Source organism: Colius striatus, chromosome 16 (genome assembly GCF_028858725.1).
Source record: "Colius striatus isolate bColStr4 chromosome 16, bColStr4.1.hap1, whole genome shotgun sequence".
In the NCBI taxonomy this organism is placed as follows: domain Eukaryota; kingdom Metazoa; phylum Chordata; class Aves; order Coliiformes; family Coliidae; genus Colius; species Colius striatus.
Window position 1 is genome coordinate 7154009 of NC_084774.1, and position 118638 is coordinate 7272646.

At 56.2% G+C, this 118638-nt stretch overlaps 8 protein-coding genes across 11 annotated transcripts in view; 4 read left to right on the forward strand and 4 right to left on the reverse strand.

Annotated features, from left to right (window-relative positions):
* The window catches only part of MANBAL (mannosidase beta like), a 7150-nt gene extending 411 nt beyond the window's left edge, over positions 1–6739 (forward strand). Inside the window, exons 1-3 of one of the 2 annotated variants that reach the window (XM_062009012.1) lie at positions 1–73; positions 3517–3715; positions 6144–6739. The exon at positions 1–73 is cut by the window's left edge and continues 147 nt beyond it. In XM_062009012.1, coding sequence (XP_061864996.1) covers positions 3566–3715; positions 6144–6251 — 258 coding nt within the window. In that variant the 5' untranslated portion in view covers positions 1–73; positions 3517–3565 and the 3' untranslated portion in view covers positions 6252–6739. The remainder of the gene's footprint in view (positions 74–3516; positions 3716–6143) is intronic. The other variant, XM_062009011.1, reaches the window with a different exon arrangement.
* An 8692-nt stretch (positions 6740–15431) lies between these two features.
* On the forward strand, positions 15432–42629 carry SRC (SRC proto-oncogene, non-receptor tyrosine kinase). The gene is made up of 12 exons (XM_062008943.1): positions 15432–15507; positions 33508–33754; positions 33892–33991; positions 37390–37488; positions 38275–38378; positions 39559–39708; positions 39957–40112; positions 40255–40434; positions 41135–41211; positions 41521–41674; positions 41848–41979; positions 42404–42629. The coding sequence occupies exons 2-12, from the start codon at positions 33517–33519 to the stop codon at positions 42610–42612; spliced, it is 1599 nt and encodes a 532-aa protein (XP_061864927.1). The 5' UTR covers positions 15432–15507; positions 33508–33516; the 3' UTR covers positions 42613–42629.
* Positions 42630–49141: 6512 nt separating this feature from the next.
* On the reverse strand, positions 49142–56882 carry BLCAP (BLCAP apoptosis inducing factor). The gene is made up of 2 exons (XM_062009040.1): positions 56795–56882; positions 49142–50759 (listed from the first exon to the last, which is right to left on the reverse strand). Exon 2 carries the CDS (start codon positions 50681–50683, stop codon positions 50420–50422), a length of 264 nt encoding a protein of 87 aa, XP_061865024.1. The 5' UTR covers positions 50684–50759; positions 56795–56882; the 3' UTR covers positions 49142–50419.
* Positions 56883–57926: 1044 nt separating this feature from the next.
* PIGT (phosphatidylinositol glycan anchor biosynthesis class T) lies at positions 57927–64138 on the reverse strand. Its single transcript, XM_062009430.1, has 13 exons — positions 63564–64138; positions 63353–63507; positions 62952–63129; positions 61605–61732; positions 61018–61118; positions 60791–60877; positions 60454–60541; positions 60275–60372; positions 59851–60016; positions 59545–59745; positions 58812–58977; positions 58595–58678; positions 57927–58462 (listed from the first exon to the last, which is right to left on the reverse strand). Exons 1-13 carry the CDS (start codon positions 64136–64138, stop codon positions 58210–58212), a joined length of 2280 nt encoding a protein of 759 aa, XP_061865414.1. The 3' UTR covers positions 57927–58209.
* Positions 64139–64909: 771 nt separating this feature from the next.
* DBNDD2 (dysbindin domain containing 2) lies at positions 64910–72904 on the reverse strand. Of its 3 annotated transcripts, none has more exons than XM_062008853.1 (4): positions 72768–72904; positions 66635–66790; positions 66088–66231; positions 64910–65493 (listed from the first exon to the last, which is right to left on the reverse strand). In XM_062008853.1, exons 1-4 carry the CDS (start codon positions 72808–72810, stop codon positions 65285–65287), a joined length of 552 nt encoding a protein of 183 aa, XP_061864837.1. In that variant the 5' UTR covers positions 72811–72904; the 3' UTR covers positions 64910–65284. The 3 variants fall into 3 exon arrangements, with proteins under 3 accessions (XP_061864837.1, XP_061864840.1, XP_061864839.1); XM_062008856.1 differs by lacking the exon at positions 72768–72904 and adding an exon at positions 72389–72717; XM_062008855.1 differs by lacking the exon at positions 72768–72904 and adding an exon at positions 66906–67243.
* Positions 72905–77516: 4612 nt separating this feature from the next.
* Positions 77517–82864, forward strand: LOC133626922 (neuritin-like). The gene is made up of 3 exons (XM_062009081.1): positions 77517–77597; positions 77904–78051; positions 81886–82864. The coding sequence occupies exons 1-3, from the start codon at positions 77555–77557 to the stop codon at positions 82109–82111; spliced, it is 417 nt and encodes a 138-aa protein (XP_061865065.1). The 5' UTR covers positions 77517–77554; the 3' UTR covers positions 82112–82864.
* Positions 82865–85495: 2631 nt separating this feature from the next.
* SYS1 (SYS1 golgi trafficking protein) lies at positions 85496–88255 on the reverse strand. The gene is made up of 3 exons (XM_062009000.1): positions 88077–88255; positions 87503–87570; positions 85496–86458 (listed from the first exon to the last, which is right to left on the reverse strand). The coding sequence occupies exons 1-3, from the start codon at positions 88236–88238 to the stop codon at positions 86218–86220; spliced, it is 471 nt and encodes a 156-aa protein (XP_061864984.1). The 5' UTR covers positions 88239–88255; the 3' UTR covers positions 85496–86217.
* A 7049-nt stretch (positions 88256–95304) lies between these two features.
* On the forward strand, positions 95305–113886 carry SDC4 (syndecan 4). The gene is made up of 5 exons (XM_062009237.1): positions 95305–95468; positions 108774–108915; positions 109810–109862; positions 110098–110281; positions 111472–113886. The coding sequence occupies exons 1-5, from the start codon at positions 95376–95378 to the stop codon at positions 111621–111623; spliced, it is 624 nt and encodes a 207-aa protein (XP_061865221.1). The 5' UTR covers positions 95305–95375; the 3' UTR covers positions 111624–113886.
* Positions 113887–118638: the final 4752 nt, after the last annotated feature.

A 118638-nucleotide genomic window follows, 5' to 3' on the forward strand; every position in this document is an offset into this window, starting at 1 on the left:
TGGCACGGGGCCCGTGAGCTTCCCCCATGGGCTGGTTTCAGCGGTGCTGGGCACACGCAGCTCCCCGAAGCCGGTACGAGTTGGCCAGTCTCCGTCCCATCACTTGTTAAGGCGTTTCAGGGATCTATACAGCTTTTTCTGCTTCATCTTTTGACGGAAGCTTTTATGTTCTGCACCAGCGGTACTGGTTCTCTCCTTCCACCCCATGGAGTGCTCCTGTGGCTTTGTCCTCCGCTAATTATATAGTGCCGAGTCCTTGAGGTACCCTCTGGGAAACACAGGACAGCAAAAAGAAAGCTTTGAGTCAGTCCTAGCTCTGTTGAGGTGGCTGGTTTATGTCCCTGGTCCTGAAAATATGTGGTGATTGATCATAAGGGCCTAGTCCTGCACTCAGGGACAGCTGCAATATTTCCCAGTGGTGTCACTGAGCAAAAGTGTGAGCCTGCAAGCCTGGTTCTGTAGTGCAGCCCTGGCTTTGCTACAGGACCAAGTCTTTTTGTGTGGGAATAGCTGTTTGCTGTAAAACCCACATAGAGGCAGGACTGAATATTTTTTAACCCCTGAAGTAATTTGCTGTAGTGCAGTGCAACTGTTTCTGTTATGTTCCAGGGAGATGGGCAGGCTTTTGGGGAGGGGCAGTAGCTGTCATTAGACCAAATGAGTAAGCTGGAGGATGGAGCTTCCTCAGGATCTGAAACAGGAGCACTGAGCTTGAAATGCAATTTAAGAACAATTGCTTGAAGTGTAGCCTGTTAATAGGTGAGGCAGTCTGAGGAAAAAGGTGCCATATAACTGTGGAGAAGAAGAAATGTTAGCCCAGGAAGAGGTGGTGACACTTAGTTTCTCAGGAACAGGGAGAGAGGCTCCATTATGGTGCAGGGAGCTACTGGATTAGCTGCAGGAGAAGCACAGGAGGAAACACACGGTCTGAGCTGGGCATCATGTTAACCATGAGGGAGGTTTTAAAAACAGGGAATAACAGAATCCCAGAGTGGTGGGGTTTGGAAGGGCCCTCCAGAGCTCATCCAACCCAACCCCCTGCTAAAGCAGGTTCCCTTCAATCAGGTCACACAGGAGCCAGGTGGGTTTGGAAACCTCCTGAGAGGAGCCTCCACACCCTCCTTGGGCAGCCTGGCCCAGGGCAGCTTTTTGTGTTCCAGTGTGTGTCCATCACCCCTTGTCCTGTCACTGGACACTGCAGAAAATAGGGGCCACATCCTCTCAACACCCATCCTTTGGGTATTTATAAGTGTTGATGAGGTTCCCCCCTCAGTCTTCTCCAGGCTGAGCAGCCCCATTTCCCACAGCCTTTCCTCATAAGGAAGATGTTCCAGTGCCCTGATCATCTTGGTACCGCTGTGCTGGCCTCTCTTCAGTAGTTCCCTGTCCCTCTTGAGCTGGGGAGCCCAGAACTGGACACAGGGCTTCAGATGAGGCCTCAGCAGGGCAGAGTAGAAGAGAGGGGCAGAACCTCCCTTGACCTGCTGCCCACACTTGGCCAATATGAATTCAGCTCCACTCATAGCAGGAAGCCTGATGGGGCAAATGTGGGTACCCTGCAGTGGCTGCTGCGCAAGCAAGGCCACCCTCCTGGGAGTAGTTGGAGACTGATGTCAGATCTTCTCTGAGCATATTTTGTGGGGTAGGGCTTAAAATGCTGGTGGCAGCTGCTACCAGCCTGCAGGAGAGCTCTTGATGCTGGTTTTGTCACTTGGGATCTGTTAAAAAATGACTAATGCCCTCAAGGGAGGTGAAACAGAAAAGGGAGAAAGGAGGAGAGACTTATGGAGGATGAAGGTTTTCTTTGTGTTCATTGTGTCAGTTTCCTTTTCTGGTTTATTTTCACATGTTGTGTTTCAGGTAGATGAGTCAGGATTATCAGTAGGAGCTTGTCCTGGGTGAGGAATGGAGCAACATCCCTTCCTGCCTTGTTTGAGGAAGGGAGTGGACAAGAGTAATGTTTTCCAATGGTATGGCAGTAAATAAAGTCTAGATAAAATGCAACTCAGGGGTGATGCTTCCCATGATTATGTTTGTTGCTTAGGAACTGGTGGATGTGGGGAGAGTGCATTTCAGAAGTGAAAAGCAGTTAGGGGTGAGGTGCTGTCATGTTTGTTTTGTTGACACACTGTGCATCCAGTGCAGCCTTTGGGTCTGTGTTGGGACTTGCTGAGCCTGAGTGGCCCAGTGTGTCCCCTGGCTTCATGTACAGGGCCCACACAGCCCTTGCTGATTGAATGGTAATGAGATTTGGAAAGATTTCCTTTCACTGAAGTACAGGCATGGAAGGGATCACGAGAGGTCATCTATTCTTATCTCCTGTTTCAAAGACAGGATTATAAATGCTCTCACTCCATCCCAGGAGAATGCTTGTCTGATGTGTTCTCCTGACCCACCAGTAACAGGGGTTGCACATCTCTGTATTCCAGTGGCTGGCATGGCTCTCCGTGCAGGGGAGACTTTGGTTCCTGTCTTTTAAAATGTAAAATGACATCCCATACTTCAGCTGAATTGAAACAGTGATTTCTTGTCATTACGTGTGACTCCTTTCAGTTAAGCCTCCAAATGGCATTTGCCTCTCATGCAACAGCATTGATTCTCAGTTTTATTGACTCTTAACTTTACTCAGATTATACTCAGGGTTCAGCATCTCTCTGAGGTGGTTCACACCTGCAGGTTGCAGAAATCCCCTCCTGGCCTGAGAAACACGGGCCCAGCTTTGGAGGGAATTTCTAGGAGGCAGTTTACTATTACTGAGCTGAAACGTGCAGGAAGCACAGTCCCACAGCCAAGCTTTAGCAATGCAGAGAATTGTAAGCATCAGTAAGCGGTTCTGATTCAATAAGTACATGCCAGGATCAGACAGGTCAGCAGAGCTGAGTGAGACAGTAATCACCACTGAGCCCTGATGGCATCTCGGGCTAATTGAATCTCCCTTTTGGGACTTGCTGCGGCGACGTACTCCAGCAATTGTGGCAGGAGAGCTCTCCTTTATTGTAGCAGGACCATTAGTCATTCATAGAATGAATTGACAGCTCCATTAGCAAAAGATAAAGGAAGGAAGACAAGATGGTCTCGTGGCTGAGAAACTGGCCTGGGACCCAGGAGATCAGTATTTAACTCTGCCACAAACTACCTGTGTGGCCGTCGCAAGGTAGATGGGGCTCAGTGTAACCAGCCACTGAAGCCATGCTGAACTTCAGACACATAACTCACTCCTCCCTCTCTCACAGATCTGCCTCTGTGAGGTTTATTTAAGCAGGAGTTGGTTTTGTTTGCCATGTGAAACAGCAAGATTGTGACCACACCGGCAACATAAGTGAAAACAAATACCAGTCATGCTGTGTGCATGAGCCACAGCAGGGAGAATGTGTTCTGCCTTATTAAGCTTTCCCCATATTGTTTCAGGAATAGTGTTCATGTTTTGTTTCCCCCTTACCCATAAATGGACTAATTTGAGGCGAATACCACAATGCACAATGCAAACAATTACTCTTTTTTCCCCCCCACTTGTAGTGAGCAGTCTTCTTGAGAGCACTGTTGGAGAAGAAGGCTCCAGTCAACGATGGCTGCTGAGTTGGATTTCTCCCCACCTGAAATCCCTGAGCCCACATTCATGGAGAATGTGCTACGCTATGGACTCTTCTTTGGAGCCATTTTCCAGCTTATCTGTGTGCTTGCCATAATCCTGCCAGTTCCCAAGTCCCACAAAACAGTAAGCAGTGTTCTTCACTATTGATATAGCTGGGCACAGTCAAATAGAATGGGAGGGATCTTTGAGTAGCTAATGGAGACACAGTGGTCTGGCCCTGGGATTGATGACAGTTTAATTGTTCATTCTCTTTCCTTCATTCTAGCTTTCCCACCTCCAGCTTTTGCTTTGTGATTTACCCCCGCATTAGAACACCAGGAACAAATAACTGAGCCAGGGTCTGTCTGAAAATCAGTGAGAAGAGTGACCTGAGGCATGGCAAGGTGCACTCAATGTATATGCTGTTCCTGACTGCTCACAAGGAGGCTTTAGTCCCAACTCTGTCCTGTCATCCTGCTGCTGATTTCCTCTATTAATTGCCAGGCCCAGCCTTTCAGGAAATGGCTTTGGGTTCTAGTTTGTGCCTGATGTTTGGAAGCTAGGTTAACATAAAACTTCTAGTATATCCCAAGTTTGAGGCAGTTTTCAGTCCTGACACCCAATCCTGTGCTGGCAAGTGGAACATCCTTTGATGCAATTAGTACAGGAGAAAGCTCAAGTGAAAGCTTGTGGTGAGCTACAGGACTCCAGCTGCAATGGCCTGCGCTATAGTGGGATGACCTGCGTCTGCCTGGCTCTTCTTGCTGAAAGAGCTCCATGTGTATGGTGTATTTTCAGAAACCACAGAAAAAACCTTCCCATCTTTTGTCAGTTTTGTTGTTAGGCTTTTTATTGCCATGTTTGCTCCCTCTTGTGAAGAGCAAGCGTGGAAATGTTGAGCCTGTCTGGGGAAGGGAATGCCTGTGGGTGAGCACAGTGTGAAGGATACAGTTCATAACCCAGCTCTTTCAGCTGTAACTGCTGGTGTGGAGTGGAGTTGGGTTGATGTGACCCTGGCAGTGTGGGTGCCTGCTCCCCACTGCTGTCCTGCAGCAGCTCCCAGCAGGGAGATGGAGCAGGTGGCTGCTGCTCACGATGCAGGGGCAATGCACTGTTCCTCTGTGGCCACCAGCACTGTCTGTCAGAGCCCCTGGTTTCCTCTGGGAAATTTTTGAGAAATACTGATCCTTGAAAGCTGAAAAGAATGAAGGCTTTAGCGTGAAGTGGGAAACTGAAGAGCAGGCCCCCAATTCCAAGGATAAAGCTCAGGGGCCTGTTGGTGTTTATGTTTGCAGACATGCTTTGGTGTTTGCATGCTCTGCTTTCTATATTCTCCATACCTGTACCGTCTTCTTGATTTGCTGTCCATGGGACTAATTTACAAGACTGTAAACACCAGCAGCTACCCCTCCAGATCTTGGGAATGATGCTTGAGTCTGGGTAGGATATTGAGAAGCTTCTCTGTCTTGGAGGCTTCAGGCTTTGAGGTCTACCTTGGTTTGAACATCAGAAGGCAGCAGTGTTCACGTTACACTGCATCCCTGAGTAATAAGCACACATTGCTTGGTTCCTGCAGAGCCTGCCAGCTCCTCCTGCACCAATTACAGCCTTTGGAAAGCCAGCCAAGTCTCCTTCCTTGGAAAGCCACACAGATGTGAACTGTAATAGCCCAGGAACTTGAGAGACCAAGCTCCTTGATTAAAAGGATACTGTCAGCTGCTCGCCTCCTCTTCCATTATCTGGAGCACTGTCTTGGAAGCTTGAAACTAGCACGTCTTGCTCAGCCATTTTTTGTGTGTCCTTTTCCAGTTGGCACGCTCTGACTGATAGAAACCAAGATGCTAAAGCAATATTTATACTCAAATGCATTTAATGAAAGGAGGCAATCTGCATGTGTGTGCTTTCTCAGATGAGACTGGCGCGCTTCCCTTGTGTTTTTACAAGATAACTAGACTTTATTTCCCATGGCTGAAATATTATCTGTCATCTCCCCTGAAGGAAACATGCAGCATATCTAAGCAATCCTTGTTAGTCCAGGTGAAGAAAGCTTTGCCTGCAATCCCCTCCCCGGATTTTGGGCTTGTTTTAGAGGCTCTGAGCATTACATTCTTACCACTGTTTGGGGGAATAGTTTTTGTCTTGCACATGATAAGGATTAGCATTTGGCAGAAATACCTGCTGAGCATTTCCATGCACACTGGTGATTATATGGGATCTTCTCCTTTTCCTCATTTGATTAATTTTCACTTATTGTTGATTTTCTTCTTGCCTTTAAAGTTGAGTTTGTTTTTCTTCTCCAAAGCCTGTTTTAGACACTGAAGCTTGTAACGGCTCCTCTGCTAACAAGCTGTTTCTGTGCATAAACCCACACTCATCAAAAAGCACATGCTGAAGAAGCAGAGATGGTGCTGCTCAAGCCTCATTACATGGGGACTCAGTTTGCTGTAGATGTGTTCCAACAGAGACACCCAACACTTGCTTCTTTTGGCTTATTCTCAAACTCCCAAAGTGATCTGTCAGCAAATTGTAAAACACAATGTAAAAGTTCCTGTTTCTTAATTGATTCTTGCAGGACTCGGACAGCTTTGAGCCCAAGAATTCAGAGACAGTGAAGAAGCCAAAGGCAACTGCTCCACAGATAAGCAAGAAACCCAAGAAGGAAACCAAAAAGAAACGATAAAGACATGAGCAATGATGCTCAGAAGATAAAACAATCCCTGATAATCATGCTTCCTCGAGATGACATCAAAGGCCACTCACTGCATTAGATGGGTTTCTGGCATTGCCACACTTCACCTTTCAGGGACAAGGGAGAAGGAACTTTAAGAGTGGAAGGGGTGGGGGTCTGCCATAGATTTCTTAACAAGCAAAGAGGATTTCACATGACTGGGACTTCATTTGACATGATTCATGTGTCAGTCGCCATTAAAGTGACTCCTGTCATTTCTGGTGGGTAGAGAGGCTGCTGTCCTGGCTCCTCCATGCTGGCTGGGCTTTGTGCCAGCGTCCCTGTGGAGCTGGAGCAGGACTTTGCTGCTTTGGATACCAGGTTGTGTTGGATTTTTTGAAGGCAGAGGGATCAAATGGATCAAGGACACCACACTCCCCAGCTTTGTATTCATCTCTGTTGTCTGAAATACACAGCTGCATTTTATGGCTTCATAATAATGTCTTTGTCATATTCTTTAATTCTTGAGGTAATAACTCATCAGGTCCCAGACTGCTGGAGATGAAAGCTCCCTCATTTCCACAGCGTCACCATGTCTTTCTTATTCCCCACCCATGAACTTGTTCTTTCTATTCCCACCCTTGAAAGCAGATGCATTTCAGGGAACTGAGGCTGTGGTGGGGACTGCAGTGACTCCAAGGATCAAGGGAACAATCTGATTCTGGAAGGTGTGGAATTTAATGCCTGTGCTAATGGAGTGTTCTTGGAAACTTGGGAAGACCAGGTACTACAAGTGGGAGAAAAGCTTCTGGAGGTGGGAGTGCAGGACTGCTGGCAGCCCCTCCTGTCAGCTGCCTGAGTCCTCACCCTCTGCTCCATTTCAGCACAGCTGGCCTTGGCTGTGTTTGCAGACTCCCTCCCAGCCCTACCTGCTGCAGCCTGCGGCATCGCCTCTCACGGCATTCTTCCTCAGGTTAAATACAGTCTCAGCCTGGGGAGATGCAGTATTTGAAGATCCAAGGGGTGGCAAGCTGGCTGAGTAGCATGACTATATGGCAAGAGACATACTGTGTTCCTTCAGGCTCTGGCTCTGCAGGCCCAGGGACAATGTAGTACTAGATTTAAATATGGCTAGACAGGCCTGGAAAGAGATAGGTGGTGACGTAGCCACAGAGGCTCTGTCGGGCAGCTCCAGCTTCCTGATGCCACCTCACATCTTGGTTTGTTTGATCACAAGTGAGTCAATGGGAGGAGAACCTGCTCTTTGAGGCGCACCCAGGGTTCAGAGCAGCTTTGAAGGCCAGGCTTCTCTCTGGCAGGGCTGCAAGGCTGTCATCCTTTTTGCATACATTGACTCCCAGCCTCAGCTCACGAATGCCTTGTGAGCCCAGGCATGGTTACAGTCTTGTGCTGCCTGGTCCTCACCACAAGTTGAACAACACCTTTACAGAAACCATCAGCTCAAGCTCACTCTTGCTTTTGCTGGGTGAGACAGATGGATCCCTGCATCAGTTTGGTTCTTATCTCTCAATGCTGTCCCGCTCCAGGCTCTCTGCTTCTCTTAACTGCAAAGCTGACATCCAGCTTTAATGGAGTTTGAGGAGTTTAAAGGAGTTCTGCTTTAAATTCAGCACTTTCTTTTTCTTCCTTTTTTTTCCCTTTGAGCTCCATAAAGGCAGTACTAGGAGGACAGAACAAAGCATGGGAGACAGAAGCACTCTGGAGTTGCTTTGAGTTCTCAGTACAAAGAAACATGACAAAAATTTCCCACACAAGTAACAAAGAACAATCTTGTGCTGTGAGTTTCCATCACAGACCTGTGTTCCTGTCTGATCTGCAGGGGAGAGGAAAGCGTTCCCAATGCCCTGGATGGGTACTGCAGAGCCCTTCTTCCACCTGAATAAATGAGGATGGTGGTGGCTTTATCCAACAACTCTGGCTTTCTGCAGCTTACCTAAAAGGGACATTTAGGGCTTTAACAGAATTGCAGCTATTGAAGGAGTAGCACACACATTACCTGAAATCTAGAAGTGCTCAGAACCAGTTGGCCATGAGCCCTGGGTGGTTGTTGCCTGCAGTAGAAGACAACTCCATCTGCATCTCCATCCAGCTATTTGCAGGCTGGCTTACTCATTGCTACGTAGAAATCATGAGTATTGGGGTTGGTTTTGGTGGGAGGGAAGAGGGATTAAGATAAATTGCCCAGCCTGTTCCTAACAGCTTGTTACCTGTCTGAATGCTCGTTGGCTGAACTTAGAGTATGATTTTAGAGACTACCAATAGCCCATGTATTTTACTTTCTCTTGAAATGTGTAATAAATACAGTCAAAATCTCTTTGTTTACAGGGAAATCTCTTTTTCAAGTCTTGCTGCCTCTTTTCCATGCTTCCATTGTGGTAGCTGCCAGAACTCTTAGACTATAGGAACACAGGGACATAAATAACCTATTCATAAAAACAGCCCATTAAGGGAAAGCCTTTCAGATCCTTTAATCTGTGAGAAATTGGTTTGTTAATGCTGTTAGGCATGTGTGCATCTGTGTCTGCCTTTGCCATGGAAGTAGCTGTCCCCCACTACAGCTTCCCCTGCCTGGAAGGGAGGAGGAAACGGTGCAACAACTACATTAGTTTGCCACTCATGAGAGATCTCGGGCCCCCATGACAGCACCAATAATAAAGGCATCATTTGTTAATAATAAGAGCAGGAATTAAATGGGGATTGGGTAGACTGGTAATGGGGATTTTCAGCAGCCCCTCAGTGTGTGATTGTAGCTCAGATTTTGGTGGCTGGAGCTGTGTGGTGGCTCTTGGCTACTGTGAGACTGGTGTGGTAGCCAAGCGTCTGGTGGTTCCCTCACCACAACACCAAAGCCAGAGGACTAGTGTGGTGACTCCTTTCATTCCCAAGCACTTTTTCTCCAGGCTGTTTTGTCATTAACATCCCAAAGGGAGCTGGAGACCTCATTAAGTGCCTTTGATTGCAGGGGAGGTTTCCAAAGGTCTGCCTGCAGAAGCCAGGCAGCTGGCAGCAGCCAGTGAGCCTCACTCTGCCCCCCCAGCCCAGCAGCCAGACTGAGAGCTGACCTTCCTCTGCCAACACTGGTAACAAAGCTCTTTTCCCTCAACAGGCCAGGAGAAAGGCTGGGAGCTGAGAATTCCTCCCTTGGTTTTTGAGCTCGTTGGAGCAGCTCTGCCTCACTGGCCACACTTCCCCTGGCTCACAATGCATCCTTGTGCTCCTCAGCACCAGCAACCCAATCCCCTGAGACCGGCTCATAAGCAGCTCGTGACTGGAGTTCCAGTTCACATAGTTCAATTAAATCCCTGTTAATCTTGTTCAGACCTAATTTACTTTCATTCTCATACACATGCTTTTCTCTGCTTCAGAGAGATTCTGGTGAGGTTCCCTACTGACAGGAGCTGCAGAGCCCGAGGCCATCTTTGAAGAGGACGGATGTTTGCAGAGCAGCCCCCTCCTCGACTCAATAAGCTCAAACAATTTCCCAGCCTGTTGGGAAGAACATGAAAATATTCCTTCAGTGCCTGGATTTCAGGGAGGGTTGAGGCTGGATCTGATGGTGCTTAAGGAGAAAATAAGGAAGCTGTAGGAAGGAAGGATCTGCTCAGTTTCCCAGGGCACTGCTGAGCTGTTCCCGTGTGTGCCTGTGTCGGCTGTTGGACAGCTGAGAGCTGGGGTGCTGGACTCTTGGCAGCCTCTCTTACAGGCTGATTCTTCTTTCAGGCTGCTCACAGCCTGTGGCCTGCAGGGATCGAGATGACTGTATTGATTCAGTTGTTTGTTTATTAATCTCATGAGGCATCAGACACCGACTGCCGCGAGGAAATGGGCTGATGAATGGAGAGTGCTGGAGAGCACGGCTGCTTCATCGGTGATTAGGTTGATTAGGTTGATTGCCAGCTTTGGCACTGGGAAGGGATCCAACCCTCCTCTTCCTCATCCAACCAGAGAGATGATTTGGTTGGGGAGCATTCCCTTTCTCTTTGGCAAGAGACACAGGCAGGAATCAATGTTTGCATTTCTTCTTAAATTGGCAGTTGCTGCGTGTCCAAGGTCCTGCTCTTCTCCTCTGGGTGTCTGTGGCTTTTGAGCAGTTGTTTGTGGGGGCGTTTCCTGGCTTTCCATACCCAGCCAGTGAGCAGAAGCTGGTCTGAGTGTCTCTGTGGGGCTGGCAATTGCAGGGTGATGAACTCGTCTCCCTGCCTCTCATGTTCCCGTTTCATCTTGTTTCTTCCCAATTTGTGGCTTTTCTGTCACCATCCTTCACCCCCATGCCCCTTATTGCTTCCACCCTGTAAACTCACAGTCCTGTTTGCATGCTCACTGCAGCATTATTTGTGATACCTGTACCATGGATGGTTCCCTTGCTCCTTGCCAGAAGGCTGTGCAAGACACCCATGTCAAGTTCAGCCAGTCCCAGTTCGTGGGCTGGGGCTGGGGAAGGCATCAGCACTGGCCTGAGACATCTCCTCTTCTGGCCAAGCTGCGGCTACAGCCTGGCTGTCCCAGGCTCTAAGGCTACTTCCTGCAGCCTTCCCTTCAGCTGCTGCTTCTACAAAACCCATCCCATGGCTGCCAATTCACCTCACCAAAGGCCAAAGTCCAGAGTACAGCACACACACGTGGGGCAGAGCCGCTCCCTGCGCTTGGGACACCGGCTCCGGAGCTGCTGCAGTTCCTGGTGCTGCTGGTGTGGGGCTGGGGGCTGTGGCCCCCTGAGGGCAGCCCCTGCATGGCTGCATGTACTGGGTAAGCCCAGGCTGCCGTGGGACTGTGGCTGCTGGCTGTGGACCTGGTGGCCATGCTCACCACAGAATGACAGCTTGTGTCCCCAGGTTTCACCTCGCAGCGAAGGGAATCGCAGTTTTTGAGAGAAGGGGAGAAGCTGCAGCCATTTCTGCTCCCTACCCCCCTACACTTACTCAGCTCACTCCAAACAGCACCAAACCCAGCATCATATGGTTTAAATTCCTCAGATTCTGACGTTGGGCTCCTCAGCCCATCCCTCACTCAAAGGACCAGCGCTGGGTGATTAAAGGGAAACACCCTGGTGTCTGCTCTGGCCCCACTGAGCAGCCAGAGCAGGCAGGAGGCTGTGGGGGCTCCTCTGCCCTGAGGCGCTGCCACAGCCCCAGGGGATGTGGCTACCAGAGCTTTACACTAGCCAGCCATGCCTCTGCTGCTCGGGTAGCAAAGCAAGCCGAAATCTCTGCTGGATGAGCTTCCCTGGGCTTTTCTGATCTGCTCAATTCTGTTGATACTAAGACTGGCCAAAAGCAGAACTGCCCGCTGGGACATGCTCACATTTTGTGTGCAGCTTTTCTGCTGACCTAAGACAAGAAACAGAAAGTGTCAGATTTTTGCCCAAATGAGCTATTCCCAGGCACCAAATTCAGACTGTATCGAAAGGTTGTGTTTTATCAGTCAGAACCCTGGCAGGAGATGTTGTGCCTCTGTTGAACAGACAGATGAATCTCCCCACGCAGCTGCTGAACTTGCTGCCTCCTTATCAAACACATGCACGTCACCCATTCCGTGGCTTCCCCAACCCCCCTGCCCTAGCCTTCCCCCCCAGGGATTTGTGTAGCCCTGCTGCTCAGTGGGTGAGAAAATGGCCAGAAGTAGCATTTCTGCCATGAAACATTGCTGAATGGCTCATGCCACAGGAGTTATTTGGGTTGATCCCCCTTAGTAAACCAGCCCTGAGCCCTGCAGCTCCCGTAACGAGGCTGGAGGTGCCGGTTGTTGCCACACGCTCGCTGTTTGTGGGGCTGTAAAGCTCAATGTTCCTAAAGTCTCAAGGCAAGAGCCATGGCTGCTTCTGCATCTGGCCAGTGTCTCAAACACAACCATTGTGTTATTCATAGTAATAATTGGTGCAAATATACTTGGGCTTTGCAGTGCCCAAAACACAGCTAGCCTCAGGAACAGAACCCATGAGACACAACTTGCCAAGGGGATGCTTAAAAATAAATCTGGCTGCAGATGAAGAAATGTTTTGTTGTAAATCCACAGCTCTGCTGGAGACATCAGGGCTTGGATCCATGACTGGACCCAAAAAGCACCCTCTTGGGTCACAGGAAGCTTTCAGGAGCCCCATGGAGTGGGGAGGAGCCTCACACGTACTTGGGAGTGTGACTGTGCTCTGCCTGTAGTAACCCTCATACTTTTTCCTGAGGAAACTTGTGTAAAGGTCAGCAGAAAGCGCAGTAACACCTGAGCACAGCTTCACTTCTTGATAGAACGTGATTTCAAGACGTGCTGTAATAACTGAGACATCAGAACTACCCAGTGCTACTTCATTCTCGTTTTAAAGCACCTGGTTTTCAGTTCCAGTAACCTCCTCCCTCCCCCCAGGATGGGTTTTGTTGGTGCTACTTAAAAGTCATAAAGAAATCACCTCAATAAGTTTCAGGGAAGAGACTGAAATCCTTGGTTGGGTAAAAAAGAGAGAGAGAATGATTGTGGATTAGACAGTTTAAAGATAAATCTTTGGAGTGTGGTGGGAGGGAAAGGAGGGCCGGCTGGGCACAGGGAGGTGTGCTGACTTGCTTGAGCTTCCATGGCCTTGGAGCGCATTATCGGCAGCACTGCGTGCGTAATGTCAGAGTCCTGCGAGGGCACATTCCTGAACACCAGCCCAAGAGATAAGAGGCTGCTTTTGGAGAGGATCTATTTGCCATTTTATATTTGCATGTTGGGCATCTTCTCCCTTGCAGAAGAGATTCCGTGGTGGGCTCGTCCGGCGCGTTACGAGGCGCAGCCTTTGCCGTTTGCCTTCCAGCAGCAGCCCAGCGCCGCCAGAGAGGAGCCCGCTGATGGCAGGGCAGCCCGTGGAACAGGAGCTGATTGCAACAGAGGAAAACAAAATTCAAATATTTATAAGTCATAATTGCATCTTACACTCAGGTCTAGATCCAGCAGAGGCTGAGTCATCCCCAAGCTGCTCCCCTGGGGCTGGGGCTGGCCCCCTGTGTGCTCTCCCCTGCGGCTCCCCGGGACAGCGGGTGCTGCGGGGCTCAGGAGGCAGCGGGGAGCGTCCCTGTCTCCCTGGGCAGGCACAGTGGGGAGAAGGCAGGGGGGGGCCCAGGCACTAGTGTGCTCTGCTCTTTGCCTAAGTGTGAACATACAAGAAGCAGGGCAGTACCTTGGGGTTGCCCCCGGTTCATTCCTTCATCACACATTGGGATTTCAGTGGAGGAATCCCTCCCTACACACTCCTAAGCCAGCTGGAGAGCAGAGGGGGTGGCTGTGGATTAACACCCCCCCAAAATGCCTCAGTACAAACTGGGCTGTGATTTGATGCTCCAGCAATGAGCAAGCGAGGGCTGCTGCCCCCAGCCCAGCCACTCTCCAGCACCCACTGCCCTGGGCCATGCAGGGAGCTCAGCTGCCCTCTCCCAGCCCTGGCAGGGAGCGAGAGGCAGGAGGGGAAGCCTCAGCCCTGCCCAGCCGTGGGGGCCTTATCAGTGGGGAAGGGCCCCTCTGCCATGTGCTGGCCAGGGATGGATCGGTGTGTGTGTGACTCCTTGTTCCCAGTGACTCATGGATTCACTGGCCTTCACCAGTGTCATGGGAAATACTTCTTTAATAACTCAACAAGGCACTGGGGGAGGTGTGGGAAACAGAAAGAAAAACTCCTACCACATAGTTCTCTGAAACTTGTTCACTTCTCAAATTGCTTCTGAAGCGTCAGGTCTTGTTCAGAGTAGGGGGGTGCTCAGAAATCCTCCCTGAGTGGCTGCAGGGGCTGGTTAGGGGTGGGCAGGGGGCGATGGAGCCAGTGCTGACTGTGGAAATAGAGTGCACAGGTCAGTGGAATCAGCCAGCACCTGAGCACAGCTCATAAGACACCTAAAGCAGGGGTTCAAGAGCACGCTGCTTCACCCCGGTTCTTCCAGGAGGATAAAGGGACAGAGATCAGTAATGGGAGAGGTGGGAGGGCTGCCAGCACTGCAGAGCTGGTCGGGCAGCCCTGACGGGCTCACTGCCGGTGTTGGGGTGCCTGACCGAGCCCTGAGCCCACATGTGCACCCTGGCACTGCTCTGTACTGAGGGTAAGCTGGGCATTTTCCACCTCATCCCGGCGCTGGAAGGAGAAACTAGAACTGTCCCCATATGCCCACCTGCCTGAGCAGGACTTTGGTGGGATGTGCACCTCATCCTGCATGGAGTGACTGACGCTGCCAGCTGGGAACTGGACACCCCAGGAACACCCACAGCTCCCTTCTGCCTCATTTCGGAGGCTGGCACTGAGACGCGGGGCTGTACTAGCCCAAAGACAGGGCAGATGCCCCGGGAGGACACGGCCACCCGTGTGTGCCAGAGCCGTGCTGAAGGGCCCGCGACCCCCCAGAGAGGCCCAGGACGTGGCTGCCCTTTCCCTGCTTTTCCTCAGCGCTCAGGTTTTGCTTCCCGCTGACTCCAGAGCGGGGGGAAGGTGGATCGCAGCCCCCGGGCTGCTGAGGCATCCCCGCCAAAGGCGCGTTTCTCCCCGCTGCCTTAGCGCCGTTTCACAAAGCAAACCCCGACCCCGCCGGCTTTAACCTCCGGAAAATCCCGTCTGTCACCAGCGCCGGCTCCCAGGTAAACGCAGCAGCTCGGGGCGCTGGGCTCGGGTGGGCTCACGGACCCTCCTCCCCTCTCCAAACCCCTCACCCGCGGGGCCGCGCAGAGCCGCGCTCAGGGGACCGCGGCCGCCGTGTCGCCGCCGCTCCCGCCCGTGTCCCTCCCGCCCGTGTCGCCGCCGCTCCCGCCCGTGTGTCCCCGCCGCTCCCGCCCGTGTGTCCCCGCCGCGGGCCGGGGCGCGTCGGCAGAGCCGGCGGCGGGGGCGGCCCCCCCTCGCTGCGCGCCCCGCGGAGCCCGGCTGCCCGGAGCCTCCTCCCTCAAAGCAGACAAACCCCACGGAGAGGAGGGGCTGCCGCCGCTCTCCCCCAGCCGCCGTTTCCGGTTTGCTGCCATATTCCTCTTTTTTTTTCTCCCTCTTTCCCCCCCCCGTTTCCCCTCCCCGTGGGTTCCCCGCGCTCCCGCCCCGGACAAGGGGTGAGCGGGGGCGGGCGAGGCAGCAGCGCGGGTCCGCGGGCGCTGCGCGATGCCGCTGCCGCCGGCGCAGCCCTGAGCGACCGGCCCGGCCCGGGCGGGCACCGGCGGAGCGGCGGCGGCGGGGAGGGGGGCGGCGGCCGCGCCCCCGGCTCGGAGACAAAGCCGGGACCGAGCGCTGGAGGGAGCGGCGGGACCGGCCCGGCGGGAGGTGAGCGGAGCCGCGGCGGCGGGGCCGGCGGGAGATGCCGCGCTGTGGGGCTGGGGGGACGCCCTCGGCCCCGGGAGTGGGGGGCCTGCAGGGGGTACCCCGGGTCCGCCCGTGAGGTGTGGCGGGGAGATGCCCCCGCGGCGGGGTGAGCTGCTTGCGGGTGCGAGCGGGGATGGCGAGGAGGCTGCGGTGGGGCAGCCGCGGGTCGGCAGCGGAGGGGCTGCCCGCAGTCGGGTAAGCGGGCGGTGGGTCTCGACAGGGATGCTGGTGGTCTGGCTGTGGGTTTCTGTGGGTCCAGCGGCAGATGCCACATGATCTGGTGGGTCTGCCTGACGGTGCCACTGTCTAGCGAGACAGACGCGGGCTCGGCCGGGGATGCTGAGGGTCCGGCGGGGCGGCCCCGCCTGCCCGCAACTCCCCTTTGTTGTGCTCGGGGGCTGGGGGGGACCCCCGGGAGCGCGGGGCGGGGAGAGCCGGGCTGTATGTAGGCCAGGACATAAAATATTCATCGCCCCCCTGCTTTGATGTCTCCCGATCCGCTTGCCTTGTCGTGTTTGCTCACCGGTAATTGTGGAGCTCGTGTCCAGCCCCGCTGGGCCCGGGGGGCTGTGCCCGCCGGGCTCCTCGCCGTGCCCCTCACCGCGGCTGCCCGTCTCCAGCCTGCCGGGGAGCTGCAGAGCCACGGGCTGCCTGACCAAAAGCTTTACCCAGCCGGGAAGTTCTGCCATCGCAGCCTGGGCGATCCGCTGCCCGTATGTGGCTGCGAGCGGTGGCCCTGGCCCCGGCTGTCCCTGTCACAGCCCCGCTGTCATGGAAGGGCATCGGGGGCTTTGCCCTGAGCCCCGCTGGGGTGAGGGTGGTTTTTTATCCCTGCTCTGTTCCCGGGGGGCTGTACATGGGCTCGGGTGGGCTGTGCTACACCCTGGTGCTGCCTGGGCTGGGCATGGGGGGCAGCCTGCGGGGATGGGGACTGCTGCATGGGGCTGTGTGTCCTGGGGACAGGGGCTGGACGGGGGGCTGGCGTTTCATGGAGCCGACCCTGACGTGGTCCCATCTGGTGCTGAGCATTGTCTCGGGGAGCTGTGCAGCCTCCTGTGAGACCTGCTGGAAACGAGCGAGGCTCTACCGCATCTCCCCGCGTTGTGCCCTGCCCAGTGCCATCCTCCCCTGGCCCTTCCTCACCCGGCGGCCACTGTCATGTGCCACGGCTCAGCTCCCCGTGCTTGGGCTTGGGAGGGGACTGTGGTCCCTGATCCTGCCCCTGTTCCCAGTGCCATCGAGCAGCAGTAAAGGTCATAGGCAGCAGGGAGTGGGTTGTGCTGCCCTGTGCATGCTCACCCGTCCCTGCTGCCCGGCAGCGGTGCAAAGCAAGGGACACAACGTGGCTGCTCCATGCAGCCAGAGGGCCCCCAGGACAGGTCCCACCACCCTGTGACATTAGGGTGCCATGGAGGGTGCAGAGCCTGAAGAGGTTCCTGAGGTGTGGTGCTGCCTGAGGCTGGCACTGCCTGCGCTGTGCTGACAGGAGCAGGACCCGCAGCGGGGACTGGGACAGGACAGCACGTACCCAGCTGTGTGCAAACTGAGCTGCTGGAAGGTGGCAACAAAAGACTTCATTTTTCTTCCTCCTGCCCAGCTGGTGCTCCCAGGAGGAGGGCAGGTGTGGGCTGGAGGGCTTTGTCACTCTCAGCTGAGGAGGTGCCTGCTGCCAGCAGGCTGGAGAACCAAGTCACAACAAACCTTCCCAGGGTCTTACCATTGGTGCTGAGAAGCCCTTCATCCCTGCCAGGCTCAGGGACCTCCCTGTTGGTCAGACAAGGGCAGGGTCCTGGTGTGAGGAGAAGCATGAGGATGGGGACACCAACAGCCTCCCCCTTTCCAGCAATATCCTTCCTGTTATTTCCCCCATGGGACTGCTGCCCACACTGTTGTGGCCAGAGAGGCTGCCACAGGGCTGCCCTGTGCTGTGCCAACTGTTCTGTGCCCCGTTGTGCTGGCTCAGGATCTGTCAGACAGCGAAACCTTGGCCATTGGGTGTCCGTGGCAGGAGGCTCGTGCGCTGCCTCCCGGGGAGCCGCGTCTCTGTAATCATTAGCCACTCAGTGCTCGCTTGGCAGGGAAGGGCACCTTTGCTTGAAAGATCGAGGGTCGCTTCCCTGTTCCAAGCTTTGGCCCAGGAGCAGCAGGGCAGAGGCTCTTCCAAGCACCTCGCTTCCCTGGCTTTGCCAAAACACAGCCTGAGGTTTGGGGTTTTATGTTCTGGAGATGGGATTATTTACGGGCTGGCGCAGCAGCAGCTGAGGGAAGTCCAATGTTCCCTGTCTGGATCGTTAGTGGCCTTGCAGTGCTCTCTGTGTGATGGAGATGGCCTAACGATAGCTCTGCCCTTTAATGACTTTGTGCCAGAGTGATGGAAAATCAGGAAGGTACTGTGGATGCAGAAGGGGCCATCCCAGCCCTGGCTGGGGAGCTGCAGGGCGAGGTGACGGGAGAACTGGTGTTTGTGGTGTCTGACCTCTGCAGAGGTTCTGCTGCAGAGACAGGAGGCTTGTTTGCTGCCTTGGTGGCACAGAGGGGACATCAGCAGTCCTGAGGCAGAGGTGGCTCTTGGGAAGCAGCATCGTTTCACTGGGCTCACCAAGGCGAGGAGGGGATGGACTCTGGGACTCCCGTGCCTCTGAAATCCCGTCTGCCTTTCCCTGCTCCTGGTGCCAGGATCACGCCTGGCCTTTGAAGTCATCACAGAGCCAAAACTCTTATCTAATGAGACTTGAAGGACTTGGGCCATAACCTCTCATTTTAATGACCAGTAAATGCCTATAACATCTTGAAAGAGAAAAGGCAGGAGCAAGCAAACAGTCTGCACCTCCTCCCAGCACCAGTGAGGGAGCAGAGGGAGCCCCAAGCAGGGCTGGGACAAAGCTCCTGGCATCGCTGGGGGAAATTTGAAAGCCTATCTGGAGCACTATTGTTTCCTGTACTGTCTATTTTGCAGCTCTGTTTCCAACTTGTTTCTTTATCTCTCTCGGAACAATTTCCCATCTGAGCTCACTTCTGCAGCGCTCTGCATCTCACCCCAGAGCCTGCCTGGAGATATGGCCAGTGTGATCCCAATGTGCATTCTAGTGTGCATCCCAGTGCCATCCCAGTGTGTATCCCAGTGCCATCCCAGTGTGATCCCAGTGCCATCCTAGTGTGTATCCCAGTGTGCCATCCCAGTGCCATCCCAGTGTGTATCCCAATGTGTATCCCAGTGTGATCCCAGTGCCATCTCAGTGTGTATCCCAGTGTGTCCCAGTGTGATCCCAGTGTGATCCCAGTGTGCATCCCAGTGTGCATCCCAGTGTGATCCCAGTGCCATCCCAGTGTGTATCCCAGTGTGCATCCCAGTGTGATCCCAGTGCCATCCCAGTGTGTATCCCAGTGTGCATCCCAGTGTGATCCCAGTGCCATCCCAGTGTGCATCCCAGTGTGCATCCCAGTGCGATCCCAGTGTGATCCCAGTGGGAAAGGCCTCAGCAGGCAGTGGCACGTCCCTGCACTGCTCTTTAATCAGTGCCCAGAGATCAAGTCAGCCCTCTGGATGGAAATGACCATCCTCTCATGGCTGCTCCTGTGACAGGAGTGTGGATCATGGCTGTTTCCAGTCCAGACTCCTCTTTTCACCGCCTGTAGCTGTGGGTGGTGTGGATTAACTCCCCCGGGGCGTGTGTCTTACTGAAGTTTCCACCCATCAGCAAAAATGTGCCGCGTGTCACGGGGTTACTTGAAAGCGGCCTCCAAAAAATAAGTAACGAACGCCTTGGGTCCCTCCTCTTTTTTTCAATGGGCAGCAAGCTCTGAGGCAGTCTGGTGTGTTGTGTGCTTAGGAGGGGGAAAAAGAAGACGACTTGTGTGAGCATGGCTCCATCAGCAGGGGCTGCAGCCGGTGCTGGGGTGCACCCAGGCCCCGCCTCGGCCCCGCGCTGGCACAGGCCGCGGTGGGAACACATGCCTCTGCACACGTGGGCTTGGAAAAGAAAGCCCTGAAACAGATTTCAGGAACTAATGTGGTTTGAACCTGGGCCAGGAACCAGGACCTGCAAATCTGCATCTTGCACTGACTTCCCTGCAGGCTACGGATCTCCTGGCTGCCCTGGCTGCGGCGCAGGGAGGGCTGGGGGCTGCAGGGCTTCCACGGTAATTCAGGCCTTAAAGAAATGTGCCCAAGCCTCTTGGCTGCAGGTGGAGATGTGGCATCTTAAAAACCCCTTAGGCTGGTGTTGAAGGATGGCTGAGCTCGTCTGGAGGGATTTGGGGAACAGAACTGCCCAGGTGTTTAGGGCAAGAATGTCAGGAATGAGGCAGGTGTGTAGGGAGGAACCCGCAGAGGCTGAATTGTGCAGCCTGGCACTTGTGAGCCCCCATACCAGGAGGGCACTGGGGTGGCTTTGGGGCTGTGGTGAGGGGCGAGAGGGCTGTGCTGGATCAGTGCCTGATGCTGGTGCCTCAGGCCCTGCTGCACTTCCCTCCCCATGCCGTGGGGCTCAGAGGATGGCCCTGAATTTCCCAGCCCTGTCCCAGGCTTGACCTGCTGTGGTCTCGCTCCCGTGACAGTGAGGTTTCAGCTGGCCCTGAGCCTGCTGTGGTAGGGCTGGATGGCTGGGGGAAAACCTGACTGTGTGCTACAAAAACAGCCTTCACCCCGCGTGCTCCCATCCTTCCTGGCCCTCTTGGGCAATCTCAACCTGAGCAATGAGGGTGAAGGCTCTCTGCTGCATTGGCCCCTCCACCATGGCTGAGGTTAACAAGTCCAACCTGTCCTGAGCCACGAGCCCCCTTCTCAGACCATGCCCCAGTTTGGGACAGCATGAGGAGGTCAGGTAAGTGCTAAATCAATCCTAAAAATGTCTCGTCTTGAGGAACCCTTTAGCAGGAATGTGGGTTTGGAGGCACAGCATCATGTCTGGGTCTCACTGCTGCACCTTGCTTCCCTGCCCGCTGAGGAGCACTGTGTGCCTCAGTTTCCTCCAGGAGCAAACATCTGATCTCCATGAAGTGCCAGCACCTTCCTCACCTGCTCAGCCAGTCTGAGAGACAGTGTTTTCAAGGGCTTGCTCCCCAAACCCAGCTGGGCACTGACTTCCCTGGCCAAAACCAGCCCTTATGGCTCGGTGGGTTTGTGGTGCTGGCAGCAGCGGGGTCGGGAGGTGAGAGCCTGGGCCCTGAAACGTGTGCTTGGTCATTTCTGCAAACAATCATCACAAAAGGGCAGTTGGAGTCACCCCCTGCTCATCCAGGCCCTTTCCAGCAGGGCCGGGTCGGGATGGGGTCAGGGAGCTGCTGGTGGGCACCCTCTGTGCTGGGCAGGGATGTTGTTGTGGGATGAGGAGTCACTGTGACCAGTATTTCAGGGTGAGTGTCCTACTCCAACATCACAGACAGTTGAGGTTGGAAGCGGGGCAGGGGGTAAAGGCTCAGGGTGACAGTGTGGTGTGTTCAGCTGGAGCTGAGCAAGGACAGCAGCGAGGGGAAGGCAGCTGCAGGGACAGGGATGTGCACACATGTGTGTACACTCACTGATCTCAGCCCTTCTGGGTGCTTTGGGGATTGGGAGAGCTTGTGTGCTGTAGTCTGGGTGGGTTGTGCTGCAGCCACTGTGGACCACAGGTGATGGAAAGCAGAGGAGATGCCCTTCATCACTTTATCCCTTCATCCCAGCCCTGCAGACTCTGCCTGGGGGCGGGGGGGGTGGGGGACAGCTCCTGCTCAGGGTGGTTGTTTTGGGTAGGAAAGGCTGGTGCAAGGTCCATGTGCAGCTCGTTCCACACTGTTGGCTGCTGTTGGCAGCTCAGGGCTGGTCCCATCTGCCTTGTCTATAGCCCATCTCAGCTTCCACCACCAGTGCGGGCTGGGAGGTGTGTGGAGCTCAGCCCGGGAGGTGTGTGGAGCTCAGCCCGGGAGGTGTGTGGAGCTCAGGTCAGGAGGTGTGTGGAGCTCAAGTCGGGAGGTGTGTGGAGCTCAGGTCAGGAGGTGTGGAGCTCAGGTCAGGAGATGTGTGGAGCTCAAGTCGGGAGGTGTGTGGAGCTCAGGTCGGGAGGTGTGTGGAGCTCAGGCTGGGAGGTGTGTGGAGCTCAGGCCGGGAGGTGTGTGGAGCTCAGGCTGGAAGGTGTGTGGAGCTCAGGCTGGGAGGTGTGTGGAGCTCAGGTCAGGAGGTGTGGAGCTCAGGTCAGGAGGTGTGGAGCTCAGGTCAGGAGGTGTGGAGCTCAGGTCAGGAGGTGTGTGGAGCTCAGGTCAGGAGGTTTGTGGAGCTCAGGTCGGGAGGTGTGGAGCTCAGATCAAGAGAGGTGTGGAGCTCAGAGCTCCCCTCCAGGAGCAGTGGAGATAAGACACCAGCTCAGCGTTTTCCTTTGTTTTTCATCTGCTCAGGCTGTTTATAGCGAGCCCCATCCTGGGCTGCACCTCGCAGACAGCTCATCTCCCCATGGCTCTGGGGAAGCTGCTGAGCATCCCACTCACACAGCTCTTTGGGTAGGGAAGTGCTCTCCAGGGCTGGCTGATCCCTGTTTGCCCCTCAGGACCCTCCCTGGTTTCTTCCTCTGATCCATCCTGAGCGAGTGGCTTTGTTTTGGTGGTGCAGGTGGGAGTGGCAGTGAGGACCAGCATCTCTCTGGGCTGTGCCCTTGCCAAGGTCCAGGCTCCCTGAGCATGTCTCAGCCTGGGGACTGGCAGTGCCAAGACCAGAGGCACGGTGCTGAGCTGTGCCCACAGCAGGCACGGTGCTGAGCTGTGCCCACTGCTGTGGAGCTGTGCCTGCTCCCATCTGCACCCGTGGAGGTGGAAGCAGGAGCTGAGGGTGCAGTGCTGGAGGCTGGTGCTGATCACCCACCCTTGGCCTGCAGCAGGTCTGCGTTAGGGCTGGCAGCCCCACGCTCCCCAGAGCACATGGCTCGTGTCCATCAGACGCCCCAGAGTCCCAAAGTAACCTGGGAAAAGAAGCCAATAATCAGCATACATTTGCAGTATGGGATCCTGCTTACTCCTTTGGAATTGTTCAGGGCTCTGCAGAGTGTTGGGAACGGGTGATGGAAGACCCTTGGCCTCTGCTTGGCTTCTCCTTTGTGCCCCCCCATTACAGTAAACCCCAGTATGTGTCCTGCCAAGTCCCCACAGCTCCCAGGCAGGAGCAGGCGATGCCCAGCCCTGTGGGGTTTGTGCAGAGGGTGCACATACCCTCCCTGCACTGCCCCTCTTTTATCAGAGAGTATTGCAGTTCCTGTTCCATGGCTGGAGGGTCGCTGGGAGGTTTCCTGCCATGGGGCTCCTGCAGGACCCCTTTGCAGGACCCGTGGGGCTCTGGCCCCAGCCCTGAGGGCCAGTGGAGCCCCAGGGAGCTCCTCTCCTCGCTGGACTGGATGGGCTGGTTTCTCTGAAAGTGGAAATGTTTTAGCAGTGACGCCAGTGTGGCCAGGGGTGGTTGTAACTTGCTCAGATCCGGAGTTTTTCAGCCTGTTGCTCACCCTCTTCTCCCCCCTGCCCTGGAGATTTGCCACCTGCCTGTGCTGCTGTCCTCGCCCTGGAGTTACGGCAGTGCTGTCGGGTGCTGTGGGGTGCAGCAGCCCTCGAGCCAGTTGCAGAAGGTTTGGGCCAGGTCTGAGATACATCAGTCCCTCAGTGCAGCCTTTGGAGCCAGGCAGGGGGTGCACTGAGTGCTGTGCCACGGCCAGCCCCGGGGGGGCAGCCAGGGCAGATGTCCCCATTCAGAAAGCAGAAGCGAACTCCATTTCCCAGAGCCTGAGGCTAGCAGAGGCGTGGCAGAAATGGGGAACAGAATCCTCTTTCCTCCTCTAGAGAGATGAGCTTGTGTCACTGCCTCTCTGTCCCCTCCTCCAGCAGGCCCTGCCCTCATCCCCATGCTTTGTCTGGGGGAGGGTGGGAAGTGTTGATGTGGTATGCCGTGGCAAGATGGGCAGGTGATGGAAGCATATGGATGCCAGCATGCCCGGGGGACAGGGTTAAAAATGTACCTTTTAGGGGGCACAGTGCTGAGGGCTGTTTTGCAGGGGGCACAGAACCCTCAGTGCTGAGAGCTGTTTTGCAGAAGCGTCAGCTCCCATTGCCAGCCTGGACTCACATCAGTGTTCTCTGGTCCCACAGCTGTTCTCCCCAGCCCCACAGGCACTCCTGCCCTTGGAAGCATTTCCTTTCTCCTGGACTTGGCAGGAGGAGAGCGTTACCCTCATCACCTAGCTGGGTGAAACTGGCTTCGGGTTAATGCAGGCCAAAGGCTTTGTTTGCCTTTGGAAAGAGTTTACTGGAGCTGGTTGGGCAATTCCTGGCTTTGGCTGGTGTCCTGGTGGGAATGCTGGAAGCACAGGCTGAGTCGGGCTGGGAGGCACCAGCAGGCATCTCTGTGCCAGTGAGGTCGGGCTGCACGGTGCCTGGTGGCTTGGAGCAGTTCGTGCTGGAGATCATCCCACCCCCCTGCAGCCCCTGTTCCTGCACCAGACCACCCTCATGGGGAGAAAGCTTATTTCTTTTCTTGTCTGTCATTGTCAGGTTGCTCTTACAGTGCTGGGGGATGCTTGCTGGCTGTGGCTCCCCTTTCCTCTGTGTGTGCAAGCAGCAGGCTGGGGCTGTGTCTGCAGGACCTATGTGTTTGTTCTCCACCTGTCCCAAAGCTCTCCCAAAGTGCTCGTGTGTGAATAATGAGGGACAGAAGGGGCTTGAGGAACCTTCAACTGATTTGCATTTCCTCCTGAGCCCAAAAGCACCGTGAATGTGGGAGGTCTCCTTTGGACCAGGGCATGGGGCTGGGGGAGCTGCAGAAGCCCTGATTTTCGGTGGCTTTGTTACTGCGTGGGGGTGGAAAGGGGCAGTGGGCACCACTGGCTGCCCACCTTCCCTTACTGCAGCAGCATCTCCTCATGCATCCCTTTGCAAGGGGCTGCAGCTCAGCTCTGTGTGTGATCACAGAATCCCAGAGTGATGCAGGTTGGGAGGAACCTCCAGAACTCAGCCAGCCCAACCCCCCGCTAAAGCAGGTTCCCCTCACTCAGGGGGCACTGAACGTGTCCTGGTGGGTTTGGAAACCTCCTGAGAAGGAGCCTCCACACCCTCCCTGGGCAGCCTGGGCCAGGGCTCTCTCACCTCAGCACCAAACAAGTTTCTCCTCATGTTCCAGTGACACTGACTGTGTTCCAGCTTGTGCCTGTCACCCCTTAGGACAAGGGGTGATAGGACATCACTGGGCACTACGGAAAAGATTGGCCCCATCTTCTCAACACCTGCCCTTTAGGTGTTTATAAGTGTTGATGAAGTCCCCCATCAGTCTTCTCTGGATGTGCTGCAGTGTGGTGATGGGGATGTGACACGGTGTGGCAATGGCTACTTTCCCTCTTCCAATCCCTTGGGGCTCAGCACCAGCAAGCACAACTTGCCACATGTCCTGCTCACTCCAGGCAGCTACTTCAGGGAGATAAGGCTTGTGACTTTCTTGCCAGCCCTATGCAGGATGATGCTTGTGGGATCCCCCCATCAGGTTGCCCCTGCCCTTGCCCACCCTTGGGGTGCTGTGGGGGGAGTGGGGGGGCACTGCCTGCAGCCCTCTGCAGCCCCTGCTCATCACCCCAAACCAGACTCAGCCTGCGAAGGTTCCTTGGCCATGGGGAGAGCCTGAGATCTCCACACAGTTCCCTGTGTGTGTGTTTAGTGTTTTTCAGCCAAACATCCAGAACCTGCTTTTGTGCCTCTCAGGGGCTTGTTTTGATCCTTTAAACCCCCTGTTTTGACACATCATTTTGCATTGCTCCTGACAAGTGACTCTCCCCCATGCTCGAGGGGTGGGGGGGTGAATTTGGATGGTCAATTTAATTATCCTTTCCCCTTTCATGACCTGCTGGCTCCTGCTAGCTTGGGCTGGGGAGCTTTAATTAAGATGGTTTTAAATTTAAGGGGAGTTGACAGGGTAGGATGGGAGGGGCTGGGACTTAAATATGTGAGGAGTGTGTAGCTGGGCCCCTGTGCAGCAGCCATGCTGCCCTCCCTCCCCTCTCTACCAGCCAATTCTTCCAGCTGGGAGAGTTTTCCATCAGCTGGGGAGCCAGGGGAGGGCTGAGGTGCCTTAACTTGTGTGCCTTTGACATGCAGTTGCTGGGTGATGCTGGAGGGGAATCGGGGGCACCTGCCCACAGCTCCCCTGCTCCCCAGATTGGAGCTGAGGGATGAAGTGAGCATCTCTGCACCTCTCCTTTTAGGAGTCAGTGCAGGTGATAAATGAGTGTTTATGTGGAGGAGAAGGGCTGGAGGCACGACCCATGCGTGGCCTGGCTGTGTCAGCTGGGCAGGGAGAGGATCTGAGCATCAGTTTGTGGGGCCGGGGCAGCAGCTCCCCGTTTTTCACCAGCATCTGAGACTCGTTCAGCGGAGCTGATGCCAGCCTGGCAGAGATGTCCCTCTGTGTGCGCCGAGCACAGCCCGATGGTGTGGGGCAGGGGTCGGGAATGGCTTTTTGGCCGGGGCCACGCCTCGGAGGCGGCTCCCGTGCGTGTGTGGCCGGCGGGCCGCGGCTGCTGCGGGGGGCTGCGGCGGGGGCCGGGCTCGGGCCGGGGCTCCGCGCCCTGCCCTGCCCGCGCCGGTGCCCGCAGCCGGGTGCCGCAGCCGCCTTTGTCTGCCCGCCGGCCCGCACGCGTCATTTTTCAGTCTGGCCTGAGACAGTTGCTGCTATTAATCACGCTGGGGCTCGGCGAGCCGGGAACGTGCTCCGGCAGCGGGTGGGCACCCGTGGCCCCGGCCCCTCGCACAGCCCTCCAGCCCCCTCCAGCCCCCTCCAGCCCCCTCCAGCCCCAAGGCCGGGGCTGCCCTGCCGGCCGCGTCTCCTTCCCCGGGGCTCGGTGCCTGGCGTTGGGCCCCAGCCCAGCGTGGCATTCCCCAAGGTTTCTGCTTCTGCGAGGCAGAAGCTGTGCTGCTGTGTTTTGTCTGCTCCCAATCAGTGTCTTTTGTTAGTGTCTCCGAGAGGAGATAAGATCGCTTCCCCCGCTATCAGCCTGGCGCTACCACGCCATTGTATCCTTGAGGAATCCAGCCGGAGCGGGACCTGCTGGGAGCAGCGGTTCCCTCCTTGTCTTTCCAGCAGCATCTCTGCCGTGGGGAGGTAGGGCAGAGCATCCAGGCTTTTCCTGCATCCCGACTTGCTGGTTCATTTGGGGGGGAAGGGAGGGTCCCCTGGTGGCACTGGAGCAGGGATGCCGGGCAGGGCAGGGGGTGGCACTGGAGCAGGGATGCCGGGCAGGGCAGCAATGGGTGGCACTGGAGCGGGGATGCCGGGCAGGGCAGCAATGGGTGGCACTGGAGCAGGGGTGCTGGGCAGGGCAGCAATGGGTGGCACTGGAGCGGGGATGCCAGGCAGGGCAGCAATGGGTGGCACTGGAGCGGGGATGCTGGGCAGGGCAGGGGGTGGCACTGGAGCGGGGATGCCGGGCAGGGCAGCAATGGGTGACACTGGAGCGGGGATGCTGGGCAGGGCAGGGGGTGGCACTGGGGCAGGGATGCCGGGCAGGGCAGCAAGGGGTGGCACTGGAGCGGGGATGCTGGGCAGGGCAGGGGGTGGCACTGGGGCAGGGATGCCGGGCAGGGCAGCAAGGGGTGGCACTGGAGCGGGGATGCTGGGCAGGGCAGGGGGTGGCAATGGGGCAGGGATGCCGGGCAGGGCAGCAATGGGTGGTACTGGAGCGGGGATGCCGGGCAGGGCAGGGGGTGGCACTGGAGCAGGGATGCCAGGCAGGGCAGCAATGGGTGGCACTGGAGCGGGGATGCCGGGCAGGGCAGGGGGTGGCACTGGAGCAGGGATGCCAGGCAGGGCAGCAATGGGTGGCACTGGAGCGGGGATGCTGGGCAGGGCAGGGGGTGGCAATGGAGCGGGGATGCCGGGCAGGGCAGCAATGGGTGGTACTGGAGCGGGGATGCCGGGCAGGGCAGGGGGTGGCACTGGAGCAGGGATGCCAGGCAGGGCAGCAATGGGTGGCACTGGAGCGGGGATGCCGGGCAGGGCAGGGGGTGGCACTGGAGCAGGGATGCCAGGCAGGGCAGCAATGGGTGGCACTGGAGCAGGGATGCCGGGCAGGGCAGCAAGGGGTGGCACTGGAGCGGGGATGCTGGGCAGGGCAGGGGGTGGCACTGGGGCAGGGATGCCAGGCAGGGCAGGCAGCGATCCCAGCGGTGGGGGACGGGGACGCCGCTGTCTCGTGTGCCGTGATCTGATGTGAGCTGAGCTGTGCAGCTGAGTGTGCTTCATTGTTAATTGCTTTTGGGGAGGGGAGGGCAGGGTGGCCTCTTGCTGTGGCTGTCTCCTGGCTGTGGCCTCAGCCCCAGGCAGGGTGTGTGGCTGGGCTGTCAGCCTCCCCTCTGGCCCTGGGAGGAGGGGAATGGGGGGCTGGGGATGGCTGTGCTGGCAGGCTGCCGGAGCAGGTTTGGATCACAGCCCCATGGCTGAGCGGGTGGCAGGGCTGTGCCAGGGCAGGGCTGTGCTGAGGCAGGGCTGAGCCACAGCAGCCGCTTTCAGCCACCAAAGACCCAAACCCAGGAGCATGAGGAATGCCAGCGCATCCATCGCCTTGGCAAGGGCCTTGTCCCTTCCCCTTCCAAGGACCTGGTACCTCAGGCTCCTCGCTGCTGCCAGGCTGAGGTACATTTGGGTTTCCCCGGTGGCTTTTTTGGTTCTGTTCTGCCTGAGCAGGGCTGTGGCCTGGCAGCGTGTGCCCAGCAGCTCAGGTGGCACAGCGGGCACCGTGTGTGATGCAGCACAGCCTTATTTGTATGTGCTGCAGCCCAGAGTTGAGACTGCAGCTTCCCCCACCTCCCCCCACCCACCCACCCACCCGCCCGCCGTGCAATTACTGCCAGTGAATATTAGTCAAGTACAAATTACAAACCATTCAGAGCCATAACGAGCTGTCAGTCAGCCTGCTGCTTGTTATCCTAATCAAACACACTAAAAATAGTGACTAAACTTATTAGCAGGGGAAGGGGGAGACCGCCCAAATAAACCTGCGGTGTGGCACGTCCCCGGCGCCGGGGCAGCCACGGCTCCAGGCAGCCACCCGCCCGGCGACAGGGACACGGGGGCTGGTGGGTGCAAACACCACGGCGTTCGCACGGGAGGAAGCCCATGTGCATGCCCGTGATGCGGGTGGTGGGTGGGCAGAGCGGGTCGGGTTGGGGCAGGGGAGGCTGTGATGGGAGCCGGCCGTGCTGGGGGAGCTGCAGCTCATCCTCCTTTGCTGTCTCTGTGCAAGCCCTCCCCACACTACACCTTTGTGGCCAAAGGCATAAAGGCTGTGGCTGGTCCCTCTTACAGGCTTTGCTCCCAGCACAGCAAAAACCTGCCCACCCTGTCTCTGTCTGCGATGTTTCCCTGGATGAGAGGTGAAACCTTGGTGCAGGACAGGAGCTTGTGGGGATGTTGCTCAGCGCTGTGAAGTGAGGGGTGCTGTAGGGGCTGAATGCCATCCATGCCAGGCAAGCCAAAGCCTCTGCCCCGCACTGGGTGAGCAGGGCTGGCTGGAGAGAGACTTTTCAGTATGAGAGGGGGGAGAAGGAGCAGTTCCTGCAGGATCTGGGGGCTGGGAGGGGGTGGCAGAGCCAGGCCACCCCTGCTCTGAGCCACTGCTGCTGCCAGATGTCCCCCCATCACACACATTTGTGACAGAAAACTGCCCTTTTGGGAAAATATTAGTTAAAACGTGCCTTCCTGGCTGAGTCAGGGTTTGAGCAGCACGAGGTGCTGCTAGACCATGTGCATGCTTCATGCTGCAGCGTCTGTCTGTGCTGCTGGGGATGGAGAAGGTGGCAGTCATCCCTGGGGACAAAGTCCCTGGTTGGTGGCCAACTCTCCTGCCACCAGTCCTGGCTGTTTGGAGATGGAGCATTAGGGCTGGAAATGCTGGAGTAACCAGCTCTGCTTCTCCCCCTAACAACATCTCAGTGGGCTGGGGGTGCCAGCGTTCCCCTCTCATCCCAAGACGTGGCTCGGGGTGGCTCCAGCCGCCGCCTCTCCGGTCCCCGGGTGGGTTTGATGAAATGGAGCAGAGAATTGTGTCCTCTTCACACATGAGAGATCAGAGCGGGCGGGTGTGAGCTGGAGGGAAGGTGAGGAGGAGGAGGAAGGCAGTGGCAGCCCTGGGCACAGAGGGCGGTGGGTGCGGGGCCGGCGGTGGGTGCGGGGCCGGCGGTGGGTGCGGGACCCGCGGTGGGTGCGGGGCCGGCGGTGGTGCTGCCAGTCGCTGTGTCTCGCAGGCTGCGGCCGGAGCTGAGCTGACACCCCGCGGCGCGGCTGTACCGAGAAGTGCGGGTAAAGCGTCTCCGACGGCCCAGAGCGGGGGGACGGGGCCGCTTTGCGGAATGAACCCAGCTGGGGAACGGGAAGCGCTCCCGAGCCCCCGGGGGGACTCCGTTCCGAGGCACCGGGTGCTGTGCGACAGCCGGATTTGGCCGTGGCGGGGGCGGGCAGGGTGCCGGGAGCCGGAGCAGAGGGCAGGGCCCGCGCTGCCTCGCACCCGGCGGCGCGGAGCCGAGGCCTGGGCGCTCAGCACCGCGGCGGGTGCGATCCGGCGCCGAGCGCGAGTTGCGGGGGATCCCGCGGGCTGCGACGCGGCCGCGCTGCAAATCCCCGCCGCAGGAACGCCCCGGCCCCGGCCCCGGCCCCGCACACCCTCGGCGGGAAGCGCCGCGGAACGGGACGGGCGGCGGGGCTGAGCCCCCGGCCCCGCGCTGGCGGCTCCGAACGGCTCGGGAGCGGGGCCGCAGCCCGCGGGCACCGGCCGGGCTGCCCTGCCCGCGCCTCGCCGCAGCCTGGCACTCGCAGAGGGGCCGTCCGTAGCCATCGGTACGGCAGAGCAGCGCCGGCAGCGGGTGGGTTTTTGCAGCGTGACCGCCGCGATGCTGTCCCACAGCTCCCAGTGATGCTGCTGGGGTGTGCTGGGAGGGGTCAGCGGGTTCGTCTGCATCCTCCGCTGCCCCTCGGCTCCGGGCGTGGGGGTTCCATCGGCAGCCCTGCAGAGGGGACCCGACTGCAGAGCACATTCCTGCCGGCATTAACACCTCCCCTGCCAGGCTCTGCACAGCCACCTGCAGCCTGCGGGAGAACTCGCTCCCTTTCCTCGCCGGCTGCCACGGCAGCAGTGTGGGGGCTGCAGGGCATTTCTCAGACCTCTTTTCCTCCCTGGGGAGAGGTGAGGAATGTTTGCCCCCCAAGTAAAGCCATATGTTGGCTGAGTTGCTTGGGACTCAGAGTGAGGATGGTGAGAGGTTGCCAGTACCTCTGGGCACATTTTGGGGTTGCCAGCCTACATTTTGCACCAGCCAAATCCAAACTAGTGTGTGCAGGTGTTTAGATGCAAAGGTGTTTGCAAGAGGAGAACTCAGAGTGAAGCTCACTGCTCTGCAGCCACTTCCCCAGCGGACCAAGGGCTCATGTCTCCTACTCCTCCTTCATGCCTCCTCCTCCTCCTTATCTTCCTGCTCTCCCATCCTCAGCCCCTGCAGCCAAAGGCCTGACAGCTAGATTGGTCCCCTCAGTGCAGCACGTCCCAGTGAGAAGCATGGACCCAACATAGCCTTTTCCAAGGAGGGTTAGTACCCAGCCACAAGCTTGTGGTGTGTGTTGGAGAGCTCAAAACCACTGCACCAAGGGGAGGTGAACTCACTGTCCACAGCCTCCCTGGCCAGGACATGCCTGGAAGTTGCATTCACTATGCCTATGGGCTAAGGGTGAGGAGCCCCCCTGCTCTGAGGACACTGGGGGAAGTGCACAGGGGTCCCACCCCCCCCTCTCTGTGTGCTGCTCCTGCCTAATCTCTAGGCATATTGTCTGTTTCATACTCTGCTTTCTCCCACTGTGCTGGTGCCTCGGTTGCTGAGCCAGGCTGTCAGCTCAGGGGACGCTGTGTCCCCACAGCTCTGCGGGATCCACCGCCCGGCCCGGGGTGTTTTCCTGCCTGGGGAAGTGCCGCTTCCAGGGGAAACTCTGAGCGGCTGTGCCCTTGCTCACGGTCGCATGGGCAGTCACAAGCTGCCGGTCACAGCCCCGCCGTGCCCCCGCTTTCCTCTCCGTGCTGCCGCTGCCATCCAGCAGTGCCAGCGGGTGCCGGAGCCCCAGGGGAGGTGAGCTGAGGGCTGTCAGGGGATGGGGGTTTGCTCTCCTTACTGGTGGGGGCTTTCTCTCCTTGTTTCTCAGGTCTTGCATTTCCCTTCAGTTCTGCTTTAGCATCTTCTGCACTGGGCTTTGAAAAGCGTGTTTATTTATGTGACAGACCCCCCCACCCCTTTGCCACAGGATCTGCCTCTGGAAGCCAGTGGTGATGATTTCCAAGCACAAAGTTTACATTTGATTTTCACAGAATCCCAGAGTGGTGGGGGTTGGAAGGGACCTGCAGAGCTCATCCAGCCCAACCCCCTGCTAAAGCAGGTTCCCCTCACTCAGGGGGCACAGGAACGTGTCCAGGTGGGTTTGGAAACCTCCCGAGAAGGAGCCTCCACACCCTCCCTGGGCAGCCTGGGCCAGGGCTCCCTCACCTCAGCACCAAAGGAGTTTCTCCTCATGTTCCAGTGGCACTGCCTGTATTCCAGCTTCTGCCCATTACCCCTTGTCCTGTCACTGAATGCTACAGGAAAAAAGTGCCCACCAGCATGGTTGCAGCTGAAGCAAACCCATGTGCAAGTGGGACAGGGGATGCTGCTGGTCCTCTGTGCAGTTTGGAAGGTGGAAAGCAGTAGTTGGAAGTTGGATCTTTTGGAAGATAAGCCCCAACTGTCAGGCAAAAGCCCTCACCATGGGGAGGGGAGCTGGGAGGGCAGCAGAGCTTGTGCCTGAGCCAGGAGCTGGGGGGCTTTGCCCCACCAATGCCCGGGCTGTGCAGGCTGCTGGGGTTGCTCTGTGCCTCTGGCTCTGCTCATGGGGGCTCAGCCCAAGCTCCTCTCAGAGGCTGGGTTAGAAAACCCATCTGTTGGGTGAGGCTGAGCCCTGGGCAAAACCTCACAGGTGGCTCCAGGTCCACACTCCACAGGCAGCAGCTGCCTCTCCTGCTCCTTCCCTGCTGCTTTTTTTCTTATCAGTGGTAGTTCTCCATGTCCCTTCTCCCTCCTGCCATGCATGGTCTAGCCTCAATATTTCCTTCCATAGCTTCAGGACACTGCTGGGTATCCTGCCATCTTTGGAGACTGCAAATAATTCCCTTCCTTCATTTATATCATTACCTTGAAGGTATTTATAGAGCATGATCTTGAGTGGAAAGGAAGATGTGACTATATATAAAGCCGATTTCCCTCGGTCCTTAGCTGCAAAGTGCCTGAAACTGCTTCTGATTTAAACTTTTATCCCATTTGCTGCACATTTTGGACTTCACAGGAATATCCTCAGCACTGAAATCCTCACCCTGTGCAGGCAGAGTGATGCAGCTACAGGCTCTCCACATTTCTGCCATCTGCGTAATCCAAACTTGTGGATATTATCTGGGTCTCGTCTTTTCCTGTCAATGCCCTGGTAGAAACCCTCGTGTAGGAGGGAACTGTGTGGGGTGCTGAGCTGCATCCCACAGCGAGTGCCTGTCCCTGGAGCAGCCCCAGGCCTGAGCACTGACCCAGGTTCTGCTCTCACACAGCTCTGTTTGCTGCCCTCGCTCACGCCGGCTGCTGCAGCCACACAAGAGGTGGCCCAGCAGTACCGAGGGACGATGCTGTCCCAGGGCAAGGGCAGGATGGCCAGACTTCCCAGCAGCTGATGCTTGAACAGACTCTGAAGCTTGTTTCATTTCCTAGTGGGCAGGCGTCTGTCACACAGGCCCTGGGAAACAATCACAGAAGAATCTCAGAGTGGTGGGGGTTGGAAGGGCCCTGCAGAGCTCATCCAGCCCAACCCCCTGCTAAAGCAGGTTCCCCTCCATCAGGGGCCACAGGAACGTGTCCAGGCAGCTTAATAACAAGAGTTTTTAAAGCAGCCTCCTGCCTGTGTGTGTGTGTCTCCTGCAGCTCAGGACCATGGGGAGCAGTAAGAGCAAGCCCAAAGACCCCAGCCAGCGCCGGCGCAGCCTGGAGCCCACCGACAACAGCCACCACGGGGGGTACCCGGCCTCACAGACCCCCAGCAAGGCGGCTCCCGACGCCCACCGCACCCCCAGCCGCTCCTTCGGCACCGTGGCCGCCGAGTCCAAGCTCTTCGGGGGCTTCAACACCTCGGACACGGTCACGTCGCCGCAGCGCGCCGGGGCTCTGGCTGGTCAGTGTGGGCTCAGCTCGGGCTTTGTGGGTTTGGTTCCGGCTTTGAGCTGCAGGGGAGCAGAGCTGGCTGTTGGCAGCTGGTGGGAGGATGGTGGGAGGGGAGGGTCGCCCCCCTCTGAGTGCTGTGTCTTGCAGGTGGAGTCACCACCTTCGTGGCCCTCTACGACTACGAGTCCCGGACCGAAACGGACTTGTCCTTCAAGAAAGGAGAGCGCCTGCAGATCGTCAACAACACGTGAGTGTGAGGCTGCTGCAGCCGAGCCCACGCTGGCCTGCAGAGCCCCCAGCCCCCCTGGATGTGTGCTCAGGGAGGGATGCACCGTGCCCGAGGATGTCGGCGTTGGAGGCGACCACCTGCCCGCCCCCGCCTCATCCCAGCCCTGCTGCTGGTCACAGGGGCCTTGCAGCCCCATCACCTGCCCTGCTTGCTGGCCACTCCATGCCCTCCAACACAGGCCCTGTCCCCTGTACCCTCAGCCCCCTCTCCTCTGCCTGCTCAGCCTCACGGGTGCTTTCCCCTGTGCTCACAGTATCTCTGATCTCAGCTTCTCTCTTGACTCTTTTCTCTCCTCTGTGCCACGCTGTCGCTTAGGAGAAAGGTGGATGTCAGGTGTGTATTGCAGATCATTACTCTTGCTGTTGTTAAAGATCTTGAAGGATGAAAGCTGCTGTGCTGCCCACTGAGGGGTGGGGTTGGGTGGAGCGGGGCTGGGAGGAGATGGTTGCACGATGGGTTCATGGTCAGTGGGGTTTGTCCTCGCTGAGTGACTGGGGCAGAGCAGGAATCCCTTCCCGTGCTGGGGAACTGCTCTATCCAGAGCTGTGTCTGCACCCAGGAGGCCTGAACCTGCCCTGCTTCCCTTGTCCGTGCCTGGTCCCTGCTGCAGTCCCCTTTCAGCTGGCTCTGCTCCCTCCTGGCCTTTTTTGTTACATTTCTTGTTGCAGGTTTTACTTTAGTTTTTCTGGTTTGTGGGGGCTCAGAGGACTCAAATGCTTCCATGGGGGGTCTGGCTCCTGCTTGTCTGCTCTCCACCCTGGTCACAGCAGCACACCCTCACTTGCTGCATTGAGCCGGGCAGAGTGACCCACTGGAAGATGCTCCTAAGAGGGATCCTGTGTTAACCCCACGTTTGGTCTGTCCTGGTGTGTCACACACAGCTCCAGAGCTGATGGCCCCATCCATGGGACTGCTGTGAAGTCCCCCAGGCCTGCAGCTCCCCTCCGCTGCTGCCTTTCTGCCTGAGCACCCAGAACTGCTCTGCAAAATCAAAGAGTGGAAAGATGAGGGACCAGCCTGGGGATGTTATTTCTCCTGCAGCAGTCAGACTGCACAAACACATTGTCCATCTGATCCTTCTCCTTGTTCCAACACTGTTTATTCATGGTGATTCATTTAATCCTTCAAGTGCAGGGTGTGCAGGGCTTCAGGGCTGCAGGAAAAGCCTGACTCTGGGGGTTTTGGTGCTTGTTGCTTTCACAGCCTCAGCAGTGTCCTTCACCCTAGGCTTGGCTTCTGGTTTGCCCATTGCAAAGTGAGCTCTGCCTATTGGAGCCCATGCTGGGTCTATACATGAGGGGTTTTTTCTTTATGCCTTATAATCTGGAGCTTCCATACTTTTTCCCCTCTCTGCTGTATGTCAAAGGCTCAGTCAGAGGGGTCAGGGTGTGATGGGCTCTGCAGCAGCCTGGTGAGCAGAAGGGCTGCTTTTGATGATGCAGCCCACGGGTGGAGGGTGCTGCTGACCTTCCCACTGTCAGCTGTGGGCTGGGATGTCACAGGGAGAGGGGCAGTGGAGAGAGCAGCTTGTCAGTGGAGGTGGAATGTCTCCTCTCGCTGAGTGCCCAGAGGTGTGTGGATGGGCCAGGAGCAGCTGCACCCTGGGCACAGCGAAAGGCAGATGGGCCATGTGCCTGGTGCTTTGGGGCTGGGGGAGGTGTTGGGGCAGCCCAGAAGGGGCTGGCAGGTCCTGGGCACAGCGAGAGCCCATGGTCACGGGGCCACCAGCAGCTTTGGGCTGCTGCCACGGGGTTGGAGTAGCACAGGGCGAGAGGAGAAGCCTCCACATCCCTCACCTCATGCTCAGGCATCATGGCAGAGCCCAGGCTCTCTGCTGTGACCCCCAGCCTCCCAGATGAGCCAAATCCAGCCAGCCCAGCGTGGCAAGGCTCTGGTGGCACCATTGCCAGTGGGAGGAGGTCTCCTGGCAGCCAGCTGGCAGCTGCTGGGGCTGTGATGGGCTATTTTGGGTAGGATTGTGCAGGGAATTGTTGAAATGCTTTGTTTTGGTGCTGATGCTGATGATTATTTTTTTCCCCTCTGAGACATTTTTGGAATGATTTGTTTTGCTGAATTCCCAGCTTGCAGCCCAAGCTGGAGGAAAGCCACAAGTCAAAGCTGGGCATTGCTCAAGCAGATGTTTTCTGCTGTGCTGTGGGAAAGGAGCCCAACCAGCATCCTGTCCCCTCCAGAGCCACCCCAGTAAAGGAGACTGGGGCAGCAGCTCCAGCTGAGGAGCCCAAGTACCTGCCATGAGATGTGCTGGGGCTGGGAGAAGTTAAAATACTGTCTGGGGCTGCTGAGGACAGTCTGTGGATGGGCAGCAGAGCCTGGCTTGGGGGAAATGCCCTCAGGGTGCCTGCCTGCCCCAGCCCACAGAGGGGAATCCTTGCTGGTTTCACTGGGACAAGCAAAAGTGAGAAGCTGCTGGTGTGTCTGGAGCAAGGCCGGAGGTTTACACCTCTGAAGGGGCTGGGATGGGTGTGGATGTGGTCTGCTGGGGTTTGTAGTGATGATTGAGGTTGTGGAGGTTTTCCTGTCAGGTGCTTGTGGAGGTGGCCCTGTTCTTGTGTCCATGTGGTGCTGTTGCTGGGCACCTGCACTTTTCCTGCAGCTCATCTCCCTCACAGGCAGGAGAAATGAGCTGACTCCAGCTTTGATGGGCGAGGAGATGCAGGTGGGGGAAGGAAGCTCTGCTGCCTGCAGAGAAGGGGAAGCCACCTCCTGCTGCTCTGTTGTTCTTCTCTATTTATTGTCCTTTCCTGCCTGTGGGGAGAAGGGCAGAGCAGTTTGAAGGCTCCTGGGGAGGTGCTTGGGGCCACAGTGTCCAGGGCAGGAGGGTCAGCCCCAGTGTTTGGGGATAGTGCTGGAGCTGTGGGGAAGCTCTGGCTGTGTCTGGAGCTCGCTGCATCCAGGCTGGGCATCTCTGCAGGGCAGCTCTCACCCACTGCTGCTCAATCTCAGCCTTGTCTTGCTGTTTTTCTGCAGCCCATGTTTAACAAGCACTGCCTCTCTGGTTTTCCTGGTGCTTCCTTTCATCACTGCCCTCCTCTTGTCGCTTCTCCCTCTCGCTGCCTTCCATCCCCAATGCCCCTCAACCTCCAGCCAGACCCTCCCCCTCCAGGTGGCTCCAAAGGCATTTTAACTCACTGGCTGCCCTGCCCAATTTCAGTTTAAAGCATCTCACATGCAGATGGGTGGCTCCAGTTCCAGCAGCTTGCTCAAAGGGAGCCACAAGCAGGGGCAGACCTGGCTGCAGGGGCTGTGGGGGCTGCACCCATCCTGGTGACAGCGGGAGAGGGGCTGGCCTGGGGGGCTCCTGCCTTCACACTGAGTGTGTTTTGGTTCTCTTGCAGGGAAGGTGACTGGTGGCTGGCTCATTCCCTCACTACAGGACAGACGGGCTACATCCCCAGTAACTATGTCGCGCCCTCAGACTCCATCCAGGCTGAAGAGTAATTGCCATCTTTTAGCCAGTTTCAAGATGAGCAGTAGCAAAGGCTCCCTGAGCTCTCCTCCTGCCCCAGCCCCTCTTCTGGGCAAGGCCCTGGGCTTTTCCCCTGTGTTGTTATCATTCCCTGTGGCATTTCAGCCCCTGCAAAAGTTTCCCAGCCATCCCCTGGGGCTCTGGTGTGCTTGAGCGGTGGCATAGTGGCAGCTGTGGGGGACCTGATGCTTCTGGTCTGGTTTTTACTCTTCAATGGATCAGGCTGGGCACAGAGGCAAAGCTCCCTGTCACACAGAGAGGGCAGGAAGGGGCAAAGCTGGCCCTAAGTCCAAGAGCAGGAGGTGCCAGCCGTGTCCCCACAGCCCATCCCCAGCCAGCAGCACAGCATCCACCCCAGCAAGAGCCTGGGGGGCTTCAGAGGTCCCTGGAGCCCCTCATTTGGGGACGCTTCTGTGGTCTCTGGTGCAGAGTTGCTCCTCGGGCAATGCCCAGCCCAGGCCATACAAGGGCACAGAGCACCCTGGGATACCCAAGTCCAGAGGGGTAGCCTGTGGTGTCCAGAGCCTGCAGTGAGGGCAGGGCTGGGGCTGAGCCTGCTGCCGGGGAGGGCAGTGGTGTGGGTGAGCAGTGATGGTGTGTGGACAGTGATGGTGGATGGGCAGTGGTGTGGGTGGGCAGTGGTGGGTGGGCAGTGGTGGTTGGGCAATGGTAGTTGGGCAGTGGTGAGTGGGCAGTGATGTGAGGGCAGTGGTGGGTGGGCAGCAGGGCGCTGAGCTGCCGCCTCCTGTGGCAGGTGGTACTTTGGGAAGATCACTCGCAGGGAGTCCGAGCGGCTGCTGCTCAACCCCGAGAACCCCCGAGGGACCTTCCTGGTCCGGGAGAGCGAGACCACGAAAGGTGAGTGGGGCTGGGGGGGTGTAGGACCCTGCTTCCCCCCACTCCCCCTGCCTGCCCCCAGCCTGCCACACTGTGCCATGGCTGTGCCAAACACACCGGTACAGCACTACCCCTGCCAAGGGCTGCAGCTCCCTGTGCTGCTGCCATGTGGGTGCCCCTCCAAGGGCAGAGCCAGCTGCCCCTCCAGGCACAACACTCTCATTTTCCCATTCATTTTTTAGTTATACCCTCAAGTAGGTGATTGTTTTCTTTTCCTGCTCCCTATAAAGGGGCAAAATCTTGACCGTGTGCTTCCAGGACAGCCAGGCAGAGGCAGTGATGAATTTGATGTCCTCCTTTCACATCCAACAACTCTTTGCACTTGTTTTGTGCCTCCCAAGAGCAGCAGCTGGATCTTTGTAGTTTGGCTGCTGGTGGATGCTGTTTCTTACCTGGCAATGTGGTTTAGTTTGGCTCTAGATGCACCTTTGGGAAAAGCTCCTTGATGTTCCGTTCTGTTTTGATGCCTTGAACTTGCCATTATTCATTTTATCCTGGTGGAAAAGGCTCATTGAAGCAGGGCCACAAACCTTCCTTCCTGTTGCCTGTGGCCCCAGCAGCGTGGTGCTGCTCCTGCATGAGCAGAGCCGAGGCAGCCCCCTGGAGAGATGCCATGGTGGGATGTGTGGAGGAGGGAATTGGGCCCACCAGCCCCTTGGCTGCCCTCTGAGATGCTGAGATGTTGGGGTTGTGGGGCAGCAGCTCCCCCCAGCCTGGCTCCCACTCCATCCTCTCCCCTGCTTTGGTGCCTCTCTTTGCTGTCAGAGCTATATTGGCCCCTGTGCCCTGAGGGCCGCTCACCCTCCCTCGCTGGGCCTCTCCAAGCTCAGGAGGGGTCTCTTCCTCGGTGCCAGCCCAGGGGGCACGGTGTGTCCCTGCTGTGGCAAGCCTTGACAGAGCTGCAGGGGCAGCTGGAAGTTGCGAGTCCATGGCGTGGCTGCAGCCAGGGGTACGTGCCATCCCCCCCTGGCACAAGGTGCCAGCTGGTGCGGCCAGAAGCCGCTCCCCATCCTCTGCTTCTGGGTGAAAGCAGCAGCCTGCGTGCCCAACCCTGCTCCTCCCCCGTGCCCAGCCCCCAGCAAAGACCCCACGGGGAGCAGCCGTGGCACGTCTCGCCCTCACCCCTCGGTGCTGCCCGCAGGTGCCTACTGCCTGTCCGTGTCTGACTTCGACAACGCCAAAGGGCTGAACGTGAAGCACTACAAGATCCGCAAACTGGACAGCGGCGGCTTCTACATCACCTCCCGCACCCAGTTCAACAGCCTGCAGCAGCTGGTGGCCTATTACTCCAGTGGGTAGCCTCTTGGGGACCCTGGGGCTCTGGGTGCCACCCTGGGTGCTGGGCCTGAAGCCACTGTGGGGCTGGGGGACACCAGGCCGGTTGTGGGGAAGCCTGGCGAAAGCTGCCTGGGTCTGGGGGGAGAGGGGGAGGGTTTGGGTCTGGGGCCCTGAGGGGTTTTGCAGGGAAGATGTGGGGCGAAGACGTGGTGTGCCTAAATGCCCAAGTGTCACCCTGCTGCTGTCCCCTCCTGTGCTTAGAACACGCCGACGGCCTGTGCCACCGTCTCACCACCGTGTGCCCCACGTCCAAGCCCCAGACCCAAGGCCTTGCCAAGGATGCCTGGGAAATCCCCCGGGAATCGCTGAGGCTGGAGGTCAAGCTGGGCCAGGGCTGCTTCGGCGAGGTGTGGATGGGTAAGGAGCGTCCCCTCCCCACCATGCCCCCGTGTCACGACACACCTCCCCTCCCCAGAGCCCGTGTCAGGGTGGGGGAGCAGGCGAGGGACACAGCCCCTGCCCCAGAGCTGTGTCCTGAGCAGCGTGTCCCGTGCCACAGGGACCTGGAACGGGACCACCCGAGTGGCCATCAAGACGCTGAAGCCTGGCACCATGTCCCCAGAGGCCTTCCTGCAGGAAGCCCAGGTCATGAAGAAGCTGCGGCATGAGAAGCTGGTTCAGCTCTACGCCGTGGTCTCGGAGGAGCCCATTTACATCGTCACTGAGTACATGAGCAAGGGTGAGCGTGGGGCAGTTGGCTGGGGGTGGGACTGAGGGGCTCTGCTCCTCAGAGCCAGCAATGTGCCCTCCTGGGCAAGAAGCCAGTGGCATCCTGGGGTACCTCAAGAACAGTGTGAGCAGCAGATGGAGGGAGGTTCTGCTTCCCCTCTCCTCTGCCCTGGTGAGGCCTCATCTGGAGCCCTGTGTCCAGTTCTGGGCTCCCCAGCTCAAGAGGGACAGGGAACTGCTGGAGAGAGGCCAGAGCAGGGCCACCAAGATGCTGAGGGGACTGGAACATCTTCCTTATGAGGAAAGGCTGCAGGAACTAGGGCTGTTCATCCTGGAGAAGACTGAGGGGGGATCTCATTAATATTTACAAATATCTCAATGGTGGGTGTCAGGAGGTTGGGGCAGCACTTTTTTTCTGTTGTATCTAGTGACAGGACAGGGGGTAATGGGATAAAGCTGGAACACAAAAAGTACCACTTAAACAAAAAGAAAAACTCTTTCAGTGTGAGGTGAGGGAGCCCTGGCACAGGCTGCCCAGGGAGGGTGTGGAGGCTCCTTCCTTGGAGGTCTTCAGGACCCACCTGGACACGTTCCCATGCAACCTAATCTAGGTTGTCCTGCTTCTGCAGGGGGTTGGACTGGATGATCTCTAAAGGTCCCTTCCAACCCCTGCCATTCTGTGATCACTCTGACCATGCTATTCCTCTCAGGGAGCCTCCTGGACTTCCTGAAGGGTGAGATGGGCAAGTACCTGCGGCTGCCCCAGCTCGTGGACATGGCGGCTCAGGTGGGTTTGTGGCCCTCTCACATCCCGTTCCAAGGCTGCTGGCGGCCCCAGCACCTCACTGGGCTGTCGGGTGGTGGGATGCTCCATGGCCACGCTTGGGTGGGCGCCCCCATCCCTGCAGGGTGCTCAGCCCAGGGCTGGGTTGCAGTCAGGGACCATCATTTGGCTGTCTCTGCCTGGCAAACCTTCATCTCCATGGGTTCTCTGGGCCCTGCCCCTCGGTGTGGTCCCGCTGCAGAGCTGTTCCCCTCCGTGGGGAGCCTCGTGTCGCCCCGCCAGCTGCGGTGCCCCATGTGCCCATCCCCACAGATCGCATCGGGCATGGCCTACGTGGAGAGGATGAACTACGTGCACCGGGACCTCCGGGCAGCCAACATCCTCGTGGGGGAGAACCTGGTGTGCAAAGTGGCCGACTTCGGGCTGGCCCGTCTCATCGAGGACAACGAGTACACGGCTCGGCAAGGTGTGTGCCCGGCGCTGCCTGTGCCCGCGGGGCCCGTCCCCGGGGCTGTGCCCGGCATCTCCAGCCTGCTGTGTGGCCCTGCCTGCACAGGGGGTCCCGAAGGCACTGACAGCCCTGGGCACTCTCAGGTGCTGCAGGGCAGGAGCAGCACCTTACTCTGCCTCTGCCTCCAGGTGCAAAGTTCCCCATCAAGTGGACGGCCCCCGAAGCTGCTCTGTACGGCAGGTTCACCATCAAGTCGGACGTCTGGTCCTTTGGCATCCTCCTGACCGAGCTGACCACCAAGGGCAGAGTGCCGTACCCAGGTGAGGGCTGACTGAAGCCTCTGTTGTCTGTGCCCCTTGCTTGCCCCTGGCACCCTGTGGCACTCAGAGACATCCTTCTGGAGGAACAAACTGATGCAAAGTTTCTCCTGGGTCTTGGGCAGGGAGGGTGGGCTCAGAGGTGACCTGCTGTTGCCCAGCTCCTGTCCTGCCAAGCTGGGGCAGGATGAGCCCAGCCTGGCCAGGGAGCAGGCTCACAGCCACCCTGTCCCCCTCTGCTCCCTGAGCGAGGTGACAGGCTGGCAGGGACGGGGGCTGTTGGGCTGGGGGTCCCTCGCTCCACGGGACACTGGCATTGCCTACAAGGCTCTTCCCAGCACGATGCCCTGTGTCCCCTCTGAGAAAGGCACCGTGCAGGGTCTGGCCCAGCTCTAATCAAGGCTGTGTCCCCTCTGGCTGCACACAGGGATGGTGAACCGGGAGGTGCTGGACCAGGTGGAGCGGGGGTACCGCATGCCCTGCCCGCCCGAGTGCCCCGAGTCCCTGCACGACCTCATGTGCCAGTGCTGGCGGAAGGACCCGGAGGAGCGACCCACCTTCGAGTACCTGCAGGCCTTCCTGGAGGACTACTTCACCTCGACAGAGCCCCAGTACCAGCCCGGAGAGAACCTATAGACCCGGAGCTTCTGGTGCCCCAGGGCCGCTGCCAGCCTGGCCGTGGGCGCCGGGCGCTGCCGTCTCGCTGGGGCACCGCAGCTTGGTGCAGCCGCCGTGGAGCGGGATGGGACATCAGCTCTGGATGCAGCTGAGGGAGCTGCCGGGGCTCCCCATCACTCATTAGGACTTTCTAGCCTGTGTTTAAGGAAGTGGTGCCCTGGCAGTGGCGACAGGAGCCTGCGGGCACCAGCAGACACAGTGTGGGAGGGCGAGCGGAGCAGCTCCTGCAGAGACACTTGGCTTTTGGGAGCCCTTTTGTCCCCAGCAGCTCTGGGATGAGCCCAGAGGAACTGGGGGACAGCATCACCCCACCTCGGACACACGGCCCTGCTCTCCTGCACCTCCTATTACAATCAGCACAAATTTCCCCTTTGCCCTCCCCACCATCCTCCTCTTGGCTCCAGTTCTCCCAAGGGCACTGGCAGAGACCTTTCACCACGAAGAAGGCACAATCCCTGGCTGCTTTGGCACTGGTGCTGGCATGGGGTGGCAGCTGGGGCGTTGCTCCAGCCTCACCAGGCTCATGGGCCAGTGGGCACTGGGAGCATGAAATGTGGCTGCTTGTGGCTCCAGTGCCCAACGATGGCAGCACCTGGGTGTTCACATCTTCCAGTCCCCCCATGGGACCCATCTTGACTCTCCTGGGAGCAGCTCCAAGGGGGGTGGGCAGAGCCCTGGCCCTACCTGTGGCCACCCCCACTGCCCTGGCTGTGTGCACTCCCACTGAGCATTCCTGGTCTTCCAGCCAGCCTGTGGGAAGCCCCCCACAGTCCCTCAGCAGCCTTCCCTGCTCACACCAGCTCTCCCACAGCAGAGTCTCCCAGACTGGCCCTGATACCAAATGCAGTGCCAGCAGGGGCTTGGGTGCATGGCACATGTGGCTGTTCAGTGTGTGGGAGTGTTTTGGCAGAAACATTCATCTTCTACAGATGCTTTTGCCCACCCAGCACATTTTTAGCTGCCTTCCCCCCACCCCTCATGTCAGCTGCCAGGCTGCAGTCCCCATGCAGCAGGAGCAGTCCCAGCCATGGGTCACCATCCCAGAGGAGAGTCCTAGGAAGTGCTGTGCCCCATGGCAGACATTTGCATCTTCATCTCCCCCTCCTCAGTCCCCAAGACCCCAGCCTGCTGTTACAGCAGTGGGTGGCCATCCATGCCAAGTTCTGCCCCACACACATCCTGTGGGCTGCCTCTGGGGTCTGCACCCAGCCCTTGCTCTCTCCCCTCCACCCCTGCTTGTACATAGCCCTTGAGCAATCCCAGTGCCCTCCCAAACACTGACTGTGTTGCATGTCTTGGGGGTTTTTCTCCCCCTCCTGTGGCTTTGTCCAGCTGGAAACCCTTTGCCATGGTGGCTCACAAGGCTTTCCTCCCTCACTTGGATCCCAGGCACCCTGACTCAGAAAGATCTGGCGGGTTTGGATGCTGTCCTGGGCCAGGGATGGGATGGGGGCTAGAGGGGAGTGCTCATGCAGGGGTGCCATGGGTTCTGGCACGCAGCAGAGGGGTGCAGTAAGGGGAGCCAGTGGCTTCAGCCACCTCTTGGTCCTCAGGCCATGGGCTTGCTTTGCTTCCCCATTGCTTGTGGGCTGGGGCACAGCCTCCTTGCAAGCAGCAGACCCGAAACACCTCTCACCAGCCCCTGCCGTGGTGCCAGCGTGCCATGAAAGCCAGGTGGGAACTGAGTGTGGGCAGGGTGTGCAGCCAAATCCCCCTCCCCAAGCCTCCAGCGGAGCAGGGCCCAGGCACATGGCTGCCTCCCACCCTCCCACAGCTCCCCAGCCACTTCTTTATGAACCAAGTGCTCACTTCATTGGTTGGTGGCTCCTTTTTCATGAATAAAACCTTCCAAACCAGCTCGAAGGGGCTGTCAGGCAGTATGGACAGATCCTGCTGGGCTGGAGAACAGCAACTGCTTTAATGGAGGTCTTTTGAAACCATTCTGGGACTCTGAGCCCTTTCTCCCTGGCTTCCCAGCAGATTTGCTGTGCCTACCTGTCTGTGCTTGGGCAGGGAGTCTGCAGCCCTCGGTGTGCTGGCTCTGTCCCTGTTTGCAGCTCTGAGCTGTGAAGTCCCTCCCACGGCCTGTGCCAGAGCTCTGCCTAAATTACACCACATCACCATCAGGAACCTCTTAAAACCAACGTGTGGAAGCCAGATTTGCTCTGAAAGCTGGGGAGGGAGAAGGCAGGAGCAGCAGGTCAGGGCTTGACCTTTGGCAGGGGGTTGTGTGGGTGCAGCGGGACGGGGCTGGACCCGGCGCTTCCATCGCGGCCGAGCAGCGCCGCAGCCTCGGCTCAGGCCCCCCGGCCTGGCTGCACTCCCCATGGCTCTTGGCAAGCTCTGCCGAAGGAGGGGGCAGGAGAGTGGAGTGAGGCTGCAGGAGCCCTCCCAGGGCTGGGCCCTGGGGCTGTGTGTCCATCTTGGTTTCGCTGGGCCCCGGCACCTCTGGCCTCACCGCTGCAGCCCTGGAGCGGCAGCAGTAGCTCTGCTCCATCACCATTGCTCTCTGCCACTGGATTGTTTAAGCCAAGAAAGCCCAGAGGGGAGCTCACCCCAAGGCTGTCCTTTGGCTTCCCCAGGTCAGTACCACCCCACACATTCTGCTCCTCCCCTGTGCCATTTTTTTAAGCAGTGTTTTGTAAGATCTCCGACCGACTATGCAGACAACGTGTGGATCCGTGTCTCTCCCCAGCTCCCCTCGCCCCTCACCTGCCTTTTTCCAGTGTCAAAATATTCAGCTCTTTTCATTTCTTTTTTGGATAAGAAGAAAATTTTGGGAAACAAACCTGAAAAGGTCCAGCTTTGGGAGAGGGGGGTGTGGAGATGCTTTCAAACTCTGATGTCGATGTAAATACTTTGCAATTTGATAACTGAATACAAACAAACCTCACCAAAAAAACAGGTGTCTGAGAGGATTCCTTGGCACTCCTGGGGCATGAGCTGCTTCTGGAGTGTGGGCAAGGCCTGTGTAGGTGGCTTCTGGCGCTTTTCTGGCCAATGCCTTTGGGATCTGGCCAAAGGCAGGGCCTGGTGAGCCACCCCCAGCCCAGCAGCAGGAGAGGCGGCTGCCAGCCCCATGGGCAGGGCTGGGGGGGCAGGATGGGGAGGTGAGGGGCACAGGCCTCCTCACAGCAGAATCTGCCTCATCACAAGCTGGCAAGAAGCAGGTCTGCTTTGCTACAGGTACCTGAAGGGTGGGTGTCAGGAGGATGGGGTGACACCATTTTCTGCAGTGCCCCAGACAAGGGGTGATGGACATCAGCTGGAACACAGAAAGTGCCACTGGAACACAAGGAGAAACTCCTTTGGTGCTGAGGTGAGGGAGCCCTGGCCCAGGCTGCCCAGGGAGGGTGTGGAACTTCTAGCCCTCAGCTTTGTCCCTTTGACATCTTTGCTGGGGAGGGAGAGGCTGGGGGTGCTGTGGGGAGGAACTGGGGTGCTGTGGTCCAGCCTGAGCCCTGAAGCAGTGCAGGTGTCTGTGGTGAGTTGTCTCAGGGAATGAAGGGACCACATTTGGTACGTCCAAGCCCTGTTTATGGCTCTGCTCAATTCTTCCTCGGTCTCACTTGCTCTGTGTCTGATCTCAGCCTTGGTGGTTTGAGGAATCTTGTAAATCTGGCTGGGGCATTTGGTGGGACCTGCAGCCAACCTGGGCTATGTTCAGTGGCTGTTGTGCTGTGGAGTCACCCTCCTCAGTCCCCTCAGAGCAGTGGGAGCCCCTGCCAGGCATCCCCAGCCTGAGCCAGGCAGATGCTTCTGGGGATTACACCACATGGCTCCTCTAATGGAATTAATCTTGCTGTTTGCTTCACACTCCTGTTGTGCCCTGTAAGCCTGTGAGAGGGTTTGTGTGTGGGGGCAGTGACTGAGAGTCCCAGGCTGGGCAGTTTGTGTTGGCAATGGGTTTCTCAAATGGCAAGGGTGAGTTGTTTTGGCCTGAACATCCTATTTGCTTTCTCCAAGCTCAGTGCAGTGCCCCCAGAGCACATTGGATCCTGGCTCTTGCCCCCAGCTCTGAGAGCATAAATGCTTAAGGGTATGCAGAGGGCAGCCCTGAAGTGCTGGGGATCTCTTGGAGCAAATCTGGGCTGTGTGGCCAGGGTCTCTCCCCCAGCCCACACCTGGCAGGAGCAGGGCTGCTTCACAGTGGGGCTTTGCCCCAGTGCCAGGCTCCAGGGTCTCTGGCTGTGCCCCCACAGCCCTGCTGTGCCTGCTGCTGCCTGGCAGCAAGGGGTGAAGGGGAGTCTGCCAGCATGTGTCACCTTCAGGACAAAGCCTCAACCCTCACCCCCCAGCAGGTCTGGGTGGCACCTGAGCTCTCTGTCCTCCCTTGCCCTGCTCCCAGAGGATTTGCCATCATTGCTCACAGGAGTAGCAAAACCCTCTTGCTAAGGTTTAATCTCCAGGCTCGTGAGGGAAGGGCTGCAGTCCTCACCTGATGTGTAGCTTACTTCCCTGGGAAACCACTCTGGTGCAGAGACAGACACAGGCAAGGCCAAAGGGCACTGGCAGGGCTCTTTGTGGCCTAGTATGGGGTTTGTGGCTTCCCTGGCTCAGGGCTTTGGCTGGAGCAGCTCCAGGGGCTGAGGCTGGTGGCTGTGGCAGCCTGGTGTTATCAGCTGCCTCTCTGAGCTGGCTGTGGGTGCTTCCAGCCCAAACAGCCCCTCAGCAGGATCAACCTCTCTGCTCCCTCTGCTGCTGTCAGTATGGCCACGTTGTGGACTCGTCTCAGGGCAAGCAGGGAGAGCCTCCAGGCAGGAGGCACTAATCCCCCAGTGGGATCCAGCTGTGGATAGCAGTGGGCTGGTGGCTTCAGAGAGCTGGTTCCCTCCCTGTACCCTGGGCAGCTCCACTGCCACACATGAGCTGTGTTCAAAAAGCCACACCAGCCTGGTTAGTCAGGGCCAAATGTTCTCCTGACAGACAGCCCTGGCACGGCACAGCCCATGTGCTGAGCCCTGCTGCTTTCAGAGCCACTGCTGTGGCTGCCCAGCTGTGGGCCTCAGGACAGACCCCTCAGTGCCTCTGGAGGACAGGGTAGTCACCTCTGGGAGCTCTCTTCCATGTAGCAGCAAACACCTGCCCAAGGGCACAGGACAACGTGGGCTGCAGAGGCTGGGAAGCTGTGGTGGCTTCTCCCAAAGCCATCAGGTTTGACCTGTTCTGCAGTCTGGTTTTTCATGGTCTCCTTGTAGAAGACAAGCAGAGCATTAACATGGGATGTGAGACCTGGCTGGGCTCCTCACGCTGCCTCAGGCTTCCTGTCTGACCATGATGAAGTCACTTCACTTTTCTGTCCTTAAAATGCAGATGGTATCTCAGTGCCCTGAAGAGGGTAAGACAGTGTGCTGGTGAGGGCTGGCTGCACTTCAGACTGCTCTTTATCCACTTTGGGGATGGGAGGGCTGCACAAAGTGGGTTTCTCACCCAAGGGTCTGCCCAGATCTCCCCTGTCACTGCCCTGGCAGCCTTCCTCTTTCATTGTGCTTTTTTAGCTCTGTGCAGAAGAGACAGCCTGCAGCTGTGTGTCAAACCCCTGCTTGCTCTCGTCCCAGGGGCTGTCTGGCTGCCTGGCTAGGAGTTATTTAAATTGCTGTCAAGTGCAGCTTGGCTAGTTAGCAATGAAAACACAGACTCTTAAAAGCACTGTCTGAGTTAAGTTAAATAAATGAGTGTCACTCAGAGCATAGACAAGCCCTGTCACAGCCTGCAAACGAGACACCCTCCCCTGTCCTTGCTTTGCTCTTTCTGCTGTGGCAGTTGCTGGGGTTTCCCTGCTGACAGGTGACAGAGCTGTCACAGCTATTGTCAGCAATGTGGCACACACTTCTGTTAAACATGTAAACCCTGATATGCCCTGAACCTTCTCCAACTTGGACTTGGTCTTCAGGCCTTTGCAGCCAGGGCAGAGGAAGCTGTTTTCAGCTCCATCAGCACAGCTCCTCCCCCCTTCAACACTCTAAGGTACCACCAGATCTAACAGTCCTGCATCCACGTGTCCCTTCTCCCCCCAGTATTACAAAGGGTCATGGCCAAGGCTGAGGAAGAGCTGACATGATTCAGTCTCCCCCCGGGGTAGCTCGTGGCAGTTGGGTTGTGGCCTGGCCTCTGCCCAGGGCAGGGGACAGCTGAAGAGCCTGTGGTGTCCTGGGCTGGGCTGATGCTGTGTAGGGGATCAGCAGTTTCCTAAGTGGTAGGGAAAGGGGCATCTGCTAGGCAAGTCAGGTACAGCACAGGAGGGTGCTTCTGGCTGCAAGATGGGTCTGTTTGGGAATTACCTGTCTGGTTCTAGGCCTGCCCATGGTGGGGTTACACAGTGAACAAGAAGAGCCAGTCCCAGGAGCTACAGGGCAAACAGGCTCTGCCTCTTGCCGAGGTGCTCCAGGGTTACTGGGCTGGAAGAAACAATAGAGACACATGATTGCTGGGCTAAGGCACCCGTGCTGAGCAGCCAATGCATCATGCTGGGCAGGAGGCCATAGACCAAAGTTTATAAAGCTTTATTAAACATTTTGAACAGCTGTGCAATGAACAAACAATGCTCTGGATGTTTCACAACCTCATAGCTTGGACTTCCTCAGGACAGCAATAGCCACTTCTGCTGCTCTCCTACTACAAGACTGAAGTAAAGACAAACAGATGGCAAATGGGAGGGAACCCTTTCAAGTTGAGAGAGTGTTTTGTGCTAACCTCTGAGGTTCCTCACAAAGCAGCCTCTGCCCCAGGCTGGGCTCCCCAGGAGCCAGGGCTGCCCAGTGCTGTGTGCAGTGTGGCGTTCTGCACAGCTCCAGTGGGCAGGGCAGACTCCCCACATCCCCATAGCCCCCTGGCATCCTTCTGTCAGGGAGATGCAGGTGCCAGGCACTCCCCCAGCCTCCTCCCTTCTCCAGTCAGTAGCACCAGCACCTCCTGGCACGAAACACTATCACTGAAAGTGGCCAAAGCATTTACTGCTCCAAGCTGTGCCTCCACCTTGGGATCCTCTCTGCCCTGGCTGTGTGGGCTGGTGTTGAGGCTCCGTGGCTTCCAAAGCCCCACACCTTGCAGCATGCTGGTTCTTTATCCCAACAGTCAATACCTGGGTAAACTCTGAAAATCTAAAGAGGAAGAGCCAGTCTCCACTACCTGTGAAGCTTTATAAAAGCAGCAGCATAACTGTGGCTTTCAGGCTATGAGCTTGGAGCAGGAGTTCAGAAAGCACTTGGGCAGTGCACACATCTCTTTGGCTGGCTGAGCAGGAGGAGATGACTCAACTGCCTCTGGCTCCAGCAGCTTTTGGCCAAGTGTAGCTTTGAGTTGTCGAGCTTGCCCTTGATCAGCAAGATGCGAAGGCTGGCTCCCCCCAAGAGAAAGATGGAGAGAATCTGGTAGCTGCTCGAGCAGAATCAGCGGGCTGAGAGCCCTGAGTTAGACCACCATGGCCTGGTGCAAACAAAGGGGTGACATACAGCTCCAGCTTGGGCTAGTAGCTCTGTCCTCCACCAGTTCTGTTAGGTGGGCTGGTGTCCCTTCCCAGTGATATGGGAAGGAAGAAAAACCCCCAGATTTCTGCTTCCAAAAAAGCAGGTGCTGCTGCCAGAGTTGTAAAAGTAAACAAGTCGGATTTCGCAGGCAGAGTGGGAAGAATTTACCACTCTTGTCCACACAGAGGAAACAGGCTGGTTTGACTCCAGTCACATGCCTAACACCCCCCTCCTCCCTAGCCCACCCTCTTCTTAAAAGCAAACCAAGAGCCCTCAGCAGATTGGAAGATTAATGTTCTCTAGGTGCCCACTATGCTGGGGTCGTGAGCTGACTCTGGCAACTGGGATCCTGTGCAGTGATACAAGAAGCAGTTCCCCCAGCAGCTGTAGCAGATGAGGAACAGAGCTGCCAGGAAGACCAAGGCACAGATTGTGCAAGGTTTCCGTTCCAGGAGGAAGCTGAGCAGGTAGAAGCCCATGAACATCGAGTGACTGAACCACAAGGCTGGGTTGAGGGGCTTGGGTATGAGCAGGACGGGGAGCAGCCACTGAAGGCAGTACATGGTGGTTGACTGGTTGGGGCCTCGTGGCAGCAGCAATCCCAGGTGCTCCAGAACAGCCTCTGGCGAGCAGGCTCTCCTGCAGGGAGAGGTAAAGTGTCAGACTGGCAGAGAAACTCAGCAAAAACTAATCAACAGCCCTTCCTCTCATACAGCTTCCTCTACTCCCAAGCGTTTATGTGGATGCTTGAGCTCCCAGTCCTAAATTCAGGTGTGTCCTGGAGCTGGTGGCAAGTTTCCTGCTTTCAGAACCACTGGGTTGGAGGTGTGATGATCCATTGGTGGTGCAGAGGTATATTCCTTGGGTATTGTTTCTCAGGCTTTTACCCAGAGAGACTCTTTTCTTCAGCACAGTACAGGAACAGAAAAGAAGGGAGGGAAACAGAAAGGAAAACAAGCTGCCCCAGCCTTCCCTAGACACATTTATCCAGGACTCGAGTGATGGTATAAAACAAACTGCAACAGAGGGGCAAATTATTAGTGCAACTATTAGTTATACAAAGAAGTGTTAAGGAAGCATCAGTGCCAGAAGTATCTGGGAAGTGTTAAGTGCTCAGACTGCCTCCTCCCCAGGTACAGACCCATTATGAAGTCTTCCAGAACAGCATAAAACTCAAGCTCCCCGTGTCACTACCCAGGAAAGCCTCGACAGCATCCAGGCTGCAGAACAAAGGGGAGGGCAAGTCCCTGCTTAAGGGATTTACAACCCTTGCCAATCAGCTAAAGTCAGCTAAGACAAAGTATGTGAATAGATCAAAGAGGGGACAGTCTCAAAATGGCAATTTTCATAAGTGGTGTAAACACAGGATTTCCTCACTTGGATTATTATAAAACCCCGTGGAAACATTGAGCTTTAAGGGCTTCTGTAACCAGGGACAGCAGCACACTACCAGTCCAGAAAACACACTTCTACCTTTAGCAGCCACATCAGCTACCCTGAGTGTGTGAGGGGTTTTTTTCTTTCTCAGCAGTACAAACATCTTCATCCAAGAATTTCAGATGGCTTTAAAAATGATAAACACCTTAGTGGTGCTTTGACAGAGCCAGAGCTGTTGAAAAGGGCAGAAGAGTAGAGTTTAGCAGCTTGGGATAGCAACAGCAGGTCAGGCTAGAAGGTATAAGTATTGTGGGGAGGGAATAACTGGAAGTTTTCCTCCAGTTGAAGCAGTAAGGAAACCATGAGAAGAGGGTGCTCCTAGCTTGTTATCCCAAAAAGGCAAAACCATGCAGGGTAATGCTGGGAAAGCTGTTCTAAGCAGAGCCTGGTCAGAACAGCTTCTTGCAGCAACCCTTTTATCTGGAAATACTTGTAGTGCTGTGTCAGAAGGCTGAAGGGCTGAGCAGAGCCTGCCAGGATTACAGCTAGGGGGTGGGAAGGTTAGCAGGATGGAGTGAGAAGGTAAACAAACAGCACGTTCCCTGGCTCCTGTTGGCAGGAGAAGGGATTTCCTGGCTGAGGGAGGGGGAATGAGGAATCACACAGCACAGCCAAGAGAAAACCACATATGGGCCTCTTCCCAAAAAACACTGAGGTCAGACTTGTCTTACAGCTCTGTGAGCTCACAGGTACCCACCGGCTCTGCTGTCAGAAGCAAGAAGCTGTTCTCAGCAGCAGGATCTGTTTAAACCTCCATGAGAGAGGCTGCCAGGCAGCATGCCCAGCAGGCCTGAGGACCTGGGGGAAGTTGTGCTGGCACTTCTGCAAGTGCTCCTCAGCAGAGAGGGCAGTGGGGGTTCAGGGAGTACAACTAAGCTGCAGTTGGGCAACCAAAGGAGGAGGAAGAAGTTATTTTATGTTGCCATATGGATAAAGTCGAGTCAAAAGACTAAAATTCCCAATGTTAATCCTGTTTCATGCAGGTGACTCACAAGTCTAGTCCCAGTCCCCCGTCTCCCCCATCTATAAACTTGTTATCGTAAGTAACTCTTATTGCCAAGCATCCTGCCTGCTACAGCCTTTGTGAATCCCTTTAGATGTTTTTGGAGTGAAAGTAATGCAGAAGTACCAGGTAACATTTTTCCAAGGAGTAAGACTGGAGAGAGAAGATTTAACACTGAATATCTGAACAGAAATTAAGCCCCACCACCCAGCTTTTCAGTTCAGCATTGAATACAACAAAGCTGGACCCACTCAACGACCTGCAGCTGCCTCAGTCCTCCTGAGATGTTCTTCCTTCAAGTTCTTTCCAGTCTTTCTCTCTCAAGTGCTCCAAACACCGAGCAGCACAAACCACTGCATGAACATCATGTCACACTTTAGCTACTTTTCCTATCTCTCAAGTCCCACCAGCCCAACTTCTGCAGCTGGACACGTGAGGCAGCCTGTGGGTCACTCATTCCTGAAGCTTCAGTCTGAAGTGCCTAGAGATCACTGCTTTGGGCTTTCTGTCTCTAGAGTAAGGAAACAGATCAAAACCAACCTAAGACAATGTGTCTGTCCAAAAAGCACAAGAACAAACTCTAGAATCTTTCAGGTCTGATGTCATAAGTCTCTCAGCTTTAGTAAGGCCACGTGTCATTCCCGAGCCTTTAGCTCCCAACTAACTACACCTGTAATTCCCGACGTAGCTGTGGTTCACTCCACACTCTGGTCTCCTCACCAGGGCAGGACTCTAAGCAGAGAGCAGATTCTGAGTGTGTCAGCTTGACTTTAACACTTCCTACAAACACAAACCCATCTCTGAACAAGTCACCCATTTTTAGATAGTGATGTTTCCTGCAAGAGCCAGTTGCTTGTAGCAATCAATGCAGCCACTCTGCAGAATAAAGAACCACTTAATAGTGGTTATTTTTAGTGTGAGGTTTCGATGCCAGTGCCCTTCAATCTGCAAACTTCTTGGACTTCAAACAGATGCAGACATTGAACAGTCAGTCTTGTGTCTGTCAGTTTACTTGTATTTTCACATGCCCCTTTGCTATCCACCAGTTCAAGGTTGAAGACCCTTTGTCAGCTGTATCCCAGAGCTAATCTTAGATCAGGTACCTGCTACAAGAGACTTCTGCAGCTCTGTCTTCCTCAAAGGCCTTTTCACTCCTAGAATATGTACTCTTTCTAGCTCTTCACTAGAGATTCCTTTATACAGCTGACACTTGAGTTCTCTTTCCATGCTATTGATCAGAAAGAAACAGCATCTCCTGCTTCCAGTCCCTCCCTGAGCAGGGAACTCTGTCCCCTGGGTGCCCAGGGTAGGTGGCAGTCCCTTCTTGAAGCCCTAACAATATTCCATTTTGCCCAGATTCTCAAGCAAGGTGAAACTTGCAAATGAAACACTCCTGCCTTGTCGTCTTTGTCTCCTCCTCATGACCCAAGGTGAAGTTTACCATGTCCCAGAGCAAACAAGAACCTGTCACCCAACACTGTTTCTACCAGCTCCCTCTTGCACAACCCCCTCCTGCTTTTCCTCAACCAGTTGCTCTTGTTCTGCCCTGACTCATCCCTTTCCTCAGCCAGCCCAGTGGCCTGCTATCCTCAAGACTGCTCTCGTGCTCCAGTCATCTGACTTGGCGGCCACTCGTGTTTACCAGACAGCTCCTTCTCACCCCACCACTGCTGCCTCCTCTCACTCCTCCACAGCTCTTGGAGTTACTTGAACTTGCTCAGACCACTCAGCAGAAGACACCAGCCGATGCTGCTGCTGCACTGTTTGATCTCCATGTGCTGCCAGGGCAGCAAGGCCTGGGAGGTTCCCTGCACACCTCATTAGTAAGCCAACACCAATGCTCACTAACCAGCTTCCACAGTGTTCAAAGTCCTTCCTTCTGGTACCTTCCCTTCCAAGACCATTGAAAACCAGCAGGTGCTACTGGCATATGTCTGTGGGGAGGACTTTGCAATTCCAGCACGAGGGGAGCAGCACACCTTTCCCAGTCAGAAACAGAACTGGAATCGACAAGTCAGAAGTGAGCAGCACAGCACAAGTGCTTTGCAGTGGAGGGGTCATGTTTTAGAATAAACCCATCTGGGGAGCTACAAGCTGTTCCTTGGAACTCTCCAAGCTGATTCAGCAATTAAGAAGCCAAGAGATATTCCTACACCACAGCTTTTATATGTTTTGTAATGTGCCAACACCAAGTCTATAGCTTTATCAAGAATATCTAATTCCTTAACAGTCCATTTACCCTAACAGGGGAGAATAACCAGCTGGCTTTCACCAAGCACCTCAAAGGTACACTTGTTCAGACCTTACCAGGGCAGTTACTAAGGCAGTCCTGTCCACAAGGAACAGTCACTTAAAGGGCTGCAATAAATGACCGAGTCACCTTTTTCTTGAGGGGTGGTGGCTCCAGCCTCCCCCTTTCCCAGAAACCAAAGTTTCTGCTTGGGAATGAAAAGCCACATTGTCTAGATAAAAATCTCTCAGGTAAGGCAGAGGACATAAACTTAAGAGTAAGCCTCAGGGACCTGCTCTGAGTTTCTGCTCACCTGTAGTACAGTTTGCTTACTGCTGTTGAAATCAACCCCATTATCCCAGGCACCTGACTCGAAGTGATGTGTGTGGGCAGTGCTTCACCCTGACAGCACGTGTTCAAAACCAACTCTCAAATGCCAAAACAGCTGCTAAAAAACACACAATATCCAAAGCACTGGGGAAAAAAAAACCCAAGGTGAGAGAACTATCAAGGGATGAGTTTGAGGAGTTCAGCTAAGAAAAGCTACAGCTGACCAGATTTCTAGATGCCAGTTCTCTCTCTCTTATAAAACCCAAGAGCCATAACTGTTCAAAGATCTATTTGCAGCATAAGGGATGGAACTTCCTCAGGGTTATAGTTTTAGCCTTGCCACTGTTTTTTAAAGCTTTATCTGCTGGTGTGACTCAGCTGGAAAAAGTGACTCTCTAATTTTTGGCAAAGGCTGTATTTGATAAATCCCTGCCTTGGACACTTGATGTAGACTCAGGTATGGTGCAACGTAATTGTGGTTTCCAAAGGGCAGAAAATCCTTGACTAACCAAGCCTCGGGGTTATGAAGTATTTTGATTTCTCAAGCTAGAGACAAGGCAAAGCAACTAATTTTGTGACAAGCAGAGGCTGTCAGGCCATTCTTTTCCTCTCTTCCACAGCTGCTGTCTGAGCTTTGTTACTGACTAGGGGATTAATTAGCCAGTGCCCAGAGGCCATGCAGTGCCCACTCCACTTGGACTGCAGTGTGCTCAGCTTTGGGGAGGAATAAACCTCCACCTGCAAGCAGGAAGGCAGCAGAGTGAGCTGTGTGTCTCTGCACAGTAAAGCACAGGAGCAGAGCCAGCTCCATGGTGGAAGGGATGTCAACATTGAGAGGTGGGGGCTGAAGCATTGCTGCTTGTGTTTCTACTTATTTATTCATTCTCAGTGGTCCTCGTTCCCACTCTCTGCCCTTAATGTCAAAGATCAGGATCTCCAGGCTCATTTGGAGTCCCCTGAAGTTTTTTTGTGTTTTCATTTGGATCTCTACCTTCTGTGCCATCCCTAGGCTGCAGCAGCCTGAATGCAGCCAGACAATGGCCAGTTTCGTGTGTCTTGGGTAAAGAGGCAAAAATGAAGCAGAGGCAAGGCTTCTGGGGACTTCTGACATCTAGGCTGGAAAGGGAGAGGTGACTCCACCATAACAGCATTTGCAAGACAGGGGTAATGAGTAGAGGAGAGTTCAGTGCCTCATGGGCTGCACTTAAGAGCTTCGGTTCTCATCTTCTCTTGCACCTTTGCGATGTAAGGAGCGGCGTTCAAACCGCGTGTGAACGGGTTGCGGGACCGGCACTAAGGGGCCGCAGGGAGGGGGGGGCAGGTGTCAGGGAGCTCATCTTGCTCAGTGGGGCCACGGGCCGGGCTGTGCCTTGGGAAGGGGCTGGGACGAGCGTTGCGGGGGAGCACGGCGCGTTATGGCGGGCGCCCGCACGGAGTGGTGACACCCGCGCTCGTGTACCCACGCACGACCGGCCCCGACCGGCCGCCACCGCCCCGGGGAACCCGCCGAGCGCTTCCCCCCCCCCGCCCCGCTCCCCACAGTTACCCAACCGGCACGGCCCCGGCCCCGCCGCAGCCCGGGCGAGAGGCAGCCGCACCGCTCCCCCGGGGCCGCTGTCCCCCCGCCCCGCCGGCCCCTCGCAGGCCGGGCCCCGCCGCGCGCCCCGTACTCACGGCGCGGCGCCGCCGCCTCACGCCGCCATGGCGGGCCCGTCCGCGCCCGGGCAGGCAGCGAGCGACAGGCCGCGCTGCCAGCGGCGCCGCCCCCCGCCCGTGCCGACAGGGCCCCGCCGCGGCTGCCCGCCGCCCGCCTGACCCCGCGCCCGCCCGCCCGCCCGCCCGCCCGCCCGCCCGCGACCCGACCCGAGCGGCGCCGCCGCGCAGCAGCTCCGGCACGGGCCCGCGCTGCGCCGGGGGGCGGCGGGGGGAACGCGCGGGTCTGTCAGGCAGCGCTGCGGGCAGCCCTGCAGCGCGCGCACTGCGCATGCGCCCCGGAGCGGCTGGCTCGAGCGCCGGCATGGCCTGAGCGGCTCTGGGGCTGCTGAGGGGCTCGGTTCTGTCTCCTTGCAGCGTACAGTGGCGTTTCCACGCAGGGCAGCCTGGTTCCGCACGCAGCTGGCACTGCTTGCGCTGTGCAGCTCCACGGCACAAGGCTGCGTGGCATCGTGCAGCTGCACGGCACACTTGGATGCATGGCACACTGCTGCATGGTTTGTTGCTGCATGGCACACTGCTGCATGGGTTGCAGTATTGCATGGCACCCTTGGCTGCAGGGCACATGGCTGCAAGGCACACTCTGCTGCATGCCATGCTGCCCATGCAGAGTTTTGCATGCCTCGATGCTTTGGGGACACTGTGAGCTGTCAGGCAGATGTGCAGAAATTATATCAAGGAGTCAGAGGAGAATCTTGTGCTGCAGCAGAAGGGTGAGCAGGTGGAAGGGCTTCAAAATTGCTCCAAATAGAAGCTGGGAGCAAGAGGTTTTTCCTGAGGAGGAAAATAACCTCTTTCCATGGCTGAGGGGACAGACACACACCATGGCCAACAATTCATTTGAAAACTGGCTCCAATGTGGTGAGGTGTGGCAGGAGGGGGCTATGAAACGTGGCAGCTGTGGAAGGTGAGATGGCAGAGCAGATGAACCCATCTCTTCACTACAGATTGTACTCCTTTACATACCATGTATTGAATCTCCTTCCAGCTGCCACACATAGCGTGGTAGAAACTCAGCAGCTTGCAGAGACTCACAGGGTCAACTCTGCCAGCAAGGCTGAGAAAGGAAAATCAACCAGGAGAAGCACAAATGTACAAAACAGCTCAAGTTTACTGCCAGCATCATTCCCAGCCCATAAGTTACCCTTTCCCAAAAAGAAGTCTTATACCTTTTCCCTATCCCACAGCAGTGCAGTTCAGTAGTCAACAGGCTTAAAGCCTTTCCTCATCTTACTGATGGAAGTGATCTCTCAGCTTGTTGGATCCCCAAGAGTGATCCAGGCAGCAAAACGGGGCAGGCTACTTCCAGCAAAGACAAGAGGCAGCAGTGCTGTGCTGTGCTCCCTGGCTCAGCCCCAGGGCTGCCCTGGCTTCTCTCAGAGCGGAGGCACCCCCCGGAACCTGCGGATGACGTTGGCCAGTCGCTTGGCCAGCCCGCCCCGGTTTGGCTCTTCCACGTGAAACGTTCTGGTGAGCAGGTTGTAGAAGGAGCCGTAGCACACAGCCACCACGGTGCAGGTGAGGCAGATGACGTTGTAGGGCATGCTGAAGTCTGGCGTCGGCAAGTTCACCAGCAGCGGCTCTGTGTAGAGGCGCACAAAGTAGCTGGAGCCATCGGAGGAGGGAAACCTGAGGGAAATGGGAGCAGGACAGGGAGGGTCAGAGCACAGGGTGGCTGCTTCATGCTCAGCAGAAGGGATGAGAATGGCCAGCAGCCTGTGGCACTGCACCATGGCCCCGCTCCCCAGCACAGGCACTCACAGCGAGGTGAACAGCGGACTCTGCTCCATGTCCACATCCTTCATCGCAATGACACTGGGCACCAGGGCACTAAGCACAGATGAGCTAAGGAGACAGAGGACATGCTAGTGTCAGTCCTGCCAGCAATGAGACAGCAGGAGTTCTTCCCATCCCCAGAGACCTGGGCAGCAAGTCCTACATGAGGCCCGAGAGATGAGAAGCTGAGGTATGTCATTACCTGACATAAAAGCCGTGATTGGGGTCTGGTGTGTACTCTGTCCACTTCAGTAAGGCTCTCTCAAACTGGATTGTGATCTTAGTTACAGAGCTGGCAGGCAGCTGGATCAGCATTTCCAAGAGGTGAGGCCGTCTGCGGTCCTGGGCTGGCTGGTAGTGGATGTAACCTAAGCCCAAAGAGACAGTCAGTGAGGGGACCTTGTCCAATCTCACACTGCTTGGACATGTCCACCGGGGTGGGTGCTCCTGCTTCCACTGTCCTAGGAAAGGTTTCCTGGGCAAGTCAAGATGCAACAAGTGGGTGTTAATGCTAAATCTGCCTGGTCTATGGAGTTGATGATCCATGGTGTTAATGCTAAATCTGCCTGGTCTTTGGAATTGATGACCCATGAAAGTCAGGTGTTCATTGGAAAGGTACAAATGCAAAATCAGACCCAGTCACCAGTTCTAAATTGAGCCTCCTTTACTACAAAAATCAATTCACTTTGGCCTAGAGCCTAGACCTTTGGTCTAGATTATGAAGTACCACCCACGTGCCTCTTGTAAAACAGCCTTAATGAAACTCTGCTGTGAGCACTGAACTGCAGGCTAGGAACATATCCTAACATGTTTTGTTTTCCAGTCCAGTTTCCCAGTGATCGCTGGGGCCCAAGGGAAGGTCTAAACCACGTGTGGAACGAGCCACTTGTGTCAAGGGAACTGAGTGGCGTGAGCTCCTGGGAACGTTTACTTACTTGGCTTGTTTTCCTTCCCCTTTGTGATGATAGTCAGAGTGTGCACATAGAGTCGCAGGTACCAGGGCACAGTCTCCAGCAGGAGCACGGGGAAGGCCCGGTAGGGGTGGGTGTTGTAGATGAGAGTGCTGATCTCTCCGGCCTGCAGCCCGTAGCCACTCACGTAGCGCTGGGCGTGGAGCACGGGGGTCGGCAGTTCCGCTGTGGAAAGCGACACGGGAATGGAGGGGCCACACCACCTGAGTTTTAGGTGGGTGGGTTTTCTTCACCTTGGCCAGCAGTGCAGGTGAAGTTCTGGTCACTCACAGCTGTCCTGGGGTCGCTTCCACTTCAGCTGCACGTTGAGGCTGCGAGATGTATTGAAGAGCGAGGGGCTCAGCAGGTCATACACAGCGTAAGTTCTCTTGTCGCCCTGGACAATGGCTTCGTGTACAGATGTCGGAGCGGGGGTCACTTCCAGCAATTCCTTCTCCTGAGAAAGCAAATGGCTCATAAAAGGAGGTAACTGGCAGCTCTGGGCAAAGCTCCTTCCCACCCAGTGCCAGCTCAGCACTCCCACTAACACCACCATGCTCATCCTCGCAGAGGGAGGAAGCCACCTCCCTTCCTTACCCTCAGAGGGCCCCTGGAGGACCCAGCCATGCCAGGGGCAGATCTGAGGATATTTCAGAGCCACATGAAATGACTGAACTGAGGGAGCAGGAGGTGTTCTGTGGTTCATGAGCATTACCTTGTTCTTGGGGGAGATGTCAACGTAGACTTTGCTCTGCAATGCCAGAGGACAGGCGTCAGTGAGCGTGCGAGAGAACATCTTAAACAGGGACCAGTCTGTGGGAAACAAAGCGTGTGGCAGGTGAAGTGCTGCAGCCTGGGGGCATCAGGGACCACAGGGCACACCCCCAAGCTTACCCTTCTTTCCTTGGCCACTGGAAAAGGTGTCAAAGACCACAGTGAGGGTCTGTCTGAGCTCCCAGGACACAGCCAGGCAGGAGGCATCCTGGACAAGAAAGAGACAGGCAACTCTGATCACACCTTAGAGAGAGGCAGGACACCAGAATGGAGCTGGAACTCCACCAGGACCAAAAGAATCCTCTTGGGATGCAGGGGAGACCAGAGGACACCAGCTGTGTTAGACACAGTGAACCCACCACAGGGAAACTGGGCAAACTGGTGTGTCACCTTGCAGTGTCACAGAAGGTGCTGGATTGGAAGTGCTGAAGGAGAGAGCCCCGAGCCTGAAGCTTACCCTGCAGATGGGGCGGATGTGCACTGCCTGTGAGTGGTAGCTGCTGTGGAACAGGCGCTCGGCCTTCAGCAGCACAGCAAGTCCAGCCTGCGGGGAGAGGAGGAGAAACTTAGCCCCAGGTTTGTTCTCTGCTCCCATGGAAGGGCCCTGCTGCAACTTCCCTGGATGACTGGTGAGATCCCGCTCCATCAGGAGCGGCCCAGCACGGCAGCAGGACTTGCCATTACCTTTGAGCCACAGGGCAGCAGCTTCTTCCAGGGCGTGAGGTTCTCAGTGCAGACGACCTCCCGGGGCAGGACGGCGTATCGCAAGAGACGGTGGTCTGTGCCTGGGCAAGGAGGAGAAGGCTCAACAGGCTGGTACTGCTAGAGGCATGAGAGCAGCAGCAGACCTGTCCCACCCTATGGTGTACCTCAGCCCACCACCCTCGGCATCCCTGAAATGCCACAAGCTCCATCAGGAGTAGATCCCACTCTATCTGGAGTCATTGGGAAACAGATAAAGGTATCCCCTAGCAGATGTTTTTCTGAGTGGTTGAAATCCTCCAGCCCTCCCTAGGTGTTGTCAGAGAGACAGACAAGGCCCTGGGAGCATCTGCCATGAACTGCTTGGGAGTCTCCTCTGTTCAAATCCAAGCATTGTTCCTAGGGAGAGGAAATGCTTCCAGGAGGAGGTTAAGAACCCTCACTGTGCACACCCAGAACCAGAGTCCTTCCAGGATGTGCTCCCAGTCTCTCTGCAGTGGCATGAGGCAACACTAAAGCTAGAGGCAAGAGAGGGCAGAGGCAGGCAGCTAAGTATAGGCCAGGCTCACCGTTGGCTAAGCCTAGAGGTTTGAAGGATGCTGTTGGAGTGACTGTGTTGGTCGAGTCAATGAAGTTGAGAGAAGCACAGAATATTCCTGAGAGGATGTTACTCAGTTCTTTCCAGGCTTTGTCAACACTGTGTGAGAACAGACACCAGAGATTACTCAGCAGCTCAAATCCAACAGCAACAGCAAACATTAAATCAGTAACGTCCAATGAATAGACTGAGGTGACCAGGCTGGCTGTCAGAAGCTACAGGGAGCATACAGAGGCTGCTGATTGTGCACTCTCCAGCTCTCTTGGTATTTTATTCTAATGCATGCAATGTGGAGGACATTCACCTCTGGGCTGTCAGGGAGATGGGGATCTGCTCCCTGGGGATCAGGGAGATGGGGATCATACTCCCTGGGACAGCAGGGAGTATGCAGGAGATGGACGACATGGTTTATGGGGAAGAGGCTGTGAGACCTAAAGCAAGAGCTTGGTGAAGCTCTGAAGGCTGCCAGAGCTGCAGACTTTGAATGGGCCACTTGATGTGAGGAGAGAGCTCTGCGAGTCCAGGCAGAGCTGCTGCTGCTCAGCCAGGGGCTGTGTGCTGTGGGAGATGGTGACAGGTGTGGGACAGGAGTCAAAGGAGGTGAGTCACAGATCAGAGGTTGAGATATAAACCCCAGTGAGGGGTTTGTGACACACACCATACAGGAATGACCTGTTCCTGTAGTGAACAAGGGTTTTCAACGTTCAGTTACAAGAATATAGAATCCTAGAATGGTGGGTATTGGAAGAGCCCTGCAGAGCTCATCCAGCCCAACCCCCTGCTACTGCAGTTTCCTCTTGATCGGGAACAGATCAGGTCACACAGGAATGTGTCCATGTAGGGTTGGAAATCTCCCAAGAAGGAGCCTCCACACCCTCCCTGGGCAGCCTGGGCCAGGGCTCCCTCACCTCAGCACCAAAGGAGTTTTCCCTTGTGTTCCGTGGAACTTTTTATGTTCCAGCTGATGTCCATCACCCCTTGTCCTGTCACTGAGCACTGCAGAAAACAATGTCACCCCATCCTCCTGACACCCACCCTTAAGGTACTTTTAAGTGTTCCCCCTCAGTCTTCTCCAGGCTGAACAGCCCCAGTTCCTGCAGCTTTCCCTCAGCATCGCATCCCAGCCCATGCACTGCCCAGGGTTCTGCTCTGCTTTCCTCAGAGCTGCTCCTGGCCTTGGTGGCTCTTTATTCCAGGGGATGTTTTGTAATCCAAGAGCCCCACCCCGCGCGGCTGCCTCGTGTGAGAAGGATGGCAGCTCCGGGCGTGGGCGGCCACGGAAGGGACCCCGAGGGACAGCCCCGTGCCGGGTACCTACTCGGTGACGGTGGGCTGGAACCAGACCCAGAGCTCGGCGCCGGCGGGTGCCTGGAGGGGCGGCTGCCCCCAGGCGCGGGTGCGCCAGAAGCCTTGTGTGAGGGCGAGGTGCAGCTCCCGCACGCCCAGCGCGGCCGCCAGCCGGCCCAGCGCCTTCGGGAAGAGCCTGTAGTGAGAGACTGCGGCCGGCGTGAGCCCCGCGCGCGGGCAACCGCGACGTCACCGCGGCTCTGCCCGTGCGCGATGACGTCACCGAACCCGCGCCGGCCTCACCCTGACGTCACGCCCCGCGCGATGACGTCATCACACAATGGTTCAAAGGCCCCGCCCCCTGCGCCGCGCCCCGACCAACGGCGGCCCCGGCCCCGGCCCCCGGCCCCGCCCCGCCCCGCCCCGCCCTACCGGCGCCGCGCTGCAGGTCGGCGTCCCAGCGCGTGCGGAACTGGAAGGTGGCGGCCACGTCCCCGTCGGGCAGCGGGCTCAGCAGCAGCTCCTCCCGCAGCGCGTCCTGCAGCGCGTCCCGCCGCGCCCGCGCGGGCCCCGCCGCGCCCAGCGCCGCCAGCAGCAGCAGCAGCAGCGCCGCCGCCGCCATGCCGCCCCGCCCCGCCCCCGCCTTCCGCTTCCGGCCTCCCGCCCAATGGCCGCCGCTTCCGGGGTCGCCGTGGAGACGCGGAGCCGCGGGCCGGGCCCGGCCTCGCTCGCTCCGGCGCGGGGAGGCGATGGGAGAGGAGGGCCCGGGGCGGCTTCCTCCGGGGACCGCGGAGCCGCGGGGCGGCTGCGAGCAGCGGCGCCGGAGCCTGGAGCCCCGCGGTGGCGGCGGCTGCCCGCTGTGCCCGCGCCGGCAGCGGCTGCTCCGGCCCCGGAGCGACGGCCGTTCCGTGCGCTGCCTCCCCGCAGCTCCCGTGCCGCCTGAGCCCCGTTGGTTCCCCGCACGGCTTTGCCGCGCGTGGGGATTCCGCGGGGACTGTGCCTTCCCCTTCTCGGCTCCTCCCGCCGCGGTCTGCTCTCCCTCACGCCTCGGCGCTTTCTTTCCGGAGGGCAGCGTCTGTCTCCGGGCTCAGAGCCGTCCGGGAGCACGCTGCTTCCCCCCGCTGACAGCCGCGGCCGGCCCAGGGGGAGGCAAGCCGCAGCCACGGCAGGGCACTGCCCGACAGCCCCGTGGGGCTCCCGACGCCTCTGAACAGCCATTGCCATGTAGCTGGGACACTCCAGCCGTTCTCACAAGGGCCTGGCTGGTGCAGGAGGGAGTGCAGGATGGTCTGAACGCCCCCTGGGAAGCAGCCAGGATGCAGAGCGTTCCCTGGCTCCTGTTGCTTATCTCCCAGGCTCCTTTCCTCCAGGGGGTAACCGCGGTTGTGCTGACACAGCCCGAGCAGGGACAGTGCCTTCCTGGCCTGCAGCCACTGATAGAGGCAGCAGAGCTCTGGCTGGGCTTTGTGCCCGACTCCTCTTGTCCTGGCCTGCAGGGAGCAAGTGTGACAGGCTGCAAAGTGCCTTCATTCTTCTGGCTCTTCCTTTGCTGCTGTAAAGCAGCCTCCAGCCAGGGCTGCAGCCCTCATGAAGGGCTGGGGGAGCACTGGCTGCCGCTGCTGATGTTCCCTGCTCGGCTGCTTCAGCTGGGAAATCCCACTGTGCTGGTGGCAGGGAGCTGCAGGTCACTCCCAGCCCTGCCTGGGTCAGCTCTGCAGCTAGGGTCTCTCCCTCCTGGAGGCTGCACCCAAGCTGGGGGTGGGGACCCACTGTGTCACCAGCCACCCTTCTGTGCCGCAGTCTCTGCCGTCTGCTCCTGGCCTGGGCTCAGGAGCTGTCCCTGTGCTGGGGATGGGCTGCAGTGCTGAGAACAGGCTGCTTCATTCACTCCCTTCTGGCACCCTTGGCACACTGGCTTTACACCACTCTCCCCCCACCTAACCCTCACCCCCAGTGCTGTTTTCTCCCAGTAACACACACACCTGCTGCTTGGTTAGACTGGACTGTTATTTCTCTGTATGCTGCTGTTAAGTGCTGTCTGGACAGGACCTTTGTCAGTGGGATGAGGGAGCTGGGATCCTATGGGATGGCTTTCTGGGAATGGTGGGGCTGTGGGATGCTGAGCGTTTCAGGGCAGTGAAGCAGAAAGTGTTAGCAGCAAAGCCTGAAGAGTTAATTTTGGGAGTCTACAATACCCCTTTCCTTCTCCTTTGGCTGCCAGGAGAACCTGAGGAGGGGAAAACCATCCCTCCCCTCCTGCAGGGCAGCAGTCCAGGATGGGGGGTTACTGAGTGCCAGCAGCTTTTCTTCCTCTGGGCTGGCAGGTCCATAGGGAGGAGGCTGGGAGCAGGGCAGAGCTGGCTGCTAGCTTCTTGACACTTCCTCTTTGGGACTGTCCTCCTGCAGGTCCTCCTCATCTGACTGCACCACGGGAGTCTCAGCCCCCTCCTCACTGGTGTCCAGGCTGTTCAGATCCGTGGAGACAGAGGAAGTGGAGGAAATGCGTGATTTGCTCTCAGCTGCGCTGGGCACTCGCAGGTTGATTTCCTCTGGGCACTGGCTGGCATCTGTCCCTGGAGGAGAGAGTGGTAAGAGAAAGAAAAGGGCTTCTGGAGGTTCTTTCCTGTCTGGCATGGAGCCCTGTGGTGTGGGGCTGCTGGCTGCAGCAGGCAAGGGGAGGTGTTTGGCTTGGCCTTGGTGAGTCAGCACAGGGTGAGTGGGGAGGAAGCTGCTGGCACCCTGGGCTTTCCCATGGGACCCAGGCCCAGCTCCCTGGGGTCTGGCTGGGAGGTGGAGGGGCCCTGCAGCTTTCCCACTTGGCAGAGAGCTCTGCAGACCTGAGGAATTGTGACAAGACACTGGCTGTTCCAGAGAAGCTTCAGGACAAGAGAATTTGCCCCTGCAAAGTGCCTGCACTCTCCTGTTTTCTGCAGCAAAATGTATTTACAGGGGTGTGCACCTCTGGGCTGTGGACGTGGATACTGACAGGGACCAGCCCAGACTGAGGTCCTTCCAACCTCCCAAAATCCCAGTACCATGCATTTGTCTTTGCATGGGGGTGTGGATCTGCACACAGGGTGGCCAGGGCTGAGGAACAAACCCATGTGGGCACTGGGGTCAGGAAGGGTTCCCAGCCTGGACCACAAAAGGCTTGGGACTGGAAGTACCTGGCAGGGGCCCTGCAACGCTGCTCTCCTCTGTCCCACAGCCCAGAAACACGTCCACAGTGTCCTGGTCTGACAGGTCCATCATGTCCATCTGCTCCAGCATGTCCACGTTCACCTCCATGGAGGAAATGCTGCCTAAGGGGGCTGCAGAGACAGAGGCCAGTGAGAAGGTGAGTGCTGGTGCCAGACAAAGGACACTGTGAGCCCTGTACAGGCAGGACTCCGAGGAGGAAGGCCAGCCATGGCACGGGGCTGCTGCTAAGAGGTCCCCAAGAAAATCATGTTTCCTTAAAACATCTCTCTGGAAGGCCCTGCCATGCCACCACAGTCCCTGTCCCTGCCCCAAAGTGCTGTCTGCAGGAGCCTGTCTGAAGCCAGTGACTCTGCCAGGCACCAGCCTGGGTACCCACAGCCTGAGTAACCCACAGCACAGCCACACAGCCTGTGGGGTCCTGTCAGTGCAGGATATGGCTGTCCCACTGATCTCTAAGGCCTGTGTCATTGTTCCCTGAGATCCCAACCCCGTGCTGCTGCCCACAGCACTTACGTCTCCGATGCTCTATCTGCAGGTGGGATATAGGGAAGAAGTAGTCCACGTCATGCTGGAAAACCTCCTCAAAGAACTTCTGCCGCTCCCGCAGCTTCAGCTGCTGCTGCTGCATCTGCTCTGCATCCAGGCTGCGCTGAGCCTGCTCCATGTCAGCTGGGGAGAAAGGTGAGGAGGGTTGGAGCAGGCACAGCTGAGCCCCTCTGCCTGCCCAGCTCAGAGGTACAGCAGTGCTGGAGGGCAGGGGATTCCCTTCTGCTTTACCACACACATTGATTTAGTCCTTGTGAATAGCAACACACGCTGTGCTGGAGCTCCTGTGCTGCATTCCTGACTGACTGCTGAAGTGAATTATTGAGGGGGGAAAGGCTCTTGTTAGATCAGCCATGGTTTTCACATGTCCAAGTTTCAGTTTCCTCACTACGAAACAGAGCATTGCCTGTGAATGGGAACAAGCAGGGGAAACTCCCGAGAGCCAAGAACTCGTGGTGTTAGTGCTCCAGGCTTTCTGGGCTGAGGGATGCATGGGGAGGAAAGGAACCTCAGGAAGCTCAACAAGGGCAAGTGCAGAGTCCTGCACCTGGGGAGGAACAACCCCCTGCACCAGCACAGGCTGGGGGTGACCTGCTGGAGAGCAGCTCTGCAGAGAGACCTGGGAGTGCTGGCTGATAATAAACTAACCATGAGCCAGCAATGTGCCCTCGTGGGCAGAAAGGCTAATGGTATCTGGGATGCATCAAAAAGATGTAGCCAGCAGGCTGAGGGAGGTTCTGCTTCCCCTCTACTCTGCCCTGGTGAGGCCTCATCTGGAGTCCTGGGTCCAGTTCTGGGCTCCTCAGCTCAAGAGGGACAGGGAACTGCTGGAGAGAGGCCAGAGCAGGGCTACCAAGATGATCAGGGGACTGGAGCACCTTCCTTATGAGCAAAGGCTGTGGGACCTGGGGCTGTTCAGTCTGGAGAAGAGAAAACCACAGGGGATCTCATTAATATTTACAAATATCTAAATGGTGGATGCCAGGAGGTTGGGGCAGCATTTTTTTTCTATTGTATCTGGTGACAGGACAGGGGGTAATGGAAAGAAGCTGGAACACAAAAAGTTCCACTTAAACACCAGGAGAAACTCCTTTGGTGCTGAGGTGAGGGAGCCCTGGCCCAGGCTGCCCAGGGAGGGTGTGGAGGCTCCTCTCGGGAGGTTTCCAAACCCACCTGGACACGTTCCTGTGTGACCTGACCTGGGGGAACCTGCTTTAGCAGGGGGGTTGGGCTGGATGAGCTCTAAAGGTCCCTTCCAACTCCCACCATGCTATGATTCTATGAACAAAGGGCATGAGCAGCCCTGTCACCTCAGCACACCCACAGTGCTGCTGCCACCGTTGCCATAAGTGTGTCTGCACCCCCGCTGCAGGCACCCCCGCACAGCTCACACCCCCTGTGCTGCCAGCTCGGCTCTGCCTGCACAAACATTATCATTCCTGTAATTCCTCCTGCAGTTCAACACTGGTGCCTCTGTCCCCAGCTCACTTGGGAGGGAGGGAGCCCTCCAGCTGTTGCTGAAGGAGCTGTTTGTTGCATCCCTGGGCCTGGTGCCTCCCTTTTGTGTCAGGTACCCACAACAGCAAGGCTCAGATGGCACAGCAGGGTTGTGGCTGGTGGTCCTGGCTGTTCCCAGGCTGGTGTTTGACCTCAGCCATTTCAGATTTCCTCTCTGCTGCTCTTGGCCCAGGCAGCACAAGGAAAATGTGATTACTGGAGCAGGCAGTGCAGTAACCAAGGAAACCAAACAAACATCCTCTGCTCCGCCTGAGCACGGCCCAAACCCTCCCCTGCTCCGGGCTGGGGAGGAGGGAAGGGAACAGAGCAGCCTCCTCACCCTGTCTGGCAGGGGCAGGGGTGATGGCAGCAGGGGTGCTGGTGTGGTGTCCTGGAGGTCAATGTTAGGTCTTCTTGAGAGCCCTTCAGGGCTCCTCTGCACCTCTTTTCTGGTGTGTTCTTCAGCTAAACTCCACTGTCTGCAGGCACCTGCCTGGGGAAGCTGGGTTATGGCAGCAGCACAGCACAGGCATGCACTGTGACTCAGGGCCAGCCACCATGTGCTTTCTGGAAGAAGCTCTGGTCCTCTTCTGGCTGCTCAGTGTCTTCCTGTGGTGCTCAGGGTGGCAATCCTGGCTGCCTGAAGGGGCCTTTCCCTTGGCATGTCTGACCTGAGCCCTGGGTGCCTGCTGTGGTGCAGAGGCTCGGGGCTGACAGCAGTGGTTGCCATGCTGTGCCAGTGAAGGTTTCCTCACAAGGCTGCAGCCCAGAGCTACTGGGGCAAGGCAAAAACCTCCCCAGTGCTGCTTGCCAGAAAGGATCACAGAATCATTTTGGTTGGAAAAGACCTTGAAGCTCATTGAGCCCAAGCCCTCCTCTCACCCTGCCAAGCCCACCACTAACCCATGGCCCTCAGCACCATGGCTTTGCAATAGCTGCAGGGATGGGGACTCAACTGTGAATGGAGCAAAGGACTAGGAGTGACTGGAGCTGACTCCCTTCAGCAGCTGGAGCCAGCCCTGCCCTGTCCAACCCAGGCAGAGCTCAGCCCCCAGCCCAGCTGTGCTGAATGCCCACCACAGTGAGGAGAGCCCCTGGGGCTGGCTCCAGCTGTCAGAGGCTGAGCTGGGGGCAGAGCCTGACCCGCTCCCACGTGCAGGGTGACAGAGTGCCCCCGGTGTGGAGGTGAGGAGGAGAATCTCTACATCCTCCTGCACTGCAAACACACAATGAACCAAAGTGCTGGCAGGAGCTGCTCTGAGCCGTGCCATTAATGCTCTCAGTGCACGTGACCGATACTGGTGCTGAGGGTGCTTGGGGAGGCCGGGCCGGGAGCTGGGGCAGCATTCCTGTGGGCGCCGGCGTTCCTCTCGAGGGAGAAATTAGCAGGACCTGTTTATGAACTCGTTTTGGAGCTGTGGCCAGGGAGCCAGGCACGAGCACTGAGACGCCATTATGCACGGCAGCCCGGCAGCGGCAGAGGGCAGCTGGGCTGTGCTTGGCCCTGCCTGACCCGTGACCGCGGTGAGAGCCGGGGATGGAGCCTTCCCCCCTCCCGGGGCTGTTCCGGGCGCGGGGACAGCGAGCGGCCCTGTTAGCGCAGCTGCCTCTCAGCAGCCGGGGAGAGAAAGGAGAAAGGAGAAAGGAGAAAGGAGAAAGGAGAAAGGAGAAAGGAGAGCTGCGCTGCGTGCCGCGGCCCTTCCCCCGTGCCGGCCCGTCACGCTCCCGGCGCCGCTGGCACCCGTGGGGTCTGTATCAGCTGCTGGCACCCGTGCGGATTGTCTCAGCCGCTGGCACCCGTGGGGACTGTCAGCCACTGGCACCCGTGGGGACTGTCAGCCGCTGGCACCCGTGGGGTCTGTATCAGCTGCTGGCACCCGTGGGGACTGTCAGCCACTGGCACCCGTGGGGACTGTCAGCCGCTGGCACCCGTGGGGTCTGTATCAGCTGCTGGCACCCGTGGGGACTGTCAGCCACTGGCACCCGTGGGGACTGTCAGCTGCTGTCACCCGTGGGGACTGTCAGCCACTGGCACCCGTGGGGACTGTCAGCCACTGGCACCCGTGGGGTCTGTATCAGCTGCTGGCACCCGTGGGGACTGTCAGCCACTGGCACCCGTGGGGACTGTCAGCCACTGGCACCCGTGGGGACTGTCAGCTGCTGTCACCCGTGGGGACTGTCAGCTGCTCTTCCCAGCGCGGGACACGTCGCTCGCACAATGCGGCCCCTGTGCACCGCGGGGGCTCTGCCGGTACCTGCTGGTGGCCATTGTCATGGTTATTAGTCCGGGCCGCTGTGGCAGTGCCGAGGGCCGGGAGGCTGATCAGCATGCAGAGCCAGGCTGCTCCCCGCTGGCTGAGCCGCCCAGCGCGGCCGCGGCGGCCACGAGCACCCGCTGCCGTCAGATCCTTGCGAGGCTGGGCGGGCAGGGCAGGATTCCCCCCGGGATTCCCTTCTGGGTGGGCTGTGGGACGGGACACTGCCCCCACCGCTCCCTCAGCCCTCGCTGTGGTGGCCGCTGTGGGAAGGGGCTGTCTGAGAGCAAACGGCCCGAGCCCTCCCGTCCGCACGCCCGAGGCGCGATGGAGAGGGGCAGTGGCGGGGGCAGAGGGCCAGCCAGGGCTCGAGGGTGCTGGGAGCACCAGCCTTTAGCGCGTGTCCCACCCTGCACCCGAGCACAGCTCTCTGGCTGCGTTTCTGCTGGGAGGGGATGTGCTTTTCATTCCTCCTCAGCCCGTGGGACGCCGGTACAGCCCCCTCTGTGCTGCTGAATAGGAGGGGTGTATCTGGGAGTGGGAGAAGGCTCGTTAGTGAAGGCACGAGGCCAAGAGCCTTTTCTTGAGGCCAAGGTTCTGCAAGGGTTTAAAGACAGTCCTGAAAAACAATCTGAGCCTTGGAAAGGGATATGGGGTGATGGGGAGGTGAGCAGGGATTAAATGAGGGGTTACTCCAAGTATAGGTCAGTCAGTTCCTTGGTGAATGAAAGAGCTGGGGCAGGCTGGCCCAGACAGATTTTGTCCTTCTCCCTGTACCTCCCCAGTGCCTGAATCCCTGACCCCACAGCTCCAGAGAAGCCCAGGGCTCCCCACTGCTGCCCAGTCTGCTGGGCTGTGCCGTGTGCTCCCAGTCCCTGCGAGCCAGGCTGCCAGGAGATGGGGAAGGGGGGGAGATGCAGCTCCTCAGCTGCCACGGCATCTTCCAAGAGGCCCTGGGAGATCGGAAGCCTTTCCCTATCACTCTGCCCCAGCAAAACCGCTGTGGGACAAGGGTCAGTCCCAAGGGCTTTCAGTTCCTTTAGCCCTGGGAGAAGCAGCTGGTGTGGAGAGCTGGGAAAGCCCCACAGAACCGTGCAGGGTGAGGCTGAGTGGAAACAGGGAGCCTGGAACGCTCCGGCTGCCTAAGTGTTAATTCCCTGCACGGGCTTTTCTCGATGGGTACGTCTGACCTCGTGTTGCAGCCACAGCAAAAAATAACCAAAGCCCCGGTGAGAGGAAACGCACCAGGCAAAGCGAGGGAGGCAGTGGTTTTGGCAGAGCCGCTGGCTGGGAGCAGCAAGGGGAGGGGGGTTGGGAACTCGAGCGGGAGGCTGTGGCACCTGGTAACCCCTGCCTGTGCCGCTCATCGCCTGCACTCCCCAGAGCCACCTCCAAGTCCCCTGAGTCTCGGCACTAAAAATATCTGTGAGGCCAGAGCTCCCTCCCGGCGGGGCTGTGCCGGCCGGCCCCGCGCCCCGAGCGCTGTGCCCCCAAAGTCCAGCCCCGCGTCCCGAGCGCTGCCCGCTGTCCCCCCAAAGCTCAGCCCCACGCCCCGAGCGCTGCCCGCTGTCCCCCCAAAGCTCAGCCCCGCGCCCCGAGCGCTGCCCGCTGTCCCCCCAAAGCTCAGCCCCGCGCCCCGAGCGCTGCCCGCTGTCCCCCAAAGCTCAGCCCCGCGCCCCGAGCGCTGCCCGCTGTCCCCCAAAGCTCAGCCCCGCGCCCCGAGCGCTGCCCGCTGTCCCCCAAAGCTCAGCCCCGCGCCCCGAGCGCTGCCCGCTGTCCCCCAAAGCTCAGCCCCGCGCCCCGAGCGCTGCCCGCTGTCCCCCCAAAGCTCAGCCCCGCGCCCCGAGCGCTGTGCCCCCAAAGCTCAGCCCCGCGCCCCGAGCGCTGCCCGCTGTCCCCCTAAAGCTCAGCCCCGCGCCCCGAGCGCTGCCCGCTGTCCCCCACAGCCCGGCCCCGCGCCTTGGCTCACCGCGACACACTCGCCGGTGTCTTTGCTCTGCTCGGCCTCTTCCTCCCCTCAACCCCGCAGCTACGGGGAAATCGCTCCTCCCGGGGGGCCTGTGGGCTCCGTGCCCCCCCCGCCACAAGCCCGTGGCCCAACAGGTCTCCGGGCTCAGCCGCTTCCCGGGCAGGTGCCGTCCCGTCCCCGAGCATCCCCTTCCCCGGGGCAGCCCGGGCAGGTTGGTGCAGCGGGGGCGGGGGTTGCAAAGCGGGGGCGGGGGGCAGCACGGCTGCTTCGCCGCTTTGCAAGGGGCACGGCGTGGGCGTTGCGGGGGGGGCTGTGCGGCGCTCCGGCAGCCCGAGCCCTACCCGCCCCGCTCCCCTCCCGCCAAGCGCACCCCGCTTACCGGGCAGCCGCCGGCCGCGGCTCTGCGCCCCAGGCCCCGACATGCTGCGGCCGGGCGCGGACGGGTCGGGCCGGGTCGGGGTGCGGTGGGGTCCGGGCGGCCGGGCTCAGCGCGGGGCCGCCGCCGCTCGCCCATGCCGCGCTGCGGGGCGGTGCTCGGCGCTGCGGGGCGGTGCCAGCGCGCCCAGCCCCGCGGCACGGCTCGGAACGGCTCGGTACGGCTCGGTACGGCCCCGCACGGCACGGCAACCGCGGGGCAATCTGCGGCCCCAGGGGAAGGTCCTTGCAGAGCGTCCCCGGGCAGGGGCACCGGGGGCTCCGCGTTGCCGGGACCCCAAGGAGGGTCCCTGCAGAGGGTGCCGCTCCCGCCATGCACAGCCCCAGCTCTGTGCACCCCGCAGCGCCCGGCTGCAGGTGCTCTGCTCGGGCAGGAGCTGCCACGCGTGGGCAGGGGGTGGGCAGGGGTGTCTGTGCCCGGACAGGGAGCAGTTACCATTCATGATTGCTTTATCTTTCCCTCTGCTCTAAAAGCAGGAGAGATGACAGGCTGCTGCGTGGGCTCCCTCCACACTCACCCCTGGCCTTCCGAGACCCTCACCCCCCAGCACACCCGACTCTGGAGTGTTTTCTCCCACGTTCAGCCCTGCACATCGGGGCTGCTCCTTGGCAGAGCAGTGGCTTTGGCCGCCCGCCACCTTCCTGTGTCTCAGCGGGGTGAGTCAGGGCCTCGCCGTGCCCAGCACCATTCCGCCTGCAGCCCGGTCACCGCCGAGCCGGGACAAGGGGAGAGGCAGCCACTCTGCCCTTTTTTTCTGGCTGCAAGGGAGTTTCCAGTGTCTGTGGCATGTCCCGTCTGCCCCATTCTCAGTGGGTTTCTCTCACTGTCTGGATGACTAAAGATAACTGAGTATTGTTTGTGTCCCAGCTCTGCTTTGGCTACTGTTGCTTTGCTGTCTCCCCCCCCTCTCTGCCTCCTGGGACCTCCTGCTGCTGAAAACCAGCTTTGTGCCAGGGGCCAAGTGCCTGCACCCCATGCACTTGCCTGTAGCTGCTGGCTTCAGCTCGTGTAGCGGTTACAAGGGAGGAACTTGTGTCCACGTGAATGTTTATCTGTACCCAAGAAACATCCTGAGCCCTGCCTGACGGTTTCCAGCAGAGCGTGGGATGCCAGCACCGTGGCTTGGCCCTGGAGGGCTGGTGTAGCGAGAGGGAGGGCTCGTGGGCTTTGAGGAGCCGCAGGAGCAACTCTGTGCTGGGTACCTGCCGGCTCTGGCTCGCTGACAGCTGGCTGCGGGCTGGCACGGCCTCCGGCCAGCACCAGCCCTTCCCCACCGTCCCTGCTCACCCCCTGCCCTGCCAGCGAGGAGGCGGGGCCGGGGAATGAGCTCAGGGCTCTGCTATGCGAGACGTCTGAGTCGATCGGCACCGGTGTGGAGGGGGCACCCCGAGTGCCGCGATGCTGCCGGCAGCCCGAGCCGCCGCTGTGGGTCAGCACGCGTGGGAGCTGCCCACCCACCCAGCGACACGCTCCGGCCCCGCTGCTGCGGCCCCTCCGGCCCAGCTCGCCGGGAGGGGGCTGGGAAGGCGGTGATATCATCGGATATCACGGAGCCTGACTCATCCCGCTCTTGAGCACAAGCCGTGCTGCTCAGCGGGGCACGCGTTTGATTCCAATTAAGCCAGCAGAGCCAAGCCAGCTCCCCTGAATGAGTCTCTCTTTTTTTGCCGGTGGCCAAGCGTGTCTGCCCTTGAGCAAAGGTGAGAGGGGACACAGGGGACACCAGAGAGTCTCCACTTACAGTAGGGAGCCCTAAGAATAAGCTTTGCCACATCCCTGCGGGGCTTTGCCTGAGCCACAGCAGCATCCCTGCCTCCCTGTGCCTCCAGCACAGCCTGACTGCACCATCCTGTGTCAACAGCCCTAAATGCCCAGGTCCTTGAGAGGTGTCCCCTGGAGATCAGGGGCACAAGGCCAGGTAGGAATGATGCCTCTTCTCTCCGTGACACAGAGTTCAGCTCCTGCCAAAAGTCCCCAGGGGAGCCAGCATCAAAGTGCACCCATCAGCAGGAGAAAATGCAACGTGACTCGTTCCTCCTGCCCTTCCCACTCAGGTTTCTCCCCTCTATTAGAGGTTTGGGAGTTGAGTCAGGGAGCTGCGGGATGAGGATGGAGCTGGGGAGGAGTTGGCTGCTGAGGGAAAGGTGACCCAGTGCCAGGCAGGTGAATCATTTGCTGGTGAAAACAGGTGAATCACTTGCTAATGAGAACAGATCTTACTCTCCAGGAGGTGTGCATGGATGGGGCTGGGGGTGAGCTGCAGGTTGAATCCATCAGTAAATTGTGGAGCCAGGAGACAAAGCAAGGGTGCTTTTCCAGTGAGTGTGGTGATCCATTGCAAGGGAGGCAGGCAAGGCTCCAGCAACCCGAGGTCTTGTGGCTCCCTTAAAAGGGGTGATTTTAGTCTGGGACAGCGGAGAGACAGAAAAGCCATAAACACCCTCGGAGGAATGTGGCTGCTGAGAAATCTGCATCTCTGCAGGGCCGGGCCCGGGACGGGAGTGGAGAGGGTCGAGCTGCCCGGGGGGCCCGGTGGCTCCTTGGCCATGCCCTGTCCCACGGGAGGGCAGCTCGGGAAGGGAGGGCAGCTTGGGGAGAGAGGGCAGCCCAGGGAGGGAGGGCAGCCCTGGGAAGGAGGGCAGCCTGAGAAGGGAGGGCAGCTCGGGAAGGGAGGGCAGCTCGGGAAGAGAGGGCCGCCCAGGGAGGGAGGGCAGCCCGGTGTCGGTCCGGCGCTGGCAGTGCCGGTGCAGGGCTGCGGGAAGCTGCTGCCCAGCCCCGCGGGTGGGATGTCCCCGTGCCCTCGGGCTCCACGCCGCGCAGGTCCCGAGGGCTGCTGGCACAGGGACTGGCAGAGCTGGGAGGTGGTGTGTGCTCAGCCCTGGCCCTGGGCGAAGGCAGGCTGTTCCTGCAGCACCTCGGCAGACACCTGCACGGAGCGAGGAGAGGTCCTGTGCCAGGCAGAACGGTGGGCAGGGGCAGTGTGGGCATCGTGGGGATGTCTCTGTGTTGGCATGTGGCTTCTTGCTCTTCTCATATGGGGAAACAGCCCGGGGAGGTGGCTGCAGAAGGGCAGCACCAGCTGAAGGCAGAGATGGGGGGCTCTGAGGGGCTGGGGGGGCTGTCTGGCTGCCAAGCAGGGCAGGGATGGCACGGCTGGGGCAGCCCCAGTGTCCTACAGGCTGGTCCCCTCCAAACCCAGTGCCGAGCCAAGGGCAGGCAGGCTGTGACCCTGTAATGCAGGCAGGGGCAGTGGGGTGGGCACGGGAGCTCCCCGCTGCCCTGTGGCCCCCAGGCTCAGCCAGCAGCAGGGCTGGCTGCAGAGCAGTGCCCTGGCAGGGCCACCTCTGTCCCCAGCCTGCTGGCCTGCCTGCTAGAGTGCTAGGGAAGAGAGCCATGGCCAGGCCACGCTGTGCAGGCAGCTCCTGGCTCCCTGGTGGTTTTGGGGGAAGCCCTGGGGGTCAGAGATGCCTCAGCCCCCTCCACAGGCAGCCAGTGCTGCCCATTGGCAGTGCCCACTGTGCCATAGGCATCCCTTGCACACCCTGGCAGTGCAAATCTCACCCACAGCTGACAGGTCCCCACAGAAGCCACAGGCTTTGCCCGGCTGGCTGAGTGCCAGGCAGCCCTGGGCAGCCGCTGCTGCTGTCAGAGCCTGGCTCCCTCAGCGAGAGAGCTTTCCATCAGCTTCCACCTCGGGGCAGGCTGAGCCCTCCTGTGTGGGGTCTGCACTTGCTGCCATCAGGCAGCCCCGTGTCCTGGGGCACTGTGTGAGTCCCAGCAACGCTGCTTCACCCATCCAGCCCCAAGAGCAGCAGCACGTAGGAGAGCACCAAGCAGAGATGGTTGCTGGTGGGACACTTGGAAGAGCGAAGGGGATGGTCTGTGCCCCGCAGAGCCCGATGCCCTGGCCCTTCAGCAGCTCCAAACTGCTTGGTGCTTCTGCACTGCCATCAAGATGAGGTGGTGAGGAGTGGATGGTGGGCTGGCAGGTCCCCTCTGCCCACCCTGGTGTTGTGGGCTGCCTCTGCCCACAGCCAGGCTCAGGGGGTATCAGGAGCTGCTCCCTCAGGGCTGAGCTTAGGAGAAGGAATCTCACTCCCAGCTGAGCCCTGAGCTGTGTCACTCCCCAGGCGGGTCCTTGGAAGAGGAATTTAGACTGGACCTGCTCAGCAGTGGGCATTTGTGGCTGAGGGCTGCCCTGGCACACAGGGCAAGCCAGCCTGCTGCAGGAGGGGCTGGGCTGGCTGGCAGCAGGGATGCCCAGGCCAGTGGGACTGCCTGCACGGGAGGGGGTTCCTCAGGGAGGGGAGCAGGAGCAGCCCCAGCATCATCCTGTAGCCACCCTGGGGCACCTCTGGGCAGCTGGGCTGGGGCTGCACCCACGGCCGGGCTGAGGTGCCAGCCTGGAGCAGTGAGGAGAATGAAAGGGACCAGGGGCTGTGGAGTGAGGGTCTCCCTTACCCCTCGCAGGGTCCTGGGAGGTAGGGTGTGGGGAGCCGCGGGTGCTGGCAGAGTCCCGAGGGGATGCGATACTGGAGGGTGCAGGGGCTGGGGGCACAGGGCTGCTCATTAGCAGCAGCCAAGCCCAGTCCTTAATTAGCGGCGGCCAAAGCTGCTCATTAGCTGCAGCCGGGCTGCTGCCCTCCCCGCGCAGGCGGGCGGGAGCGGGCGGGGAGCGCCGCCGGCCATGGGGACAGCGGCAGCGGAGCCGGAGCGGAGCGGGCGGCGGGATGGGGCAGCGGCGGGGCACGGCCGTGCTGCTCCTCGCCGTGGGTGAGGCGCCTGGGGCCGGGGCTGCCCGTGCGGGACGGGCCGGGGCCGCTTTCCCGGTGGCACGGGGACGGGCAGGGCGGTGCGCGGTCCCCTCTCTCCCTGCTCTCCCCGCTCCTGGCTGCCCGTGCTGGGCTGGCCGAGCCCCCCGCGCCGGACCCTGCCCCGGGTGCCCCGCATCGGCTCCCCGGGGCGCTCTGCGAGCGCGACAGGGCTGGGCACGGGCGGGCTCCGTGTGCGTCCGGGGGGAAGGGGGAGCGGGGTGGCGCCGGCACTGGGGTGCCCAGGTGAGGTCTCGGTGTCTGGCAGGGCACGTGGCCGGGCTGCTGGCATCCGTCACCGCCTGTGCCAACGTCTACCAAGGCTTCTCGGACTGCGTCCTCAAGCTGGGGCAAAACATGGCCACGTACGAGGAGGCGGATGGCATCGAGCTGCAGGGGCTGCACCGAGTCTGTGGGTGAGTACAGCCCCCTGCCAGGACCCCTGCGTGTCCCACCCGTGGGGCTGGTCCCTGGCAGAGGGAGGCTGGGAGGTTGTCTGTGGGACACGGGCAGTGTGGCGTTTTGGCTTTGCCTCAGTGCTGAGTGCAAGTTGCCCCAGGGGAGGTTGAGGTTGGAGCTGAGGCAGAACTGTTTCCCCGAGAGGGGTGTCAGCCCCTGTGCCAGGCTGCCCAGGGAGCTGGGGCAGTGCCCAGCCATGCAGCTATTGCAAAGCCGTGGAGCTGAGGTGCTGAGGGCCAGGGGTTAGTGGTGGGCTGGGCAGGGTGAGGGGACTCAATCTTAAAGGTCGTTTCCAACGCAAATGATTCCATGGTTCTCTCTGCACTCCTGGCTCCCAGCAGTGTGTGCACACACTCCCCACCTCACGCTGGCTTCAGAGGAATCCCGTGAGCTCTGCCCATCCATCTGCTGCTCAGCTCCAGCTGAAATTTGCATCCCCTGACCTTAGCACTAGCTGCAGCCCCCAGCACCTTTCCCACACTCCCCATCCTGCCCACAGCCAGGAGGAGTGGGGCTGGTGGGGCCCAACCCCCAGGACACCCCATGTCAGGCAGTGACTCACGTGGTGGGGCTGCCCTGGGCTCCAGCGCTGCAGGGAGCTGCCTGCACCCACCCTCCAGCTGGATCCTGCTTCCCAAAGCAGGTAATCTCTCTCCCTCCTGAGACCCTTTGTCCTTCTGGCTTGAATTTGCCCCAGCCCTGGTCATGATGAGTTTGTAGCAAATGCCTCAAGGTGATGGTGGGATGTTAACTGGAGCAGAACTGGAACAGCAGAAGAGTTGGGTAGTGGGGAAGGGAGATGTTGGGCAGGTTTGGGGAAAGGTCTGCAAAGGAGCAGAAGGGGTGAGGTGAGGGGGGAAGTGCAAGGTGGAACTAAAATGTTTGGGGAGATAAATGGAGGCAGCTCTGTGTGCTGAGCAGTGACTTTTAGGGGGTCAAAAGGAGCTCCAAGGAAATGCAGGCAGTGATTAAATGAGAACCTCTGTGCCTGGGGTGGTGGAAAGCTGCCAGGGCAGGGTGAGGGCTGAGCACCGTGGGCTGGGAGAGGAAGGCACTGCCCTCAGCCCTGGGCTGGAGGCTCTGGGACTTGCTCCAGGTGCCAGCAGAGCTAGCTGGGCACAGACAGGGTGCAGCAGGCAGGCTGGCTGGAGGCAGGTTGGGCTCTCGGTGAGGTGGGATGAGTTGGGGCAGCTGCCAAGGCAGGTGGAGGGTCCCCAGCCCTCCCAGCAGCTCCAGCTGAAAGACTAAACTTCAGTTGTTCCCAGGGGTGGAAAACACTTAAAGAAAACCACTTTGCTCAAGGAGAATGGCAAATTAGCTCCCTTCCATTTCAAAACTCCACTTATTTTATCAGTGCATTCCCCTGGCAGCAAACAGCCCCTGGGAGCTGTGACCTGCTCTGGGCTCCCCTTCTCTGAGCTGGGGATGAACAGTCCCTCTGGGCTGTTGCTGAAGGCAGGGTTGAAGTGGGACCTGCTCTGCTTTGGCTTCATGTTAGCCTCAACCCAAGCACACAGCCCAGCTCATGCCGTGGGTGGCTGCTGGAGGGGTGACTCTTTTGCTGGAACTCATATGAAATGTGGGAGTTGGGGTTTTTTACAGGCTGTGGGGCACTGACAATCACAGACCAGGTCCTGGGCCGGAGCTCTGCACCTTCTGGGACATGCCAGCTCCTCCTGCTGCTCCTGCACGGCTCGCTGGGCAGTGGGGTGGCTGGAGGTGAAGCTGATGATGGCTCAGCTCCATGCCAGCAAATACTCCTCAATTATTGGCCTTTAGCCTGAGTTCTTGACCCTCAGCCTGCTTTCCTGGTGCCATAGTCCTCTCTCTGGGAGTGGGGCTGGTGGTGTCTGGACTCTTGCCAGCAGCTGTCTGGGCTGAGCAGATGGAGGCTGTGAGGGGTGAAGCGTTGGGAATGGCAGAGCCATTGGGCTGTGAGCCCCAGCTGGAGGCAGAGCTGGGCTGGAGCTCTCAGCCCCCTCCATCCTTTGCCCAAAGACAGGGGCTGGGTTTAACTCTGGCCTGGCAGAGCTGCCTTGTGCTGCAGCTCGGCTCGGGAGTGGGCACGGGAGGTGACCTGGGTTGGCACCAGCTCCTCTCCTTATCTGCAGAGTTTATTCTGCCCCAGTGCCTCAGTTTAATGAACTCCCTCACAGCTGGAGTTCTGATGTAAGCCCTGCTAGGAAAATGAAATGATGAGAGTGCTCAGGTCTGTGTGTCTGCACGAGGTGCTGCCTGCAGCACAGGGCACTGGGCAGCCCCGGGCTGGGCTGTGGCCCCTTCCTGAGTGGTGGCACATGTGCTGCGTGTCCTGGTGGGCACAGGGATGCTGGCAGAGCAATGACTCCTGTCCTCTGGGCAGTCCCCAGCTTGCAGGTAAGCTATGGCCAGCAAGTGTGGGGCAGGACAGCCAAGCTGAGGTGGAGGGGAGGGCAGGGGGTGCCTGGGGTGCCAGTTGCTGGGTGCTGTCTGCAGCTGGTCCCTGCCTTGGCCTGGCACTGCGTGCCAGGACACATGTTGCTCCAGAAGCTCTTTTCAGGTAAAGGAAACTCTTTGAAAGAAGTTATGGGAGGAAGGTTAGTGGCAAGTATGGCAGAGAGCCTCACGTGTCCCTTAGGGAGGTTTTTGCTTTAGAGTGGAGCCACTTCCAGAGGAGCCCACATCCATTTGGGCTCCTGGTGCTTTGTTTTGTGGGTTTGTACCTACAAGGAGACCTCACCTGTGGCTCCAGCTGTGTTAGGACTTAGACACACAGCATCCTGACAGGCTGTTGAGTGCCCCCTGTCACAGAGCAGCACCCACAGGAGCCTTTGGGGAGCCCAGTACAGAGTCCAACACTCCCATACTCAGCAGCCAAAAAAAACCCAATCAGTGGGTGCCTGCTCTGGTGTTCCCCAGCCTGGTATCTGCTGTGCCTGTCCCTGGCCAGCTGGAGCCCACCCCTCCTGGTCAGCTTGATGCCTCTCTGGCAGGGAGCTCACTGGAAAGGGCTCAAAACAGGTTCTTCAGAGGCAGTGTGCTCCCTCCCTGAAGGTAGGGAAGGAGCTTGGGGAGGGGATAAAGCCTTGGCAGGCTGGACATGGGGCCATCCTGTGCTGGCCCATGAGTAAGGGACTCTGCTCAGGGCTGTGACTCTCAGCCCAGTTTCTGCTGAGGCTTTTCCCTGCCTGCTTCTACCTCTGGATCTGAAAAAAACCCCAATCCAAGCTGCCATCTGAGGGGAGGCAGCCTCGGGGCCTGTTTCATCCAGCAGGGCTGTGGGTTATCTTTGCCTGTCTTGTTTTTTCCTGCTGCTCCCCAAGAGCCTCTTTCCACTGAAGAGCTTCTGCTGGTGCAGGGTAATAGGCAGCAATAAGTGGAGGTTTCTCTAATGAGAACACAGAGAATAACTCCTGCCCCTGCCTGTACCTCAGCCATGGAGCTGTGCAGGTCTGCAGGAGCTGCTCTGCTTTGTGCTCCTGTTCTGCCCTTGACTCAGCTTGGAGAGTTGCAGCTGAAACGTGCTGAGCCTTTGTTTGCAGCCTGGTTTAGATACTCAGGGTGCTCAGTGCAGAGGGAAAACATTTGTTGATGGAAAAGAATGGATTTTGTTGGCTGTCAGAGGAGGAAAACTAAAAGGTATGAAATCATTTCAGTGTGTTTGGAGGTTTTAGCTGAGATGCTCTGGGAGATGAGTCTTTTGGGTGAGTTGCACAAAACATAGAGGCTGTCACTGCTTGAAGAGTGTTTGGGGCATGCTGGTGCTGTGTAACACCGAGGGCTGATGGTGCTGTGTCTCTCTCCTGCCACAGGTACTGGGATGAGTTTCACTTGTGTGCCCTGACAGCGCTCTGGCAGTGCCAGAAGGAAGCAGCAGCCGTCTGGGAGATGCTGAGAAGGGAGTCTCGCAAAATCAAATTCCAAGGCAGCTTGTTTGACCTCTGCAGCCCCAGCATGGCCCAGAGCTCTGCCTGGAGCCACGTGCCCAGCCTTTCCACCCTTGGCATCCCCCTCCTTGTCACTTGGCTCAGTTTATAAGCTGGGGCTCGGTGTGACAGCAGAGGTGGTGGCAGCAGCGTGGGTTGGGGCGTCTCGCTGAGTGTTTCCCAGGCCTCTGAGGAACATGTGCTCAGGGAACACTTGGCTCCATCCTGGGCCTGTGGGATGTGGAGGAGCTTGGCAGCACCTCCTGGGATTTGTTATTTCTCTGTAATTTGGGATCATACCCATTCCCTTCTGCCTGAAGGCACAGATGTGGCTGACTGCAGAATCTGGGTGGAGGAATTAGGGGGGAAAATGAAGGCTCAGCCACGAATGCTGCATCCTTTTGCACTCTCCTATGGCTACTGGAAGGAAACCAGTTCACTTTGACTCTTCCCACCAGATCAACTGTCCAGGCTTTTGATTCAGGCACTGAAAACAAGATGGGCATTTTAACCCTTGATTTGTGAGGTGCAGGGGATGGTGGATGTCCTGTGAGGGCAGAAAGGAGACTGAACTGCCCTGCACTGCCCTTTTGGTTTTGCGGACATGGTGAAACCTCTGCTGAAGAATAATCACACCTCTTGCACACACCTGGATTCCTCAGTAGTTCTGTGTTGTGTGTTAAATCCCTTTCCTAAGGAAACAGAGGGCAAAAATGTTTGGGGGAAGAGGGAGTGTCGAGTGAGCAGGACAAAGAGAGTTTCTAGCAACACTTTTTGCTTTAAAGCTTTCTCCAGGTGTAGCTGCCAGCAGCTCTGTGGGCAGCAGTGTGTAACTCTAGAGTATTAAAGTTTGTTGTAGAGCCTACAGTATGGTAGGAGTTATTTGTCCCACCTCCTGTCAGATGGCACACTCTCTTCTTGTCTCTCTTGGGACACCACTCTCCAGCAGCCCATGAACCCTGCTCGTGCCCAGGGCTGTGAGCAGTGGGACCCTCTGAGCACAGGTACACCCTGTCCCATCTGTCTCTAAGCAGGGCAGGTGTTGAGGCAGATCTTCCCTGGGAGCAAATCCCTCAACTCTGTTACATACACACACACACACACACACAAAGGATTCATTAATAGCCCAGGACCATCTGCCATCATTTTGGTGTGCAGCAGCAGTCATTTCTGACTGAAAGCATGTGAGTGAAATGAGGTCTCACAGTATGAGTGATGAGGTTCAGAGGTTCCCTCCCAGTCAGCATTTCATTTTTAGCAAACCTTCCCCTGTGATTAGAGCAGCTACTGTACATTTCCTTTAAAAAAAAGACAAAAGAAACACAGAGGTTCACTGCTGAAAGGCCCCATCAGCTGCCTTCCAGAGGGAATTTCTAATCCTGGAGCACACCTCATGCTGAGGCAGTGCAGCTCACCGTGTCTCCCACAGGCTCGGTGTCAAACCCACACTTGCCAAGGATTCTTCTGCTGGCCTTGCTCTGAGTGTCTCCAGGTACAAAGCTGAACTCAGACTTCAGCCCCCACACACAGGGGAAGCTGCTGAAGCCATCACAGCATCTCTGGTACTTGGGAAGGAAGGAGGTCGGTGTTCCTTGGTCCAAAGTTTTCATCCCTGTTCTTACAGAGGAAACCAAGGCAGCAACTCTGGGCTCAGCTGGGAGTCTCCTTAAAGAGATGGATGGACATGCCTCTCCCTCCCTCACGTTCATTAATTAGTCTTGCAGCTCACATTTGCCTTAAGACCACTCCTGGAGATCACAGGAGTTCACATTATCCTTTGCTGTGGTGTTAAGCCTTGAATTAAACCTGCAAACTTTCCCAGTGCAGGATTGGGATGTTCTTTCTCAATAACAGCAACAAAAAAAGCAGGAGAGGACAAAATGAGCCTGAAAAAGTCTTAAAATACACCTGACATCAAGACAGTGTTTGCCAGCCCCAGGCAGAACCTGCCTGCTGCTGTGCCCTGAGCCCCATGGCAGCCACTCACGCTCTGCTCAGAAGGAGATGCTGGCACCTGCTGGAAAAACAGTTTAACCCAGGCTGGAAGTGACTGGAAGAAGGTCCCTCACTGTGTGAGGAAGGAGCAGAGTTGGAGAAGGGATGAACTGTCCTGCTGACTGAGTTGCAGGGGAAGCCCTGGGCAGTGCCCTCAGGGTGGCCCTGGGGAAAAAGAACTGGTGTAAACTTTTCTTTCTGAAAGGCTGTTCTAAAACTAGCATCACAGAGTTTTGGTCAGGAAGAGGTCCTGAGAAACCTCAGAACAGAACAAGTTTTGTCTACACACATGTAACAGACAATCCTCCTGTGTAGGGAACCTGTGAGTGTTTCAGACATCCAAAGGTGATCCCCCCTTCACTTGCAGAAGCTGAACACAAAAGTAAGAACTGGAACTGAAAGGTACTGCAGTGAGCTGCTGCACCAGAGGAGAATCTGTCTTAGTGTCACAGAATTCCCTTTGTAGGAAAAGACCTTTAAGATCATGGAGTCCCAGCCCTCCTTTCACCCTGCCCAGCCCACCACTAATCCTCGGCCCTCAGCACCTCAGCTCCATGGCTTTGAGATCCCTCCAGGGCTGGGCACTCCCCCAGCTCCCCAAGCAGCCTGGCACAGGGGCTGACACCCCTCTCAGGGAAACAGTTCTGCCTCAGCTCCAATCTCAACCTCCCCTAGAGACCAACCCCCACCTCACTGCAGCCTCCTGTCAGGGAGTGTCAGAGAGTGCTCCTGTCTCCCTTCAGCCTCCTCCAGGCTCAACACCCCCATTCCCTCAGCCCCTCCCCAGCCCCTTGTGCTCCAGCCCCTTCCCCAGCTCTGTGCCCAGCTCTGGCCACGCTGCAGCCCCTCAGTGTCCCTGTGGCAGTGAGTGAGGGGCCCAGCACTGAGCACAGCCCAGGAGCTGCAGCCTCCCCAGGGCCCAGTACAGGGGGACAATCACTGCTCACACCATTTCTGATACAAGCCAGGATGCTCTTGGCCACCTGGGCATCCTGCTGGCTCATGTTCAGCTGCTGTCTGTTCAAACCCCAGGTCCTTTTCCTCGGGATAGCTTTCCAGCCTCAGAGCTGTCTTTGCCCCCATTTGGGATGGCACAAAGAGGCACCCCCAGCCCACCCCAGGCAGGGTGCAGCTCTGGCTAGCTTGGGCTGTGGGAGCTGGAAGAGCCACCAGCCTCAGCCTCACAGATAGCAGCAGCCCACCCCCCAGCTTACAGGTGCTGTCTATTTGCAATAAGGTCACATCATTCTGAGAAACAAGCAGCAGCCTCTCACTGAGCTAAACATCACCTCCCTGAATCAGACTAGAGGTGTTGTGACTTCTGAAGCCTCTCGGGAAGACCAGGACAAGAAGGATGGTGGCTCCAAGACAGTTTAGAAGGCTTCCTCAGGACCCCTCCAGCCTCAGGCTGAATGTGGGGAGACTTTGATTGCTGACCCTCCTCCTGAAGTCAAGGTTACACTGTCTGACTTCCCAATGAAGCACTCGCTGATGCCTTCACTTCAGAGCAGAGGTATGAAATATTTATTGTAGGAAACTTCCTGTGCTCTGGACACTGAGCCTCTTACAGCCAGGGGTTCTCTGTCTGTTGCCACAACACAGACACTCATGGCATTTGCTGAAGTGCTCAGCTTCCCAGGAGAGCCATCACACACTCACAGCAACATGGTGTGTTTATTATTACAAAAGATTTCTTCATCAAACTGCTGTCTGACATCTCTGTGTATTAGACATGGAAACAGCAAACAAGCCCATCTCACGTTCCAGGTGACTGAGGGTCTCCACTGGTGACTCTGGTAAGTACAACTGCTTTCCTTCTCTCCAACCATCCACTTCTTTGCTTATTTTTTTCCCCAAGCAAAGCCCAAACAAGTTACAGGTTGGAAAGAATGTGGCTCCAAATCCTGGTGCTCATTGTGCCATCTCCTGTCAGAGCTGATCACTGCATTACCCCTACAGGACACCCTCCACGTTGGTCAAATTCCTGATGCTCTTCACACGTTGCTTGTGCCACGTGGCTTTTAACAGTCCCATGAGCAAAGAGTTGAGGAGCACTCTCCCCAGACAGTCCCACATCTGTCCTCCCGGCTCAGTGGCTGATGCCAGAGGAAACGCTCACACACTCCCCGAGGACCAAGGCAACAAAAGAGTCTCAACAGACCTGCTGTGCTGACCCCGAGGCATCAACTGTGCTGGGAACGCCCAGGGGAGGAGGCACGGAGTCTATACGTTGGATTTGGGGGCGGAGCTGAGGGGGATTTCCCGCAGTTCGATCCTCATGCAGAGGTACTCGCCGATCGCAGCCATCAGCGCCGTGCACACCACCTGCACCAGCCACCACGGCAGCGCCCACGGGAAGCGCGAGTTGTAAATCCAGCAGCCCAGCAGGTGGAAGAAGTGCACGGTGACGGTGAAGTCCAGGCACTGCTTTCCTCGGCGGATGAAGTACAGCAAACCCAGAGCGCTGTAAAAGCACCACGGAGAGGGGTGAAGGGTCTGTACCGTGCCCGTGGCAAAGGGGACACTGTCAGCAGGGGGCAGCGCGGATGATGCAGCTGCTTTAAAATGTCAGTGTTTTAAGGAAAGATTGTTTTTAAGGAAAGCCCTCTCTCAGGGCTGCTGCAGCAAGACTTGCATGCTTACAGCTTCTTAGTTATGTGATGGCAGGGATCACAGAATCTTAAGGGTTGGAAGGGATCTCGAAAGATCATCCAGCCCAACTCCCCCTGCCAGAGCAGGGCTAGGTAGAGTAGGTCACACAGGAACTCGTCCAGGTGGGTTTGAAATGTCTCCAGACAAGGAGACTCCACACCCCATCTAGGCAGCCCCTTCCAGTGCTCCCTCACCTGAACAGTGAGGAAATTCTTCCTTATGTTTCTTTGGAACCTCTTCTGTTCCAGCTTGTACCCATTGCCCCTTGTCCTGTCATTGGCCATCACTGAGAACAGCCTGGCTCCAGCCTCCTGACACCTGCCCTTTATATATTTGTAAACAATAAGATCACTCCTCAGTCTCTTCCAAGTTGAAGAGCCCCAGCTCCCTCAGCCTTTCATCAGAAGGGAGATGCTCCACTCCATCACCTTTGTGGCCCTGTGCTGAACTCTCTCCAGTAGCTCCCTGTCCTTCTGGAACTGAGGAGCCCAGAACTGGACACAATATTCCAGATGTGGTCTCAGAGAATCAGGCAAGAGTTTTTAAGCTCTCTCCCCTCCCCCCAGTAATCCTTGAAAATACATTCTTGTTTATAGAGCAGCATCTGCAACTTTCAGTAAAATCTCTCAAAAAACAAATCTCATTCTCAGCTGGGAAACAGGCAGTGAAATGACTTATGCAGGCTCTAGGAAGTCAGGAGCTGGGAGTTCCCAGCTGCCCTCAGCAGCTGAGCTCAGCCAGACCCAGGGCTCTCTGGAGAAGACTTGGGAGAGGCAATACATCACCCTGAATCCTCTTAAGAGTTTAATGTCAACAAAGAACACGATAGAGGTGCTCCTGTGAGCTGCCAACTTACCAAGTGAGTGCATTGAGGATGAAAGCCATCATGGAGAGCCTCCCCGGCGGGGTCGAGAAGCCTAAAATCTACATGGGACTATTAGTAGGAAACCACAGCACAAACCACAGCCCACAGAACGGAATCTCCTCCCCGAGCCCGGCCGTATCGGCACGGCCCAGTGCCCATCCCCATCTCTACAAGTCCTTCTCTTGTCTGGGAGTACCTACAGAAGAGGGACTGGGCTGCTTCTGTACTGTTTCTAAACGGGGCACCACATGTGTGTGCCTCCATGGTGGGCTTACCTACATGGGAGGAGTTGTCACACCGGGGGTACCCTCACGGGCTGTCTGTATCTATCCTGGCGGATAGACGCGTGGAGAGAGGTCTGCCTCCATCCTGAGGGCACCCAGGCTGGCAGCGGGCCCGTGTGGACACTGGGAGGCCGCTAAGGGGGCGGGGGAGGTCGGCGGCTATACCGAGGTGTCGGGGGCTGCGTCCGACACCGGGAACGATTCCCTCAGGGGAGCCCCCCCCGGCCCGGGGCCTGTGCCCACGGCGGCTCCCCGCGGCCCGCCCGGGCCCGCGCCCTCACCTCGTCGCTGAAGACCTGGTGAAGGGAGGGCCCGGTGCTGCCCAGGGTGCCGAGGAGGGCGAGCCAGAGCCCGAGCGAGCTGTAATAACCAGCCTGCAGCAGCACCATCTGCGCCAGGATCAGCGCCGGGTCCCACACGTAGCTGCGGAACTGCGGCGCCATCGCCCGCCCGCCGCGCCGCGCCCGCCGCGCCGCCCGCCGCCGCGCAGCGCCCCCTAGCGCGCCGGAGGCCCGGGGGCTGAGCCGGGAGCCGGGAGGCGGCTCCTGCGCCGGGCCCCGCCGGCTCCTGCACGGGCCGACTCGGGGCGTTCAGCGGTGTGCTGAGCGGCCCTTGCTCGAAAGACACAGGTACGGGACAGACAAGGAATGGTTGTCCCGGGGTGTTTCCTTTCGTGCCTGAGGAGTGGAGGAAGGGCAATGTCACGGCAGGCTTCAAAAAGGGCAAGAAGCTGGAGCCGGGAAGCTACAGTCAGCCTCACCTCATTCCCTGGAAAGGTGATGGAGCAGCTCGTCCAGGATGTCAGAAGGAAAAGGTGATTATCATGAGGAGTCTGCATGGATCCACCAAGGGCAAATCCAACTTGACCAACCTGAAGCCTGAGGCCAGTGGAGTTCCACAGGGATCGGTTCAGGAGCCAGTCTTGTTCAACATCTTCATCAATGGCCTGGATAAAGAGACTGAGTGTACCCTCAGCAAGCTCACTGATGACACCAAACTGGGAGGACTGGCTGATTCACCAAAGGCTGTGCTGCCATTCAGTGGGATCTCAACCAGAGGAACCTGATGGGGTTCAACAGGACAAGTGCAGAGTCCTGCAGGTGGGGAGGAACAACCCCCTGCACCAGCACAGGCTGGGGGTGACCTGCTGGAGAGCAGCTCTGCAGAGAGACCTGGGAGTGCTGGCTGATAATGAACTAACCACGAGCTGGCAGTGTGCCCTCGTGGGCAAGAAGGCCAGTGGCATCCTGAGATACATCAAGAAGAGTGTGGTCAGCAGCTCAAGAGACGTTTTGCTCCCCCTCTGCTCTGCTCTGGTCTGGTGAGGCCTCATCTGGAGTCCTGGGTCCAGTTCTGGGCTCCCCAACCCAAGAAGGACAGGGAACTGCTGGAGAGAGGCCAGTGCAGGGCTACCAAGATTGCTCAGAGGACTGGAGCATCTTTCTTAAGAGAAAAGGCTGTGGGACCTGGAGCTGTTTATCCTGGAGAAGACTGAGAGGAGACCTCATCAACACTAATAAGTGCCTAAAGGGTGAGTGTCAGCAGGATGGGGTGACACTGTATTCTGTAGTGTCCAGTGACAGGACAAGCGGTGATGGACATATGCTGGAACACAAAAAGTTCCACTTAAAACAAGGAAAAACTTCTTTACTGTTCAGGCACAGGCTGCCCAGGGAGGGTGTGGAGTCCTCTTGTCAGGAGGTTTCCAAACCCCACCTGGACATGTTCCTGTGTGACCTGATTGAGGTTAACTTGCTTTAGCAGGGGGTTGGACTGGATGATCTCTAGAGATCCCTTCCAACCCCCTCACCATTCTGTGATTCTGTGAAGCCCAATTCCTGTAAGTGCTGAGGCTGTTGGTAGCTGCTGCCCGGATGTAATGATTTTAGCTTTAGGCTACAGGGCACCAGGATGTTGATACAAGTCCTGGTATGCTGTGGCAGCACCTTTCCATTACAGGACTGGTCAAGTGTGAGGCTTGGCTTCTTTTGAGAGGTTTCTTTTGAGAGGTTTCTTCTGGTACATGAGAGTTTCTTTTCATCACTCGTGAAGTGACCAGATGCCAAAGTCCCTCATGCTCAGCCATGCCCCCTCTGGGATCTGCTCTTGGTTGCTGAGCTCATTTTGGTGGCCTCAATAAGCTGTGCTGCTTGCTTGGTTTCAGATATGAGAACTGTCATGACCTGACTACTAAAATCCCCAAGACTGTGAGGGACAAGGGGGTCTTTTGCAGATAAGTTCGCTGCTGGAAAACAGAGAGGTGGCATCCCCGGACGGGGGAGTTGCCACAGTTGTCACCTGGAAAAGAGAGGAGGAGGACAAAAGGGCAACCCAGCTTTCATGGGAGGTGCTAGACTCACATCAGTCGTGGGTGTGGAATATTTCTGGCTATGGGAAATCAGATTATGATCTCTGACATCCTCTTGTGACGTTTTTTCCGTGTCCCCATGTGGGAAGTTCCTCGAGCAGCTTTGCTGCGTGCTCCCTTCCTCGTGCTGGGGATGTCACTGTGCCCAGGCAGCTTTGACACATTTTCCTCCTTGTTGCCAGATCTGCTGCTCCTCCAGAGGATTGTGTAAGGCAGAGGTGGTGTGTGGTGGACGTGGGCTGCCACTGCTGAGTCTGACTTGGGCCTTCAGAGAATTTCTCTTTGCAGGAGCTTAACCAGCCTTAGCCAGTGCAGAAATGAACATGGGGAAATCCTGGCCCTGTCGGGGCTGGCTGCTGCTGACACGTTGCTGAGCAGAAATTGAGAGACTGAACACTTCCTCTCTTAACTCTCAGTAAAGAAATTGGTTTCCTTTCCTGAAATCTGCTCTGCTTGCCTCTCTGAGACATCCAAGCCACTGCTTAGATGATTTCACTTCCCTTTTTCCTCTTTAAACTTTATAGGACTGATTTTCCTTCACTGGGAAAAAATGTGGTTGTTTAGTCATAGGTGACAAACTCCACGGTTGCGTAAGGCTGTTGGTATTATTGGTGGGTGTTTTTCCCCAGCCAAAGTCATCAGCAGCAATATTTCTGATCTATACAGTAGTCCCTGGGATCCCAGAGTATGAGCTGGGCTTTGGGAGGCACCAACTTGAATCCTTTCTGAATTTGAGACTCCTCTTTGCTTGGTTGCTGCCCCCTAACTGAAGGCATCAGCAGGGCATGGCAGTCGTTGTGAGTTGAGGCTCTCTCCTGCCTCGGGTGGGCAGTGTACCGGCAAGGACACACCAAAGTGCAGTGGCACAAAGACATCTCTGCTATGAGCCACCTGTGGCCTGGACTGTGAGTTCATTTCCCAGCTGACTTCCTGACAGCCCATTGTGTGGTCATGGCTGTTCAGCTGTGCTGCTGAATTTGTCTCTCCTTCCTCTCCAGGCTGCTCCAGCTTAGGGGACTGTGTCCTCCTCCTGGAAGAGGGAGTGTTTTCCCCATGAGGAGCCTCACTTCACACCCCTGCTCAAGGGGAAGGGTTTAGAGTTGACCTGGAAAGCAAACATTATTGGGGAATTACGTGGCACTGCCAATTTTCCTTTTCTTCTTCTTGAGTTGAAACTAGAGACAGCTGTGAAGATGTCTTAAAGTGGAAAAGGATGTTGAAACACAGAGACTCTGCTTTCTAAGGTACCATCGTAGGTGCTGCTTGCCTGGCTTCTGTTGTCCCTGTTTAAACCAGCTGACTGTTTTGTGCGTGACACTTGTGTGTTGTGCAGAGCAGCAGGTGGAAGAAGTGGCGAGATGCCCAGGACCTAGCAGATGCCCTGAGAGTGTAGCCAGATCACATGCAACTATCCTGGTCACTTCTTGATCAGGAATGTGGAAAAAAGAATGCCCTATTTAGCCAGGGATTCTTCCCATAAGAAGCAGCTGTGCAGGATGGTATTGTTTTTCCTCCTCAGGAATCACTGCCTGAAGCAGGAAGCTGTTTATTTAGGTGATGGGTATTGTTTTTCCTCCTCAGGAATCACTGCCTCAACCAAGAAGCTGTTTATTTAGTTGATGATTATTTTACCGTCTGGTATACAAAGCACAGTGCTGACTGAATTGAGCTTTGCTGGGGTTTGCCCTTACTGGGCAGGAAGGGTTTGTGCTAAGGTCCCTTTGCTGAAGGGACAATAAGGCTAAGTCCATTCCATACATTCCATATGTTCCAGAATAACTCACCATTAAGTAGCTCAAAGCATGGAATGAGAGTTCTCAGTTGCTCCTTTCCCTGTGCAGTGTGCAGATGTGCTTTTCCAAAGAGCTTCAACATGCTGAACAAACTTGGAGAGTTGAAGGTTTGAAAAACTCTACTTGAGGTTTCTTTGTGCTCAAGAATCCTGCTCTAAGCTCATTTTAAAACCTGTCTGTAGCAACTGTGCTGAGCTTGGCTGAAGAATTGCTTTTCCTGGCCAGTACAGTAGCATTTTATGACCTAGAATTGTCCAACGGCCTCTGCCTGTGGCCCTCTGGAGATTATCTGGTCATTTCATCATGTGTCATGTAAAAGTGTGATTTCCCTCACAAAAAGTTCCATTGAAACACAAGGAAAATTTTTTACTGTAAGGATGAGGGAGCCCTGGCCCAGGCTGCCCAGGGAGGGTGTGGAGGCTCCTTCTCTGCAGGTTTCCAACCCCACCTGGACACGTTCCTGTGCCCCCTGAGCGAGGGAAACCTGCTTTAGCAGGGGGTTGGGCTGGATAAGCTCTAGAGGTCCCTTCCAACCCTCACCAATCTAGGATTCTGTAATTGTATTTGAATGCTCCATTCCACTTCCAGCACATTTCTGTCATCTGTTGGGAACTAGCAGGTGTTTATTTCTGTTCCAACACAGGAGTCAGGGAACTGCTCACTGTTGAACACCGGGTGAGAACAATGGGGCCAGCATATTTATTTCTCTGCCAAGTGTAATTTTTAAATGTAGAAGGGAACTGACACACCTTGAATGTGACAATTCATCACCCAGAACAGATGTGTGGCTTGACATGTGTTTTATTTTCATTCTGCTTCCCTCACTTGCAGTGAGGTTTCAGGAAAGTGCATTTCAGTTGTGCAGTTTTTCTCTGGGCTCACTCCTCCTGTTGCTCTTGTGTCACAACCACAATTTTTCTCCATTATTCCAGAGAGAGGAGAAAGTCAGCTTTTTGAGAGGAGACGTTGGAAGGGCAGAGTGAAGCAGGCTGGTTTATGTCACAGATTTACAGAACCATCTTATGATCGTTGTGGCTGTGTTTCCTCTCATATAGATTCTCTTGAGATGCAGAAGTGGGGTGTGTGTGGCAGGGAGCTGGATCTACATGAAGTGCTTCGAAAATGTCATTGGTGAAGTTATGTAAATTGGTTCTTAAGGCTGGAGAATGCATGAGGGTCAAGTTTAATTTCTCTTCTGTTTCCAGAAGCCCAGGGTTTCTATCAGTTTGCTTGAAGGATTGTACATGCAGGTGTGACTGATGGATAATGTGTGTAGTCCTTGGGCCAGGTAGGCTCCTCTCTGTTCAGAGCAGAACTTCTCTAGGAGGGCATGTGGTGTCCTGTACCATGCAAGGGAATTTTTGGTGGAAGAGGGTGTGTGTTGAGGGGTAGAACAACCAGGAAGGGTATGATGTATTGTGCTTGTTTCAAGAGGAAGTTAACAGGCAAGTCAGCAGTGTTTGTGACCACAATACAGGTAGCTGCTTTGAAAGCAGCTTTGTGGTGGCTGCTTTACCTGGAAGGAGGTGCAGAGAGGTCAGAGCCACATGCATACGAATACAGGTGCTATTTAGAGGGTTAAAGAGGAGTGGGGTGCTTCTGGACACCTTGTGCCACTGAGTCTGTGTCCTGGCTGGGAGACGGTGTCAGGATACAGACCAGTCTTTGCATGTTTATCCCAGCCCATGTGTTCTTGTTCCTCTCCATCTGCCGCCTCCCGCCTCTGCTGCGTGTCCAGAGCTGGAGGCTCCCTGGAGCTGGGCTCCCCAGCCACACCAGGAGTGACTTTTCCCTGCTCCTGTGTGTGATGAAGTGAGGGTGATAAGGCAGGGCAGTACCCCAGCCCCCAGCACAGATCCCTCCCTTGCATCCTTGGTGGCCCTGGATGCTGAGGTGAACTACAAGGTGAGTGATCCATTGCTGTTGTGAGCTCAGACGGTCATGTGCTACAGAAATCCTCCACCACAGCCTGCACCAGGCTGTTTCCTACCCTCACCTGGATGTATGTTGTCCTCAGATCTTATTTCATGTGTATTTTAGACTCTGAACCCTTCATATTATGGCAACTGGCTCCACAGTCAGTTCAGTACAGTGCTGCCAGGAGATTCTCCTGTCAGCAGTCATAGTCCAAACAAACCCTGAGGAGAGCTCTTGACCTCAGCTCACACCCTCTGTACCTACTTATTCCCAAAGGAACGGGCATTTGGGAAGGCTGCTTCACCTTAGGGATCTTTTTGCTTTGAGGGTTAGCATGCTAAGGTGGGATAAGAGAACTCAGGGGATAGCTTTGTCAGTGCCCAGCACTTTCCTCAGTGCTGGAGCTGCCTGAGAACCAGATGCAGCAGAGTTTGCATCCCTACCTGACAGCTGGCATCAGAGCACAGGGCCTTTGCAGTCTGTGCATTGCTTCCCCGCTAAGGAAATACTTTATTCGCTACAAACTAGAGCCAAGGTGCAAACTGATGTGACTTCGGGGTAAAGGAGGGCCTGACCCAGAGGGTGCACTGGTACAGCAGTTCAGGTGTACCTTGGGTTTTTAGGGGGCTGAAGTGGATGCTTTCAAGCAAATCCTCCTGGTCAGGCAAACTTATTAGTGAGATGAGTAAAACTGACGTAGTTGAACTGTGCTGGAGGGTTTTTCCCCTTCTTTATCTGTGTGGGTTTTTTGCACTTGCCACTTACTGAGAAGGCAGATGGAGCAGTTTCATTTTCCATCTCCAACCAGAAGCGTGTGATGTAACAGCCCTGCTGGCAACTGACCGCAGCAAGTCCTCTGAATGTGAGATTGTCACTTGGGGACTGCTGCAAAAGCGGGTGCTGGTGCCTGCTTCCCCCCTTTCCTCTACCCCAGCCCCACTTTCCCTTTCCCCTTACCCTCCCACTTTCCTTTTCCCCCTCCCTTTCCCCTTATGCCCCCACTTTCCCTTTCCCCTTACCCCTCTACTTTCCTGTTCCCTCTCCTAACTCCTCCCATAACCCTAACCCTTCCTTTCCCCTAGCCCCCTACCTCCCCTTCTCTTTCACCTAACCCCCCACTTTCTCTTTCCCCTTACCCCCCTACTTTTGCTTTCCCCCTCCCTTTCTTCTTACCCCTCCCCCTTTCCCCTTCCCTCTCCCTTTCACCTTACCCCCCCTACTTTCCCCTTCCTCCCCCTTTCCCCTTAACTCCCCCCTATCCTTTCTCCCCCTCCTTCCTCCTTTTCCCCGCCACCTTCCCCTCTCCCCGGCCGGTGCCTGCCTGCACGGAGGGCCCGCTGAGCGGCCGGGCCGTGTCCCGCGCCGTGCCGGGCTGAGGCGGGGCGAGGCGGCGGCTCCGCCCCGGGGCCGGGCCCTCGCTATAAGGGCGGCGGCGCGGCGGGGCCCGGCCACAGCCGTTTCGCTCGGTTGGGTGTCGGTGGTGCTTGAAGCCCCGTCCCGCCATGCCGCTGCCCCGCGTCCCGCCGGTGCTCCGTGCCGCGCTGCTGCTCGGGCTGCTCCTGCCCGGCCTGCTCCTGCCCGCCGCCGCCGAGTCGGTGAGTGCCGCCGGGACGCGGAGGGGAGAGGGGTCGAGCCGCGGCAGGGAAGGGTGCTCCCGGGAGTCTCGGCACGGCTCTTGTTCGGGGCTGTGCTGGCAGCGGGTTCCGCTGGCTGGTAGCTCATGCCACTGCTGCCCGCCCGGGGGTCTGCCCCCGGCTGCCCTTCGCCGAGGAAGGGGTGAGGGGCACATGGGTGAATGGCAAGGGGGTCGTTCCCGTTCCTCCCTCGCGTTCCCCCGCTCTGCCTTGCGCGGTGCTTGCTCCGTTTGACGCCCTGGCAGCCGTGCCCTGGCTCGGTGGAGTCCGTTGTCCTGGCGGCAGTGCCACTCCTCGCCTGACCCTCTGTCCCTTTCCTGCCCTACGCACTGGCCAGCCTCGTCGTGCCCTTCTGTGATCGGGGCCGGTGGAATTAGAGCAGGACGGGGTACAAGGGTATGGGATAGAAGTGGACCGCTCTCCATTACAGCTTTGATCTCCAGCTGCCAGTCGTGCCTTTAAGTCCTTTAATCCTTCTTTTATTGTGAATTTGTGATGGGTTATAGGCATTGCCGTGCCTGGGTTGGCTTTCCAGTCTGGCCTGAGGTTGGTTGAGCTGATCCCTGCTGTCTTTAGATATCTATCAAACCTTCCTTCTTCCTTATCCACGTGGGAGCAAAAAATGATGAGTTACCATGAAGGGTTTAAGAGTCTTCTAGATATAGAATGAGGTCAAACAGTTTGGGTGCTTCAAGCTGGGCACACGTGGGATCTTCGTGGTGAAGCAGCGATTTCAGGATTCTGCTTTCGCTGCTGTTTGTTTGTTTATGTGTGTGTGTGTGTGTGTGTCCCTCTTGCTGATAGCATGACCAAGGCAGATTCCTCTGCCAGCCTGAAAGAGCTGCAGAGATTAAAGTAACTGCAGGAGATCAGGGCTTTTCAAAACGGAGTTTAATCAACCCCATTGCTTCCTTTGGGATCGAAGGCCAAGTGGGCAGATCAGAGCTAATAAGACTGTGCTGCTGGGCTACTTTCAGATAGGGGTGTGAGGTTGTGGGGTGCTGGCTGGACAGTAGGAAGCTCCCACAGAGAGCATCTGTATTAATTGTCAGCTGCTACTCTGTGCTAAGACCAACCAGCCCAAATCCACTTTAATCTGGTGTCTTTATCCCTGCTATTAAGCACGTGAATCGCTTGTTTGAGAACTGGCCCAAACTAGTAGGGGCAAACCTTTGGTGCAGACAGCATCTGGAAGTTGCATTGACCATGTTTGGTATGAAATGCAACTTGGAGTCTCAGGGGAGCGGAGTGGTCTGCAAGCATCGGATTTCTGCAAAGACAACAAACTTTGCACAGATGTGTTCTGTAAATCCTCGTATAGATCTTGTAGGGAGTATTTATCTGTAACTTTTCAGCTACTCAAGATGGAGTGTATGTTTGAAAAGTAACACTGGCCTACTATAAAGCCTTATCCAAACAAATTGTTTGGGTTACAGGCTGCTGGGGAGGAGATGAGGATGACACACTGTTTGGGAGAGTTCTGCTGGCACTTCTCCCGTGTTGGTTTTTTTTAGTAGCACTGCCAAAACGTGCAAGGCTGCACAGCATGTGGCTCTGGGTTTTTTGGTGCAGGCTGGGTGAAGACAGGTAGCTGTTTTTTAACAAGCTGAGGATTGTGTTTCTTGTGCTTATGTAAGAGAGTGGCTCGGTGCTTGAATATTTCCCCAAGCCTGTACAAACAAAAATGCCTTGGCTCCTTTCCCCTCTCGTGGCTTTCTGGTGGGGATGGGGTTTCTCAGTGTGAAGCAATCTTGGATGTGTAAGAGGGTGGGGAATGTTACTGAAGTGCCGGAGTGTGACGTTGGTGCAGAGGCTGTGGGTGGGTTGTGTTACAACAGCCTGGCAGCTTCATGTGAGAACATCGGCATGTTTCCCTCAGGGGAGCGAGGGGTGCTCTGAGCAGAAGCTGTGGCTCCTGGGACCAGTCCTCTTTGAGTGCTTTAGAAAGCAAAGGCAGCGTGGGCAGGTTACTCCCTCCCTTGCTTAGGCAGAGTGGGTGTTGTTGAGCTCTCCCTGTCCTTTCAGCGTCTACAAGTGCCCCTGGCAGTGCAGGAGGAGTATTCCCCCACCGCAGAGGTGTCTCTGCCTGCTGTGGGCTTGGGCTGCTCCTGTGTTTGCCTGAGCTGCAAGAGGGCTCTGGGTGCTCGGAGCTCAGCAGGGCCTGAGCAGTGCTTATGGGATGCAAGCTTGTTGTGGCTGCCCTACTTTTCTGCCTTGAAGTATGTGGGAAAAGTCTCTGAGCACTGCATCATGTTTGTGCATCCCTAGCAATAGAGACAAGCAGGAGTCCAATGCAGAAGCTGCTGGGAGACCATTGCTCAGGGAGAGAGGAGGGGGGGACTTCATGCTGTTTGTGGGTTGTTTGCTGGTTTAAAGCTGCCTGATTGGCAAAGCTGGTGTCTTGTTGATGATAGCTGTGTTTGGAAAGTAGTGCAGCATTACTAATGTTAAAACCGGTTTGGCTTGTCCTGCTGCCATTGATCCCCGAGGCCTGTTCTTTCTGCTCTTTGCCCAGTTTCTCATCTGTCCCTCCCAATCAAATCAAGACATTACTATCTGCACTTTTTTTACGTTATTTTACCTTCTGCCTTGGCAAACTCATGGGGCAGCTGAACATGTAGAACAAATCCTTGCTTTGCTTCAGCCTCCCTGAGACACAGAATTGCAAAATTACAGTGTCTTAAGGCAATGTCCTTTAGTCCCCAGGTAAGGAGCTCATGGTAGTTGAACTTTGAGCTGGCTGTTAGGATGAAATGCTTGTAATGTGTAGAAAGAAACAGCCTCTCTAGCACCTTGTCCAGCTGCTTGCAGAGGGAGTCCAGGGGGGCACAGTCACCTGCAGCCCAGTGTCTGCACCAGATGTGGAGGTACCCACAGGGGTGGGAGCAGGCACCTCTCCTTGCCTGGGGCACGGTGAGGGAAACTGCTGCTGCCCTTTCTCATCTGTCCTAAGGACCTGCTGGAGAGCACTGTCTTGTGGTTTAGTTTTTCAAACAGTTTATGCAAGAGGTAAAATGGGGCTGACCTTGGTGCTTTTTGGACTCTTGATACCAGAGACTCATTCACTCTGGGAAGTTCAGGCTGTTAGCCAACGTGATTGCTCTCCTTCCTGCCCCTCCTGTTGTTGTCTTCCAAGGCCTTGGCACTTAGAGGTCCTGCACAGCTCTGTATCCAGGCCAACAACAGGGAAAATGTGTTTTTCCCCTCTGTTTTCTCCCCTCCCCTCTCAACCTCTGTTAATGGCTTTACTGTTGCCTTAGCTGTCTGAATGGCTGGAGTGGGCAGGCTGTTTTCTGCTCTCAAATGCCTGAAGTGCAGCACCCTGATGTGACCTTGCCATGCCTTTCCTGTGGTGCCTTACTGCCTTCTCAATACACTTGTGTCCCACTTCCTGAACAAACTGGGAGCTGCTCACCTGCCCTCAGAGTGATGGAGAGTAGGGACCAGCTGGCTGCTTGGTGTGCAGACTTCAGCATGGCTCCTGCAGCTGCTTTTCCCTCCCCTCTGACTCTTGGTGCTGGTAAATGCTCTGTTGATAAGGTGCTGGCTGCTTGAATCCACTTGTCTGTAAGTTAACACCTGGTTGTGTTGGGTTTTGCATGTGTTAAGTTGTTCTGCCTCAATGGATGGATTGACTGGCTTAAAAAAGCTGCTTTGAAAATTCGGTGATAGTAAGGGAGGTTCTATAGTCTGCAGTGTAAATGACTTGTAGGATTACTTGATTAAGTTATAGTGCCTTGCTGCCCCCCCCCCCCCCCCCCCCCCCCCCAGTTATTGCTTGGGCTAGAGAAAATGGAGTGTCCATCCTTCAGAACACTTCCTTGCTCTTGAGCTAACACTTCTCTTCAGCCTGCTCTTAGATCCTTGCAGCTGTGTTTTCCTCTTTGCTCCCAACAGCTTGTTTATGCCCTTTATGCCCTGTGACAGCACCAGGCTTGTGCTGCTTTTGCAGCCTCAAACTGGAAGCTAAAGCTGGTGAAGCATCACAAACCCGGTGGGGACAAACCCTGCACAGCCCTGACCTCTGGGCTGCTGTTGTGGAGCCTGTGTGGCTGTTTGTTTGAGACTCGGTGGAATGCAAACCCTTTAGATTAAGGATTCAGGTGATTTGCACTAGAATGAGACTCTGGTGATGAGACTGGGCTTGGTGGCTCTGAACAGACTAGTTAAAGAGTTTAACTTGTCATAAGCTACTGCTGCTAGGGGCTGTAAATGATCATGTTAATGAGCTGTTAGGGCTGTACTTCTACATTAGTTCAGGCTTCTATTCTATTTTTTGTTTCTTTAAGCGTGTGCCTCGGTGGTGTCCAGTAAATGTTGCAGCCTCTGCCTTGTAGTCATGCTCTGACTCAGGGTTTCTGGCACTTGCTTGGCCTCGCAGCTCCCGGACACGCTGCTGTCACCTCTGACTAACAGCCCTGGCCCCTTACCCAAAGCAATGACTCAGACTTCCGAGGTGCTGCAGCCTCGGAATCTCTTTTTATGGGGTTAGAAAAGGGGTGACAAGCAAAGCTAGTGCCGCTGGGCAGGCAGTCTGTGCTGCCCTCGACTTGAGGCTATGGTGGCTGAAAAAGTTGTTGGGCTCTGACCCGGGACTGCTGCCAGCAGCTGGGTTGGTGTTGGCAAAGGCAGATCAGAGAATGGCCTTGTCTTGAACAGCCACTGACTTGCTCCGTGGTTGCTGTGTTTTTAGACAGAGTTAGAAATGAGTAGCATGAGGGGAGGAGAAGGCTCTCAGAAATGACTGAAAGCGTTCAAAGCAAGCTTCAGGAGTGGAAAGCCTCAAAAGAGAGGGTTAAATACTTAGCCATGGCTCTGGAGAAAATGTCAGCGTAGGAGGGGAAAGCACACATCTTGCTGACTTCAGAAACACAGTTCTTGTCAAAGTCTTGGTTTTGTTGGAAGTATGCACTCTTGTCAGTTTATCCTTAAATCCTTTGAGACTGAGACTCTGCTTATAAAATGTCAAGAGGCTGTTGTTAAAAGAATTATTGGGATAACTTAAAAATCAAAGCAGCTAATTAAAATCTGAGGGAGACACTCACTCCTGGGGTTGGGAAGGAGACTGGGAGACCAATAGCACTGTTACCCAAGCAGCCAGTGTCATGTCAAGCAAAAACAAGATTTCTTGCTTAAACAAATTGTGTTCTGTCAGGGAAAACAAAGCCTGACATGGGAAGGATTTCTCTCTTCTGATGCTGCTCTGCTTTAGCTGCTGCAGGGGAAAAGGTGTCTCTCCCACAGTTGGACTAAAACTGTGCTGCTGTTTGCTGTCCAACTTGAATACAAAGTGATGTGACCCTGCCTGGGTTACCTTGCTGGGAGGCTAACCCTGCCTCCTGCTCTTTAGCTGCTGTTACAGTCAAACTGTAGCAATAAAAGTAAATATTAACTGAGAAAGTGCCTGCCTTGGGCTTGCACTGAAATGCTGCTGCTGTGTGGCACAGTGGCCAGCAGCCGCAGCTGGTCCCTGGAAGGAGAGTTGGAGGTGATGGATGGTCTCTGGAAGGTGTGATGGGTGCTGCTGTGCTGACCTGGAGGAATGGGACCCATGGATGGAGGGACAGATCCTGGCTGCCAGGCAGTGAGGAGGGTGGCAAAAGCTTATCTTGTGGGCTAGTGCTGCATTTAAAACCAGAGAAACTTCTCTTTGTCCCCAAATGGAAATACAGGCTTTCCTGATGTCAGGAGCTTTTGCTTGGAAGACTCTGTTCCCCAGCGAGATAAATATTTGGTGTGCAGTGGAGCAGACGCTGGAGCCAGGATCTTGCAGGAGACTGTTTGTGTGCGGGCTGTTCTTGGCACTAACTCTGGATTTCCCGAGGCTGCTGTGAGGAGCTGGTCCTGTGTGTGGCTTACAGAGGGACTTGCGAGCACAGGCTTTGCAGAGCCAAGGAAGGAGTGACCAAAACAATAGCTGGGTCCCTCTGCTCCTGACTGTGAGAGTGTGGCTGCAGAGATGTTGGTCAGGGAGGGCTGGAAAACTGCTGCCAGCTACTTGCTCCTTGCTCAGAGAGGGGAGGAAGCCTGGCTGGGAGTCCAGAGCTCTGACAGAAAAATGCTCCTGGGAAGGACAGGTTTCCCAAAGTACAGCCGCATTAAGCCCAATAAACAGCACACGTGGCATCTGCTGCTTTCTGTGCCCAAGCCAATGCAACCTCAGCCCAAGTCAGCTATGTCTCTATTAAAAACCAAGCCCCATTCTCCCATGCACTACAATCCCAGCCTCTGCTGCTGTAGCTAACTAGGAAAATCCCTGATGGTGAAATGTTTGTTTGTCTAAATGCTTACAAGAGTGTAGCCTGATAGCGGGGTGCTACGCTGCGCTGCCTCAAGTGCTTTTGTGCTGATAACTTCCTCTGCTACAGGGGTTTTTTGCTGGTAGTTTTGCCAGCAGAGCAAAATTTTGAAGAGCATGACTGTGCTGGCAGAGCTCAGCTGCCCTGGCTGAGCCTAAATCTTTGGGCTACTACTTCTGATTAGATTAAAATGGGTTGTGGGAGAGGAAACATTTGTAGGGCGCAGCATTGGGAATCTTGACTGTACAAACAAGCTGAGATTAGCTGCGTGGTGAGCCAGCTAGGAAAGGCACCCTTTGAAGCTGAGTGTCTGCCTGGCTGAATTTGGCTAACACTCTGGCATGAGGAAGCATAAAGATCCCAAAAATGCATGTCACGTATTTCTTGCCCAGTGGAAATTCCTCTTGTGTGTGTGTCCAGGGAAATATTGGGGTGTAGTTGTATTCTAGGAAAGGGCAGTGAGGACAGGCCTCTCCCTAGTGTGAGGGGGAAATGGGATATGTGGAACATCCTGAGCCTGAAGTAGCGCCATGAGAAATCATCCTTGATGGAAAAGCTGCTTTGCTGAGGCCTCTATATCCTTTGCTTTCTTCCACAGCCGAGGATGCACTAGGAGCCCTAGAAGCCATAGGAGTATACAGCAGGGCAGCTGAGTTGGGAGCCTGACCCACTTTGAACAGATTTCTCCAACTTCTGAACTAAGCTCTGACAGTGAAGTGTGTGCAATACCTATGATCAGGTTTGCACATACAACAAAGTATCTTTATGAAGTAGGTGTGTGTGACTGCTCCTGGCCAGCAGAACCTTTCAGGGGTGCAGAATGTTACTGCTGCAGTTGTTTTCCTCCTGAGTCACATGAGAGTTCCTGCTTTCCCCTCCTGCAGTTTTCATCTCAACCTTATCATTATTTGCTTCAGGGCAAGTGGTTGACACACAACCATCTGCAACTGCCTGCTGAGCTTTACCTTCTCTGCCTGGAGCGGGGACGCAGTTGTCTCCTTCTGCTTGGGCTCTGTAGGTCTCTAGAGCTGGACATCGAGTATTTAGAGCAGCTCCTTTGCCTCCATTGCAGTAACCAGATCCCAGCATATGCCTGTCTGGCAAAGGACTCTGTCTTCATGGCTTCATCAGGCAAGAGCAGTTAAACAAAGACTTCACTCCTTTGTAATCTGTGCTTTGGTTCCACGCCATGGCCCGACAGGCACGTGTGCACGGTGTGCTCTGAGGAGAGCAGCTGGTGTGGAAGCCAACACACACAGGTTCAAAGGGAACAGAGGTTTGACTTTGTGAGTGCAGGGAAGCCTGTTCTGAGCAAGCAGAGCCCAGGAGGGTTCATCCCTGCTGCAGGGGAGGCACCTGTGACAGCGGGACACTCGCCAGGGCCCAGGATTATGGTATAATCGTCACAGGGATTACGGCTCTGCTGCCGCGTGAGCCTCCAGGAGAGCTGCTTGTGCTGACACAGCTTAAAGAATCACAGGGGGAGTGGGGGTGAGTTGGGGGGTGACCTGGGCTGAGACTGTGAACACACAACTGGGTTTGTTGCTGCAGGGAGATGGAAAACTGCTTGGACAGGGATTGGGAATGCTCCACAGAAGTCATCTGGAACGAGTGATGCTTTTACCAGCAGAACAGTTTGTCAGTCTGCATGTTGCTCTTGTTCTACTTTATTAAGCAAGACCCTGCCCTTTGGGGGGGCAGTGCTATCCCTGCTGCCAGCCAGGAGCTGCCTGCAAGCCCTGGTCTGTACTTCTCCCTCTGATTTTCCCCTTGGTCCTCAGAAGTGTTCTGGATTTACCTTTCTGGCTTACTGTGATAGGAATTGGGAATGTACCTATAGAGAGGCTGTTGGAGAGGAGATGGGCAAGACTGGCTTTGCCCAAAGCCACTGTGCCTGAGGTTGTGCTCTGGGACTCCTTGAAAAGCCTTAAGCAAAGCCCTAGTAATATTTAACCATGTCTGGAAGCCTCGGGGTGAGCCTGTCATGGAACTAAATACACATATGTGCCTGGATGGGAGCTGTTTAACTTCTGTCCCTTGGCACAGAGGCCAGCATGAGCTGTGTGTCCTGAGGATTACATGGGACAGGCTTATCAGGAATGGGAGGTAAAGTGGTACCCTGCAAGCATGGGCACAAGGAGTTGGCACAAGTGGATTATGTTTTACTGTGACTGATGTATTGAAGGAGTTAGGTGTGATCTAGATTGAAACAGTGATATCTGCTTTGCTCTCAGGACAAAAGTGACTTTAGTATAACATTTTTCCCCCCCAACACAGCTGGAGTATGGAGGGAGTGAACAATTCTTTGGGGGAATTGTAGAGCTTTCTCTTACTAGTCTGGCAGGAGCTGCATCTGCTGGAACCTCCCAGTGCTTCCAGTAACTTTCCTTTAATGCTTAGTGAGATGGGAAGATAGAGCTGTCTGCCTGTTACCACTGCATACCTCCCTCCCTTGGCAGTCATCCCTCTTGGCTGACTCGCACCCATATGAGCCACCCTGTTTCCAGCACTGTGTGGCTCCTCCACCTTCCTGGTTTTGAGGGACTGGAGTGCATTGAAGGGGTGAGCTGGTGACCTCCTCTGCCAACCCCTGCACCCTTGCACACTTTGCTTGAGCTTTAAAACCTCCCTGCTCTGTGTGCTCCTGCAAGAGCTCGGAGGAAGTAAACTGTATGGAAATTCCCTTTCATGGGCTTGGTGGCTTACAGAGCTTTGCATCCTTCCCCTGGAAGGGCCCTGTTGGGTTTGGTGCTCTTTGACTCCTGGTGCAGGACAGCACAAGGGGTGGTGGCTTTGTGAGAATGATCTCAGGCTCTAGGGCTGGGCTGTGGGCAGCTGCTCCCATAGTCCAGGAGCCCTTTCTTAAGCTGATCTGGATGTGCACTGTGGTGGTATGAGGTGACATCTGCCTGAGAGCAGAGATCTGGGGAAGATACTTTGTGTAGTACTGCTTGCTGAAGTTAAATGAGGTGATCTATCCCACTGTCCCTTAGTACAGAGCACCTGAGGAGCCCCAGGAGCAGCTTACATGTACCTGTCCTTTCAGGCCACAGAGAGTTAACAGATCTCTGCACCTCTGCCCACTCCCCTCTTCTGCCACCTCCCAGGCTGGCCCAGCTCCATGTGCTTTTGTCTGGGAAAGGTTGACTTTCACCTTGCTCCTGTTTACTCCGAGAGCTGTGTACACAGTGCTGGGGAGGGAGGTGTAGGAGCGAGTGCTGAGTCTCCACACCAAAGTTATGGTGTGATAAAGGGCTCCCTGCACTTTGCATACCTGAGTCTCTGCAGGTCTTGCTGCCTGTGCCCCTTCAAAGAAGCTTTTAATGAGCTCTGGTGTGTTTGAGAGACAAGGACCAGCTGTAAAAGCCAGTTCCTTGTCTAGAAAGCTTTGTCTGTGCCCCAGACATCATCCGGGGGTTTTATGAAAGGGTTTGCAAAGGCTGTGGTGAGGACGTGGGCTGGGACAGACAGGCTGCTGGGGTTTGTTTCCCAGAACTAGCCAGTGGCTGGGGGAATTCACACATGGGACAGAAAGTTTGCCTGCTGCCTCAATAAACAGATGCTCTTGCTTTGAGAAGGTTAGTGTGTGCTGGGGCTGGAAGTGGAAGCATAAAATGGAATGGAGTGGGCTAAGGATGGAGCACAGCAGGGCTGTATACCCCTGCCTGGGCTGCCAGCAGTGGGATTCCTGTGCCTCAACTAAGCAAACAGTGTCTGGCTTCATCCAGTAGTGCAGCTTGTCTCGGGCTCAAACATGAGACCTCTGTGCCCAGCTTTTCCAGGAATGACGCTCGTAGTTCACGTGCCTGACGTGCTGCTGGTCTGGCACGGAATGAACTCCTCTGCCACTGGCAGGCAGGAAAAGCTGCTGCTCCCCAGCACAGGGCTTAATCTCCCGTGGTGCTTACTGGGGATAAAGCTGCTTAACATGAAGAAGCAATCCTGGAACTAGAGTCCTGCAGAAAAGGCTGATTTCTGTGCAGAGCTCTCCTAGAGAGGAGCATATTAATAGCAGGGCTGTAGTTGAGCTGCTGGGGTGAGGTGGGGCTGTGCAGGCAATGCTCCCAGCAGGTCCCTGGCCTGGCTCCAGCGCTGGGGTAGTTGGTGGTGGGAAGCAGAGCCAGGGCAGTGCCTGTGCCCTCCTCCAACTGGCAGTTGCAGAAGGTGTTGAACCTGAAGGTAGCCAGAGACAACTTGGCAAGGTCAGGGCTGCAGCAGTCTCCTAGCCTGTTCCTCTTGGCTGCAGCCTGCCAGCTGAGAAGCATGGGGTACCCTCTGTGGTGCCTCCTCACCTGGTAGCAGCTGTAGGGAGGACTGAATCTTCTTGGAAAGGGATACATTTCTGAAGCAATACTCCAAGGAGCTCTTAATGTGGCATATGGGAAGCCCAAAGTCCTTGCTTGGAATTCTGTGAAGTGCCTGTGTGCCCTCTCACAGGTGTGTATGTGAGGAATGTGCTTGCTCCAGACCTGCCCTAGAGCACAGCTCTCCAGTGTTAACTCTTCCTGGGCTGCCCATTCCCCAGCTCCCAGGAGGAACCTTCTTCCTGGGAGACTGTGTCTTGAAACCCAGAGGGTAAGTGTGGAGGTGCCCAGCAGCGCTCTTAACTTCCCCTGCTTATGAATCTGCAAAGTGAGGCTCACTGCCCACAAGAATAGTTTCCCTGTACAGTTTGAGAGGTGATTGTGGCTTCCAGGAACTTCCCTGTCCTTGCTCAAGAGGATGATGAAGAGTGAGTTCAGGGAACGCTCCCATATAATCTTATTTACCCTTGTGAGTCAGTAATTTCCTTGTGTCCTCTGGCTTGTAAACACTGTCTGTGCTGATTTAAATGGAGTTTTCTGATAGCCAAACCTGGTGCTTCCACAGTATATACTAATCACTGTGGCTGTCTGCTGTGGCTTTGCCTGAGGCTGGGCTGATCTGATAAACCCAACCTGCTGTCCAGACCCTCACTGACTGGTTCTCTTGAGCTACACTTGTTACCTGACTGTGATTCATGATGAAGTATGGCCTGAGCTGGCACAGGGGTGTGACTGGGCACAGTGCTGCTGCCAGCATGGGTCTGCAGGGCTGTAGGGATCTGCAGCAAATGTGCTTCCCAGCTTGGGCAGATGATGGGAATTGGGCTCTTCCTGCCCCTTGATGAAAAGGCCAGAAGCTATCCAGGGAGCAGCTCAGCATGCTGGCAGCCTTTTCCAGGGCAGATCTGGCTTTGGTGGCATTTCATAGATCCTGAAATAAGTTTGCCTTGGAGCAAGCTATCTGTAGTGTTAGGAATCCCTGGTTGAGGTGGTTTCTTCCCAGCTTCCTTCCCATCACCCAGTGCCAGGCTGGGGCAGAGCTGAGTCTAGGAGGGCTCTAGGAGGAGAGCTGGCCTCAGCACTTCATGCCTCCAAGCTGTTCATTTGGTTATCCTCCAGCAGAGTCACTGGAGATACCAAAGATGCCTCAATGGGCTGATGAGAAGCACATCTAATGGCCACTGCTCCTTATGCAAAATAACAAGCATCTTGCCCTGACCCCAGTGCCTTCTCTGTGGCAAAACCAGGTCAGGGGAATCCAGGCTGGGAGCAGGGCTGGGGCTGTGGGCAGAGGAAGCTGACACATGGCTTGTGGCTGGTTGTCAGCCAGTGCTGTGAGATCAACAGATGTAATTGGTCAGTTGGTGTCACACAGGGCTGTAGGATGGGCCACACCTGGCTGGGCCAGCAGCAAAGCTGCTCCCAGAGCCTTGCTGCTGCCCCCATGAAGCAGCTGGGGTGGTGCCACCAGCTCTGCTCACCCTCCTGAGTCCCTGACCTTCACCCCCTGGGAGGCTGTAGCTGCCCCTATATCTGTACATTGAGGAGAGCCCTTGGATCTGCAGGGCTGAGGAGTAAAGAATGTTTTAAAACTGCTCTCCTGGGCAGATAACCCTTCAGAAAGATTTCTGTGGGTGCAGCATGCAAAAAATGTTGACAGCTCAGCCCCCAGCTATGGGACCCATCCATCTGCCTTGTGCTTCTCGCCCTAGGGGAAGGGGTTGAAGTGGTGACTTCATGGCTGTGGAAGCATCTGGAGCTGCTGGAATCTGTGGGCTGGTGTTGTGCAACTCAAGTGCTGATACCTGTGGTACCCTCACTGGGGCTGGCCCCAGGGCAGTGGGATGAGAAGTAGTTCTGGGGGAGTCACATAACCTTGGCAAGGGCAGAAGACTTGAGCTTGTGGCTCCTTGAAAGTCCAAGTGCAAATGAACTCTGGAGTGTAAATGGCTATTGTGGCCAAACAGCTCATTCTCTCTGTTTGAGCCTCTCCTGTCCCTTTGCTACCAGGGTCTGTAACTGCAGCCTTTGGGCCATGGGCTCCCCAGCTTGGTTTTGCAGATTCATTTGGTTATGTTGTAAGAGGTGAGGCAGGGCAAGCTCTTCCTTCAGGCAAGTCATTACTGACAGCAAGTGCTCTTGAACAACACGCTATATTGCACAGCAGTTCAGCTGAAGTGACAGGCTGGTTTTTAACCTGTGGGTGATGTAGGTTTGTTCTAAAGACAGGAAACAAGGAATTGCCTTGGCATGAGGCTTTGGTGGTATCCAAAAAAACTGACCCAGAGGTGCAAGGCTTTTTGTCTGGGAATAGCAAGTCCTTTGAGTCCCTCCTTATCAGAAGCTGAAGGTATTGCTTTTCCAAATGCTTTTGCTATAAACTCCTGACTAAGATCCTGTTGTGTTATTTTCACCCTGTGGGCCCAAGTGAACCTCCTGAATCTGGAGCTCTCAGGAAATTCCCCTCCCAGGCTGGTGCTCCCTTCTGTTCTGAGAGATGCCAAGGGAATTCAACTACTTCCAGGCTGATGAAAATAATGCTTTTGGTGGAGAGGAAGTTTAGCATTTAATATTGTTCTGGTGGAAGTGACGTGTTAGCTCTGAACTCCTGACTTTCTGTGATTTGCTTCTGATACTTAACACTTCCTCACCCCCATTTACAGGTGAGAGAAACTGAGACCATGGATGCCCGATGGCTTGACTACCCTGCCTCTGGAGACTTGCCAGATGATGAAGACATTGGAGAATTCAAGCCTCACTTAACTTCTGATGGGTTAGATCTAGATGAGACATCTGGGTCTGGAGGTAAGTAGGGAAGGAGGGAAATGGATCTCCCTCAGTTGAAATTTTGTCCAGCACAAGCCCATGAGTGATGGGCTAAGCACACAGTTAAGCTCCAGAGTCAGGTGGAGCTGAGAAAGCTGTGTGAACCATAGTTACTCACAGATGAGAACAGTGAAAGTGGTTGTACCATGATGTTGAATCACTTGGGGAGGACAGATGGAGTCCAGCCAAGCTTGGTTTACTGCAAGTGAAAAGACATTACACTGCCTGGATGTCCTCTCTCTTGAACTCTAGAGAACTTCTGAGAAACTTCAGATATTTTCTTTTAAATTATTATTTCTATATTGTTGAGACAGTGTTAAAAGGCTTAAAGTTGGTATCTCAGCTGAGAGCAAACAAGGTAAAAGACTGATTGGTGTTCAAGTAAGCTCTGTCGTGCAAAGCTCCCTCCCCAAACCAGTTTCTGCAGCTCCATGTCCCCTTTATGTGAATGTTTGTTCTCTAAAGGGAAAGGAAGAAGTGCTGAAATTGGTGCCTGACGTGTCTGGGCAGATCTGGAAAGCAAAGAATTGGCCAACTATCCTTTAGGGATGGGTGGTGAGTGCATTGCCCTCCGCTGGCACTAGCTCAGCAAGCTATAGCAGACCTGCTCTGCAGGGTGACTCCTGATGATCTGCAGCAGGGCATCCAGCTGAAGACCCCTCCCAAGTGAGAGCTCTTGGTTTTAAGATTCCGTTTCATGTTCTTATGCAATCAAAGCCATTAAATGGTAGAAGCTCTAGTGGAAAGAGAGTAAGAGTTGTCAGCAGAGACAAGACTCCTAGCTTGCCTGCAGTTCCAGGTATTGTGGGAAATGAGAGGAAAAGGTATCATCTAATGTGGTTTATCTTTACTTCTTTTTTGTCCCCTCTGCAGACTACTCAGACTCTGAAGATGCCATATATCTGACCACCATGGAGACTCCTGTGGTAGGTATTGCCTCTGCACCTGTTAAGTAACACGTAACCACTCTGCTGTGCCTGTGGAGCTTCCTGAATACCCTTCCCCCTGTGAGACCCAGCCTGGAGAGCAGCCTGCCTGCATGAGCAGGAACACTCATAGTGCACTAAGCAAACTTTCTTTTCCTTGCACGCCCTTCCACTTTGAATTGTTGGTAGGTTGGGTGCTGCTTACTGATGGGTGTGGTTTGTCTGTGTTCTGTAGATATCTGACAACTATATCCCTGGAGATACTGAGAGAAAGGTAGAAGGTGAGAAGAAAAACACGATGGTGGACAATGAAATCATTGCAGACAAAGCTGTACCTGTCGAAGAGAACCTGTCCAACAAGATCTCCATGGCAAGCACAGCCAACAGCAGCATCTTTGAAAGAACAGAAGTCCTTACAGGTAATACTCCACCTTGTCCTGATAAGTCATTAATACTGTAAATCAAAATGGCTTTTGTTGCTCCTGTTTCTCTGGGGTACAGTTGTCTTTGACAGGGGGAGGGAGATGCAGTACCCCTGGGACTACCTGTAGCAGGGTCACTTCTGCCTTCCAGTCCTTAAACAGCAGAAGAGCCTAGTGCTTGCTTTGCTGGGTACACAGCTTGGTTTTGAGCCTGCCAGTTGACTGTTGGCTTCAATGCCAGACAAGTCATGTGGCAGCTGCTCTGCACCCAGATACTGCCTCAAGAGGCATATCTAGCCATAAATCAGTGACATCTTAAACTTTCATATCAAATAGAGGTGTTTTCCTGCTAACCTCCGCCCCAGTCCTGCCTCATCTGAGCCTTACCAGGAACCAAACAACCCCTCTAAGGGATCTGAACACCTCTAGTCAGCTGTTACGGATCTGAGTACCTCAGTCACCTGTTTTGCTCAAGACAATCTTCCCCTCAGCTTGTGGGACAGATCTGTCTCAAGGCACGTTTCATCAAGCACTTTGGCCTGAGTACAGAACTCAGCATCTTGCCCATCTGCAGCCACCCCCCCAGCTGGAGGAGTGACTGAAAGAGGGATTGCAAAGATCACCTAAAGAAGCTGATATGGTGCAATCAGTAGATGTCACAGCAAAGGATAAACTTCCTTGTGGCCATTTTTGTTGTGGGGAGAAAAATCTGGTGGTTTTGTGTGGGTCTGTAGATTTTGGTTGGGGTGTGTTTTGGAGGGAAGTGGTGATGGCAGTAGGATGTTATTGAAGCATGGAGTCCTCACAGTGTGCTCACACATACATTTAAGGAAACACATCAGAGCTATACCACTTTCCTGCAGTTGATGCTGTTCCTGGGTTGTGGGGCTTTTTTGGAGTGAGTTCAGTTCATTTCCACACAGGCAGGGAGGATGCCCTTTGGTGAAACTTTCTTTCTTGCACTAAACTGGCAGATTTAGCACCACCTGGTTAATGTGGAGCATGGGATCATTCTGTGATTGCATGTAAAGCAAACTCTGGCCTTTTCTAATGACATCTGCTGTTGCTGGAAATGCCAGGACGCACGGTGAGAGGCATGGGGGCAGATACTCCTGGAGCAGATTGAGATGTAGCTGATGGAGTTGTCCAGGAGTTTAGACTTCATGCTCTGTTTTATTCCTCCCCAGCTCTCATTGCAGGAGGGGCAGTGGGTCTCCTGTTTGCTGTCTTCCTGATCCTCCTCTTAATCTATCGCATGAAGAAAAAGGATGAAGGCAGTTACGACCTGGGAAAGAAACCCATCTACAAGAAAGCCCCTACAAATGAATTCTATGCTTAAGGCTCAACAGCACCTTGTGCCCATCAAGGGACAAACAGACTGTGTGGAGACTGTGTGCCCTCAGATGAGATCTGCTGAACAAATGCTCTTTTTGGATTGAATTTCAAAGCAACTTTGAGACAAAAACCATTGCCCCTTCCCACCCTGCTCAGCTACCAAGGGCCCAGTGAAATACAAAGAGTCAAAAAACCCCAAACCCTCAGTTGTAATTTTTTTAACCCCCCTAAAGCTAGCTTAACAAAAGAATAAAGATGCCAAATTCTCCTGCTTGGTTTTACAGAGGGTAGCTAAACACAAAGCAGACTGTATGGAAGCAAACACCATGTGCTTGCGTCCCGTGTCGTGCTCAGATTGGCTGCTTCTAGAGAAGATGGCTTGTGGGTAGCCCTTGCTGATAGATGCCTTGCAGCAGGCTGTGATGTGAAGCTGCTTTGGGTGTTTTTTGTGGAGAACTATTTATGAATCTCTTACACTACAGATAATGTTGCCTTATCAGGGAGTAAAAGGCCCATAGGGGCTCAAAAATCCCTGAATGCCATAAAGGGCCTGTGGGAATGTCTTCCCCAGGAGATTTGAGTCTCTCCTGTTGCCCCAGGCAAGGGTTGTTCCTCTCTGAAATTGGGACAGCCAGTTTTCTTTGGCTATGACAACACCCTTTCTTTGCCTTCAGTCCCTTACCTCTTCTTAAGGCTTGCTTGTAGGGTTTTTTTTGATAACAATTCTAAAGAGAACAGCCTCATGTTTATATAAAGTTTGTAGAAATTGTTTTGAAAGAAGAATAATAAAAAATCTACTTTTTTAATTTCCTCAGATTTATTTTTTCAATCCCTTTGTGTTTCCTTTGGCCAGGCATTTCTCTAGAGCTGTTGTTTTATAGGACTCATCTTCTGAACTGCAGCAGATGAAGCTCCAGTGTGTTACAGGTTTCTTCTAGTTCTCTAGCAGCTACTGTAGAGGGTCAAGGTATTTATGGTTTTTCTCATAACTTTTAGCATTTGATTGTTTTTTAAATAGAACTATTTATAGTTTCTGGAATGGCTGCTCTTCTCATTTGTTAACTTTTATCCTTTTTTTTTTATGTAAAACACTAATATAATGAGTCTCTGTGAAAACTATTTAAGCTTTATTCCATGAGTTTTAATTATAAATTCAAGGCAATAACTTCTAGGATTAATCTGTATGCAAAAGTGGCTTCATCATGTGATTGAAGTAGGGAAAAGACAAGAGTATTTTTCACCTGTAATATATTGTAATCAGTCCTGTAGAGCTATATATTATATATTTTACTGAGAAATACACAGTTAAGAGTGCAAAGGCTGGAGTTTATTCTTCAGCAGCCTTACTGTAGAGGCTTGATCTCCTTCATACTGCTGTTTGTCTCCTCTAGAGCTTGAGTGGGCTTGTGCAAGGGAGGGCAAGCCAGGGCCTTGGGCTGTGTGGGGAAACAGCAGCCTGTGGGCAGTGATGTGCTGGGTTTGATCCTCTGAGTTGGAGCAGGGATCCCCATCTGGGATGGCTCTTCAAAGCAGGTGTTGGAAAGAAGAACTCTGTTTTGGGGGCTGGCTGTGGTCTCTAGAATTCAGCCTTGGCAGCATCTCACAGATGGATGACTCTGGCTCTGAACCTCCTGCTGTGGGTCCTATGTATATCATGTTCATAGCTCCTGCCTCTGCTGAGCTTTAGACCAGAATTGCTTTGTGCAAGATATGTCCTGCAGCCCTTTCAGTGTGGTGTGTGGTTTAACTCAACATCTGAGTGTGGGTCCCAAAACTGAGAAATGGGGTTGGCAGCACAAAACCAGAGGGCTGTGAAGGGTATTTAGAACCCCTGTTGATTCCTGAAGCCTCCTTACAGAGGCTTTGGTGTAGGCTCAAAGCCAAGTTCATAGAGGTGACAGAACAAAGTTCATCTGGTGCAGCTGCTGCTCAGAGCTGGGCAGGTGATGTGAGGAGCTGTGTGTTGAGACATTGCTGGGAGGGGACTTTCCCCAAGGGTCCTCTTCCAGCTTGATATACTCACTTGGTCCCAGTACAAGTGTGTTCAGGGAAACTGGGCTCTGGGAGGCTCTAAAAACTGCACAGAGGTCATGGCAGGCTGGGAAGGAGAAGGGAGGCCTTCCCTGCTCATGGCCAGCACTGCCGGGAAGGCAGGAGCAGCATCTGCTCGGGATATTTGGATTCTCTTGTGTAATTGCTCTTGGGGAATTTCCACTGTTACTGATTTGTTGGTTTATTTTTCTCAAATAAACTGGTACTTTCTAAAACTGGCTTTTTGGATTGTTTCTGATCCAAAGTTACTTTTGGGAGCAGGGTAACAGGGAGTTCATGTTTGTGTAAGCCCTGGGTGTACTGGGGGCTGGCTCAGTGGTGGCAGCTCCAAGGGGCTTTCTCAGCAGCTCCCCACTGCCTTCAGCATCTGCCCCACAAGGGACTCCTGCAGGACCAGCTGTTCTGGAGCTATTGAAGCTCTTCCAGGTAAGGAAAGCAGGTGAGCATGGCATTGAGGAGAGCCCTTCCCTTCTCAGGTGGTCAGTTTTGTGATGCTGCTTTCGGAGAGCTGTCCCCTGGAAGGGACAAAGAGGTGGAGATGAGGCTGTGCATGTTCCTTGATGACAGCAGCACCTTTGTGTGCTCTTAGAGGAGAGCAACATGCAAACTTGACCAAGTTTCAAGCCAACTCAGTTAAACTGATGCAGGCCTTGGAGTGGGTGTAGAGCTGTTCTAGCTTCTCTGGTACCTGTTGCTCTGGGAGCAATCCACAGCTGGCTTTGTGCCATGTTGGCCTAAAGCAGCTCTGCCCTTAAGAGCTGGAGGGAACTGCTGCTTCTCTCCAAACCCCTCTGCTCTTACAGCTTGGTGCCCTCAGGGATGGGACCCTTCTCAGTCCCCTAGGGCCATGGGAGAGGGTGGGTTGTGCAGAGAGCAGGGCCAAGTGTCTTAAGAAGTGCTGTATTTAACTGGATTATTGTCCTTGAGGAAATCCCTGGTGGATCTGCTCCTGGGAGTGCTTGGGATTAGCAGGGGTGAAGGAAACAAGTTAGGATTAGTACACAGGCTCCCATGGGGAGGGAGTAGCAAACACTTACCCTGCTCTTTGCTGCCTGGTCAGTCACTGGGGTGCCCTCAGAGGTCAGAATGTGCTGCCAGGGCTGGGCAAGGCAGAGCCATGTGCTCCCAGGGCTGACTTTTGCTTTGTGGGAGCTGCTCTTTGCCAGCGAATCAGTGATGTTTGCGATCTTCATGTTCTTGTGCCTCGTGGCTGTGACAGGTCCTTGGATGTGCTTCTTGGAACAATGTATGTTTGTCTTTCTCTCCTGGGCTTCATGTCTCTCTTGCAAGAATCCCATGTACTTTCCACAACCGCCCTCAGTGTAAAACTGCCTTGTTTTTGCAAAGCACTCCAGCGGGCACACTGCAAGTCCCTGGAGCACGAGCCTGGCTGCCTGCCTGTCCCTGCAGAGCTCTGCTTGCTGGGATGGGTTTGTCATCCTTCCCTGCATTTGCCTTTCTGCCCTCCCCAGCCCCCCTGCCTTTATCCCCTGTTTGCTGAGGGGTAAGTGACTCACTTTGTGAATTCCTGGTCTCCAGCTCTGCCCCCTGTGATGACACCTGGTTGATTTGTCTCCTAGGGCTGCTCTGGTTTTAAAACCAAAATGCTGAGCAGCTGTTTCACCTGGCTTGAAAATAGCTGGAGCCCTCCCAGGTCCAGATGAGAGTGGCCAGGGGCAGGTCTGCCCTTCCCAAGTGCTCACTGGCAGGAGGAGGCATGAGTGGAGGAGCTGGGAGATGGAGTGTAACCTTGCTGGTCCCCTTCACTTTATGGCTTCCTGGTGGGGATTGAGGATGTAGTTCATGGGTGTGTTCATTGGGTCCTGTATTTTGCAGTGTGAGGTGTGGTGCTGGCACTGGTGCTGTGCCAGAGAAGTGCGAAGATGGGCCATGGAGATGGTGTGCAATGATGTTGGTGACAGTGGTGCCTGTCTGCACCATCTGCAACCCTCTGGAGGGGCACAGGGCACCAGGAAGGACCCAAAGCCTGAGAGGGGACTATCCCTTCACCTGGGAGACATGAGCATGCCCCAGGGGTGCTGAGTGGGGTGCACAGTTCGACTCCCTTGGCTCCTGAGGGGGCTGGTACAGCCCTTCCCTGCCCAGGGGGCTGGAGGGCAGCAGGAGGCTCTCAGCTCACCAAGTGAACCAGGAGACTGGAGCTTGTGGGGTGTAAACCTTCCCTGTTAAGGCTACAGGAATCCCTGGGATGGATCAGCTCCTCCTTCCCTCTCCTCTGCCTCACCTTGCTTCTGCCAGCGGCCGTGCAGGCGCTGCTGCCCTTTGGGGTGTCCTTTGGAGGGTCTGAGCCCCTCACCCGCACCAAAACGACTCCCTGAGGGTTTTGTTTTGGAGAACCCTGGTGGCACAGAGGCTGTGAGCCCGGAGAGGCCTGGCAGCCCAGCATCCCCGGGCAGTCAGTGTGCCTCAGCCCGGCGCCGGGTGAGGGCTCAGTATCCCCGGGCAGTCAGTGTGCCTGAGCCCGGCGCCGGGTGAGGGCTCAGTATCCCCGGGCAGTCAGTGTGCCTCAGCCCGGCGCCGGGTGAGGGCTCAGTATCCCCGGGCAGTCAGTGTGCCTGAGCCCGGCGCCGGGTGAGGGCTCAGTATCCCCGGGCAGTCAGTGTGCCTGAGCCCGGCGCTGGGTGAGGGCCGCTCCGGGACCCGCCCGAGCCCCGGCGCCCGTCCTGGGAGCCCCGGGGCCGTTTCCCCCGGTCTCTGCCGCCACCTCCCGGTGTCCCCGGGGCGGATCTTGGGTCTGTCCCGGCCCGTCCCGCCGTGCCCGGCCACGGATGAGGGTCCCTCGGCAGGAGCTCAGGAGTTACCTCGTCATCCTTCTTCTTTGCTCCCCCCACGCCTTTTTCTCTCCCTACTTTTTTTCTCTCTTTTTCTCCCCCGTTTTTCCCTTTTCAATTCCCCTCCTTCCTTCTCCCTTTCCCCCCTCTTCCTTTCTCTCCCTCTCCTCCTTTTTTTCCCTTTCACCCCTTCTCTCTTCCCCTCTTTTCCCTCCCCCCTGTCCCCCATTTCCTTTTTTTCTTGTTTTTGGGGTTTATTTTTTGCCCTTTTCAGTGCATTGCAAGAGTCTCAATGCAGTTGAAGGCCCTGAGCCCTGGGCAGGAATGAGGAGGACAGCAGGTCAAAATTGTCCTTCCCTTCTCCTCTGCCCTGGTGAGGCCTCATCTGGAGTCCTGTGTCCAGTTCTGGGCTCCCCAGCTCCAGAGGGACAGGGAACTGCTGGAGAGAGGCCAGAGCAGGGCCACCAAGATCATCAGGGGATGGAACAGCTTCCTTATGAGGAAAGGCTGCAGGAACTGGGGCTGTTCAGCCTGGAGAAGGCTGAGGGGACACCTCATCAACGCTTATAAACACCTAAAGGGTGGGTGTCAGGAGGATGGGGTGACACTATTTTCTGCAGTGCCCAGTGACAGGACAAGGGGTGAGGGACATCAGCTGGAACACAAAAAGTTCCACTGGAACACAAGGGAAAACTCCTTTGGTGCTGAGGTGAGGGAGCCCTGGCCCAGGCTGCCCAGGGAGGGTGTGGAGGCTCCTTCTCAGGGGGTTTCCAACCCCACATGGACACGTTCCTGTGCCCCCTGATGGAGGGGAACCTGCTTGAGCAGGGCTTGGGCTGGCTGAGCCCTGCAGGGCCCTTCCACCCCCATCATTCCCTGCCCTTGCTGCAGGCAGGGGGTGGCTTGGGGCATTTTGCCCAGTATTGACATTGTAGAGGGAAAAGGGCTGTTTTTGTACCACAGGCAGGTTATTTTGGGGAAGTAGGGGTGAAGGAGGTGGGCTGCCTGCCCCAGGCCCGTGGCAGGGAACAATGGCCGCAGTGTGCAGCCCAACGCCCCCGCTCCTGTCAGAAAGGGCCAGCGAAGGCCTTTCAGCACGTTTCCATTCCCCTGCTCGGGTATAATTACACGGGGGAACAAAGAGCCCTTCAGACCTCCCCACTCCCCAGCCCTGGGGGCTGTGTGTGTGTGTGTGCACACATGTGTCAGCTCTCAGGGGTGTGAGGGGACGGCAGCACCAACAGCCCAGCGGGGCAGGGGGCAAGGGGCAGTGGCATGGGGACCAACCATGGCTGTGTCCCCAGCGTCCCTGGCAGCCACAGATGGTGTTAGGGGCTCTTCTCCCAGACAAGGGGTTCTGCTTCCCAGGGCAAAAAGCAGAGAGCAAATCTCACCCTGCCTCTCACACCAATCCTGCTCCTGTGAAGGCTGGAGTGGGATGAATAAAGCTCCTTTTGTCCTGCCCCTGCAATGCCTCATCCTGCCCAGGGGTGACCCTGCCAGCTCCCTCTCTGGGTGCTGGGTTGGTGCTCAGCACAGGGGGAGTGATGGGGGCTGATCCCTTTGCTCTTGTTCAGCTCCTGGCAGCCCCTCTGAGCAGGCTGAGTTCCCAGGGCCAGGCTCCTTCTCTGGGAGTGGGTTTGTGCTGTGCTCACACATCAAAGCTGCAGAAACTCATTCTCTCTTTTTTTCCCAGCTGGTGCCTGCTGCTCTACCCACACCCCAAAATCCCAGTGCTGCCCAGGGCAGGTCCCTGCTGCGAGCAAGGACACATCACTGCATGGTCAAAGCCCTCCAGCTGCTCTCCTGGCAGAGCCTGGCATCCCCACATCCCAGCCCAGCTGCAGTGGGTTGTCCTGGCCAGGCCTGATGCAGAGGTGAGGGACACCAATTTATCCCCCTACCCCAAAGCAGCCAGGGCAGGAGTACAGACAGGGAAGGGGGCACAGGGGTGCTTGTGACCAGCACAACCATGTAGGCAGGATGCCAGTGTGCTCCCTGCAGTGCTCTGAGCAAAGCCATGTGCAGCAGCACCCATCCTGCTAGCCCAGGGGTGCTGCACAGCTCTGCTGCTGGCTCCAGAGCAGGGAGCTGGGCTCACAGGCAGGGAGCTGCACACACTCCTTCCTTTCTCAGTGCTGATCCCTAGCTGCCTGCCTGCTTTCCATGCCTACT

Coding starts and splice junctions, on each gene's coding strand:
- SRC (XM_062008943.1), top strand. CDS start 33,517: ATGGGGAGCAGTAAGAGCAAGCCCAAAGACCCCAGCCAGCGCCGGCGC. Junction 33,992..37,389: donor CTGCAGATCGTCAACAACAC/GTGAGTGTGAGG, acceptor GTTCTCTTGCAG/GGAAGGTGACTGGTGGCTGG. Junction 41,675..41,847: donor CGAGTACACGGCTCGGCAAG/GTGTGTGCCCGG, acceptor CTCTGCCTCCAG/GTGCAAAGTTCCCCATCAAG.
- BLCAP (XM_062009040.1), bottom strand. CDS start 50,683: ATGTACTGCCTTCAGTGGCTGCTCCCCGTCCTGCTCATACCCAAGCCC.
- PIGT (XM_062009430.1), bottom strand. CDS start 64,138: ATGGCTGTTCAGAGGCGTCGGGAGCCCCACGGGGCTGTCGGGCAGTGC. Junction 60,878..61,017: donor TGCTGCCCTGTGGCTCAAAG/GTAATGGCAAGT, acceptor CTCTCCCCGCAG/GCTGGACTTGCTGTGCTGCT. Junction 58,978..59,544: donor GGGGAAGGAAAACAAGCCAA/GTAAGTAAACGT, acceptor CTTTGGGCTTAG/GTTACATCCACTACCAGCCA.
- DBNDD2 (XM_062008853.1), bottom strand. CDS start 72,810: ATGTCGGGGCCTGGGGCGCAGAGCCGCGGCCGGCGGCTGCCCG. Junction 66,232..66,634: donor GCAGATAGAGCATCGGAGAC/GTAAGTGCTGTG, acceptor CTGTCTCTGCAG/CCCCCTTAGGCAGCATTTCC. Junction 65,494..66,087: donor CGTTGCAGGGCCCCTGCCAG/GTACTTCCAGTC, acceptor TCTCTCCTCCAG/GGACAGATGCCAGCCAGTGC.
- LOC133626922 (XM_062009081.1), top strand. CDS start 77,555: ATGGGGCAGCGGCGGGGCACGGCCGTGCTGCTCCTCGCCGTGG. Junction 77,598..77,903: donor CGTGCTGCTCCTCGCCGTGG/GTGAGGCGCCTG, acceptor GGTGTCTGGCAG/GGCACGTGGCCGGGCTGCTG. Junction 78,052..81,885: donor GGGCTGCACCGAGTCTGTGG/GTGAGTACAGCC, acceptor CTCCTGCCACAG/GTACTGGGATGAGTTTCACT.
- SYS1 (XM_062009000.1), bottom strand. CDS start 88,238: ATGGCGCCGCAGTTCCGCAGCTACGTGTGGGACCCGGCGCTGATCCTG. Junction 87,571..88,076: donor ACCAGGTCTTCAGCGACGAG/GTGAGGGCGCGG, acceptor AGTCCCATGTAG/ATTTTAGGCTTCTCGACCCC. Junction 86,459..87,502: donor ATCCTCAATGCACTCACTTG/GTAAGTTGGCAG, acceptor GTGCTTTTACAG/CGCTCTGGGTTTGCTGTACT.
- SDC4 (XM_062009237.1), top strand. CDS start 95,376: ATGCCGCTGCCCCGCGTCCCGCCGGTGCTCCGTGCCGCGCTGCTGCTC. Junction 95,469..108,773: donor TGCCCGCCGCCGCCGAGTCG/GTGAGTGCCGCC, acceptor CCCCATTTACAG/GTGAGAGAAACTGAGACCAT. Junction 109,863..110,097: donor CCACCATGGAGACTCCTGTG/GTAGGTATTGCC, acceptor TGTGTTCTGTAG/ATATCTGACAACTATATCCC.